At 47.4% G+C, this 121,896-nt stretch overlaps 5 protein-coding genes across 6 annotated transcripts in view; 3 read left to right on the top strand and 2 right to left on the bottom strand.

Moving 5' to 3' along the window:
• Positions 1–6,235: 6,235 nt before the first annotated feature.
• TRPM4 (transient receptor potential cation channel subfamily M member 4) lies at positions 6,236–52,540 on the top strand. The gene is made up of 25 exons (XM_060255467.1): positions 6,236–6,331; positions 6,440–6,507; positions 8,262–8,439; positions 8,677–8,857; positions 18,410–18,576; positions 19,207–19,384; positions 20,426–20,490; positions 21,682–21,864; positions 22,512–22,611; positions 26,710–26,825; positions 27,729–28,073; positions 30,083–30,211; positions 32,980–33,109; positions 34,469–34,614; positions 35,282–35,394; positions 37,264–37,362; positions 38,949–39,302; positions 40,852–40,984; positions 41,720–41,894; positions 42,886–43,054; positions 47,900–48,081; positions 48,964–49,096; positions 50,921–50,993; positions 51,248–51,344; positions 52,261–52,540. Exons 1-25 carry the CDS (start codon positions 6,305–6,307, stop codon positions 52,263–52,265), a joined length of 3,546 nt encoding a protein of 1,181 aa, XP_060111450.1. The 5' UTR covers positions 6,236–6,304; the 3' UTR covers positions 52,266–52,540.
• A 4,401-nt stretch (positions 52,541–56,941) lies between these two features.
• On the top strand, positions 56,942–75,176 carry PNKP (polynucleotide kinase 3'-phosphatase). The gene is made up of 17 exons (XM_060256134.1): positions 56,942–57,159; positions 57,710–57,849; positions 59,716–59,762; positions 60,205–60,636; positions 63,766–63,845; positions 64,144–64,201; positions 64,299–64,406; positions 66,536–66,607; positions 66,723–66,771; positions 67,032–67,102; positions 69,660–69,752; positions 71,006–71,102; positions 73,185–73,246; positions 73,341–73,450; positions 73,984–74,071; positions 74,350–74,411; positions 74,830–75,176. The coding sequence occupies exons 2-17, from the start codon at positions 57,720–57,722 to the stop codon at positions 74,948–74,950; spliced, it is 1,680 nt and encodes a 559-aa protein (XP_060112117.1). The 5' UTR covers positions 56,942–57,159; positions 57,710–57,719; the 3' UTR covers positions 74,951–75,176.
• Positions 75,177–76,822: 1,646 nt separating this feature from the next.
• RUVBL2 (RuvB like AAA ATPase 2) lies at positions 76,823–88,585 on the bottom strand. Its single transcript, XM_060255788.1, has 15 exons — positions 88,471–88,585; positions 86,495–86,543; positions 86,211–86,266; positions 84,948–85,089; positions 84,442–84,571; positions 82,816–82,882; positions 82,573–82,679; positions 82,371–82,464; positions 81,755–81,878; positions 80,502–80,596; positions 80,074–80,192; positions 79,148–79,267; positions 78,884–79,013; positions 77,233–77,347; positions 76,823–76,929 (listed from the first exon to the last, which is right to left on the bottom strand). Exons 1-15 carry the CDS (start codon positions 88,483–88,485, stop codon positions 76,904–76,906), a joined length of 1,389 nt encoding a protein of 462 aa, XP_060111771.1. The 5' UTR covers positions 88,486–88,585; the 3' UTR covers positions 76,823–76,903.
• A 2,518-nt stretch (positions 88,586–91,103) lies between these two features.
• On the bottom strand, positions 91,104–106,488 carry BCL2L12 (BCL2 like 12). The gene is made up of 7 exons (XM_060256167.1): positions 106,324–106,488; positions 104,790–104,954; positions 102,499–102,875; positions 98,417–98,581; positions 96,221–96,321; positions 93,121–93,372; positions 91,104–92,203 (listed from the first exon to the last, which is right to left on the bottom strand). Exons 2-7 carry the CDS (start codon positions 104,948–104,950, stop codon positions 92,156–92,158), a joined length of 1,104 nt encoding a protein of 367 aa, XP_060112150.1. The 5' UTR covers positions 104,951–104,954; positions 106,324–106,488; the 3' UTR covers positions 91,104–92,155.
• An 8,037-nt stretch (positions 106,489–114,525) lies between these two features.
• The window catches only part of NR1H2 (nuclear receptor subfamily 1 group H member 2), a 13,876-nt gene continuing 6,505 nt past the window's right edge, over positions 114,526–121,896 (top strand). Inside the window, exons 1-6 of one of the 2 annotated variants that reach the window (XM_060256099.1) lie at positions 114,526–114,657; positions 115,613–115,691; positions 115,800–115,946; positions 117,172–117,441; positions 117,547–117,791; positions 120,863–121,042. In XM_060256099.1, coding sequence (XP_060112082.1) covers positions 115,652–115,691; positions 115,800–115,946; positions 117,172–117,441; positions 117,547–117,791; positions 120,863–121,042 — 882 coding nt within the window. In that variant the 5' untranslated portion in view covers positions 114,526–114,657; positions 115,613–115,651. Of the gene's footprint in view, positions 114,658–115,612; positions 115,692–115,796; positions 115,947–117,171; positions 117,442–117,546; positions 117,792–120,862; positions 121,043–121,896 lie in introns of both variants that reach the window. The other variant, XM_060256098.1, reaches the window with a different exon arrangement.

Here is a 121,896-nt window from a genome sequence, read left to right as displayed (position 1 = left end):
GTAACGTACTGAGGCAGGAGACGTTGGTAGGGCAACATGCTTTAATGGAGGCACGTTACAAGAGAGAGAACACGCGGGCCGGGTCCTGCTTATGTACAACTCCGGGAACCTCCCTCCAGACAGGCCAGTCCAATCCTGGCCTGTTGAACTTCCCGCCACAGCTGGTGATTGGCTGGGAGTTCGGGTCCTGCGCTGAGCAGCCCGGGGACAGCCCGGTCGCTCCGCGCAGGGTCGCGCTGGCTGGTTTTATGTTATTGTGTTACTGCGTTGTATCGTTGTCTCGATATACTACACCCCTCCCCCCCTAGTTGCTGTACATAGTCTCTTAGGTAGGCGGGAGGACGACGCTCCCGGGTGGATCGTCTAGGAGCTGCCTGTGGTGTCGGTGCTGCTTCGGCCGCGGGAGACTCTCCGGGGGCCGAGGCCGCTGTGGGTTGCTGGTCGATCTCTGTGGGCCTCTCGGCCTCTGCTGGTCCGGGGAGTTCGCTGGCGGGCAGGGTCGGTGCTGGCGCTGTGGCCTCTGGCATACCCCTAGCCGGCTCTCCCCCGGGTACTTCCTCCTCCACGTCGATCGGCCCTTCCGGTAGAGTGCGGCGGCGCAGCTGGTCGATGTGTCGCCGCAGAGTCTGCCCCCCCCTCTGTGGATACCTCGTAATGACAGGTCCCAATCACCTGCCTCACCCGACCCGCGACCCACATGGGTCCCTGGGCGTAGTTTCGTGCGAACACAGGGTCCCCCGTGAAGAACCCTCGGGCTGCCTCCCGGACCTCCGGGGACCCTCGGATGTCCGAGGCTCGGTCGGGGTGTAGCCTGTCGAGCCTCGTGATGAGTTTGCGCCCCATGAGCAGCTCTGCCGGGCTTACCCCCGTGACCGGGTTGGGGGTTACCCGGTTGTCGAACAGGAAGGCGGCTAGTCTGTGGTCCCAGTCACCCTGCACTATCCGGCCCAGGGCTTCCTTGGTCGTTCGGACCATCCGCTCTGCCTGTCCGTTGGTGGCCGGGTGGAATGGGGCAGACCTTATGTGTCTAATCAGGTACCTCTGCAGGAATGCCTGAAAGTCCCCAGAGGTGAAAGCCGCCCCGTTGTCTGTGACAATAGTGTCCGGAATACCATGGGTGCTAAGGGCCCAGCGCAGTGCCCGTATGGCGGCTGCTGATGAAGTGGACGCTACTGGGATGACCTCCAGCCATTTGGTGTAGGCGTCCACCATGATCAGAAAGATCTGTCCCTGGAAGGGCCCCGCAAAGTCTAAGTGGAGCCTGGACCAAGGTTTCCTAGTGGTTTCCCACCGTGTGACCGGGGTGCTTGGTGGCTCGGGGCGTGACTCCTGACATGCGCTGCACCTCCGCACCCAGTTCTCGATCTCCTCATCCATCCCCGGCCACCAGACGTAGCTCCTGGCTAGAGCCTTCATCCTGACTATGCCGGGGTGTGTCTCGTGGAGTGACTCTAAGACTCGCTTCTGCAGCGGGGGGGGGGGGAACCACCACCCTGCTTCCCCATAAGATGCACCCTTTGTGGGCTGCTAGCTCCTCTCTCCTCATTTTGTAGGGCTTAAACTCTTCCCCCATGTTCCCTTCTGGCCACCCCCTCACCACCCAGTCGAGAACCCTTGCCAGTGTTTTGTTCCTCCCTGTAGCCTTTGCGACCTCCGCAGCGTGGAGGGGCTGTTCCGGGAGGGATTCGACCAACATGACCAGGTGTGCGGGGGCTGGGTCAGGCTCTGTGACGGGTAGAGGCAAACGGCTGAGCGCGTCCGCGTGGCCCATAGCCTTGCCGGCCCGGTGGACCAGTGTGTACGTGTATGAGTTGAGGAATTGGTTCCACCTCAACACACGCTGTGAGAGTATTTGGGGGGTTTGGCGGTCTGGGGCCAACAGACCTAAGAGTGGCTTATGGTCCATAGCTATCGTGAACCTCCGCCCATACAGATAATCATGGAACTTGCGGACTCCTGCCACGATTGCCAGAGCCTCCTTGTCTATCTGCGCATAATTGCGCTCGGCCGGTGTGAGTGTGCGGGAGTAGTACGCTACCGGTACCTCCCTCCCGTCCGGGAGTTGGTGCCCCAGGACTGCTCCCAACCCATAAGGCGACGCATCGCAAGCCAGGATGACGGGGAGGCCCTCGTCAAAATGGTGGAGCACCGCATTGGACACCAGGACGTCCTTGACCACCTGAAACGCGGCGGCTTGTTGTTTGCCCCAAACCCAAGGGGCTTTTTTGTCCAGCAACCGGTGTAGGGGTTCTGCTAGGGCTGCCTTGTGGGGGAGGAATGAATGGTAAAAATTAAGCACCGCCAAGAAGCTTTGTAGCTCCGCTTTGCAGGTGGGGGCCGGGGCTTGCACGATGGCTCGGGTCTTTTCTTCCGTTGGGTGGATTCCTGCTGCGTCTACAGCGAAACCCAGGAACTCCACCCATGGGACCCCCAGCAAGCATTTCTCCCTCTTGACCTTGAGCCCCGCTGCCTGGAACCGGCGGAGCAGCTCTCTCAGGCGGTTGGCGAATTCTTCGGAGTCCGGGGCGGCGATTAAAACGTCATCGAAGAACGGTTGAACTCCGGGGATCCCTTTAAGGAGAGCGTCCATTATACTTTGGAAAATCCCCGGAGCCACGCTAACCCCGAACTGTAGCCTCCGCACTCTGAAGGCCCCCCTGTGTGTCACAATAGTCTGGGCCTCCGCCGTTTTAGTATCTACCGGGAGCTGTTGGTAGGCCTGTGCCAGATCCAGCTTCCCGAAGATCTTAGACCCCGCTAGGGCAGCCAGGACGTGGCTCACCACCGGCACTGGGTAGGGGTTATCCTGCAGTGCCTTATTTATTGTGCACTTATAGTCGGCGCAGATCCACACCTCCCCGTTTGGCTTGATCGGGGTTACGATGGGAGTCTCCCAGGTGGCGTAGTCTACCGGTTCCAGGACCCCTTGGGCAGTGAGGCGGTCTAGTTTGGCCTCTATTTTTGGTTTCAAGGCGAACGGGACCCGCCTCGCCTTGAGCCTGATCGGCCTGACCATCGGGTCTAGTGGTAGGGAGATGGCCGGCCCTTTGTAGCTCCCCAGGGAGCCGTCGAACACGTCTGGGAACTCTTGGCATATCTCCCCGAACCCCCTGGGTGTTAGGGTTTGCCCCACCCCCTCCAAGCGGATCCCCAAGGGCTTGAACCACACCAGTCCTAGCAGGGTGGTAAGCTGGCGCTTTACCACCAGGATGTCCAGCGGGCCGTAGAAGGACCCCCGCTCGACTTGCATCCAGGCCCACCCCACGATTTGCACCGGATTCTTCTGAAAGTCCCGGAGTATGAAGTCCACCGGCCTTAATTGAAGCCGCTAGCGGGGGCACAGTTTCCTCAGGGTCTCCTCTGCTATAATGGAAATGGAGGAACCTGAGTCCACCTCCATTTGGCAGGGGTTCCCTTCGATGAGAACCGCCATTTTGATCTTATCGGGGGTGGCGAGGGGCAAGTTCAGTACCTGTAGGGTAGTGGAGGCTGTGGAGTGGAACTCTGCCGACTCGTGGTGCGTGGTCGGCCTCCGGCGGTTGGGCTTGGCTTGGCAAGCCCTTGCAATGTGGCCGGTCTTTCCGCAGCTCCGGCGGTCCCAGGTCCGGTACTGGCAGTCCCTTCTGTCGTGGGGGTCGCCGCAGCTGGCGCACTTGGGGGCCGGCGGTCTCTCCGCCGCTGGGGATCGTTCGGCTGCTCGGGGTCGTTGTGGCGCGCGGTTGGTTGCCCCTGCTGGGCGGCGCAGCTGGAACGCTTCTCCCTCGTCCGGACGGTCGGGGTCCAGCTCCTCGTGGTGGACCGCGTCGGCCCTCACCTTGGGTAAGGTCCTCGCGGTTCTCTCGAACGCCACGGCTTCGCTAAAGGCACTCTGCAGAGTGAGCTCTTCCTTCGCGAAGAGCCTCTGTTGGAGCCTCTCGTCGCGGAGTCCCCACGTGAACCGATCAGCCAGGGTCTCTTCCAGCCGAGGAAAGTCGCAGTTTCCCGCAATCTGGCGTAGGGCCGCCAGATAGTCGGCGGCCGATTCTCCTGCTGCTTGGTCTCGCTGGTGGAAAAGGAACCGGCGGGCCACCCGAGATGGTTGCGGCAGGAAATGGCCAGTGAGGAGCCTGATGATCTCCGCGAAGGACTTCTCGGTGAGTTTTGCAGGGGCCGAGAGACCCTTGGCGATCTCGAACATGGCCGCCCCGCAGATGCTCAGGAGAACGTCCCTCTTCATGCTGTCCTCTGTGATTCGATTGGCCCTCAAGTAGCATTCAACCCGTTCTGCGTAGGACTCCCAGCCCTCGGGATTCGCGGGGTTGAACGGCTCGATGTGACCGGTGGTACCGCTCTGGGTTGCCATGGTGGCGATGGCGGCGGTCGTGGCCCGTGGGTTGCCCTGTCTCCGATGTAGCCGACGTGGCTAGAATCGCATCCTCGTCGCCACTGTAACGTACTGAGACAGGAGACGTTGGTAGGGCAACATGCTTTAATGGAGGCACGTTACAAGAGAGAGAACACGCGGGCCGGGTCCCGCTTATGTACAACTTCGGGAACCTCCCTCCAGACAGGCCAGTCCAATCCTGGCCTGTTGAACTTCCCGCCACAGCTGGTGATTGGCTGGGAGTTCGGGTCCTGAGCTGAGCAGCCCGGGGACAGCCCGGTCGCTCCGCGCAGGGTCGCGCTGGCTGGTTTTATGTTATTGTGTTACTGCGTTGTATCGTTATCTCGATACACTACACCCACCTTTATATGTGGTGCCCCCTTGGGTTGATTCTAGTCAGGAGAATCCTGCGGGTGGAGGAGGCTCACGTCCCCTCTCTCTACATGATGTAGTCCTGACCTGAAACTCACCCCTGAATGCCTGAGAATTGAATTCCCAGCAGATCGCTCCCAGTATACATTTGACAGAAAGACCCAAACACAACACAAGCAAGGACTGTGTGCAGTGCAATTAGACCCCCAGGAGCTCCTGCCCTGCTCTAAGATCCCACTGGTCAAAACATCCAAACATAAAGGACAATTTTCTTCCTTCCACTGAACATGTTGAAAAGTCAGTTTCACTACCTTCCTGGAATAGGCTGTTTGACATGTGACCAGTGGTGTCTCCTTCGGACAGGTCACCACAAATAGGTAAGTGAAGACTTAAAGCATGCCTTGCAGTCCTTAGCTCTTGGTGACTCACTGACACATCTCCTGCTCCTATCTTGAGAATAGTTCGATTCAACTTCAGTATCACCTTAGACAGGGCTTTTATTGTGCGGGAAAAGCCCAGCAGAAACTTATTTGCATATTAGGCTGCACCCCCTGACATCACCATAGTTTCACACAGGGCTTTTTTGTAGAAAAAGCCCAGCAGGAATCTGTTTGCATATTAGGCCACATCCCCTGACACTAAGCCAGCCAGAACTGCGTTCCTGTGCGTTCCTGCTCAATAAACGCCCCGACTGTAGACGCCAACAAGGTTTCTTAAAGACCTACAAGATATAGATGTCTGATAATGGAAGCTTTGTCTTTTGACAGCTTATACACTGGAAATCTTGCCAGTTTCTACTGGACTTGGAACTAGCTGTTCTACTGTAGACCAACACAGTTGCCCTCTGAAACTATCTTCTGTATTTTGGCCTGTTGTGTATGCTGCTGTGTATGCCTGTCATCACCTATTGCATCAATCTTTCAGTTAAGAGACAGTTCCCCATATTTCCAGATAGGTCTAAACTCAGGGCAGTTTAATCACATATTGCTTAAAAAGTGATCTCTGGCTTCAAAATAGTTTCTTTTCTCAGCACAAAAGTCTTTTGCAACCTTCCATCTCAGATGAAACCTCTGAACCTTAGCCAAGGTCTGACTTGAGTGTGATGTTTCCGACCCTCTCAATCCAAATGAACTCCTGTTTTGCAGGCAGAAGGATTTAGGTTCAAACCGCAGCATCTTCAGTTAAAAGATGTTGTATGGCAGGTATTGAGAAAAGAACTTTATATCTCAACAATCTGCTGCCAGTCAGAGTAGACCATACTGAGCTATATGCCAGATTTTTGTGTTCTGACACAAATATAAGACAACTTTGTGTTTGTATTAATTAGTTCAGTATAAGACAGCTTCATAAAGGCCCTGTGATCAAAATCCAGCTACACATGAACTCTTCAGACTCAGAGGTGTTTATCCAGTCCGGCAAGTTCCTGAGAAGGGTGTGGTGTGCTGCCAGGGGGTTGGATCTCCACGCTGTCTCTCATGCATGTTCTCTCACTCTAGGTTAAATGCCGGGGAAAGTTCTTGGTGCCTCCTAGTCCAGGCTGGCACTCACCGGACCCAGCTACTTAAAGCAATGGTAAATCAGAAGAACCAGGTAAGAGTCCCTCAGACTTTGACAGTTATGTGGGTATTCAAGGGGTATACTTGTGAGCCTGGGTTGTAGGGTTGCTTTAGAGTTTTCCTAATCCCTGATCTTTTTTCTCCCCAGACATGGATCCCCAAACTCTTCAAGAAGAAAGTCTGTACAACTTTTATCGAGCAGCCGAGTGAAGCGGGGTGAGTGAGGCTTGGTTTTCCTGTGAGGCTGAAGCTGACCCCCAGTTTCCCTGCTTGCAGTTCTTGGTTCTTTGTTCTCGGATACAATCACAGCTGTGAATGGTATTTAAACAAGGTCTGCATCCCAAACCGAACTTTGGAACACCCCAACTCACACATCCCCGGAATCAGGAGATGGCGATCTGCCATGTGTAATGCAGAGAAGACTATGTAGAAAACTGTGCTTCCCATCCCCCACCCCAAAAATGAGGCAGGGTATACATCTCTGCTTCCGGCAACCACGTTCACTTCTAAGCTGTCACTCAGGCTACTAGTTCATACCTTCTCCTGTGGTGTAAGAGAATTGCAATGTCCATCTTCCAGTGCCGCTTAGATGATTCTCCCAATAATTTATTTTCCATTTCCCCACAACCTCTAATTCTGGAGCAGACTCTCAAAACGTTCTTAACATTTCCATGATGCCCGCGATTCATATTGTAAACAGTCACTGTTACAAAGAATTGTCTTTGACCTTTGCAATGAAATGTCTCTGTACATCCTGTATTTTACAGTTTTTATATTATTGTTTACATTTTCCTCCTCTATACCCATATGTATCATATCCGCCAACACACCATGCATCTGACAAAGTAGTACTTTGTCTGCACTTTGAAAATAGATTCTGGTCTACTAAGGCTTATACTGTAATAAATCTGTTAGTCTTCAAGATGATTATTGCTTATAATGGTTCTGTTATTCATGCTACTCTTAGTTTCTGTGACTTTCCTCAATAAGTTTGCTTTTTTGCCTCATGTAAGTGTCATCACAGGGATCCACCATCTGCCCCAATCCATCTCTTCTCTCTATCTATTAAATGTTTATACAGCCCTTACAGTGACACACCTTTATACTGTGGCACACCTTTTCCTTTCTGTATACATATTTCCCTCCAGTGTTAGGGGCTGTCCCTAACATAGGGTTGCCAAGTCCAATTCAAGAAATATCTGGGGACTTTGGGGGTGGAGCCAGGAGCAAGGTTGTGACAAGCATAATTGAACTCCAAAGGGAGTTCTGGCCATCAAATTTATAGGGACTACCACATGTTTTAAATGCCTTCCCTCCTTTGGAAATAATGGAGGATAGGGGCACCTTTTGGGGGGGCTCATAGAACTGGACTCCCTGGTCCAATCCTTTTGAAACTTGGAGGGTATTGTGAGGAGAGGCATTGGATGCTATGCTGAAAATTTGGCGCTTCTACCCCAAAAAAACAGTCCTCCCAGAGCCCCAGATACCCACAGATCAATTCTCTATTATACCCTGTGGGAATTGGTCTCCATAGGGAATAATAGAGTGCCCAGCAGACATTTCCCACTCCCCGCACTTTCTGATGACCCTGAAGTAGAGAGAATCAGGGAATCCCCTGCCCCCACCTGAGGATTGGCAACCCCACACACCAGCACTAAAGAATCACAGAGGCAAAACTGGGAAGAAGCCTTCACTCAGAGGCTTCCACGTTTAATAAAGCAGAAGTCCATCGGCATCTTAAAGACTAACAACGTTTATTTCAGCATGAGCTTTCAAGATTCAGAGCTCACTTCTTGTGCTCTGATGGACTCATGAAAATTCAGGCTGAAATAACTGCTGTTAGTCTTTAAGGTGCTATTGGACTCCTGTTTTATTTTGCTGCAATGGACTAACATGGCTGCCCCCCGCTATCCAGTGCCGAAGCCTACGTCTTGTCTGAGATCTGTTTCCATGCTTCCCCAATTCTGCAGGGACTCCTGCTTGTGCCAGTGTGGGAACACTCGCAGCAACCATATCTCCGTCGCCACAGAAGATGCCTTCGGAGCGGCCATTGTCAGCAAATGGGTCTCAGCCCAGCACACAACAGAGAAACCCACAGATGCCTACGGAGAGGTGGAGTTTGTGGGCACTGGACGCAGGCCCAGCAAGGTGAGCTGGATGTGGTCTGAGCACTAAGCCAGTCATAGAGAAGGGAGAATTATGCGAAGAAGTAACTCTGGAATACCTGTGCAAAGCAAGGACAACTATTATCTCTTGGCTTGGGGGGTATAAAAGGTTCATTTACAGTTAAGGGTGGGCTAACCCAGAGGTACTGAAGTGTAGGGCTGTGGGTCAGGATCTGAGAGCTATCTGCTGAATTTTCTTCCCCCTCTTTCCCCCTGTAAGTTCATTCGCTTGTCAGACACATCGAACTCTGCGGCTGCCTACGCCCTAGTCACAAACCACTGGAAAATCCCACACCCCAACCTGGTGGTGTCAGTGGTGGGGGGTGAAGGTGAGGTACAAGTGAGGGCGTGGCTTAAGGATGTGCTGCGGAAAGGCCTGGTGAAAGCGGCTCAGAGCACTGGTAAGGCCCGTTCCTTTTCTTTCAGTAGTCTGTTGATGCTCTCGCAACTTGATGCTTAGTGTTGGCGTTACCCAACTAATTCCCATGCAACCACAACATTGTACTGGTGCCAGGGAACTCCTGCTGAGATAGAATGTTTAGATTTGCTGTGGCTGCATCCTGTTTCTGCTGCACCTCCATTCTGCTCACTCCTGACTGGTAACAAGACCTTAGTGTTGCCAACCTCCAGGAGGCACCTAGAGATCTCCTGCTATTACAATTGATCTCCAGACGAGCAAGACCAGTTCCCCTGAAGAAAACAGCTATTGGGGGGTTGGCTTTACAGCATTATACCCTGCTGAGGACCCTCCCCTCCCCAAACCCCACCCAGGCTCCACCCTCAAATCTCCAGGTATTTCCCAACCCAGAGCTGGCAACCTTATGTGTGATAGTCAGGGCTTTTTTCGTAGGAAAAAGCCCAGCAGGAACTCATTTGCATATTAAGCCACACCTCCTGATGTCATAATTGTTTCACACGTGGGCTTTTATTGTACGAAAAGGCCCAGCGGGAACTCATTTGCATATTAGGCCACACCCAAACACCAAGCCAACCAGAACTTCGTTTCTGTGTGTTCCTGGTGGTAGTCAAGCTAGGATTAAGAGACAGAACTTTCAGACTGGCAGAGACATGTAGGGCTGACAACTCCAGTTTAGGAATCTCCTGGAGATTTGGGGGTGCCACAGGGCAGAGTTTGCAGAGCTCAGTGGAGATGTGACACTCTCCAAACTGTCAAGTCGACGGATTCAAGAATGAGTCAAAGTTGATACTAAGACTACATTTATTGATAACCGGTACTCTGGTGCAAGCCTCTAGCTTGCTAAGAATAAAACCAATACATTGATGCATGGGTTTTAAAATACACTTCAAAGACATTCCTGTGGTGGGGGTTCAAAAGGGGAAACATTCACACATAACTACAAGATACTTTCTCAGGCAGTTATCTAGCCATTTGTCCTTGCATTATCATGCAAGGCTTCCTCCCACCTCAGGCCCTGAGAAGGCACCAACTGGTTCTTTCACACCAGTTGCAAATCATAAAATGGGAAAAGGGGGGGGAAGGGAACACCTAAGGGTAATGTATTAGCAGCAGTGGATCCATCATGATTTTAACCAAGCCTGATACAACAGGCTAAGACCCCCTCAGTCTTTATACAGAATTAGTCGATCTTGACATACTGCCCCCCTCAAGCTGACCCTCTCGGTCTCTGAGGGTGCTTATTTAAAAACTTCTTGATCAGGTCAGGGGCTAACACATCCTTTTCTGCTACCCACTCATTTTCGCTAGGAGGGAAATGCTTCCATTTTATTAGATAATACAGCTTTCCGTGTTTGATTTTTGAGTCCAGGATTTCCTGGATCTCATGGTGACTTTAGTTCCCAATCTGGATAGGTTGAGGTGCTTCTGGCCGAGGATGCCATGGAGAAGAACCAGGGTCCTTTCGAAGAAGACTGCAATGAAAGACAGGGTGTACTTTACTAAACATCTTTGGTATCTCCAGCTCCACAGTGACCTTATTTATCACCCTTTTGATCTTAAAAGGACCCAGATATTTATATGCCAATTTCTTGGATGGTTGGGCTAGTGGAAGGTTCTTAGTTGACACAAATACCGAGTCCCCTATTTTGAAGTCCCAAACGGGGATATGGCTTTTGTCATATTGTTTTTTGTACATCTCTTTGGCTGCTTCCAGGTTCTCTTGTATCTCCTTCCAGCTTTTAGTTAGTGTGCCCCACCACTGGTCGAACAGGCTTGGCTCCTTTTGGGTGTCTCCCCCTGGGAGCAATGGGAGAGGTTTTCCCTCATACCCACTCACCGTTTGAAAGGGCGAAGCTTTGGTGGAGCTATGCACACTGTTATTATAGCAGTGTTCAGTGAACGGGAGTAGATCTACCCAATTGGATTGTTGATGGTTAATGTAGTACCTCAAATACTGCTCTAATAACCCGTTCACGCATTCTGTCTGACCGTCCGTCTGCGGGTGGTAGGCGGAACTCAACCCCTGCTCCGTGCCCATCAGTTTGCAAAACTCCCGCCAGAAGTTGGCAACAAATTGTGGGCCTCGGTCACTAATTACCTTATCCGGGATTGAGTGAAGTTTGGCTACATGGTTGAAAAATAAGTAAGCCAGTTTCTTTGTGGTGGGGAGTTGGGCACAGGGAATAAAATGGGCTTGTTTAGAGAAAGTGTCCACTACCACCAATATCACTGTTTTACCGTGAGAGGGCGGTAGTTCCACAATGAAATCCATGGAGACTATCGACCACGGTCTAGAGGCAGTCTCAAGCAGTTTGAGTAGCCCAGGGGGGCTTTCCTCCCCTTCTCTTGGCCATTATGCAAACGGGGCATGTGGACACGAATTCTGATATAATCTTTTTCATGGATGGCCACCAAAATTGCCTATTGACCAAGTGCAGGGTCTTGATGTATCCAAAGTGCCCTGCCAGTTTGTTGGAGTGACAGAACTGTAACACCTCTGACCTCATAGTCTTGGGAATGTATAGCTTTTCCCCCTTGTACCATAAACCATCCTCTCGTTTCTGAATTTATCCTGGCCACCCCTCCCCCTCTTTCTTGGTCTCCGCTGCTATTTTTTCTGTCCCCCACCCTTGCAATTGGCATTTCTTCTGTGACCGGGTGGTTACAACTGTGGCCACCTGGGTGGGTGGAATCAAAGAGTCCACTATTTCTTTCTTTTGGCTGTTGTGCTGGGGCAGTCAGGATAGAGCATCGGCTAAGAAGTTTTTCGTGCCCGGGATGTGCTTAAGCACAAAGTCGAACTTAGAGAAAAACCCCGCCCACCTAATCTGTTTTTCACTGAGTTTCCTCTTCCCCGTAAGGGCCTCGAGGTTTTTATGGTCGGTCCATATCTCAAACGGTACTTTTGCCCCCTCTAACCAGGACTGCCATGTTTTCAGAGCGAATGTTACTGCGAAAGCCTCCTTGTCCCACACCGACCAATTCCGCGGCTCTGCAGAGAATTTTTTTGAGATATAAGCGCAAGGTCTCAGTTTCCCTTCCTCATCTTTCTGCATGAGGATGGCTCCGACGGCCACATTGGAGGCGTCGCATTGCACAATGAAGGGTTTGAAGGGTGACCCAGGACCGGCTCACTTGTGAATAGCTGCTTCAGTTATCAAACGCCAGCTGGCAGTTGGGTGTCCAATTCAAACGGGCTCCTGGCCATTTGGCGTCCAGGCCCTTCAGTGAGGGGGAGCATGATTTGGGCGAACCCCGGTATGAACGTTTTCTAAAAATTTGTGAACCCAAGGAAAGACTGGAGTTGTCTACGTGTCCTCGGGGGAGCCCAATCTAATATGGCTTGCACTTTCGCCGGGTCCATTGCCAACCCCTTGGCCGACACCCGGAAACCCAAGTAATCCAATTCGGTCTTATGGAACTCGCATTTTAATAGTTTGGCATACAGCTTGTGACTTAACAGGGTATTTAACACCTCCCACACCAATTTCACATGTGACTTTTCGTCTTGCGAGTAAATAATGATGTCATCCAGGTACACCACCACCCCCTTGAACAAAAACTTTCTCAACACATTGTTTATGAAATTCATGAACACCCCAGGGGCACCCTGTAGTCCAAATGGCATCACCAGGTATTCAAACTGTCCCAGTGGTGTGTTGAACGCCGCTTTCCACTCATCCCGCACTCTAAAGCTCACTTCTCTCAAGTCCAGCTTTGTAAAAATTTTCCCCTCTGACACAGTACTTAACAAGTCTTTAATGAGGGGGATGGGGTAGGCGTTTGAGGTGGAAATGACATTTATCCCACGAAAATCTGTGCAAAGTCTAAGTGAGCCATCCTTCTTTTTCCGGAACAAGACAGGGGTGGCATGGGGGGCCATGGCCGGCCTAATGAACCCCCGTTTTAGGTTCTTGTCCAGAAATTTGCACAGCTCCGCTTTTTCCGCCCATCCCATCGGGTATAGTTTGGCTTTTGGAAGTGATTGCCCCGGTATTAACTCGATGGCACAGTCAGTGTCCCTGTGGGGCGGCAGCTCATTGGTGCCTTGCTCGCTAAACGCCCCCATCAAATCCTGATATGCCCGGGGAATCTCCGGGACTTCTTCCACTGTCAGGCACACCCTCTCGGTTGAGGGCGGAGGGCGAGGTCCCCACTCTAAATTCCATAGGTGGTCCTTGCACAAAGGGTCCACAAATTTTATAGTCTGCCTTCCCCATCGAATGTCTGGTTGGCTCATGTTTGGCCAACCACCCTACCCCCAAAACTACCGGGTAGGAGCAAGAGGGGGCGATCACGAAAGACTCGTGCTCCCAATGCTCCTCGATTCCCATGGGCAAAAATTGGGTCTCTAGGGCGCAGAGTTCACCCGCATTACTGACCTGTCCATTTGTTCAAATTGTATGGGCGGTGGTAGTCAGGCCCAAGGCATCCACTATTTGGGGCGTGATTAGTTCTTGATTGCACCCAGAGTGAATTAAGGCCCTCACTTGCATGAACCTCTTGAGCTTGGGGTTCAACAGTCTCACTGGTACAAAGTATAGGGATCCAGTCACTCTCACTGGTGCCGGCTCCTCTGCGACCTGCTGGTGGGCACCTCTCAGAGCAGGTTGTTCTCATTTCCCGACGGCTCCATCCACACCAGCTCGCTCAGCTCATCCGCCAGGAACGTGTCCTCTTCCGACTCTTCAATGGCCGCCATGTTGCCTTTTGCCACTTCCTTAGGGCGGCCTGGTGCCTTCTTCGGGATAGGGGTGCTCTGCTTTGGGGCACTCAGTGGTGCCCGCGGGGGGTTCGGGCAACTGCTCGCTAGGTGCCCCGGGTCCCCGCTCCGAAAGCACTTGCGGAGTCCGGCGGGCTTCCCACCACTGGTTCCCCCTTTTGGCTTCTTCGTCTCTGTTTTCGGGGTTGTTTTCAGGTCCCGTCCCCCTTAGAACATAAGAACATAAGAGAAGCCATGTTAGATCAGGCCAATGGCCCATCCAGTCCAACATTCTGTGTCACACAGCAGCTATATATACACACACACACACACACACATATACATACACACACACACACACACACTGTGGCTAATAGCCACTGATGGACCTCTGCTCCATATTTTTATCTAACCTCCTCTTGAAGGTGGCTATGCTTGTGGCCGCCACCACCTCCTGTGGCAGTGAATTCCACATGTTAATCACCCTTTGGGTGAAGAAGTACTTCCTTTTATCCATTTTAACCTTTCTGATCAGCAATTTCATCGAATGCCCACGAGTTCTTGTATTGTGAGAATGCCCATGAGTTCTTGTATTTCCGCTCTGCTGCTGGCGTTGCATGGCGACTCGCTTCATATTGGTCTCTACCTCGCCCGCTAGCTGGATCCAACCTACCAACGTAGTAGGTCGGGCTTTGGTGAGGGCCCGATCCAATATGCCCGCATTCAGACCCCGGATGAAGTGCTCGATTTTCATCAGCTTGCTCCATCCCCGAACCTTAGCCGCGTTAGCCCAGAAGTCTGCTGCATATTCCCGGATCGACTTCGAGCCCTGCTGCATGTCCCGCAGGGCCGCCAGCGCCCGGGTCTCCTGGAGGGGGTCTTCGTACTGAGCCAACAGAGCCTGAAGAAACATTGCTACATAGTCCAGTTCCGGGCTCATGGCTTCGTACAGGCTCATGTACCATCTTTTAGCCGCCCCCTTCAGCTTCGACCCCAGGTAGTCCACTCAACTGAACTCATCAGGAAACGTATTCCCCCCAGTAATGCATGTAGCTGTTCGCCTGGATCGTGAAGTACTCCACTTCATCTGGCTCCCCGTCAAAGGTAGCATTGAGCTCCCTTCCTCGCCCTCCATCTTGAGGTGCTGGAGGGGGAACCGCTGGCTGTGGCGCCGCGGGCACGGCTGGTGGCACTGCCAGTGCAGCTGGGGCTGGACCCGCTGGTGCCGGATCGGGGGGGGGGGTTTGAGGGACCCTCCTGGGCCCCGGCAACCCCAGGGAACGGGAGATCTCTCAGGTGATCTCCCCCGCCATGCGGTTGGTCATGGCCTGCATCTCGTCCTTCAGGCCCTTGACCACGCTCTCTACTTCTTTGCGAACCATCGCTCGGAACTCCCTAGCCATCTCGTCCTCCTCCTCCTTTGGAGCTGAGGCCTCTGGCTCTCTTTCGTCCGACTCCGGACCCCCCTCGTGTACCGGGATGACCATGATGGTGTCAATCTTCTCCGGCTCCATGGGTCCCGGATTGGACCCCTCTTCATTGGCCATCCGCATCCTTTGCATGTGCCAGGTTAGGATGGCTTCCCGGCTAGCCGGGGCCTCATCCATCGTGCTGGTGGAGGTCCGAGGTTGCCACTGCTGGGGGGTAACTAGGAGTTGCTGGATCTGCGGAGGAGAGGCCGCTACTCTCCAGGCATCTAGTACGTGCCACGGAATAGACGGCCCTTCTTCAGCGTCGGGAAGCTCACCGCCTTCTGGTATCTTTTCAGCCATTAGGCTACAAAGTGGCCAGGGTGGTTAAGCTTCAAAAAGGATTCTTAGCAAAATGTCAAGTCGACGGATTCAAGAATGAGTCAAAGTTGATACTAAGACTACATTTATTGATAACCGGTACTCTGGCGCAAGCCTCTAGCTTGCTAAGAATGAAACCAATACATTGATACATGGGTTTTAAGATACACTTCAAAGACATTCCTGCGGTGGGGGTTCAAAAGGGGAAACATTCACACATAACTACAAGATACTTTCTCAGGCAGTTATCTAGCCATTTGTCCTTGCATTATCATGCAAGGCTTCCTCCCACCTCAGGCCCTGAGAAGGCGCCGACTGGTTCTTTCACACCGGTTGCAAATAAAATGGGAAAAGGGGGGAAGGGAACACCTAAGGGTAATGTATTAGCAGCAGTGGATCCATCATGATTTTAACCAAGCCTGATACAACAAGCTAAGACCCCCTCAGTCTTTATACAGAATTAGTCAATCTTGACACAAACCTCCAAGGGATGCTGCTATTTGTAGTAGGGAGACCAGGACCGATTTCTCACTCCCCTTACACCGCTCTCATCTTCATCTTCTCAGAGTGCTGTCCTTCCGATTTCCCACTATCTGCCCCAGGGCTGCAGCAAAGATCGGGCGTTTAAGCGCAGCAAACAGAAAGAGGTGTTCAGCGGTTTCTGTTTGCTGCACTTAAGCTGCGACCTTTGCTGAAGCCCCAGGGCAAATGGTGGGAAATTGGAAGGAAGCTGCACTGAGAAGATGAACGTGGGAGCGGCGTAGGGTGAGTGCGAAATCGGTCCAGGTGTAATTCTGGAACTCCAGGCCCCACCTGGAGGATGGCAACCGTGACACAAAGGAATCCAACTGCAATGGAGGAAAGGAGGCACACTGTGAGTGAGGGGATGCCCCAAACACAACAGGGATGGGGGGCTGCAAATGCCATTTCCACCCCTAGTCATTCTGCAGGCTGCAGCTGCCACAGCTGGGACTCCTTTTCAGGCCCCCCCAGTAGATGCAGTTAAGCATTTGTCATGTAAAAGCACACCCTAGGTTCACAAACCAACTCTCATTAAAATAAACATGTTAAAATAAATTTGGATCATGATTTTGCATTAATTAACCATGATTGATGTTGTGTATGTGGACTAATGTTGCTTTGACCATGTTCCTGCCTGGCTCGTTGGAGTCTTTAGCCTGAGCTTGGGGTCTGGAGAACAATGGGTTGTTGCAGGATCCTAATCCCTGCCACCCTGCACCAATCACAGACCCCCTGCTGGTTTAAATGATCCAATGGCGTCCTAGTGCAGGAATCTTGAACTGTATACAGTTGGCCCCATTGGCCCAGAAAATAGGCTTGCCAATCCCCAGGTCCCAGCAGGGGTTCTTCCGCTCTCCCAGGTTCCTTCCTGCCCCCAGTCAGCAGGCCGGCGGGGAGAAGCCCCGCCCCCAGAGGACCATGTGCCTTTCCACTTCCGGAGGCTTCAGTCTCTGATTGAAAGGCTTCCTCTTGGGATGGTGTGTCTGTGTTACTTGGAAGAAGTTGGCAGCAACGTGTGAGTAGAGAAGCCAATCCCTCACTTCAGAGTCGCCAGAAAAGGGGTTGGGGGGGGGGGAATGTCTGCTGAGCACTTCATTATTCCCTATGTGGAGATCGATTCTCATAGGGTATAATGGGGAATTGATCTGGAGGTTTCGGGGACTCTGCGGGAGCTGTTTTCTGAGGTAGAGGAACCAGATTTTCAGTATAGTACCTACTGCCTTTCCCCAAAGTGCCCCCCAAGTTTCAAAATGATTGGGTCCAATTCTATGAGCCCCAAAAGAAGGTGCCCCTATCCTTCATTATTTCCTATGGAAGGAAGACATTTAAAAAGGTGTGCTGTCCCTTTAAATGTGATGGCCAGAACTCCCTTGGAGTTCAATTATGCTTGTCACACCATTGTTCCTGGCTCCGCCCCCAATGTCTCCTGGCTCCACCCCCAAAGTCTCCTGGCTCCTCCCCCAAAGTCCCCCGATATTTCTTGAATTGGACTTGGCAACCCAACCAGAAAAGCAGTCTTCTAGTTCAGCCCTTACTATGCTGTCTGTAACTAATCAAGAGAGCTATGATCACTGCAACCACATCTCCTCCTGTCATTGAACCCACTAGTTCAATGTTAGCAATGACTGTCTGAACACAGGCTGCTCTACTAATTATAGTTAGTTGGGGGTCCTTCAAACCAAAAGCTGAAAACATAGTTTGAAGTTGGTTGGTTACATAGTTTGAAGTTGGCCTTGGCTATGGTTTCTTGTGATGTGTCAACACAGACATTCTGGCTTAGTCCTAGTTTTGTTCCTGCTTAAAAGACAATGAAAGCATTTCTTGAGGTAAACCAGAATCATTGGAATGTTGAATCCTGGTTTCACAAACTAAGCATAGTTAAGGCAAACAGCGGTTTCACACAAATTCAGAAGTGCACTTGTGCGTGGTTGTCTGTGGATGTCTGTGTGCACTAAGATAATATGGTCCAGAGACACAGATTAATCATATAGTTAAAAGCAGGCATCTTTCCTGAAAGCTGTGATTGTTGCAAAAAAAAGTCATGAGTCATGTGTTTTATATACCTTTTTCTGAGGTGTTCTTTTTAATTGCTGTGTTTATGTGTGTGTCTGTGAGATAGAGAGCGCTGGAAGTGTATCAAAGTGCACAATGCAGGATCTCTAGGTGGATGGGTGTGCATGAGAAGGAGGGTGTGGATACACAAATAAGGACGTTGAGCTGTTTGAGAAATAAGCTTCTGTATGAGTGAGAGGGTACTCTTTGTCCAATAGGCGTGTCCCAAGGGAAATTATGATTATCCTCATCCTTGTAGGGCTATTTCTCAATCAGAAACTCCCTACGATATCCATTCCGAGCATTCAGGGAGTGAATGATTCCTCTGAACGGCCCACCTCTTTTTTCTTTAATTTGAAAACAAAAAACATGTTTTAACATGTATAGTATAAAATTGACAAATGTGTATAATTATTACAATTGTATAAAGTTCACCAGTTTACCGCAGTCCCTTCCATTTTCCTCACAGGGGCCTGGATTATGACTGGTGGCCTCCATGCTGGGGTGGGCAAATATGTTGGAGAAGCCGTGAGAGACCATACCACAGCCAGTACTAATTCCAGCACCCAGGTGGTGGCTATGGGCATCGCTCCATGGGGCATGGTTGAGAATCGCCATTGTCTTGTAAACACAAAGGTATGGTTTGTGGGGGGTGGGGGGCTAGGCAAGAGAAACTGTGGGGGAACACAAACTGAACACACAGATTGGAAAGGAAGTGTGGCCAGTGTATCCTTTACATGCACCAAGGTGACTGCTTAGGGCACCAGAGGTGAACGGGGGCCAAAACCAGCCCTGTCACTGTACTGACCCACCCACTTATTCATGGCATAAGGGTCTGCCACAGCATGTGATACAACCAGGGCTTTCTATAGAAAAAGTCCAGCAGGAACTTATTTGCGTATTAGGCCATACACCCTGATGCTTCCCTACAACATGGTGAAGGGTACAAAGCCATTCCCCAAAGGTGTGAAAAATCCTTGGACTAGCCCTGCATGGAGGTATTTTCTGGATGAGATGGAACCAAAGCATTGCAGTTCCATTTCTCCCCTCATCACCCCTGACAGCCAGCACAGTGCAGTGGCTAAAGTCTTGTTGAGTGATGTTGGGCCTGTCACGGTCACTCAGCCTAATTTACCTCACAGGGATGTTGTGGTGAGGAGAAAATGGGTGTCAGGGGAATCATATTGTGAGCTGCTTTGGCTTCCCAGTGGGATGAAAAACTGAATTTTATCAGCTAAATAAATTAATTGATATTTCCTCATGAAGGGTTCATTCCCAGCACATTATATCCGGACAAGCCCTGCCAGCCCTTTCTGTCCTCTAGATGCCAACCACTCTGCCTTCTTCTTGGTAGACGATGGGACGACGGGCAAGGCAGGTGGAGAAGCTTTCTTCCGTGCCCACCTGGAACACTACATTGCCCAGCAAAAAGTGGGAGCTGGAGGTGAGAGACTTTCCCCCCATACAATAATGTCCAGCACTTCCATCACACACGGGAGCCATCAGTATAATGCCATTAGTGATCAGAAAGACCTTGTTTTGAATCCCCACTCTGCCATCAGTTTCCGTAGGTGAGCTTAGGCCAGTTCTGTGCTTAACCCATAGTGTGAGGACATACTAGACAGAGAGAACTATGTACACTCCATAAAGAAAAGGCAGAGTAAATAAAAAATGCATAACTTGCTTCCGTATGCTACTGTATGATGGCTGATAGTTGTCAAGGTGTGACTGTAGATAATGCCTACCATATTTGGAATGATTCCCAAATACTTTCTCTACAGGTAATTAAAAAACACCTGTACTCCTTCCTTGTTTATTGTGGCTTTCATTCCATCTTCCTGGTTCAAACTCCATTTTGTGTGCTACATGTATTTTCTGCTTCAATTGCTGTAAACTGTAAATCTCCAGCACTCTGTTCCATTAAATGTTAATTTCACACCAACAGTGACTATAGGGCAGGGGTGGCCAATGGTAGCTCTCCAGAAGTTTTTTTTGTCTACAACTCCCATCAGCCCCAGCCAGCATGACCAATGGCTGGGGCTGATGGGAGTTGTAGGCAAAAATTCTGGCGAGCTACCGTTGGCCACCCCTGCTATAGGGCATTGGCCTCTGCTCAGGGCTTGAATTCAGCAAGAGCTCACAGGAGTGCGGCTCCTGAACCTCCAGCCAGAGTCTGCTTTCAGTGGGGAGTTCTCTCCCCACTGTACATAGATCCTGGGGCATATGCAAATCAGATATGCTACTGAGCTCCTGCACCTTTTTTTCCTCTGCCTCTGCGTTAATTTGAGAATCCTAGAACCGCTATGTAGTAAAGTCCTTCTCAGACATTAGACTTTGGCCCTAATACATCTAACAGGAAAGAATACCATGCGCAATTCTTTCTATTAACCCAAAATACCCCTTTTAAAATTCTATAATTTGTTCCTCCCAGGCTTGTGTTGTTTTTATTCCCTTAGCTAATTTCTTCTTCTTCTCCCCTCCCCAGGTGTTGGAAGTATTGAGATTCCTGTGTTGGTGTTGCTCATTTGTGGGGACTCATCCATGTTCAAGGTAATAGAGATGTGGGTTGTTGAGGGCACAGGGGCAAGGAGGGTGAAATAAATGTTCATTTAGAAGTGCTGGGATAAAACTGCTTGAGATGCAGAGAATCTTCTGAGGAGAGGTCCACTGATGGAGGTGAGGCTCATGTATCCTGAAAGGGGTGCAGTATTCTCCGCATAGGAGAAAGAGAAGTCTCTACATTTTGAATTTGTATTGATACTAGCCCAATACAAGGAGGAGGTGAGTGAATTCTATGAAGAAGAGTTTGGAATAAAATCCACGTGAAGGAAAAAGATCATTAAATACTAGCTTAATAGACTGTGATCCAGGAGGGCCTTGCTTCAAAAGCCCAGTGTGAAGCCAAACACACTCTCTCAGCTTCGGCTTCCTCCCATCAATATGGGGGTAATAATTCTCTGAAAATGAATGCCTGGAATCTCTAAATTTGCTCTCTAGACCCGTACAAAGCTGGGGGTGTTTGGAAATCTGTCTCTGAGAAAAGAATCACATCATTTCTGAGGGTTTCCCAAGCAGTTCTCAGTGCTTTTCCTTACTGAAAGGAGGTTCTGGTGTTGTGCATGCGAGTGAGACTAGGGTTGCCAGGTCCGACTCAGGAAATATCTGGGGGCTTTGGGGGTGGAGCCAGGAGACACTGGGGATGGAGCCAGGAGTAAGGTTGTGATGAGCATGACTGAACTCCAAAGGGAGTTCTGGCCATCACATTTAAGGGAACTGCACTCCTTTAAATGTCTTCCCTTCATTGGAAATAATGGAAGATGGGGGCACCTTCTTTTGGGGTTCATAGAATTTGAACCCCTTGGTCCAATCTTTTGGAAACTTGGGAGGGGCATTGAGGAAAGGCACTAGGTGGTAGGATGAAAATTTGGTGCCTCTGCTTTGAAAAACAGCCCACACAGAGCCCCAGATACCCACCAGTCGATTCTCCATTATACCCTATGGGAACTGGTCTCCGTAGGGTATAATGGAGTGCCCAGTGAATATTTATCCCCCTCCCACTTTCTGCTAACTCTAAAGCAGGGGGGAGGACCTTCAGACCAGGGGATCTCCTGCCCCCAATTGGGGACTGGCAACCCCAAATGGGACTGTTCCATTGGATCCTATGAAGTCCAAGAGGAAGGTGCTTGTCTGTTTGGAGCAGGTCTTGTCTCATGCCAACCATTTCTGCTTCCTGCTGCACAGCGTGTTGCTGAGGCTGTGCATTCCTCCATCCCCTGCCTGCTCTTGCGTGGATCTGGAGGGGCAGCTGACTGCTTGGCTGAGTTGCTGGAAGAGACGCTACCCAGAGAGTCCCTGAAGATCAAGGCACTGGAGAAAATGCGAGGAAAGTTCCCTGAGAATGAACTGGCAGAGCTGGCAGAAGAGGTAAGAAAGCTTCCCATTAATGGCTTCTGTTCTTTCTCCATGAGCTCTCCAGAAAGAATGCAGATTCTTTTTCATTCTACCTTCTTTTGGGCAGGAGCTCACAGGAGCAGAGCTTTGGAACCTCTAAATGTTATTGTGCTCTTTCTTTCATACTTGCTTCTGGGCTCCACTGTTCAACCCCCCTGTGAGAATTTTGCTGAATTCCAAGAGTTTACAAACTTTCTACTATTTCTCCTCACAAAAAAAGGGGAAACAACCAAAATATATAAAGCAGACAGATGGAATTCTTCCTCATGCCGCTGTGGCCACATAGGAGAAAATAATTTTAAAAGTGTGATGGGAGTAAGGTTTTATTATGATAATTATAATTCAAGAAGCATTTTAAGGTAGATGCTGAGCTGATATAATTTAGTGTACCTTCTGGTGATGTCAGGGGTGTGAGGCATATGCAAATGAGTTATGCAAATGAGCTCTGGTGCCTCTTTTTCTACGAAATGACCCCTGCTTACCTGGGGATACTGAAGTGTGCTCACTGTATCTCCACATGGCCCAGACCTGAGTAGAGGACACCTGAAAATCTTTCTCTGGAAAGAATCATACCTTTCCTGGGGTTTCTTCAAAGGGTTCTCAGTACTTTCTCTCACTAGGCAGAACGAATTGGGGCCAGACGAGAACTAGTGACAATCTACTCTGACCAAGAAGGCCTGGAAGAGTTTGAAACTATCTTGCTCAAAGCCCTGGTGAAAGGTGAGTGTCCTACCACAGACTTTCCTAATTGGTCAATGACTTCATGATTCCCCCTGACCATCAGTTCCTTTAAAACAGGACTGGCCAAACTTGCTTAATGTTAGAGCCACACAAAATAAACATCAGATGTTAGGAAGTTGCAAGGCAAGGAAGGAAGGAAGGAAGGGAGGAACTTTAACTTTAAATACATTCTCCAAGCTGCTGCCTGGCTTGGCTTGAATAAATGATTTCAAGAGGCAAATGCCTTCTCCAAGGCAGTGGGGGCTTCAAGAGCCACACAATATGCGTGAAAGAGCCACATGTAGCTCTCGAGCCACAGTTTGGCCACCCCTGCTTTAAACTAAAACCCAGCTCTGACTGATGATGCTTACTGTGACTCAGATCTTAAACTTTAGCCCTAACCTTTGAACTTGACATGAAAGGTAGCATTCATTTCTGCGAGTCCCTAGCTAGATTATTCATGAGCCACTGTTGTGAAACGCTTTTGTGTCTGGATATTCTGAGGATCCGCTAACAACATAAAGAAAGAATATTGAGAAGTGACATTGTCCCAATCTGGCAGCCACCATTTCCTCCTATTCAACCTTCACTATGAGGTTAAAAACTGAAATGACCCAGAAGTGCCCCCTGAAGTGAGGCAAAACAATGACAGTGTTCAGATGTCAAGAACAGATTCCAATTTGTCAAGGTAAGAACAAGCCAAGGAATCTTTGGCAAGACATCTCCTTCCTTTTCTATTCACATACAGAACTGAGAATTAAGACTTGCTGTTTTGAAAAAAGCTACTAAAGTTTTGTTGCAATATTCAGTACTGGGAGCCAGTCTGGTTTAGTGGTTAAAGTGTGTGGTCTGTAATCTGGGAGAACTGACTTTGATTCCCCACTCCTCCACTTGCTCCTGCTGATATGACCTTGGGTCAGTCATAACTCTCTCAGAGCTGTTCCTCTCAAGAGTAGTTCTGGGAGAGCTCTCTCAGCCTCCCCCCCCCACGTCACAGGGTGCCTGTTGTGAGGAGGGGAAGGGAAAGGAGATTGTAAACCACTCTGAGACTCCAAGTGAAGGGTGGGTTTAAATCCAATTTCCTCTCCTCCTCCCTTCTTCTTCTTCTTCTCCTCCTCCTCCTTCTTTTTCTTCCCCTCTTCTCCTTTTCTCTTCCTCCTCCTCCTCCTCTTCTTATTTTCTTCTTTTCTCCTCCTCCTCCTCTCCTCTTCTTCCTGAGATATTTTAACAAACTGCAGTTTGTTGCTTACCTACCAACTGCAGTTCAAAGTGCTTAACCGCAAACAATACTCGAGATCTGTGCTCAGATCTCCAGTTGAGTAACTGAGCTGCAAAAAGCATCCCCAGGAGACTCAGTGTGGAACATGGCTGCTAGTGGACTGGGAATGGATAGGTTAACTCCCCCCACTCTCACTGTGTTACTGAATAGAAGTATCCCCAGCTCTTTAAGCCCCAGGAAAAGGACAAGCACACATGCTGGGCCCATCTTTATTTCCTACCAGGGTTTAAAGGATGCGGAGGCATTTCCACTCTGGGAAACCATGAACATTAACACTTTGTCCTAGTGCTATAATCCCAGTCCATATCAAGCTTTCTTATGCTTGCTGTGTGCAGGTTCTCTGGTACCATTTGTGATTTATTATAGATGAGAAGTAGTCTGGGAAGCATGCAAGCCAGAGGATTCCCCGGTTTGTTCTAATCACAAACAAAACAGGGCTTGTTTGCGTCATCAAAATATAGCCTTTATGATTAAAAAACCCACACCTTTAAATGTAGCCTTTTGCTCAATGGACCCCTGGTAGCAACAAAACTGTTATTTTAATTTCAGTCACACAAAACAATAATAATGACAGTAGATTGGCCAAGTGAACAGCAAACCAACTCTGGATCTTGATGCTCTTTGGTAGACTGTACAGAGAAGTCAGATATACAGACTTCCAGAAAATCAGGGGAAGTTCTTTTTAACTTCTGAGTAAGGCAGAACTAAAATTAAAGCATAGTCTGTCAGAACAGATGGATTGTGAGAGGAGGACTCAAGAAGGGACACCGACAGAGAATTCTTCTAATCACAACGGCAAAAATTAATTGTATGTTCTCAACTCATGTTACTGTTTTAAAATGTTACCGGGGGGGGGGGGGGATACCAATTATATTGATGTACCCTATTGTACCCTATTACAAATATAGACTGTACAAATATAAACACTATAACAAGAACAAATTATATTAACATAAATGCATTAAAAAAAAAGAAAATGTCTTAACGAAAGCAATCCTAAGCAAGTCTACTCAGAATCCAACTCAAATCTATTGTGGGGTTTTCCCAGGGGGTGTTTTTGGTAGAAAAAGCCCAGCAGGAACTCATTTGCATATTAGGCCACACCCTGACACCAAGCCAGCCAGAACTGCGTTCCTGCTCAAAAAAAGTCGTAGGCTTTCCCCCTCCTTTTTTGCCATCAAGTCACGGCTGATCTGTGGAACCCCCAAAGTGTTTTCAAGGCAAGAGATGTTCTGAGGTGGTTTGCCATTGCCCGCTTCTGACGTTCGTTAGTGGTCTCACATCCAAATACTGACCAGGCCAACCCTGTTTAGCTTCTGAGATCTGTCAGGGCTCAATAAGCCTTACTTCCAGGAAAATGTGTTTAGGATTGTGCTGTTTAATCTCATGTTTCAAAAGTTTAAACATAAATGTAAGCTATCTAGTTTCTCACCTGCTTGCCATCCCTTTCATGTTTCAAATTCTAATGTTTAGATTTAGACCATGAGATTATAGGTCTAACCAGGGCGCTTTTTTGAAGAAAAAGCCCAGCAGGAACTCATTTGCATATTAGGCTACACCCCCTGATGCCACCATTGTTTCACACAGGGTTTTTTGTAGAAAACGCCCAGCAAGAACTCATTTGCATATTTTGCCACACCCCCTGACACCAAGCCAGACGGAATTGCGCTCCTGTGCATTCCTGCTAAAAAAAAAAGCCCTGGGTCTAACTAACCTGAGCTAATAACACCATTCTTGACTTTGAGATTGAACTACTTAATGAGAAGCTTGGAACAGTCTGTTCAGAGCCTCTCCGTGTTTTTCTTTGTAAGCAGAAGTTACACAGGGCAGGAATCTTACTTAGGACCACAGTGCAACTGGGAGGTGGATAACCTTTTCCCACCCATCCATTATCCCAATTTGAAAGGCCCTGTGGAGCTGGAGTATGTTGCTTGTATCATACATACCCCATTTGCTTAAAAAAATTCCTTGCTGAAGCCTACTTGCTCCTTTTGAGTCATCTGCATCCTCATTTTTCTCTCTTGTGTGTCCTTTTTGCTTCTTCTAGGGCAGGGATATCGAACTCATTTGCTATGAGGGCCGAATCTTGTTAAGCTGGGCCACGTGTGTCATAAAATGTAATGTCACGTCACAGTACACAGGACACACTCAGTCTAATCCACCTCACTGGCTTGCTGAGACTCAACCAACAGAAGGAAGAGAGGCTTGGCTCAGTAGCTCTGCTGTGCAATTGAGAGAGCCTGGCAAAGCTTACTCTCCTTCCCCCACTTCCTCCCCAAGGGAGGAGCTTTGCTCTGTAGCTCCTGTGCAATTGAGCAAGCCTGGCAAAGCAATATGTTATGCAGAAGAAAGCAAGAGAAGGAGAAGGAAACAGATAACAGTGAGTTGCTCATGGGCTTGAGAGGAGCGTCCGGGGACCTGATTCAGCCCCCAGGCTGCATGTTTGACACCCCTGTTCTAGGGAGTTTCTTTCCCACACATTTTGCTCCCTCTAGTGGTTGATTAGATATTGCATTGCTGTATGTTCAGCCTATCTTCCTGCTGATTTAAACTGCAAGTTTTTATGCTGGGTATACAGTGATGTAATACTGAATTAACTGCTAGAGGGAGCAAAACATACGTGGAAAAGAAAAAATAACCAAAGCAATAGGGAGACACAAGCAAGGAAAATTAGATTGTGGAAGAACCCAGTTCCCCTTCCTTATGAGTCTGATCCCTGCCACATATTTATTAACCTTTCCTCACTTGCAGAGCTGCAAAAGCAGGAAGGAGAAGAAGTTGTCTGACACAAATGTGTGTGTGTTCTCTTCTATTTGCAGCGTGTAGGCAGAAAAGTGAGGCTGCTTGCTACCTGGATGAGCTGCGTCTGGCTGTGGCCTGGAACCGTGTGGACATTGCCAGCACTGAGCTCTTCTGTGGGGACATCGTCTGGGAGGTAAGTCAGCTGAGGAATGAGGAGGAGATCTCAGACTGCAAGAAGGATAGAGGATGAAGATAGGGTTACCAACTCCAGGTGGGGAACTTCCTGGAGATTTCTGGGGTGGAGCCTGAGGAGGGTGTGGTTTGGGCAGAGGAGTGAGCCCATCCCGTTGTCCATAGCTAGACTCATTAGCATTTCATAAGAGGTAGCTGAGGTGAGCCTGGACAGCCATGTATGGACTGTCTCCTTCCCAGCCTAGAGGGGGGGAAATCTTTTAAAATGCACAGTAGAGGCTTTGCCCCTCTCCATCCTTCTAATGCAGCAGAGTACTTTCTGTGTACTATGTTCTTCTCCTGCTCTTGCAAAAATGCAAACAGAACAGGATGGCCTTTTTGCAGTAAAGGAAAACAAGAAACAAAAGAGGTCAGTACACAGGATTTAGGTACTAGATCCACACAGATTTTGAGGTCTCATATCTCCAAACTGTGTGTTTTGGACATGGAGTTTTTTGCAGTGAAATCTAAGTGTTTTGGAGTTTGCAGCTTAACTTGGGGCAGGAAGGCAAGAAGGTATAGCCCAATCTGGTCAGATATTGCAAGCTAAGTGGGGTTGGTACTTGGATGGGAGACCACCAAAGAGGACTCTGCAGAGGAAAGCCATGGCCAACTGCCTCTGCTTCTCCACTTGCCTTAAAAATTTCCTTGCTGGGGTCACCATAAATCAGTTGTTGTGACTTGGCGGCACTAACGTACATTACGGAGTCCCAGGCAAAAAGGCGTTTCTTCACAGGGGGTACAGCATTGGACAGGCAAACAAGGTTGGGGTTTTTTGGAGGCGGTGGCATGGACTCCTTTGATGAAGCAGCAGGGGATGGACAAAGTCCTCTTGCCATTATCTGCTGTTCCGCATTTCTTGCAGCCCCACCTATTGCAAGATCCGATGTACGATGCTTTGCTTGGGGACCGCCCTGAACTTGTACGCCTCTTTGTGGAAAATGGCTTGGACGTTGGGCAGTTCCTGACCTGGGGACAACTGGAGAATCTGTATGCAGGGGCTCCGGAGGGCTCCTTGCTGCACAATCTTCTGGAGCAACATCAAGGCATATTCCATGAGCCCTCTTCGCCCCCAGAATACCTGCTATTAGATCGATCTTTGTCTGAGTGCCACCTGTCACAGGTGGGCCGCATCCTGCACGAACTACTGGGAGACGTCTGTGCTCCCTTTTATGTGGGGCTGCATTCTGCCAACCAGAAAGGGATAGGGGTAAGTTGTGAGAAGACACTGATCTGTTCAGCAGGAGCCCAGTGGGGAAAACTTAAAAATGAACAAAATTGATTCCACCATAAACTTTCTTGAGCCAGTACTCGCTTCATCAAATGCAAAAGTTAAAATCAGGAATTGTGTGTGTGTGTACATAGAAATCATAAATTACAAAAAAACCCTAAAATTATAATCCAAAAATGTTTAATAACATTACAAATTTTTAAAAAACAGGCATCAAAAAACCATAGTCCTTGGTCACGTGTATATGTACCTTCCCCTTTTACATCCTTTTGTATACAAGCTCAATTTCATTCTCATTTTATTGTAATTTTTATAATTTTTAATTGTTGGAACTTTCTCTCTGGGACAGTGATGCTCTGCATTCTTGGTGCTTGGGGGGCACAGTGGGAGGTCTTCTAGTGTCCTGGCCCCACTGATGGACCTCCAGATGGCACTTGTTTTTTTTGGCTGCTGTGTGACACAGAGTGTTGGACTGGATGGGCCATTGGCCTGATCCCACAGGGCTTCTCTTATGTTCTTATTTAAAATATGAACCATTAAAAAGATCTATAACAGCATATAGGATTGCCAGGTCGTGAACTCAGGAAATATCTGGGAATTTTGGAGGTGGAGCCAGGATATTTTGGGGGTGGAGCCAGGAACAAGGTTGTGACAAGCATGACTGAACTCTGAAGGGAGTTCTGGCCATCATATTTAAAGGGACAGTGCTGCTTTTAAATGCCTTCCGTCAACTGGAAACACTGGGGGATGAGGGTACCTTTTGGGGGGCTAATAGAATTGGACCCCTTGGTCCAATCTTTTTGAAACTTAGGGATTGTTTTGAGGAGAGGCACCAGATGCTATGCTGGAAATTTTGTGCCTCTATCTCAAAAAACAGCCCCCCCCCGAATGGATTGATTCTTCATTATATCCTATTGAGACGAGTCTTCATGGGGTATAATGGAGCACCCAGCAGATATTTCCTCTCCCCCCTTCCGCTTTCTTATAACTCTGATGCTTGGGAGGGCCTCCAAACCAGGCGATCCTTTGCCCCCAACTGGGGATTGGCAGCCCTAACAGCATATCACAAAAATACCCATCAGCCATCCAGTTATGTTCTGGAGGGCCTGTAAGACAGAGATGTTCCACCAGGCCTGTGGCTTGTCATTGAGCCTAGCCTCCTCCACTCCTTCCCTCCCTCTCATGGGAAAGGATATAAATTGGGACTTCAATGCCATCTGAATTAGGCCGCAACCTGTTACTGTTTCGAACTTAATTTGATTACAATTTAATTATAAATTTAAAAAAAATTATTACAATCGATTAATATATGCCTTTATTGAATTGTGTTCCGCCCTGAGCTCTGTATGGGGGACGGCAGTCTGTAAGACAAACAAACATACAAACAAATAACCTCAATTTAAATTTGGGGGTTAGAACCTACCAGCTTTTCTTCTAGCAAGAAAGGGGAAGAGGGGTTCCTTTTGACCACCAAAAAGGCTGTTCTGGGGATTGTGGGACTGGTGTGGACAACAGCCACATGGGGTGGATGGGGGGGGGGGGAGAGGTTCCCCTCAGGAAAACTACGTGAGGGGAAAAGATTTTCTTGAGAAAAGTTCTAAACCATGTATAAGTTTGATTGTCGGTTTCAAAATGCTCTTTTAGTTAACATCAGCATATCTGAATATTGATACGGGATAATACTTTCGGAAGCACTGGGTTTTCAGCAAAACAATCAGAATGTTGTTGTCGTCGTCCAAGGAGGGATTCTTTTTTTTTTTTGTCACCATGTTAGATGAAAGTGGAGAGCTGTGGACTGAAACCTCCATCAGCTCTCAAGTTTACTGGGCAAATTATCTCTTGGCCTAGCCTACCTCACAGGGTTGTTGTGATGGTAAAATGGAGAACCATGCAGGCTTTCAAGTGCAAAAGACAGACCTAAGCAAAGTGTGTGCCTGAGAACATGTCATATGCAATGCTGATAATATCTTATTCTCTTCTTCCCTAAGGCCAAGGGACTTTCGCCTAAAGCAGAGGCATTGTACCGCACCGACCTCTCCCCAAACCCTTGGACTGACCTGTTTATTTGGGCTGTGTTGCTGAACCGTGGAGAGATGGCCATGTATTTCTGGGAAATGGTGTGTATGGTTCTGATGGACAGAGAAGTTACGTTGGCTTGCCAACTCTGGGTTGGGAAATCCTTGGAGATTTGGGGGTGATGTCTGGGAAGGGCAGGGTTTGGGGATGGGTGAGGCCTCAGTGGGCTATAATACCATACAGCCCACCATCCAAAGCCAGCATTTTCTCCAGGGGAAGTGACCTCTAGTCTGGAGACCAGTTGTGACTCCTGGGAGATCTCCAGGCCTCAACCAGAGATTGGTGACCCTACTTTTACAAAGTGACAAGTGAGAGCCAGTTTGGTGTCGTGGTTAAGTGCACAAAGTCTTATCTGGGAGAACCGGGTTTGATTCTCCATTCCTCCGCTTGCAGCTGCTGGAATGGCCTTGGGTCAGCCATACCTCTCATAGGAGTTGTCCTTGAAAGGGCAGCTTCTGGGAGAGCTCTCTCAGCCCCACCCACCTCACAGGGTTCTGTTGTGGGGGACCTTACATTCCAGGTCCTCACGGCCCTCTCTTCCTGTGCACTATGGTCCCAATCTGAATCAGGCCCCTGCACACCTGGGAATCAAGTTCTGAGCACTTCTAGAACATTTCTAGTTGCCAGGACCAGTGTTCCCTCTTGGCTGAGTTAGTGTGAGCTAGCTCACAGTTGTTTAGCCTTCGGCTCACACATTTTTGTCTTAGCTCAGGAAAAATCACCCCAGAGCAAACTAATGTATGCAGTAGCTCACAACTTTAATGCCAGTAGCTCACAAAGTAGAAGTTTTTCTCACAAGACTGCAGCTTAAAGGGAACATTAGCCAGGATTGGGGCTGACATGGGTGATATGAGACCTTTGTAATGTACAGTTAGACCCAAGTGGATCCTTCAGCAGGACTATACCTCTGAATAACCAAATGCCTGATATGAAAGTGACACAACAAAGAAGAGACGTATGTTTTCTAACCCAACTTTGCATTTCCAGAGGTTTTTCCCCCTGATTTTGGGTGCTGATCTGCCATGGTTTCTCTCCGAGCTTCTTTGCATGTTCATTTCCCATTAGTTGCCTTTTCTAGGTGTCTTTTCTGTTTCTGTGCACTTTCTGAAATTGAGTCAAAGGTGGTTTGAGAAAGCATGGAGAAACAAAGAGGAAAACACAGAAAGGCAATGAATGGAGGATGTGAGGAAGCTTGGAGAGAAACAGCTGCAAATCAGCACTTGAACATCAGGAAAACATCTGTGTGAAAAGACTGCTGGTCTATAGATGCAGTCATCACCTGACATTGGGGGCTGACTCTGCACCCCAGGTGAGCAATCAGAAGATTCTGCTTCAACTACTCCCCCCGCCCCGAATTTAATAATCTCTCCAGTCCCTGTCTGAGGCTGTAATCAATGTCGGATTAAACCCTCTGGAGGCCCCTAAGCAGTCAAAATCTCAGGGGCCCCCTCTCAAATTATCTCAGAGTCAGAGCACCCACCCCACCACCCATGCCTCCCGATGCAGCCTGCAGGCACCTTCTCCAAAGCCCCTTTGACAAAGTTGTGGGGGAGAGACAAATTTAGTGATGACGCCAGCAGCAGCCTCACCAGGCAAGCTGGGCAAAGAGCGGCTCAGTTGCTGGCTGTGCATGCAGGCTGGGAGAGCTGCAAGCAAGAGGAAAACTGGGGGTGGGGGGAGCCAGCCCGGGGCCCCTAAAGGCATGGGGGCTCATAGGCCAGTGCCTACTTGGCCTAATTGTTAATCCGGCCCTGGTTGTAATCTCTCCTGGTTTTGTCTCCTGAAGTTATCAGGAGTGTGTTTCCTAGACAACTCCCTTCTGCCAGTCACAGGGTGTGGTCCAATGATGACTTCACCCTTAAAGTTCATCCCCAGGCTATCTGCCTAAGATTGTTGGCTGGAAAGATTGGGAAAGGATTTGATTCATCTCGCTCTAGGCTGGGAAACTGAGATGAATTCCCAGCTGTATTTTTTGGAGTATTGCAGATGCCGGGGCAGGGTGGGGTGTCAACGTATAGTACCCAGTGTCTTTGTACTCATCATTACTTCTCTTACGTTCTGCACCTTTGAGGATCTGCCATGCCATGATGATGCATAAGCCACTGCTGAGAGGAAACCCAGATGAGCCATTCCTGTGCCTTCTCGTTCTCTCCCTTCATCTCTCTCCCCCCCCCCCCCCCCCACTTTATAGCTGCTTTTCTTGTCTCTGGCAAGAGTCTGCCTCAGGTTTGCTCATCCTGGCTGGGAGAGGCAACTCTACAGAGTTTTTGGTGTGTCCTTGTTTGCGGTACAGATTTGTCTTCCAGTACCGTGGCACTGCTCCTTGCCCTGTGGCCAAGTGCCGTTTGGAGACAGTCTGCAATAAGTTGTCATGTTTCAGTCATAGCTTGTATTTGAGGGAGAAAAGAAGAAGAGAAGGTTTTTAAACCCTGCTTTTCTCTGTCTTAAGGAGTCTCAAAGCAGCCTATAATCGCCTTCCCTTCCTCTCCCCACCACAGGCACCTTGTGAGGTAGGTGGGACTGAGAGAGTTCTGAGAGAACTGTGACTGACCCAAGGTCACCCAGCAGGCTTCATGTGGAAGAGTGGGGAATCAAATCTGGTTCTCTACATTAGGGTCTGCTACTCTTAAGCACTACACCACGCTGAGGTCATGGAGTTGTTTCACCTTTTGCCGTTCCTGGTTTTGATAAGTGTCTGACTGGGCAACAGATTAACCACTGGGGAGAAAAGCAGGGAATAAATAAATAAATGCAAAAAGTACCTTTCCCCACTGATGGTCCTCCCCCCCTCACTTTGTTTCCCCACTAGGCTCCTGATGCTGTGGCTGGGGCTCTGGTAGCAGCACGGATCTTACGGGAACTTTCACACCTGGAGACAGAGGCACAGGAGGCAGCCTCCATGAAGGACCTGGCGATGCGCTTTGAGAACTTGGCCATAGGTGGGAGAGAAGTAGGGGTGGGAACAGAGAGAGGGTGAAACGGGATCTGAGTGGGGTTGTTGGGAAGATTACTTCAGAGCTGGACTTCTTTGAGCAGGAATGCACAGGAATGCAGTTCTGGCTGGTTTGGTGGTAGGATGTGTGGCTGAATATACAAATGAGTTCCTGGAAAAAGCCCTGTGTGAAACAATGATGACGTTGGGTGTGTGTGACCTAATATGCAAATAAGTTCCTGTTGGGCTTTTCCTAGAAAAAAAGTCCTGCTTCAGAGTACTTTTGGCTACGAAACTAGCAATTTTTTCGGGTACATAATCTGGAGAATCTTTATTTCTTGGGGGGGGGAGAGGTTTTTAGTTGTTGTTGAAAACGTTTCTGGTAGGGTTCCATTGTTCAGTGGACCATGGTCATCCTACTGTATCCTATCTTCAGTGACCTCCAGCCATCTTCCATACCCTGTTCTTTACTGTCTCACACCTCCTATTCTACTGTTCCTTTAAGAACTATCCCAAATGCTGCAGTCTGAACAGTTAAATTCACAATAAGAAACACTAATTTGTAATGAAAGTTGGTGGTAGTCGTGGGATCACAGGTGTTGATGAGTTCAGGCCATTAGGATCCCGCATTCTGGAGTTTGATGTTGCTCAGCCTGGGTTTCCCCTTTTGATGTGTTTCACTTCCCTAACTGTAAATGGGTATAAGCATACCTTTATGGAATGATTGCAAGGACTGAGAAAAGGAAGGGGGGCAGAGCATGGCTCAGTGGCAGAGCCTCTGCTTGGCACGCAGAAAGTCCCAAGTTAAATCCCTGAAGTAGCAGGTGATGTGAAAGATCTCAGCCTGAGATTCTGGAGAGGTGCTAGCAGTCTGAATAGATCAGGGTGGCCAAGCTGTGGCTCTTTCACCCATATTATGTGGGTCTTGAAGCCCCATCCCCACCCCATTGGCTGGCTTGGAGAATACATTTAAAGTTAAAGTTGCTTTTTTTCTACCTCTCCCCCTTTTCTTCCTTCCTTCCTTCCTCCCTCCCTCCCTCTCTCCTCTCCCCCCTCTCTCCTCTCTTCCAGCTCTCAAACATCTGACATTCATGTCTTGCGGCTCTCAACCATCTGATATTTATTCTGTGGCTCTTACATTAAGCAAGTTTGGCCACCCTTGGAATAAATAATGCTGACCTTGATGAACTGATGGTCTGATTCAGTCTAAGGCAGTTTCATGTATTGCACATTATGAGAGAGAGATCAAGGCTGCTGTGTCTGTGAAGATTATTTTAGATAGATGGTGTAAGGGAGACCATACAAGAACCATGTCCTTCCAAATGTCTCTCTTCCCACCCACCCCCTTTTCCCCTTTCAACTCCAGGTGTATTCAACGAATGTTACCGTAATGGCGAGCCACTGTCCTATAAACTGCTGGTGCGCCGTTCCAGTCTTTGGGGTGGAGCTACCATCCTCGTGCTGGCTCACCAGGCAGATGCCCGTCTCTTCTTTGCCCAGGATGGTGTGCAGGTGCGGCTGTGGGACAGGGGCAGGGGGGGGCCCCGAGCTCTTAGAGATCCTGTTTGCCAAAGCAGTCTGACGAGGGCACGTGCCGCTTGAAAGTTCAAAGCATTGCCGTCCTCCATTCTGGACAGGGCCTGTCATCTTGAGAGCTCTGAAGCAAGTAACATTCAGGTGCAACAGCTGCAACACAAAGGCAGGGCTGGCCCTAGACTGTCTGGCACCCTAGGCAAGGCTATAAACATAAACATCGGGAGCTTAGGTCCATCAGTGGTTATTAGCCACAGGGTATTATTGAAATTCTCTGACTGGGGCAGTGATGCTCTGTATTCTTGGTGCTTGGGGGAAGGTAACAGTGGGAGGGCTTCTAGTGTCCTGGCCCCACTGGTGGACCTCCTGATGGCACCTGTTGTTGTTGTTTTTTTATCACTGTGTGACACAGAGTGTTGGACGGGATGGGCTATTGGCCTGATCCAGCATGGCTTCTCCTATGTTCCTATGTGCTTAAGGCATTGCCAAAAAAGCACTTGGTAGCTTCACGCTGCTAGCCAGATGAATGAGAATAACTGAACTGGTTGTCCACTGTGTGAGACAGCATGCTAGACTAGATGGGCCATTGGTCTGGTCCAGCAGGGCTCTTCTGATATTCCATCTCACCACTGTGCTCTCCCCACAGTCCCTGCTCACCCAGAACTGGTGGGGAGAGATGGATCAAAGCACCCCAGTCTGGAAGCTCCTCCTCACCTTCTTCTGTCCCCCTCTCATCTTCACTGACCTCATCACCTTCAGGTGAGTGTGCTGCCCATTCCATTTTCACGGGGTAGAAAGAGAGTTTGAATCAATTCTCTCTGTCCTTCTGTTTCACCCCTCCCCCTTCCAGCTACACGTCACAGCTGACTTACGGTGGCCCCTCCTGGGTTTTCAAGGCAAGGGATGTTCAGAGGTGGTCTGCCTTTGCCTGCCTCTCTGTAGCAACCTTGGTATTCCTTGGAGGTCTCCTATAACAATACTGACCAGGGCTGCCCTGACATGGATAGCCCAGGCTAGCCTGGTTTTGTCAGATTTTGGAAACTAAGCAGGGTCGGCCCTGGCTAGTAGTTGGATGGGGGACCTCCAAGGAGTATCAGGGGCATGACACAGAGGCAGGCAGTGGCAAACCATCTCCGAAATGCCTCTGGCTTTAAAAACAAGTCCAGCTTGCCACCTAATGGTGCTTAATGATAAAAAGAGCCAGAACAGGGGTGGCCAAACGTGCTCAATGTAAGAGCCACATAGAATAAATGCTGGATGTTTGAGAGCCACAAAACATGAATGTCAGATGTTGGTTGGTAGGAAGGAAGGAAGGAAGGAAGGAAGGAAGGAAGGAAGGAAGGAAGGAAGGAAGGAAGGAAGGAAGGAAGGAAGGAAGGAGAAGATACTGGATTTATATCCTGCCCTATACTCTGAATCTCAGAACGGTCACAATCTCCTTTACTCCCCCCACCCCACCCCCGCAGACACTCTGTGAGGTGCATGGGGCTGAGAGAGCTCTTGCAGCAGCTGCCCTTTCGAGGACAACTCCTACAAGAGCTATGGCAGACCCAAGGCTATTCCAGCAGGTGCAAGTGAAGGAGTGGGGAATCAAACCCAGTTCTCCCAGATGAGTCCACACACTTAACCACTACACCAAACTGGAAGGAAGGAAGGCAAAAAATAGATTGGAGGAGGCAGGACAGAGGGAGAGGTAGAAATCTTGCAGTTTGATAGAGCCATTTCCGGTTGTGAAACTGGTGTGGAGAGAAACCATCAAACCCTCTCCTATTGTGCCGTGGTCCTCATCCAGACCGGTAGCCCATTCATGGAGCTCCCAGCATCGCCTTTAATAAATCAGCCACAAGAGTTTTCTCTCCGAAAAGCCCATTTCATAGGATGTTAAACCACACAAGTGGACCTGGTTGCTCCTCCAGTAGCTATCAGAGTTTGCTCTGCAGAGGAGAAAGCAGGCCCATAGCCAGGCATTTTTTCATTGCAGGAGCACTGGGGGAACTGGTGGGGCGTGACATGTGAAAGTGAGCATGCTATAGCTTTGCTCAGCAGAGTGACTTGTCATTTCAGTGGGGCTTTGGGCTTGAGCCTGTCTCCTTTAAATTTTAAATACAGAACAGGAGAGCCTCAAAATTGCCCTCTCTAGCCTTAACCCGGATAGCTCAGGCAAGTCTGATCTCATCAGATCTCAGAAGCTAAGCAGGGTTGACTGTGGTCTGTACTTAGATGGGAGACTTTGAAATACCTGAGTCGAGAGGACAGGGGCAGGCTTTATTCAGTTACCACTCTGAATATCCTCCAGGCCCCCAGTAGAGGTCAGTCACCAGAGGTCAACATGATTTCCAGTTGCAAACACACACATACACACAAACAGGGGTGGAATTCTAGCAGGAGCTCCTTTGCATATTAGGCCTCACACCCCTGATGTAGCCAATCCTCCAAGAGCTAATAAAAAAAGAGCCTTGTAAGCTCTTGGAGGATTGGCTACATCGGCGGGGGGGTGGGCCTAGAACTCCACCTCTGCACACACACACACACACAAATAAACAAAAATACCAAAAAGAAATTGCTGCCTCTGCTCTCCCATGATTGGGGCACACCGTCATTTCACCTGCTCTTGTCTCCCTTTTGCAGGCAGATGGATGATGACCTCCGACTAGATCCCTCCCAGCCCATCGAGCTAGACGGCCTTGACACAGATATGAAAGCTACCATCGGAGACATGATGGCCGAGTAGGGGCATTGGCCTTTCTCTTGGGACATGGGTTGGGAGGAGGAGAAGGGAGATTTGCTGATGGGAGACTGCCGGGGTAGGAGAGGTGGCGTCTGAACTAGCAGAAGCCTTTCATGCCAGCTAGCTCACCCTGCCCAGTTCCTGTTGACACTTCTGTTCCAACAAAGTCTACTGCACAAATATTCACTCTGGAAGGGTGGGATTTGGCCAGGCTCCCAGGAAAAGGCTACAAAGCTTGCTTCCCCAAGGAGGCAAAAGCATTTCTTTCATGACATTATTGTGCAGTCCTTCATCTTCCAGGTTTCCCAAGGTTTACCTGTGTGTATTCCCACACCTGCTTTGGAAGAACCTTTCTGGGAAAAACATGGACAGGAAAGTGACACCTTCTCACCTACCTGCTCACATCTGATGCCGTTTCCCTTCATGCCTGCTGTTGCCTTCACCCTCTGGTTTTCTTTTGGCCAGCTATTCTTTTTTATTGGTAGCAGATATTTTGCTATGGTGTCTTTACACTTAAACATTACGCTCCCTGTAAGCTGTGGAGTCTTGTGAGCAAAAATTCGACTTTGTGAGTTACTGGCATCAAAGTTGTGAACAACTGCATAAATCAGTTTGGTCTGAGGCCATTTTTCCTGAGCGAAGACAAAAACGGATGAGCTGGAGGCAAAAGAACTGTGAGCTAGCTCACACTGCCTCAGCTTAGAGGGGACACTGCTGTACTGATTGTTTGTTTGTTTAGAGTAGGCAAAAAGCACTCCAGTGGCTAGGATGGTGGATGGATGGCAATTGTGTGAAGGGTGTGAAGGGTGTCCCCTTCCTCATGTGGAAACTCTGTTGCAACTGTAAATGCATTCACATTACTTAGGAGAGGGCGTACTTTCTGCACCCCATGAATGTCATTATATGCTTGAAATGTGAAATCTCAGAAACCAGAGGAGACATTCAGTATGTGTTCAATGCCTGGTACAGCTCCTTAGGTCATCTAATTCTCAACATGGCTGCATCTGTGGATACTGAAATCCAGGGTCTGGGGTCATTGGCAGACAAGACAGATCTGTGCCTGTCACTGAAGAAGATGACATTGGATTTGTCTCCCGTCCTCCACTCCAAAGCTCAGAGTCTCAGAGTGGCTCACAGTCTCCTTTATCTTCTTCCCCCACAACAGACACCCTGTGAGGTGGGTGGGGCTGAGAGAGTTCTCCCAGAAACTGTCTTTTCAAGGACAACTCCTACAAGAGCTATGGCTGACCCAAGGCCATTCCAGCAGCTGCAACTGGAGGAGTGGGGAAATCAAACCTGGTTCTCCCACATAAGAGCCCGCGCACTTCACCACTACACCAAAATGGCTCTCCGAACAGCCATAGCTGGCAGCAGAATTGTTACAGATGACATCAGTTTCCACCTGGCAATGCCAGTCTGTGCTTCTCCATTTCCACTTTGGCTCCAGCAGAAGCACACTGACAACAGAGCTTCACCACAGCCACTGTACCTCTGCTCTTTTGGCATCACTGTCCCAGTCTTTACCTTCCATCCAAGAAGCACTCCCATCTCTCTCCTCCTATCCATTGTCTCTTGTCTCTCCCAGGAACATGGATACTCTTCCCCCGCCTTCCCCTCGCCGGATCTGGATACAGCAATGGCGGCAGTTCTGGAGGGCCCCTGTGACAGCATTCCTGGGCAATGTGGTGATGTACCTGCTCTTCCTCTTCCTCTTCTCCTATGTCTTGCTCATGGATTTTGCAGCCCCACCTGCCAGCCCTTCTGGCTCGGAGATTGCTTTGTACATTTGGGTCTTCACGCTAGTCTGCGAGGAGGTGCGGCAGGGCTGCTTCACGGGGTCCCAGCCCCTGCTGCAAAGGGTACGGCGATACTTCCAGGACACGTGGAACCAGTTTGACATCACAGCCCTGCTTCTTTTCATGCTGGGGGTTGTGTGCAGGTGAGCATCTCCTGGACTGTGTGGAAACAAGTGGGAGTGGGAAGAAAACTTGCCTTTCCCCCTAAGCCTGGCTTCTGTGCCTGCTGAGAAGCCAAGCTGAATGAATAAGAGAACTACATGGTGCAGTTTCTCCAAGACTGTACCACTTCTGGCTGCAGATGGGGTGGGTGGGTTTTGTAGCTGTGATCTCACTGGGCAATTTACTCATGTGGCTGAATATAACCATCTGCTGTATTTCAACCAGCTTCTTCGGACCAATAGGAAAATGAAAGAACAGCCTAGGGAATGGAGTTTTCCTCCAAACAGAGGGACTGAGAGCAACATGACTCTGTCTGTTCGCAAATCTCCCTACACATGCGTAACTAGCATATCCAGGAGAAAATTAGGATTAAATCCTTCTTCGTGGTATCTATTTGTCTATGAGTAGTGAGGTTTCTGCTTGGAGGAAACATCAACCTGCAATTCTTTACTTGCAGCGGTAGAATTTCACTAGAGGCTTTTAAAGCAGTTAGGTGGGCTTTCCCTTGTTCTCATTTTCCTTGCTTGTGTGTTCCTGTTTTGGGTTGTTGTTTTTTTCTGTTCTCTGTGTGTGTTTTGCTCCCTCTAGAGGTTGATTTAATATCACCTCATGTTATGTCTGCCATGAAAGCCTGCCGTTTAAATCTACAGAGAGATATGTTGGATGTAAAGCACTATAATATCAAATCAACCACTGGAGGGAGCAAAAATGTGCAGAACAAACCCCCTCCCCCTGAAGCAACAGGAAAATGAGAATACAGAAACACCCTGAGTTCTGAAAAAGGGTTTGGTATCCAGCCTCTGTGTTCACACCTGCCACCTGCTGGCTGTTAATAGGGTTGCCAGGGGACTTTGGAGGTGGAGCCAGGAGACTTTGGGGGTGGAGCCAAGAGACATTGGTGTGGAGCCAGGAGCAAGGGCGTAACAAGCATAACTGAACTCCAAGGAAGGCCATCACATTTAAAGGGACAGCACACCTTTTAAAATGCCTTCCTTCCATAGGAAATAATGAAGGATAGGGGCACCTTCTTTTGGGGCTCATAGAATTGAACCCCCTGGTCCAATCTTTTTGAAACTTCGGGGGTATTTTGGGGAGAGGCACTAGATGCTATACTGAAAATTTGCTGCTTCTACCTCAAAAAACAGCCCCCCCCAGAGCCCCTGATACCCGCGGATCAATTCCCCATCATTCCCTATGAGAATCATTCATGGAGGTGCATGATGGCTGTGGGGGCGGGGCTTCCCCCGCCGGCCAGCTGGCTGGGGGAGGGGGGAAGCTTGTAAAACCAGGGGATCCCCTGCTGGAACCTGGGGATTGGGAAGCCTAGCAGTTAATGATACAGTGCACTTCAGTATACTTCAGTGCTGCTCCTTTAACTTTAAAGCACTGCATGAGATTTGGGGGGAGGGTCGGGTGTTAATGGCTTTGGAGAGGTGGGGAAAATATGTTTTTTAAATAAAATAATGATGATGAAGGTAATGTTGTTGCACTTCCTTTCCCTCGATTCCTATTACTCTGTATGCCTTACAGGCTGTTTCCTGAGTCATTCGAATCTGGCCGCACCATTCTCTGCCTGGATTTCATGGTCTTCACCCTTCGCCTCATCCACATCTTTGCTGTTAACAAACAGCTGGGTCCCAAGATGATCATAGTTGGCAAGATGGTGAGAGAATACATGAGATGGGTCTAAAATGATTGAGCAAAAAACCTGGACTTTTGCCTATGCAAGAAATATTGGGTTCAAATATATGCAGAGTGACTTTCTTTTAGGATGGAGTACAGACATGGGTACAGTGACCATGCAAAGGACTCTGGGCTTAAATAAAACTCAGTGTATCATAAATAAAATGTATAAGGAATCAGAAAGTGAAAGCTAAATTCAATGAGAGTGCAGGGAATCTGGGCCCAGGCTTTCTTCACCTTCAAAAGAAATGAGTTGCATTCATCCTATCTATCTGAGGTATAATTTTTTTTCTTGTATATTGTTGCACAGATAATTTCCCCTAAATGTTTCATTTCTTTATTCATCACATGAGCAAAGTAGTTTCTCTTTGATGATTAGCAACATTTAGAACAGAAAGTAATATGAATTTCAGTTAGGGGAATAAATACCTTGTCTCTCAGTTTATTTCAGCTATTTGTAAGGGGCATGTTAGGGAGGGAAGTCAAAGGGCCTTCCCTGGGGTGGAGTTCTAGCAGGAGCTCCTTTGCATATTAGGTCACACATCCCTGATGTAGCCAATCCTCCAAGAGCTTACCAAAAAAGAGCCTTGTAAGCTCTTGGAAGATTGGCTACATCAGGGGTGTGTGGCCTAATATGCAAAGGAGCTCTTACTAGAATTCCACCCCTGGCCTCACCTAACTAGCAATGGTTGCTCTGTCCATGATCTCTCTACAGATGAAAGATGTCTTCCTCTTCCTCTTCTTCCTCGGGGTGTGGCTGGTGGCCTATGGGGTGACGACTGAGGGGCTTCTGCTCCCACATGACCGACGTCTCCCCTGGATATTCCGCCGGGTCTTCTATCGGCCTTACTTGCAGATCTTTGGACAGATCCCACTCAATGAGATTGACGGTGCGTATTCCAGAGTTCCCATTCTGAATTCTGGTGCTTGAGGGAATTATCATTTTGTGTCTTGATCTGGGTAGCCGAGACTAGCCCATCTCGTTAGATCTCAGAAGCTAAGCAGGGTTGACCCTGATCAGTACTTGGATGGGAGACCACCAAAGAATACGAGGGCTGCTGAGAATGTCTCTTGCCTTGAAAACCCTGTGGGGTCACACCATAAGTCATCTGAGACGTGATGACAAAACAAGAAAAGGTTTTGTACAGGTTGCTGCACAAGCTAGTCCAGGGGTGTCAAACATGCGGCCCAGGGGGCGAATGAGGCCCCCGGAGGGCTCCTATCAGGCCCCTGGGCAACTGGCTGTTATCTGCTTCTTTCTCTCTTGCTTCCTTCTGTATCACAGCTTGCTTTGCCAGGCTTGCTCAATTGCACAGGAGTTACAGAGCAAAGCCTCTATTTTCTCCATTGGCTTGAGGCTTTATCCTTGGGGAGGAAGGGGGGGAGTATAGTTTGCTTTGCCAGGCTCTCAATTGCATAGCAGAGCTACTAAGCCAAGCCTCTCTTCCTTCTATTGGCTAAGACTTCCCCCACTCCTGGTCCCCTGGGGAAAGAAGGAAAGAGCCAGAGCTTCCTTTGCCCAGTTCCCTGGATCCCATGGGAGAGATACAAAGAAAGCACCTTTAAGACCAACGAGTGCTAATGTTTTAAGCATGTTTTATTTTAAGGTTTTTTTTAATTTTAATTGTGTTTGTCTGTATCCTTTATAAAGTTTGTATCTCTGCTACCTGGCATTACATTTTATGACACACATGGCCTGGCCCGACAAGGTCACATTTATGTCAGATCTGGCCCTCTTAACAAATGAGTTCCAACACCCCTGGGCTAGTCCATCCATGTTAGCTTATTTGGGTCTTTTGTGCCAGAGAGGCTGTTGTAGGAATTGCAGAGAACTGTGCCGTTATGATGACCTTCACTGTGTTTCTTCTCTCCCCGATTCAGCTGCTCTGATTGCAGCGGCAAACTGCACCTATGACCCCGTGGCCATCTTGTTGGAGGAGGCACAGCCGTGCACCAACACCTACGCCAACTGGCTGGTGCTCATCCTCCTGGTGGTCTTCCTCCTGGTCGCCAACATCCTCCTCCTCAACCTGCTCATTGCCATGTTCAGGTACGGCTGCTGCTGTTGCTTACGTCCAATGGTGACGGGTTTATAGAAATTTTTGCCAGGGAGGCAGAAGTTAAAAATGAGCGCAGTGGGTGAGTAAAGGATGCATGTGTAAAATCCAGGGCTTTTTTGTAGCAGAAATTCCTTTGCATATTAGGCCACACACCCTTGATGTAGCCAACCCTCCAAGTGCTTACAGGGCTCTTCGTACAGGGCCAACTGCAAGCTCCTGGAGGATTGGCTACATCAGGGGTGTGTGGCCTAATATACAAAGGAGTTCCTGCTGCAAAAAAAAGCCCTGGAAATCTGTATGAATATCAAATACGGGGATTATGCATGAGCATACATAGCATGTATGAAAGGATCATAAGTCTATGAGCATGTACAAGGGCTAGACAACATAGTTTGGTGTAGTGGTTAAGTGCACGGACTCTTATCTGGGAGAACCAGGTTTAATTCCCCACTCCTCCACTTGCAGTTGCTGGAATGGCCTTGGGACAGCCATAGCTCTTGTAGGAGTTGTCCTTGAAAGGGCAGCTGCTGTAAGAGCTCTCTCAGCCCCACCTACCTCTCAGGGTGTCTGTTGTGGGGGCGGTGGGGGGAGGTAAAGAAGATTGTGACCACTCTTGAGACTCTGAGATTCAAAGTATTCACAGGGCGGGATATAAATCCAAAATCCAATCCACATGTGGGAGATCATAGAATCATAGAGTCACAGAGTTGGAAGGGGCCCTACAGGCCATCAACCTCTGGCTCAGGGCAGGATCAGTCTAGAGCAGGGGTGGCCAACGGTAGCTCTCCAGATGTTTTTTGTCTACAACTCCCATCAGCCCCAGCTATTGGCCATGTGTTTTTACCTACAACTCCCATCAGCCCCAGCCATTGCCCATACTGGCTGGGGCTGATGGGAGTTGTAGGCAAAAACATCTGGAGAGCTACCATTGGCCACCCCTGGACTAGAGCATCCCTGACAAGTGTTCATCCAGCCACTGCTTCAAGAGTACCAGTGAGGACAAGCTCACCACCTCCCCCAATAGCTGATTCTAATGTTTTTCCTAATATCCAAGCAGTAGCAGCCCACCCTTAATTTAAACCCACTATTTTGAGTCTTCTCCTCTGCTGCCATGGATCTCTGTCCTGATGTTTTATTTAACATTAAAAGGCATGAAACAAATGGGGGGCGGGGCTGACTGGATTAGGGTTGTGGAACTGAGGGAGGAGGTTTAATCTTCGTCCCTTGTGTTGTTTCCCTGGTTGAAATCTCTCCACAGAGCTCCTATTAACTTCATGAGGAGGGAAAAGACAAGTAGAGAGGTACAGCTTGTTTTCCCACCCTCTAATTCACACAACAGTGACTCTAAGAAGAAATGTTCATGAGGGGAAATGGCCTGCACTGATGGGAGGGCTCACACTAGGGATGATCATAGAGCTTCCAGAGTGTCAGCTGACACACTGACATCATGTCCGAGTTTTTACGTGGACGTGATATTGGAATGTAGAGCAACACCATTGCTGGCCCACCAGGGCCTGGATGCAAAGACAGGTGGGCGGGCCCAGCTGGCAGGAGAATACTTGCCAGAAGGAGGCTGACAGTATGCCTGGTTTACCCAGCCTCAGCCCCAAAGCTTTCTCATCCACGCATAGGGTTGCCAATCCCCAGGTGGGGGCAGGGGATCCTCCAGTTTGGAGGCCCTCCCCCCGCTTCAGGGTCATCAGAAAGCAGGGGGAGAGGAGGGAAATGTCTGCTGGGCACTCTGTTATTCCCCATGGAGACTGATTCCCATAGGGAATAGTGGAGAATTGAGCCATGGTAATCTGGAGTTCTGAGGTGGGACTGTTTTTTGAGGTAGAGGCATCAAATTTCCAGCATAGCATCCAATGCCTCCCTTCAAAACAACCTTCGAATTTCAAGAGGATTGGCCTGGGGGGTCCAATTCTGTGAGCCCCCCAAAAAGGTGCCCATATCCTTCATTGTTTCCAATGGAGGGAAGGCATTTTTTTTCTCTCCCCCCCTTCTTTCTTTCTTTTCCTGCAAGTGATGCTCTGTCTGTATTCTTGGTGCTGGGAGTGGGGGAAGCAACAGTGGGAGGGCTTTTAGTGCCCTGGTCCCACTGGTGGATATTCTGGTGCTTTTGGGGCATTGTATAAGAGACTTTTGGACTGGATAGTCCACTGGCCTGATCCAACATAGCTCCTCTTATGTTTTCTTTCCATGTCTTCTTTTCCTCTCCTTCCATTTCATTCTTTCCCTTTCTTTCCTCCCATTTTTACTGGATGAAACTTTTCTGTTCATCATACTGTTGTTGCAGACATAGGAGCTCTGCCAATGAAAAGTTGGCACCTCCAGTTGTAGCCAGCTGGCCTTTCTATGAGATTTCTGTGTGAGTGAGTGAGCGTGAGAGGGCAGAAAGAGGTTACTGGAGATTACTGCAGTATATCTCAACAGCACTGGAGGTGATGGTACTGTGAACTTGGCACCATTTTACTGGTCTTGCTTTTAACAGCTGTCTGACACCAAAATTAAACTCCTCCTGTAGATATTAAAAAGGATGAAAGAAGTTCACTGGCTAAATATCTGCAAAACAGGTTGCTTTTAAAGGCATGGGAAACACAGCCAGTAAAAAGCTGCAGGCCCCTCATAAATATCCTTTTTGGGATAACTTCAGAAAAGATTGTATGAACTTCATATAACTGGAAATTAATTCATTAATTGCAGTACAATTCTCTGCTACCTTTCACAGCAATTTCCCAGTGTTTCAGCCAAAGAAAAATATGGAAAATACCTGTCAAAAGATTTTCTTGAAACCAAGCTTGGTTATAGCTTGAGTCAGGGTTCCAGTAGTAGCAGCTGAAGGAAGGGCCTACTAAATGTTTCAGCATATTTTGAGGTAGAGCAGCTGCCAGGGCCCAATGTGGGTGATACACAGTGCTGTCATTCCTGATGGCAATGGCAACAGCACTCCCAACTGCATACACTGGCCAGTGCTGTTGAGGAAGGGGTGTGCAGGTGGTGCAGGCAATTGAACATGGGCATCAGGAGTGCTTGCAAGCTGGAGAAGAACACACAAACAGATAGGTGCATGCAGGTGTGGGAGTGGAAAGAGAGGACCGCCTACTTTCCACCCCCATTTTGGCTCAGCATGAGTTTCAGAGAGATTTTTCTGAAAATGAAGTTACTTCAGAAGAAGAGGCAGGTTTGGGGGAGTGCCCTGGAAGTGACATCACAGGAAAAGGTGGAGTTTTGGTTCAGTATGACCCAGAAGTGACATCACTTGGCCCTTGACACCACAGGAAATGACACAATTCCTGTCTTCCGGCTCCACCCCCAAAGTCTCTTGGCTCCACCCCAAATTTTAGTGGGCCACGAAGGAGAAGTGTAAAAATAACTGGGCCACAGGAAAGAAAAGTTTGGGAAACCCTGGACTAGATGAACCACTGGTCTGATCCAGCAGAGCTCTTCTCGTCTTATGTTCTTTTGTTCTTATAAATACTATCAGTCTTTAAGATGCTAGTGGACTTCTGTTTTATAGAGTACATTTACAGCCTGGGTTTGATCTTTCCCTTGGGGCTACCTGGAGCAGTCCCCCCACCCTTTAAAAGCACTTCTTTGCAATATATCACACAAAAGCAAATAGCCCCCATTCAGAATGCAAGAACTCGTGGGCATTCGATGAAATTGCTGAGCAGTCAGGTTAAAACGGATAAAAGGAAGTACTTCTTCACCCAAAGGGTGATTAACATGTGGAATTCACTGCCACAGGAGGTGGTGGCGGCTACAAGCATAGCCAGCTTCAAGAGGGGGTTAGATAAAAATATGGAGCAGAGGTCCATCAGTGGCTATTAGCCACAGTGTGTGTATATATATATAATCTTTTTGGCCACTGTGTGACACAGAGTGTTGGACTGGATGGGCCATTGGCCTGATCCAACATGGCTTCTCTTATCTTCTTATTCTGCCACGTGGCTATAATGCATGCAGAAAAGAAAAAAAGTTTAAGGTCAATGCATCACCACTCTTCAGCAGGGACAAAATCACCAACTGTGTAAGAGAAAGCCCAAGACACAAATCTGCGGGGAGGGGGCAGAGAAAAAGTGAAGGAAGGCCACTGTGAGGAAGAGAGAAAAGCCAGAACTCTGTGTGTGCATGTGCGCACACACACATGTGTGTAAATCGCTTCGAATTGCCTAAGGCAGGGGTGTCTAACTCATTTGTTATGAGGGCCAGATATGACATAAATGAGACTTTGTTGGGCCAGGCCACGTCTAGTTGGGCCGAGCCATGTTAGGCCGGCTCATATGTATCTATTTAAGATTAGGTAGCAGAGATATAAACTTTATAAAGGACACAGACAAACAATTAACAGTTTTTGGTTTTTTGTCTTTAAAAAACCCTTAAAATAAAACATGCTTAAAACATTAGCACTCATCTTTAAAGATGCTTTCTTTGTATCTCTCCCATGGGATCTAGCAAACTGGGCAATGGAAGCTCTAGCTCTTTCCTTCCTTCCCCAGGAGGCCAGGAAGGGGAAGAGCCTCAGCCAATAGAAGGAAGAGAGGCTTGGCTCAGTAGCTCTCTGTGCAATTGAGAGAGCCTGGAAAACAAGCTCTTCCTCCCCACCTTCCTCCCTCAGCCAATGGAAAAAAATAGAGGCTTTGCTCTGTAGCTCCTGTGTGATTGACCAAGCCTTGCAAAGCAAGCTGTGATGCAGAAGGAAACAAGAGAGAGGGAGAAGGAAGCAGATGACAGCCAGTTGCTCGAGGGCCTGATAGTAGCCCTCCGGGGCCTGATTCGGCCCCCAAACCGCATGTTTGACACCCCTGGCCTAAGGTATTTCTACCCCCACACAGTTACACATTTGCCAAGGTGCAAGGCAACAGCGACATCTACTGGAAGTCCCAGCGCTATAACCTCATCATGGAATATCACAGCCGCCCAGCCCTGGCTCCGCCCTTCATCCTCTTCAGCCACCTGCATCTTTTCATCAAGCGCCATGTCCGCAAGGTGCAGTCTTCCAAGGGACGCAACTTCCGTGAGTGGGGAAAGGTGGGAACGAGGAGGGAATGACAACCATCAGGGTAGCTGCAAGCAGAACTGAATCAGTGGTTGTACACCATGCACCACATGTAATATAGTGCTAACTTCTGCATGTCTCCACTCCATGAGGAACACCTTTGCACTACATTGACATGGAAATAAAGTAAATCCCTTTCAATGAAAGGCCCTACTTCTCCCTGCAACTTTACTCTTAAATTTTGTTAGTTCCTCTTTGGTTTCACAACACAGCAGTGAATGCTTTAAGGTTCCTAATCTCCAGGTGAGACCTGGAAATCTCTCAGAATTTTGACTGACCTCCAGATAACAGAGATCAGTTCCCCAGGATTGACCACCTTAGAGTGCTGCTCTCATGTTTCTGTGATAAATGAATTACCAGTGTGAGAGAGATGATTCCACTGTTGAACAGCTCTTGCTGTAAAGAAGTGTTTCTTAATATCCAGCAGGTACCTTCCCACCCTTAATTTAAACCCATTATTATGGGTCCTGACAATAGGAACAGCTCCTTTTCCTCCTCTAAGTGACAACAATCATGTTCCCCACCCCAACCTTCTGTTCTCCGGATAGAACATTCCCAAGCCTCTCAGCCTTTCCTCATAGGACATGGTCATAACAACCCTGGTGAAGTAAGTTAGGCTGAGAGTGTGTGACTGACCCAAGGTCACCCAGCAAGCTTCCATGACACAAATGGGGATTTTAATATGGATTTCCCAGATTCTAGTATGACACTAACCATTACACCACATTAGAAGGATCCTTTTAGAGCTTCACAATGTACTTGGGGGATTACATTAGACTCCTTCCAAAACTACATGCAATTCTAGGGTCTTTCTATTTGTTTGTTTTTGTTTTTGCACAGTTCTGGAACTTTCTAAGACCCAGGATGCACAGCTACTCACGTGGGAGTCAGTGCAGAAGGAAAATTATTTAGTGGCTCAGAAACGGCAAAAACGGGATTCTGATACGGAGCGCCTACGGCGAACTTCCCAGAAGTAAGCACAGGGGAATGAAAGGGAGCAGTGCCAAATGGGTGGGTAGTTTGGGAAGCAAGACCAGAGTACAGGAGATATTGTTTGGGAGGAAGCCATACAGTTCCCCACACCACTAGAGGATTGTTGTCTATTCTCCTCTTCTGAGCACTTCTTCCAAAATGGAGGGGAGGAAGCCAGTTTAGAGAAAGGAATTTGATGGAAGCTAGAATGGGAGATAAGAGCCCCATGGCATGGAGTGGTAAAGCTGCAGTACTGCAGTCTGAGCTCTCTGCTCACAACCTGAGTTCGATCCCGGTAGAAGCTGGGTTCAGGTAGCCGGCTCCAGGTTGACTCAGCCTTCCATCCTTCCGAGGTCGGTAAAATGAGTACCCAGCTTGCTGGGGGGGAAGTGTAGATGACTGGGGAAGGCAATGGCAAACCACCCTGTAAAAAGTCTGCCGTGAAAACGTTGTGAAAGCAACGTCACCCCAGAGTCGGAAACGAATGGTACTTGCACAGGGGACTACCTTTACCTTTTAGAATGGGAGAGAGGTTTGGAGAAACCCAGGGAATATGTAGATTTTCTGCCAACTAGGGGACTGCTTCAAGTTGGAAAAACTGTGTGGGCAGGTGAGACTGAAGCCCTTCCTCCATGTGTGGCAATGATCTTAACGTGAATTGGACACTGCATGCATGGGAATTGATGAGAACCTGCAGATGTTTTCACCAAGCACTGATTGCTATTGTGTTTAAAAATGAAGCACAGTACAAAAGTTAAAATGATACAAACCCTGCTAACAACCTTACAGATCAAGGAGACAGTCAGAGATATGCATGTAGGGCTAGAACTCGGGAAAGCCAGGTTTCCATTTAGCCTTTGAGCTCATTGAATGATCCTGAGACAGATTTTCTCATGTACCTACTCTGTGTGTGTGTGTGCACGTGCGTGTGTGTGTTTTAAGTGTGGTCAAGTCACAGCCAACGTTTCGCTACCGCAGAAAGGAACTTTCAAGGCAAGTAAAAGCAGAGGTGTTCGGCTATTGCCATCCTCTGCAGAGTCTTCCTTGGTGGTCTCTCTTCCAAGCATCAATCCTGCTTAACTTCCAAGATCTGAGATGGGGCTATGCCACGATGCCTTCCCTTTACCTACCTGATAGGGAGGTCAAAAGCCGTGTTCACTGCCTTGTGTTCCTTAGGGAGGAGATTAAAACAACCCTGGCAAGTACTTGGATGAGAGACTTCCTTGGAATACCAGGAGTGGGAGGCAGAGGCAGGCTGTATCAAGCTGCCTCTCTGAATATCCTCCATGCCCCAGTAGGGGTTGCCAGAAATCACCATGACATCCAGGCGTGCACACACAAGTGTGCACATACACATAGAAATACAAAAAATATTTTTAAAATCAACACAAATAGATAATAAAAGCATAACAAGGGTGGGGGCTGGGGATTCACGTACTGAACCTCAAATGTTTGCTTGACCAATAGGGTCCAGCACTTTTTTGTAGATATGCTCAGGCTATGGCTCTGGGCAGGGAAATTGCACTACAAAAGCCAAATGTTTAAACAGGGTGTGTGGATAGTGCTGCTCAGGACTTTTTTAAAAAGAAAAAGCCCAGCAGGAACTCATTTGAATATTAGGCCACACCCCCTGACACTGAGCTAGCCAGAACTGCATTCCTGTGCGCTCCTGCTAAAAAAAAAAAAGTCATGGTGCTGCTAAAGGTGTTTGTTTGTGACAGGGTAACTGTGGAGGAAGGGAGGATAGGGGCCTCTGTGGCGGCATGGAAAGGACTTGACTGACAAGTCTCTCTCATTTAACTGCCTGGAACTTCTAACCCTGCAGAGTTGATCAGGCTCTGAAACAGCTTTCAGAAATCAAGGAATCGGAGCGTCGCCTGCAGACCCTGGAGAAAGAGGTACGAAGAACAATATGGGATCATTTGAAGTGGAGCAGGGAGGAAATGAGAAATCTTTGAAGATTCCAAAGGGCAGCTGGAAAGTGAAAACCTGCAGCTAAACTGATTAGACGCTGTGGAAGAGAAGGGGGGGGGGGATTGCGAGAAAGCAGACACATATGTTGGGGACCCCGGAGAGTAACTTTCCCAATAGGCCCCATCCTTCCTGAGACAGCAACTCCTCCTCAATTCTCCCTTGACCTGTTTTTTCCTAGATGGAATATTGCACTACTGCCTTGGCCTGGATGGTTGATGTTTTGGCTCAGAGTGACATTGCCAAAGGGAAGAAGGCTCCTCCAGCACGGAAGAAAGGTGAGTTGTCAAAGTTCCCAGAGGTCCTGGAGTGCATGTTAAGTCACTTGATCCCCATGCAGAGATCCAAGTAGGTTAGGGTTGCCAAGTCATCTTCATCCCAGAGCAGACACGATGACATCACCTGGAAGTGACGTCATCACACCGGCGATGCTGCGCGTGGCTGCTTTAGGCATTTCCGGGGAAACTCTGTGGTTTTCCTTGACACTGTCGCCATTTGGGAGGGGAAAAAACTCTAAGGTATCTATTGTACCATAGAGGTTTCCCTCCTGAATGGCTAGAGCGTCCAGAGTTTTCCCAGAAACGCCTAGAGCGGCCGCTGTGCAACATCACCGAAACAATGATGTCACTTCTGGATGATGCCATCATGCCGGCAACGTAGGGGGAGGTTCCCCCTGCTGGCTTAATGTGGGCTGGGAGGTTGGGAACCTCCCAGGTGGGGGAATCCCAACCCGGACTGTGGGCTTGGCAGCCCTAAAGTAGGTTCACACTCAAAGCCTTCTAGGGGCATGTGGCAGAAGGGAAAAGGCAGAGAAAACGGCAGCTGATGGATGAACACGCATAATGGCTCTGCCCAGGGCCAGCCGAAGGAATTTTGGGCACTCCCACTTGGTGGCTCCAAGCTGCGGCCCACCAGGCATCCTAGGCAGTGGTGCCACGGGCAGGGCATTGCATGGCTCGGCTGCCCCTAGTACCCCCTGCTTTCTGGCACCCTCGGTAAATTGCTTAATGCATCCTAGTGGATAGGCTGCCTCTGGCTTGCATTTGCTGCAGCAATGACAGGCAAGCAGAGAAATCTAATCCATGTCTTATCTCCTCGGTCAGAACTTGGTGAGCAAGGTAAGGTGCAGTGCCCTCTTGTGGCAGAGTCTGCAACCGCAACCCCAGATTCATATGTTCGTCTTTTTCCTTACAGACTGATTGTCCATGCTGCCACAGAAAAAGCCATTCTTCATTTCCAGAGGGTGCAGTGCTTAAGTCACCTTTCATCCTCAGAATCCAGATGTGCCTTGTCATGAACCTAACTGGGCACAGCCTAGGCCACCCTGGACCTTATGACAGGAGGTATAGTAACTTGAGATTCTTTAGTGCCCCAGGAAATCTTAATCTTGTCAAACCTTGCAGTGGCACAAGATACAGCCTCAAGTTCTCCCGCCTTCTACACAAAACCCTGTGTGTATGCTAGAAACCTCCACAAAGGGGGAATCGGAACCATTGTGACCCCAGAAATCTTGCTGCTGTTGGACCACTGTAGCCTTCTCATACTTTGGATGAAGGAAAGACTTCTAGAGCCAGGTAGAGATGCCAGCCTCCAAGTGGGATCTGGGTATCCCTTGGAATTACAGCTTATCTCCAGAATACAGAGATCAGTTCCCCTGGAGAAAATGGCTGCTTTGGAGGGTGGACTCTGTGGCATCGTCCCCCACTGAGGTCCCTGTCCTCCCCAGGTTCCACCCCTACATCTCCAGGAGTTTCTCAACCCGGATCCGGCCCCTACCCCCTCGTCCCCTGCTGGTGGCCAAGGGGCACCTGGCAACCCTACATGTGGAGAGACCACAACAAGGAATTCTTTAAGCTGTTGCTTCCATTTCTGGAATGAGAATATGGACAGTCTACCTCACAAGATTGCTGCACGAATGAATGAAGTGAGATCAAGAAAGAACTTTGTATGCCTAAAAATGCAAATAAAGGGGGGGCAGAGAAGAAAAACAATGATAATTGCATTTTGTACACATATTAGCAGGTGGATGGCTTCTTTAGTCGAACTTACTGTATTTAACAAGATCTGTCTTTGGGCAATAGGCATGAACAAGAATGAATTCAAGTCCCCCGTCTCTTTAGGTAGACAGGCCATGCTGCTACCCCTCCCCCAACCAAATGACCTCATTCCTGGCTACTTCTCAGCTAATGCAGCAGCTGAACCATCCCTGCTATGCTAAGCAACAAGCTGATTGACAAAGCAGTGTGCTGACCCCAGAGCTAGAACAGGCAGAAGGCAGTTCATGGTATATGTCTGCTGGTATACCACAGGTCACTTGCTGGAGCTCTAGTGCCTGTTGGTTGTTGGGGTTTTAGCCAAGAGCTGGACTAAACAGACCCAGCTGTGATCCTGCTTGGTGCTTCTGAAGCCGTTACAAGCCAAAGGGTATGCTCAGGGTCATTTAACACAGATTAAAGCAATGCTGTAACAGCTAAGAGATCCTGAATGTGGCTTCTTTGTAAAGTTTAAACACATCAATAGATGGACCAAAGGTTTTCTTGTGTGTTTTAAAAGAACCATATAAAACTGAAGTCATACCCTCCCTCTTCTATGCAATCTTCCAGACAAATCAGGGAGCATTTCCATCACAAAAGATTGACACTTTGTGCATGATTTATCCACTTAAGCACATTTTTAGCCTTTAAGGAATTCAGGGCAATATGTTGGTCTCCAGTTAGATTTGATTCCAGTACCACTTAAGAGACTAACAAGATTTCCAGGGTCTGAGCTTTCGAGAGTTGGAGCTTTCTTTGTCTGAGTCTTTTTATCTTAGGCGGTTTAGTAAAGAATGCTTGTAAAGTTGTACCTTTACATCCTGTACAAGCATTCTTTGCAACACCCGTTCCATTTCCTGACTAATACAAACTCTGTCTGAGATAATATTTGTTAGGTGCGACATGCTGGAATTTTTGCAGGAACGAAAATGGCATCTTGTCTTGTGGGCTGTGCCCTCCCTCCATTTACAAGTAAAAACATACAACTTTTTCTCATGCTGCTAAAGAAACTTTTTGAAATCATAAGAGGGTTTTTATTTTTTTGAGATTGTAGCAAATAACAGAATGAAAGTGTATCGATGTTTTAAACATTTTATTGATTTTGTTATTTTGTAATAGATTGATTAAACTTTATTGATACAATTTTATTAAAGTATTAATTAAAATATTTTGAAAGTCTCTAATGTTTTTGAACAAGAGTTCAAGAATCATCATCGTGAATTTCTCCCAAGTTTTAAAATGAATAATTCCAGCTTTCCCATTTTGACAGCAGGGAAAACCAGCTGGTGCTTGGCTCAAAAATTTTAATAACAAAAGAGAGAAAAGTGCATTCCTTAAGATCTCCAGAAAAGCCTCATTGGCTTCTGTACCTAGAATAATTGTTTGGAAGAGGAATAAGCTTTTCTCATTCCTACAATGCTACAAAATAGAAAATAGTACCTGTCTGAATTTACTATTCCACACACGATTGTTACAGATCCAGAAGCTTTGTTCTCTGTTGCACTTTAAAAACCCTGCTGAAAGTTGTGTTAACTTACCCTGTTATAAATCCCAGAGTAAAGTTGGAAGGCACAAGATATATGCAGTCCTGCTGAAGATGCGTAGCCCTGGGTCTGATAAGGGCCCCTTGAATGAGAGATTGCATAGAAATGGCCTTAAATTCCACCACAGGAGAAAGATTTATAAATATACAAATAAGACAGGGAGTCTGCAAATTTATGGTATTCTTACCCAACTATTTTTATATAGGACTCAAGTCATGGTCCCAGGGGCTTGCCCCTAAAGCAGGGGTGGGGAATGTCCATCCCAAGGGCCATTTACAGCCCTTGAGATCACTTGGTCTGGCCCTTGGGGATTGCTGGGACAGGCTGAGCCATGTGGTGGCCTCCTTGGGGCCCGGCTAGCCAGTGAGGATCGTGGGGCCCAGCCACACTGTGCAGTGACCTCCCTGGGGCCTGGTTGACCAGGCAGGATCACTGCGGGGCCTGGAAAAGTCACTGTCACAGTTCAGGAAAGTTCCCCCCCACCCCATTTCTTTATTTCCCTTAATTTTCCTTTCTTCCCCATTTCATTTCTCTTTATTTCCCTTTCTTCCCCCCTTTTTATTTTCTTTTATTACTTTTTCTTTCCCCCATTTCTCTCTCTCTCCCCCACTCCCCTGAGTGGTAGGCATTGTGAAGGACTGTTGCTGGGGTATGTGGGTGCTTTTAAAGGTCTGCTGGGAGCAGCTGCCGTTTCCACATAAAGGCAGGGGTGGGAGCCAGCTACCATCAGTTCAATTTGCACTTGATTATCCCAGAGGGTGTGGCTTAATATGCAAATGTGTGTTTGGCCTACTATGCTAATATTAGGGGATATGGTCTAATATGCTAGTGAGTTCCTGCTGGGCTTTTTCATAGGGCGGCGGGCTGGGGTGTGTGTGCCAAATTAGGCTCTCTGCACATGACTTCAAATAGAAAAACAATTATTTGCATTAATCTTGCCGGCCTGAATTGTTCTCCCTCGGCGGAGCAGTTTTTTAAGTTGATAATTTTGTATGGCCCATGAATGATGTTATAAATATCCAGTTGGCCCTTGGCAGAAAAAAGGTTCCCCACCTCTGCCCTAAAGAAATATCTACTGGTTACTCATTATCAGGAACAGCAGTAACCAGGCTCTTTTAAGAATCAAATCATGGTATTTAGAGTGCACTCCCAGACAGGTACTCCCTTTGAATTCAGCAGGCTTAAAAGAACATATTTGTTTACTGTTCTATTAGTAGCCCTCAACTGGTTACTGCTTAAAGCAAATGCCATGAGAAAAGAGATCCTGTAACTCTTCCCTTCATTGTATTTGCTTTTATTAAGCAAAAATGGAGGTATGAGTGTGCACGTAATGCTGTAAGCTACGTTGGGTCTCATCCCCCCTCCCCCGCGGAAGAAAAGAACACTTTAAATAAATATTAGTGGCTGGGGTGGTCAATTAAAGAGCACTCTTGTATGCCTTCCTTTATTGTAAATATTATACAGGCAGGCTCACACGCTGGAAATTACTTTCTGACCTTGAGCTTGTAGCATTGTTATGGATTCTATTCAGAACAAGACGTCTCTAAATATGTAAATAATTCCTAGTGAGCAATTGATTTTGCCATACAGGGCCTGCTTTTACACTCCGACTATCCTTGAAGAAACAAGCGACCAGTGTGAGGCAATTAAACTTCTTTGGCGTTCCTCTTTTTGCGATACAACCATACCTGGCTGGTCAGCTCTTTCCATCGCTGCAGATCCCTCCTGAGCTGCACTCCGACGGGTTGGGGCTCTCGTTTTGTTTTCTCTACAATTCTGCCCCCTCCAGCACTTACCGTTAAAGAGTTGGGAACTAAAGCTGCCGGAACCACAACCAAAGACCTCGTGGGCAGTATCGGAACACTTTTCAAATGTACTAAACAGAAGTAACCGAATTGTAGATTTGACAAACCTAGAGAATCATAAACCAAGCCGCGCGCGTAAGATTACATCCTTTCCATCCACTCTCTATAAAAAGTTACACACCAGAGTTAGATTTATTACACACTAAAAGGGGGGAATTCCCCACTCTTAATTTGCAGTGCACCGTACGAAAGGGGTTCACCATAGAGTGCCTAATGCCTAGAGCGGCATGGTTCCCCCCCCCAATCTTTCACCGGAAGTTCAAGGTGTGACTTTTTTTTTTTTTTACTGTCTCTGTTTTCCCTGCACATGGAATTCGGGTTGAGGAAGCATTTCAACCTGACGTAGTCATTGGGGTGATCCTAATAATGGCATTACCTGGATGGTGTTTTGGAGAGGAAATAAAATCTATTTCCGGCTGGGACTACTAAAGGTGAAACACCGCTGCTCTAGCTTCCTATGCTGATAAAAGCTTCCTAGTTCTGCTGTTGGTTCTCATGCTGGGCTGAAAAACCGTATTGGGGGTAATAGTTAGGGGGTGTTTTAAAACTGGGTGCAGCGCCTCTGCTTGGATAGGAGGATCCTTTCAGAAGCAGAGTTTTCTCTTATCTTTGAAGTATCAGTCCATGCCTGTCACAGAAGTCCCCCATAAGGTAGAGTCCTCCCTCCTTAATGTATGTATCCCAGTCTTTGGGTTAAGTGGGATGTATTTCTACTTTTTCTCCGTTTTGAAAGATCGGTATGCCCTTTTAAAAAGAAAATACACTATGAATTATAATTAAACAGGAAGTCCTGTTAGGAATTTTGTTTTCTTTCTTTGTGCATTATCACATATTTAATATATAGAGGTCCCCTTAAGTAATTGGTGTAATAGCTCTTCATCCCTAGGGACAGCTTGCTTAATTAAAAAAAGATAGAGGACAACCCTTTTCTCAAATTCTCCCTATTTTTTCTGCACCTTGACCAATGTGTGATCTTTCAAAGCCGAACTTTCCTTCCCTTGGTCGATTCCTTTTCCTTTATGGCACCACCCTCCCAAAGTTTAGGATTTCTTCCTAGCCTGAGACACATTTCTCTTTGCCTTGATTGTAACATTTCACCCTTGAGGCTGCAAAAACAAATTTGGAGACCTGATTGGGAAAATTATGTATGTGAAGATCTATGCAGGATTCTGTATCCATAAACACTTAGTTTTGTTTGCAGGTCACCCTGAATGATGCGGTGCCTCCTCATCAGCCAAGACCAACGGCATGATCCAATTCATCTGCCTGATGGTGTGATGGTGATTCTTGGCAGGGGACCAAAGACCCTTATCACTGATAAGAAATGTTCACGGACACAAGGTATTATTATTATTTTATTTATTTATTAACATTATATTTATATCCCACCCATTCTATGCAGACTCAAGGCGGTTAACAGCATAAAATACACACTAAACTATAAGCAATATTAAAACAATAAAACAAGCAAATAAATTGCAATGGTGCTACTTCAGGCGGATCACATAATATTTTCCTTTCTCAGCGCGTACAGATCCTAGACAGTTAGTACTAAAGCACGATAGATCCAGATGTGGTGATGGCCCTTTCCCATTAGATGTTATATGCCATCCGAAACAGTTCAGTCTTGCGGCCCTGCAGAACTGCGATAAATCCAGCAAGGCCCTGATGGCTTCTGGGAGGGTGTTCCAAAGTATTGGGGCTGCAACTGAGAAGGCTCTTGCTCTGGTGGAATTAAGCCTAGCCTCTTTTAGCCCAGGGACAGCCAAAAGATTTTGAGAGCTTGATCACAGTGCTCTCTGGGGAACATGTGGGGCAAGGTGGTCCTGCAGATAGGTAACCTATTATTATTATTGCTGTTGGTCTTCTTGTTGTTGTTATTGCTTATCAGCAAAAACTTAACTGCTTGCACCATAAATGACTGTTAGGGCCCCCTTTTCACTGTGTCTGATCTAAGCTTCAGTGGTTCTTTGTAATCCAGGATTCTGCTGTCTCTGTAAATGCTCAGTTCTGCAGAAATAAGTTTCAAGCTTTCACTGTTGCAGAGTACTACACCAACCTCTGCCTGTGAGGCTGGCAGTTTACTTGGTGTTCTTTCAATGTTGAAATGGTGGTTGACATAAAATATAAATTTGTAACTGGTAATGGCCGGGTAGGTTTGAGAACAGGGAAGAGGTGGTTTTTTGTGGGTGAAATATATGTGTACAATTTGAATAACAACAGTCAGAAATGTTGTGTCTAGCACAACTCACAATCAAGCCCTGGACTAAAATCTCTACTCTGCCTTTAAATTCAATGAGTGACGGTAGGCCAAATTCACTTTCTAACATTTTCTTTAAAATTTACTCTCTAATATTAACCTTGCATCATTAGTGTGAGGACAGAATAGAGAAATCCATTTATGCTGCCTTAAAGCACTGGGGAACAAATTTGTACCCGTGCTGCTCCTGCTGTATATACCTTAGTGTTGTACTGTTAGATTCAAGTGATGTTGGTCTGAAGCAGTAGAACAAAGTTTAAGTCCAGTGGCACTCTTAAAATCATCAAAGTTTTATTTTGAGTATAAGCTTTTGTGTGCATGCTCTGGAGGAGTTTATACCCAGAATTAAACTGAGCTGGTCTTAAAGTGCCACTGGACCCAAACCTTGCTGCACTGTTGTACGTGCCCAGTGTGCATTCTTCTGTATCATTTGTTCCATTGTGATATTGAGAGCCAGTTTGGTGTGGTGGTTAACTGTGTGGACTCTTATCTGGGAGAACCGGGTTTGATTCCCCACTCCTCCACTTGCACCTGCTGGAATGGCCTTGGGTGTGCCATAGCTCTTGCAGGAGTTGTCCTTGAAAGGGCAGCTGCTGTGAGAACCCTCTCAGCCCCACCCACCTCACAGGGTGTCTGTCGTGGGGGAGGAAGATAAAGGAGATTGTGAGCCGCTCTGAGATTTGGAGTGGAGGGTGGGATATAAATCCAATATCATCATCATCATCTTTATCTGAGTAACTATAAAAAAAAGAAAAATGATCTATTCTTTGTGCAATTTATGTTCCATGCAGAAGTTTGTTCTCCTTGTATACGGTAATTCAGAATATTGTTTAGTACAATATAGGAGTATCTTTTGGTGTTCTTTATCCAGAAAAGTGGGATAGAAATATCCTCTTAAAAAACCCCAACCCTTGGGTATAACAGTTCCTGTTCTCTCTCTCTTGCAGTGGAGTTACTGGCAAATTATGCCTACAGATCTGTAAGAGTCACACAGGTAAGATGGGACAAGATCAACATTTCTTATTTTTTCAACACAGGCAGCTGATTCAGACAGGAGCTTTCTGGCTAGCAGGGAGAGGCTGAGGGATTATGTTGCTGCTGATGGCCTCTTTTGGGTCTATAATGCAGATAGGTCTGGGGAAGGGAAATTAGTGGACAGATGTGTTGGTATAACTGGCTGTGATGCTTCTGACCAGTGTTCCCTCTAAGCTGTGGATTCTTATGAGCAAAAATTCTACTTTATGAGCTATTAGAATAAAGTTGTGAGCTACTGGCAATAAAATTGTGAATTACTGCATAAATTACTTTGCTCTGGGGCCGTTTTTCCTGAGCTAAGACAAAAATGTGTGAGCCAAAGGCTAAAAAACTGTGAGCTAGCTCATACTAGCACAGCTTAGAGGGAACACTGCTTCTTAACCCTTTTGGTCTGTCGGCAGCGGGGGATAAACCCCACGTCAGTGGAGGAGATACACCTGCGTTGTGGTGACAGCACGACGCTCCAGGAGGGAGAAACGCTGTGCTTAGTGAACGGACTCTACCATTACTGCATCCGCTTTGAGCAAGATGCCCGCTCCCCAAAGAAAACAGTGAGGGACTACTTCAGCCCCCAGTGCCCCTTGAAGGAGGATGACCCCACGGCCCAGCCCCCCAAGCGACCCCGATCCTCCAGCCCTTCAGAGGATGAAGACGACGACCCTTCTGTGGTGGAGAAACTGAGGCAGCTTCAGGAGATGGCAGCTCAGGCAGAGCAGGGACGGCAGCCTTCCCCGCAGGCCCTCCCGAACCTGCTTCCCCATCCTCGTGACTCCTGGGAGGACTTTGGCAAGCTCTTGGTCTTCACAAAGAAAGGGGTGACGCCAAGTGCTAAAGTAAGACCTACTGCTCTGGTGGGTAGATAGGGATGGGCTGTGGCTCAGCGATAGAGCACCTGCATTGTATGCATAGATCATAGGGTGGATGCCCATTGTCACATTGCTTGACTAGGATCTGGGAGACCTGGGTTCAAATCCCATTTCTACCGTGAAATTTGGGCAGATTGCTCTTTCTGGGTCTTAGCTTACACGATCAGGTGGTTGTGAAGAAGCGAGAACTGTGTACATTGTTTTGAGCTGCTTGGAGGGAGGGTGGGATAAAAATACACCAGAGAGAGTATTGGATGTGGAAGGATCCAGTTTACCTCATATCCAGAGGCTGGCTGAGCACACACCTTTCGTCCACCAGCCCTCAAAGGCAGCCTTGCAAGTGACACTAGCAAGTTCAAAACCATCGGAGTTTAGATATTTACTTCCTGCCTTTCTCTTGAACAGGAGACTCAGAGTTGGCTTGTGTGTGTGTTGAGTGTCATCAAGTCGCTTCGGACTTACGACAACCTCATGGATGAATGACTTCTGAAATGTCCTATCAGGAACAGCCTTGCTCAGGTCTTGCAACCTGAGGGCCACTGTGGCTCCCTTGATGGAGTCAATCCATCTCAAGTTGGGTGGTCCTCTTTTCCTGCTGCCTTCAACTTCCCCTAGCATTGCTGTCTCTTCTAGTGACTCCTGTCTTCTCATAATGTGACTGCAGTACAACAGCCTCAGTTTAGTCATTTTAACTTCTAGGTGTCAAGAGCGCCTCTTGCCGTGGTTGTTGTTCTACTCTGTGACCTATAGTTGCCTTTGCTGCTAATGCAACGCTATCTCTGTAGTTTCTGACCCTGGGGTGACGTTGCTTTCACAACGTTTTCACGGCAGACTTTTTTACGGGGTGGTTTGCCATTGCCTTCCCCAGTCATCTACACTTTGCCCCCAGCAAGCTGGGGACTCATTTTACCGACCTCGAAAGGATGGAAGGCTGAGTCAACCTTGGACCAGCTACCTGAATCCAGCTTCTGCTGGAATTGAACTCAGGTCGTGAGCAGAGAGTTCAGACCTCAGTACTGCAGTACTGCTTCTTTACCACTCTGCGCCACGGGGCCGCTGTAGTAACCAACTGAAGCATATTTCTGCCTGATCTCAGACCGTCAAGGTCATGGGCCTGTCTTCTGACGATTACGTGTGCACCTGCAGAAGGGGGAATGGGAAATGATCTTTTGTGGGAAGGAAAGCTTGCATGCTTGGCACCATTGTATTCAAATGTATAGCAGTTAAGATAAAGACTATTAAGTATAGGGCATCGGATAAGCATATGGAGCAGAGGTCCATCAGTGGCTATTAGCCACAGTGTATTGTTGGAACTCTCTGTCTGGGGCAGTGATGCTCTGTATTCTTGGTGCTTGGGAGGGGCAACAGTGGGAGGGCTTCTAGCCCCACTGGTGGATCTCCTGATGGCACCGGGGTTGGTCTGGATGGGCCAATGGCCTAATCCAACATGGCTCCTCTTGTGTTCTTATGGCAAGAGTCTGCCATCATCCGTTTTCGCAAGAACCATCTTGCCTTATGGAAGTCAGTATTTCAATAAAGCCTGTTTCCTAAATGGTCTGGTGTTGATAGCTGAACTGCTGGGGACTTGACACTAGGGAGAGTTCAGACTTGATTTGATTTAGAAACCACTTATTTGTCTTTTGGGCAGTCCACAGTGTCCATAAAATTTTCCTCCAACAATGGACTTCAGACAAATCCTCTTTTTTCCTGTCAGCTTTCTTCATTGCCCAACACCCACACCCATATATAGTTACAGGGAGTGCTGTGGCATGAATTAACTTGACCTTGGTCGCCAGCAACACATCCTTACTTTTAAAGAACTTTTCTAGCTCCTTCATGGCTGCTCATCTCAGCCTTCTTCTGATTTCTTGGGTGCAGTCTCCCTTCTGGTTGATGACAGAGCCAAGGAATAGAAAATCTTGAACAATTTCAGTTTCTTCATTGTCATCCTTAAAGCAGCACGCAACGTCATTTTATCCTCACAACACCAAGTGTGTGAGACCGGCTAGATTGAGAGTGACTGACTGGCCCAAGGCTGCCCGTTGAGCTTACACAGTAGAGCGGAAATCTGAACCTTTGTCTTCTAGATCTGAATCCGGCACTGTAACCACTACACCAGCAGTCTCCAACCATGCAGAGTTGTCCTTGAAAGGGCAGCTTCAGGGGAGAGCTCTCTCAGCCCCATCCACCTCACAAGGGTGTCTGTTGTGGGAGAGGAAGTAAAGGAGATTGTGAGCTGCTCTGAGACTCTGAAATTTGGAGTGGAGGGCAGGATATAAATCCAATGTCATCGTCATCTTATTATTATCAGTACAACATTGTAATATATAATGAAATAATTATACAACTCACAGCCTGGTTGCCAACAGGCCATGGACCGGAGCCCAGGGGTTGGGGATCCCTGCACTACACCATGTTGGCTTATAGAGGCAGTAGGGATTTGCTGGTATTCAGCATACCAAAGACAGCTCTTTCCATAACCTGCTGTTGTAGTATCCATAGTGAACAAGAAGCTCTCTCTCTCTCTCCCCCTCTCTCAAGTCTCTTTCTCACCTTTTGTCTGCACTGTATTTCAGAAGTTTTGATTTGCAGTCATCCCACATGCTGGGAAAGAGCCCCGTGGCGTGGAGTGTTAAAGCTGCAGTACTGCAGTCCTAAGCTCTGTTCATGACCTGAGTTCGATCCCCGGCGGAAGCTAGGTTTTCAGTTAGCTGGCTCGAGGTTGACTCAGCCTTCCATCCTTCCGAGGTTGGTAAAATGAGTACCCAGCTTGCTGGGGGGAAAGCGTAGACAACTGGGGAAGGCAATGGCAAACCACCCTGTAAAAAGTCTGCCGTGAAAATGTAGTGAAAGCAACGTCACCCCAGAGTCGGAAACGACTGGTGCTTGCACATGGGACCTTTTCTTTCCACATACCGGGAAACTTGCCAAAGAGACTTTGTAAGAGACCTCTTTAGCTGAGCTAAGCTGGGACTAGGGCAGGCCAAGGCTGCTCTTTATTCAGAAGGGATGTAATAGATCTAACTGAGCTGGAAGCTGAGACCAGTGCCAAGCCAGATGGTCCCATTGGTCTGATCCCTTTGCTGCTCTCTTTAGATTGCAGGTTTTGATTTAGATGGGACCATCATCACCACACAGTCTGGGAAAGTGTTTCCGACAGGCCCTGATGACTGGAAGTAAGTGCAGAGCTGTTGGGAGGGGAGAGGGATGATTGGGAGAAATTAATTTGCACCACATGGAAAAAAAACGACTGCTGGTCTTTGTGTGTATGTTTATTTTATACTTAATGTTTATTTAAATCCTGCTTTTTCTCCCTGTTCGGGACCCAGATTAGAAGGATGAATTCTGGAAGTTGTGTTACTGTTTTGGTGTTTGTAATGGCTTTTCCTGTCATTGGGGATAGCCGTGCCCTCCTCTTTAGCTGTGTGCGTAATGGCACGTGAGAACCGGGCTAAATCCCTTTGTCCTTTGTAGAATCCTGTACCCTGAAGTCCTCCGCAAGCTGAAGCAGCTTCTGGGCGAGGCGTACAAGGTATGTTTCTTTGCCAACCCTTTCCCCTTAATCTGCCTCACTCTTCCTTTGTCCCCTTGCTCACTGCTGCGTGCCTCTCTTTCCTCCACCCTGGCAGGTTGTGATTTTCACCAATCAGCTGGGCATCAGCCGGGGACGCCTCAGGCCTGAAGTTTTCAAAGCCAAGTTGGAGGCTGTGGTTGAGCGGCTGGCAATCCCGGTACAGGTAAGCAGGGCTTCTTTTGTAGCAGGAACTCCTTTGCATATTAGACCACACACTCCTGATGTAGCCAGTCTTCCTGGAGCTTATAGTAGGCCCTGTACTAAGAGCCCTGTAAGCTCTTGGAGGATTGGCGACATCAGGGGTGTGTGACCTAACAGGCAAAGGAGTTCTTGCTCTGCAGGGCTTTTTTCGAGCAGGAATGCAGTTCCGGCTGGCTTGGTGCCAGGGGGTGTGGCCTAATATGCAAATGAGTGCCTGCTGGACTTTTTAAACTTAAAATTCCTGCAAAGAACAATGGTGATGCCAGGGGTGTGGCCTAATACGCAAATGAGTTCCTGCTAGCTTTTTCTACCAAAAAAAGCCCTGCCTGCAGGTAAGCGAGAGCGAGGGGATCAACATATCCCATAAAACTTTTTTTTGCAGTGGAAACTAGTTGACGGGGGTCAAGAAGCAGTTTTCTCCAGGTCAGCTTGGCCAGGGTTCCCAGAGGGTTTGTTTGCTTGCTTTTTTGCTACCTTCTGGGCATGGAGGTCACTGGGGATGTGTGTGTGTTGGGGGGGGAGGTATTTGTGATTTCCCTGCATTGTGCAGGGGGTTGATGACCCCGGATGTCCCTTCCAGCTCTATGATTCTATGATTGAGGTGGGAGAAACATTAGTACTGGATGTCTGTGGCATGGTCAGGTTGGCCATGGAAAATCATCATCTGTTCTGTGGCATTTGCACTAAGCATTGTATGGAGAGTCTAAGAAAATCAAATCTCTCCCAGAAGTCATACAGCAGAGGTCCTTGATTATGGTACCCGTTGACACCTTTTCTGGCACTCACAAGTGTTTCTAGGAAGTGGGTGGGCCGGCTAAGGCATTTGCCCAGCAAGGCTTCAGATTGGCTGTTGAAAGTTTGATTGGCAGTGCAGGTTTATAAAAACATTGCTTGGATAGCAGCTGCCACCACAGCAGAAGAATCCCTGTGTGACTGAAAGCAAGATAGAATAATAAAATCACAGAGTTGGAAGGGGCCCTACAGGCCATCTAGCCCAGGGATGTCAAACATGTGGCCAAGGGGCCAAATCAGGCCCCCAGAGGGCTCTTATCTGGCTTGCGAGCAACTCACTTTCATCTGCTTCCTTCTCCCTCTCTTGCTTCCTTTTGCATCACAGCTTGCTTTGCCAGGCTTGCTCAATCATGCAGGAGCTCCAGAGCAAAGCTCTTCCCTTGGAGAGGAAGTGGGGGAAGGAGAGCTTGCTTTGCCAGGCTCTCTCAATTGCACAGCAGAGCTACTGAGCCAAGCCTCTCTTCCTTCTGTTGGTTGAGGCTCAGCAAGCTAATGAGGTGGATTAGGCTGAGTGTATGTGTGTGTTTGCATCTTTTATAAAGTTTATATCTCCCTGACCTAGCACTACATTTTATGACGCACATGGCCCAGCCCAACAAGGTCACGATCCGGCCCTCATAGCGAATGAGTTTGAGAGCCCTGATTTCAACCTGTTTATATTAATGAAAGAGCTGCAAAAGTTAATGGATGGAAAATCTTCGCTTTGAAAATCCTTTTCGAATACTGCCGGGAAGGGGGAGCTGCTTTTACATCTGGGGGGGGGGGGGGGGAGTTTGCTCATCTGAATTACTTTAAACACCTGGAGTAGACTTTTCCAAAATAATGGGTAGGGTCTGCTCTGCTAATTGCAGGCATTCCCCAGGGGTGCTGGCAGAAGAGGTCTGCGTTATGCTTCCATAGAAGCTGGTAATCATTGCAAATGGGGCAGATGCTTCCCAAGTCCCCTGTGTGTGAAGAAGATGATGATATTGGATTTACATCCCGCCCTCCACTCCAAATCTCAGAGTCTCAGAGCGGCTCACAATCTCCTTTATCTTCCTCCCCCACAACAGACACCCTGTGAGGTGGGTGGGACTGAGAGGGCTCTCACACAGCAGCTGCCCTTTCAAGGACAACTCTGTCAGAGCTATGGCTGACCCAAGGCCATTCCAGCAGGTGCAAGTGGAGGAGTGGGGAATCAAACCCGGTTCTCCCATAAAAGGGTCTGCACCCTACACCACACTTAACCACTACACCAAACAGGCTCCTAAGCAGGGCTAAGCCCATTTGTGTCACCACACTGCCTTTTATTTCCTGCAGGCCTTCGTGGCAACTGGCTCTGGCATTTACCGCAAACCAGCCTTGGGCATGTGGGACCATCTGTGCAAAAAGGTAACTGGCAGGGAGAGGGGGAGGGCTGGTTGGTGAGAAAGGGAGGGGCCAGCTGGCAGAGGACCAAAGAGGTCTGAGCTGCTCTCTGGGCCCCTGCCCCTTTCTGTCTTCCAAGGCAAACGGTGACCTTTCGGTGTCTTTGAGCCAAAGTGTCTACGTGGGAGGTGAGTGAAAAGAGCTAAAGGATCCTATCCCCTAGAAGAGTGAGCGCCCTTAGAATCCTGATCTGCTGTCTGTCAAAAGCACTCTGGGGTGTGAGAGAGCCAACTTCAAGCTGGCACGTTCTTCTGCTCGGGACTGGTTGCTGGCCTTGTTCTTTCTGCATTTCAAGGCCCAGTTCCAGAGGCTGGCTGTGATCTATCAAATAAATCTGTTGGCAACTGGCAGCAATGGGTTTGTTGACAGCTGTGTTTTCCCTCTGTAGATGCAGCTGGGCGTCCACCAAACTGGGCCCCTGGGCATAAGAAGAAGGATTTCTCATGCAGCGACCGCCTGGTATGAATATGAGTTTCACTTGTTCTCTCTTGTGCCCCCTTTGGGTTGGCTCTTAAGTCCAGGGCACCCTCAAAAGAGGTTAAATTGATCTGGCTTGACATCCACTCTTTCTTTTGCATCAATGTTAACTCTCAATGTGTGTATATCAGGTATAGGTAAAGGAGATTGTAAGCTGCCCTGAGATTCGGAGTGAAGGGAGGGGGTATAAATCCGATATCATCATAATCTTTTTCTTCTTTGGGTTAAGTGGGATGTAATTCTGCTTTTTCTCAGTTTTGAAAAATAGGCCTCTCCTTTTAGAAAGAAAATAAACTGTGAATTATAGGTGGCTGTGATAGTCTGTAGCGGCAAAATAAAACAGGTATTATGTTCCCCTCCTCTGTTTCTTTGGATGGCTAAAGAGGACTGCCAGTTTTTACTGGCACAGTGTGATTGCCGTCACATCGGTGTGCACATGCATGCATGCTGTGTACTTTCGTATGTAGCATGTACCCTCCATTTGTTCTGTGCACAGCAAGTACATCCGTGTGCGTGCTGCACAAAAGCACTGATAAAACCCACTCCGCTGCACCGTTGAGATCTCAGCTTTCAGTCAGCACGTTTATAGCTCTCATGAATTGGCTTTGGGGGGGGGAGGTTAAATAGTTTTAATGATCCTCTAATAAAACTGGAAACTCTGTGCCATTCACCTCACTTACTATTCGTCGCTGCTGCTATCACTGTTTCCTTGTGTCCAGATCCCATAAATAATTTGGCAACCTGAAGTATAGAAATAGAATAACTTGTGCAGATATACTTTTATGTGTTTGAATTGCAGCACCCTCACCTCCTACTTGCAAAAATTGAAATTCTTTGCCTAGTTATACAAGTGGCATCCGTCTAGTCAGAGTTGCTTAATTTGTATAATTTTCCCTTATTCTGTGAGTTGAAGATAGTCTAGGAATGTATTCCGATAGTGAACAGAGAGACAGGAAGCCTCTGCAAGTTCTTTGAACCACGAAGAGGAACAGGGAATCTGCATGGATATGTGTTGTATACAAAGTGTCAGCTCGTTTATCCTGTGTGGCTACTGGAAAAGGGTACCTGTCTAGGGAAAGGATTGTGGCTCAGTGGTACAGCATCTTTTTGGCAAGTAGAAGGTCCCAGGTTCAATCCTTAGCATCTCCAGTTAAAAGCTGCAGGTAGCAGGAAAAGCCTTTGCCTGAGTGGGACCCCAGAGAGCTTCTGCCAAGACTTATCTTGATAGACCAAGGTCTGATTCAGTATAAGGCGGGTTCATGTTATTAAAAACAAAAAAATAGGACCAATTTCGCACTCACCGTATGCCGCTCTGACGTTCCTCTTTTCAGCACGGCATCCTTCTGATTTCCCACTATCTGCCCTGGGGCTCCAGCAAAGATTGGCATTTTTGCGCGGCAAAGAGAAACTGGTTTTTAGCGGTTTCTCTTTGCTGCACAAAACTGCCGATCTTTGCTGAGGTCCCAGGGCAGGTAGTGGAAAATCGGAAGGATGCCGTGCTGAAAAGAGGAAGGTCAGAGCGGTGTAGGGTGAGTGCAAAATCGGTCTAGGGAACCTGACTCATTCCTCACTGCTGCAGGTAGTGAAGATTTATCTCTCACCTGTGCAGTTTTTTTGCTAGGTAGAGACAAAGGGGCTGTTCATTTTCTGCTCAAAATAAAAACACATCTTCTAAACAACCCAAAAAGGAACGTGCTTGGTTTATATTTGGTGTGGAAGTCATCAGTCTATGGATCTCAGTTCTTTGTTTTCATGTAGAGAAAGTTTCTAGTCCTCATGCTGCAAAGAAAAGATTTAAAAGCTGCATCCCTGCTATACCCCAAACATTGTATTAACAATGATAGAATTAAGACAATATTTATTAAATCACAAATCCAGACATTACAGCTCTGGTTGCCAAGTTCTTGGCTGAAGCGGTTAAAGAGAGATAATTTTTTGTATGATCTGCCTTATTTTGCTGTCTCTGTCATGCCTTCTTGCTCAAGTTTTTATCTTACCATCAGTGTTCCCTCTAAGCTGAGTTAGTGTGAGCTAGCTCACAATTTTTTAGCTTTCAGCTCACACATTTTTGTCTCAGCTCAGGAAAAATGGCCCCTGAGCAAACTAATTTATGCAGTAGCTCACAGCTTTAATGCCAGTAGCTCACAAAGTAGAATTTTTGCTCACAAGACTCCACAGTTTAGAGGGAACATTGCTTACCATGTATTTTATTGGTATGCCATTAAAAGGTATTTGAATTGAATTAAAATGCTGCAGGGTGTAACAATGTGATGTGAAAACAGGGAAAATTGGATTTAAGAGAGTCCCTGATCTCTTGTTTGTGTCCACTGCTCCCACAGCCCTTTCATTATTGCTACGCTCAGCCATGGCCAAAGAGTTCCTTGAAAATCTAAGCCTCTGAGGCAAATTGTGCAGATGCAACCTGCAAGCATTTTGTTGTGGTGATAGAACGTGTGTTCTGTGTGTGCTTCTCATGCGTGCTGGCTGGATTTCCCCACCCCACCCCAATTAATGCCTGTTCTTCTGCCCCTCCTTGCAGTTTGCTCTGAATGCTGGCTTACCCTTCAAAACGCCTGAAGAATATTTCCTGGGCTGGAAAGAGGCTCCGTTTTCACTCCCCGACTTTGATCCAGTGAGTAACTTCCTTTTTAAAAAAATAACATTTTATTGTTATACAATGTAAATTACAATACGATACAAAGCAAAATGCAAAATTAAAATTTTTCTGCAAGTACAGGATCAGGAGAGGAATATATTGTCTAATTAGAGCCTTAGGTATTGGTGAGAGAGAGAGAGAACAATTAACAACTTAGATTTACCATAATTGAAGTATATTAATCGCTTTGGGAATTTCACCATTCTTCTGCAAATATTCTATAATAGGGGACCAAATAGAAACGAATAGGTCTGCTTCTGGGTCTAGAAGCTTTTTCTTCATATTGGCTAACTTAGCCAGTGAGTAATTTCTCCTTCTCTCCCTGAAGCCTTGGAACGGGGGATGATTCACCCTTGGACTTACTGATGGGCTGCTGTCCTGAAAGGCCTCTGGTAGGCAGTAGTGATCTGTGTACAGTGTTCCCTCTAAGCTGAGTTAGCATGAGCTTGCTCACAGAATTTTAGACTCCAGCTCACACATTTTTGTCTTAGCTCAGAAAGGATGACCCCAGAGCACGCTAATTTATGCAGTTGCTCACAACTTCAATGGCAGCAGCTCGCAATGGTAGAATTTTTGCTCACAAGACTCTGCAGGGTAGAGGGAACATGTCCCAGCAGCACTGGCCAAAGCACAGAGACCGCTTGGTTCACTCCAAAGAAGCTCCCTCCCAGCTCCTGACTCTAGCAGGGTTTGATAGTGTTGGCAGAGCCAGCAGTAGTGAGCAGACCCGCTTGAGGAGTGTGTGCGTTTGCCTTGGGATCTGCAAGTCCCTTTTCTCGGCTTCAGTTCCTCCTCCAGAAAGTGGGAATAGTAAAGGCCTCTGCTCATGCACTTTGGGCTTAACAGGCCTCCGTCTCTTTTGCACTCATCCCCTCTTGCTGAACATGGAATTATTTGTGACGAAGGAACAGGGCAAAGCTCTTCCGAACCGCTTGGAGAGAGCATTCACCAGAGTATGCCCAATTGTCGATGGCTTTCCACCCCGGATCCGTGCAGGCAACGAAGGCACCTTGCAGCTCCCTCCTAGCCTAGCAGCACATCTTGGAAGAGGCGTTTTCCTTAGGGATCCTGGAGATTGCATGTACCCGATCCCTGTTCAAAGAGTTGTGGGCTCTTCCTCATAAAGATGTCGGGGGAAGATGCCAGAGAAATAGCCTGGCACCCCCCACGTCCTTCATTTGCAGCTGTTTCAAAAACTTCACTCTAGTCATCTCCCTCCCCCTTCACAGCGGGCACTGGACCCCAAGGCACGGCTGTACGACCCCCCAGATGCTTCCCTGACCTCCTCCCACCCAGAGCTGGTCTTGGCGGTTGGCTTCCCTGCTGGTGAGTAGCCACCCGTGCCCTTCCTCTGACTTTCTGTATTGCCCTCTGCTAAATGCAGCGCTTGCCTTTTTCTTTTTGGTATTTTGGCATTGTGTGTGCGCGCGCCCCTGCTCGGAAGTCCTCTGGATGACCTCTGGCAACTCCTGCTAGGGCACAGAGGACATTCAGAGAAGTGGCTTGACAGCATCCATCCCGTAGCCCTGGTATTCCTCGGAGGAGCCCCATCCAAATACTTGCCAGAGTCGACCTTGCTTAGCTTCTGAGATCTGACGAGATTGGGCTTGCCTAGGCTAGCCAGGTCAGGGCAAGCTCTTTCTCTTTTGGTCAGCAGCAGCAGAGAGCAGCGAGGGAAAGAGTTTAACTCTGCCAAGGCTAGCAAAACTGGCATCTCCCTGCCTGGGAAAGGGGGATTCTAACCTGGGGCAGATAGAGTGATGGCATGGTGGTATGGAGAGGTACCTCATCATCTATATAAAATAGCAATCGGCGGTCCCACTGTGTGGGTTGGAACATCTGCAAGGAGGACCCACCTGGAAGTAGGGCACAAAAATATCACACATATTTTGTACAAATTCAACCCAAAGGCTGATAAAATTTGGCATCTCTGGCTACCTGGCAACTCAGGGTGCTGCTCAAAAACACTTTTAGAAAAACTAATTCAGCTGGTAGGTTTTGGCTGGGATGGGTGGAGGAAAGCAAACTGGGCGGACGGAGGTGGTGGGGCGATGGGACTTCCCTGCAAATCCATTTTGCTCGTCTTCTAGTTTTTTATTTATTTGATTTGATTTATATCCTGCCCTCCCCGCCGGAGCAGGCTCAGGGCGGCTCACAACAATAAAATAAAATCCATCAGTTTAAAAATTGCATAACATTAATACGACAATTTAAAATTCAGTAATGAAACAATCATTAAAACACTCTGGTGCTGACATCATATGTAGTTTGACAGCCAGTAGTCTAAAATCACAGCTGTTTAGGAAACAAATGTGTTTTCTAAGAAGGGTAGAGTAGCTGAGACTGTTCGTCTCTTGTCTGCTGAGTGCATCAGTGGTTGTCAGCAGCCGTTAGGCGGGTGAGTCGAGGCAGAACAAGGCAGTGGGAAGCAGCTGAACATTTTTTTTGGGGGGGGGGGTGGAGTTGTCACTTGAGACAAATGGCCCTGGGCCAGAATATCTTCAGGACAGCCTGCGGCCACTTGGACCCTTATAGATGAATCAGACCTTTGCCCATCAAAGTCAGCATTGTTTACTCAGACTGGCGGCTGCTCTTCAAGGACTCAGGCAGGGTCCTCCACATTACTTTGTGCCAGATCTTTTAACTGGAGATGTCAGGAATTGAACCTGGGCCCTTCTGCATGCCAAGTGAAGCTCTTCCACTGAGCCACCCTCTCCCCTCCCCTTCCTCATAATGTGAGTTTCTGGGGCTGGGTTTCCCTGAATGGCTCCTCTTCTGGAGGTGAGATGACGCTGGTGGGTCTTTTCCCACCAGTGTCACATACTTCTTTTGTGTCAAGTTTTATCTGTTTGACTTTTCATGTATTAATGAGAGCCAGTTTGGTCTAGGGGTTAAGTGTGCGGACTCTTATCTGGGAGAACCGGGTTTGATTCCCCACTCCTCCACTTGCAGCTGCTGGAATGGCTTTGGGTCAGCCATAGCTCTAGTAGTTGTCCTTGAAAGGGCAGCTTCTGTGAGATCTCTCTCAGCTCCAGCAACACCACAGGGTGTCTGTTGTGGGGGAAGAAGATAAAGGAGATTGTGAGCTGCTCTGAGGCTTGGAGTGTAGGGCAGGGTATAAATCCAGTACCATCATCATCTTCTTCAATGTGGTTTTTATTTGTAGGAGGGTTGTATTTTTGCTGATTGCATCCCTTTGTTTTGTTTTTATGGTTTAGTTTTCATGTAAATATTATTGGGGAGTGGGGATTACTGATCATAAACTTCCTGGTGTTTTTAGTAGAATGGTGGGGTATGTGCTAGGCTTATGGTATTACCAGCATCCATGTTCAGCTACCTCTTCCCCAGCATCTTCCCTTTGTCTGTTTACCTTCCTGAGTTGACTTCTTCCGATTCACTCCATTTTAGCTGGCAAATCCACATTTGTAAAGAAGCACTTGGTTTCAGCTGGCTATGCCTACGCCAACAGGGTAAGTGCAAGAAAAAGTCTCCCTCCTCCTCCTTGCCCAAATCTTTCCCATTCCACCCTTCTTGTCAACCTCTCTCTCTTCCCCCAACCCCCAGGACACACTTGGTTCATGGCAGAAATGCGTGGCTGTGTGCCAGTCGGCACTGCAGGCGGGAAAGAGTGTGGTCGTGGACAACACAAATCCTGACTTGGAGTCGAGATGCAGGTGAGGCTTTTCCTCCCTCTGTAAAGAAGATTATGAGGTTTGAGTCTGCTCTAGATGTGCCACAGAATGATGTAGCAGAGTGGATTGTGCCTTTGTGCAGCCAGCAATTGGTATTTTTTAAAAAGTTCCTCTCTACCAGGAGCCCCGAATGTTTTGATACTGTGGTCCCCTTTGGAATTCTGACAAAGTGTAGTGGGCATAATCACAAAATGGCTGCTATGACTTACTTTCCACTCACTCAAGTGAAGGTCTTTGTGCTGCGGTGGCCGATGCTGCTGCGACAGTCTTAAAAATCTGCACAACTAATAAAATCTCCAACAGCCAGTCAAGAACCTTGCTGGGTAAAAGCCCCACCCACTTTCTAAAAAACCCTTGGCAGGCACCAGGAAAGGTGTCGGCGGGTGTTGTGGTACCCACAGGTTTTGCTTTGGGGACTTCTGCTCTACACCAATAATTCCATGTAAATGGGAAAAAGCAGTGCTGCACGAGTAGACCAGAGGCAAGTTGTGTGAACTCTGTGCCTTTCCCGCCAGGTACATTGACTGTGCCAAGGCACTTGGGATTCCCTGCCGGTGTTTCCTCTTCACAGCCTCACTAGAGCAAGCCAAGCACAACAACAGAGTAAGTACCTTTATCGTGATGATGCTGAAAGGGTTATTGGTGCCGTTCCTCCAGAGGAACATGAGGGACTGCTACTTGGAATTAGTGTCTCTTCTCTCCCCCCCACCATCCAAATGCATTTCATATGAGGGGGGGGGGAGAGGAGAAATCTGCTGTCCAACAAGCAAGATGGTGTCCCATGCGCATTGCCACTTTGCCCAAGAAGGGAACCATGTCGTAGTTTTGGTTAAAGCGGCAGTACCAGGGGACTACAAAGCATTCTCCTTTCCTTTTTCCAGTTCCGGGAAATGACTGAGAAGGAACATGTCCCTGTTAACAGTATTGTCTTGAACACTTACAAGTGAGTTTCTGGAGGAGGGAGGGTGGGGTTTTGATGCAACTCCTGGGCCTGCCCCGTCCCCCTGGCTCCAGGGTGTTGCTAAGGTAGCCAAATACCCTCTTTCTCATCCACACAAGTACAGCAAAACCTTCCAGCAACTACAAAGACTGGATCAAGTGTAGAACACAATTTGCAAACAAAAGATATCTTACTAGAAAAATCTTGAATTTCCATAACTAAGCTTTCATTGAATTAAAAACAGGCAAATTACTAGTGTGCAGGAAAAAGGAAGTCTCCTCAGAGCTCCAGACACAAAATGAACTGTGCAAGGATGGATTTCTAGCTGTGAAAACCTAGCACCACTGTTACAGTATACTTTAGTTACAGGAAGTGGGGCTTTTTTGGGCATTGCTTTTAGGTACTTTCTTTTCGTTCACAGGAGTAACTATGTAGAACCATCGCTGGAGGAAGGTTTTACTGAAATCATAAAGGTCCATTTTGTGCCTGAATTCACAAACCCCGAACTGGAGTCCCTCTACCGTCAATTTTCAGAAGGATGACAGCAGTGTAGCAAAGCACCACCTCTGGGCAGTCCCATGCAAGCTGTTTGACGTACACCCCCCTCCCGCCAGAGAAGGCATGCTAAGGGAGGTGCTCCCCCTGCTGGTCAAAAGTGGAGTCAAGCATTTGGACTGAAGCTGCTCAAATTGCAGAAACAGCTAATTTACAAGGTATATTTCCTCTGCAAAAAAAAAGTTTAAAATAACAGGAATTAAAGATAGGAACCCAGACCTGGCTGTTTTTCTTTCTCAGCAAAGGCCATTAAAGATATAGCTTGTGAAGGCCTAGCAAAGAGAACAAGATGTTATCTGCCCTTCCCCCCCCCCACCAGAAAGCACACTGAGAAAAACACATTTTCTTTTTGGAATGAATGAAATACCTTTTTTAAAGACAAAGTTTTATTAATTTGAAATGTGCAGTGTTGAAGATTTCAACATAAGGCAAGCTACAGCATGAGAGAACAATTCCCATGTATACTGTAGCCCAGGGGTGGCCAAACTGTGGCTCGGTAGCCACATGCGGCTTTCACACATATTCTGTGTCTCTTGAAGCCCCCACTGCCCGGCTTGGAGAAGGCATTTGTCTGTTTAAATAACTTCTCCAAGCAAAGTCAGCTGGCAGCTTGGAGAATGCATTTAAAGTTAAAGTTGCTTTCTTTCTACCTCTCTCTCCCCTAGCCTGACTTCCTTCCTTCCTTGTGGCTCTCAAACATCTGACATTCATGCTTTGTGGCTCTCAAACATTTGACATTTATTCTAACATTAAGCAAGTTTGGCCACCCCTGCTGTAGCCAGATAACAGCAGTACATCCTAAGAGACATTTCTGCTACCTTTGTAGATGGCACCTCTTAGGTCTAGTGTTAGATGGGTTTTGTTTGTTTTCATCTTGGATTGATACTTGTGCTACTCCTGGTGGCTTTTTCAAGGGTAGTGCAGGGTGAAGCAGCTCTAAGTAAGGAAGAGTATATTTGCAGTTCTGCTCATGGAAAACTATTTCCATTTATTTCATTTAGACCCCTTGTCTTTCTCCCCTGTGTGTGGGGGGCCCCAAGATGACTTAAGTCATTCTTGTCTCCATTTTATTCTCACACTGGCCCCAGTAGGTAGGTGAGGCTGAGAGAGAGTGATCCAGCAGACTTCCATGGCAGAGCAGAGATCTGAGCTGGGGATTTCGGATCCTAGTCCAGCACTTTGACCACTGCATCAATCTGGCTACTCTTAAATCCCACAGCCAGGCCAACAAAGATAGAAAATTATCTGATGCAAGTTATGCATTTTATGCTGCTAAAACAGCAAAATGAACATGGTAAGATTACATATATTTTTAGTGTTTCCCCACGATAGCTACATGTCTAGAAATTGCAAGTTTGCACCTTGTTTTTCATTGTAGAGGCAACTTTATGTCTTGGCAGAGACAGCCCACAGTCTAAAGGTGGAAGCTGTGCTTATTGACTATATGAGTTCAAAGTACTTTCTTCCTGCTGTTCTTAGCAGTCTTTAAAACAGTCCTCCAAAGGTTCAGCAGTTTGCCTCTTCTTAGGCAGGTTTCCCTGCAAGCTCTCCACCTGGTCAAGGGCTTATGGGAGGATACAGCCAAACTGCCTGGGAATTCCCCCCGTTACATATTGGACAGCAAAGGAAATCTGATAAGGGACCATTGCAAGTGCTGATGACCGTTTTGAAGGCGGGGGTTGAGTACACAAAAAGTACAGTGACTCAGCTCATAAAGAAAGGCTCCCTACAGCGACTTCAGCCTAGCACTCCTAGGTACAGGAAGGCCAGTTTCATCATCCCCTCGGGCACAAGCTGCCCCCTTTCAATCCCTCCCCATCCACCTGTCTGCTGTCCCTCCAAGTCAGACACGGCAGGACTTCTCCAAAAAGTTTTATTTTACAAAAACAAAACAAGCATTCATTCACATATACAACTAGAGTCTGGTATCCATGGCTGTATCATGATGTGTCCATGGTCTCCCCCTCTAGAAAAGGAAAAGCAGAGGTCAGCTGCTGTTCCACCCTCAGCTGCAGATCTGAAAGTGTGATGCATCACTTCATACAACCAAGTCCGAAGAACTAAACTGTCGAGCTCCATCATGTAAGAGCTGTGTGTGACAAGCCGTTGTCGGGGGCCTTAATCAAAATGGAGTCCTCGGGGGTTTTTTTTAGCATACAATGCATTCTTGGCACTCACCCTCCCCACCCCTGCACAATAGCAAGAATGGTGAGGAGTCCCTGGCTTAGGGGGATAATGTGTTACTCATCTCCCCCTGGTATTTACTCACTGAGTTCATTGAACATAAAGGCATCCTGGTATTCTTTCATGTACTGAGTGGAGCGGGATTCATCCAAGAAGAGAGAGTACACCCGTTTAATGTCGTCCACTTGAACCTCTGTGCCCTGTGGGTGCCAAGAGAAGGGGTAGAGTGAGACAGCTTCTTGGAACAGTAGAGGTGACAGCTAAGAAATGTATTTAGAATTACAAAGAGAAAAGAAAACCCATGCTCTCTGGACATCACAGCTGGGGAGTCTGCTTCCAAACTCTCCCTGAACTAGAGTAACCGCTCTTCAAGAGCATATAGATCCTAAGAGCCAGTTTGGTGTACTGGTTAAGTGCGCGGACTTTTATCTGGGAAAACTGGGTTTGATTCCCCACTCGTCCACTTGCACCTGCTGGAATGGCTCTGGGTCACCCATAGCTCTGGCAGAGGTAGGAGGTGTAGATAAAGCAGATTGTGAGCCGCTCCTAGACTCTGATTCGGAGTGGAGGGCGGGATATAAATCCAATATCATTTTCTTCTAAGAACCCACTATTTGTCTAGCTCAGGGATGGCCAAACTTGCTTAACGTAAGAGCAACACAGAATGAACATCAGATATCTGAGAGCCACAAGACATAAACGTCAGATTTTGAGAGCTGGAAGGAAAATAGATGGGGGCAGGGAGGTGGAGCTAGAAAGAAATCAACTTTAAATGCATTCAAGTTGCCAGCTGCCTTGGCTTGGAGAAGTGACTTAAAAAGACAAATTACTTCAAGTGGCTGATGGGGTGGTGGGAGCTTTGAGAGCCACACAATGTGTGTGAAAGAGCCACATGGGGCTCCTGAGCTATGGTTTGGCCACCCCTGATCTAGTCCATAGCACAACAGACTCCCAAGCCCTGCAATGCATTGGGGGACCCTAACAAAACCCAAGAATCCTTGCCTCTAACAGGAGTGTTGGAAGTCATAAAGCACAGAGATCCTGATCCAGTTAAGAAAATTCCTGGGACGAGAAGCCCCTACCATGGACATGCCCTGGGCCCCAAGAGGGGGAACCTTCGGATTTGCAGGGACAGAGAAGGAGGGGAGAGGTGATAGGAATCTTCTTGGTCATACGTGAGTCAAGGGACAATTCATGAGTTCTGCCTGATCTCACTAGATCTCAGAAGCTAAGCAGGATCAGTCCTAGTTAATATTTGGAAGCGAGACCACCAAGGAAAACCGAAGTCACTCTGCAGAGGCAGGCAAAACCACCTCTGAACGTCTCTTGACTTGAAGACCGTACAGAGGTGTCAAACTCATTTGTTACTGGATGCGACATAAATGTCACTTTGTTGGGCTTGGCCATGTGTGCCATAAAACGTAACACCAGGCACCAGAAATATAAACTTTATAAAACACTCAAAACACAAACATGCTTAAAACATTACCACTCCTTCAGAATTGTCTTAAACTACCTCCCTGATGCCCTCCCTCTCGCCTCCGCCGCCCGTTCCTTGTTAGCACTGGGAGAGTACACAGGGACATCACGCACAGTCTCAGCCATCTGCTCATGGGCTGGATAAGAGCCTGGGATGGGCTGGTTCTGGCCCTCGTGATGTATTTTTGACACCCCTGCCCGACGTCAGCTGCAGCTTGACTGCACTTTATACACACTGGCCCTCAAGTGGCCCTCACCTTCCGTTTACGGCACACCAGGCTGGCTGCCGTGATGAGCTGGATGGCATAGCGCAGGGAGGTCTCCAAGCCAATGCGGGTCAACACCGTGTAGGCGTCTTCATTCATCTCGACATCTTCCTCCTCGCACCTGCAACAGAATAGCAATGGTGTTGGGACTACTACAAGGCTCCTCCTGCCCTACTGCAGGGCTGCTGCAAGAGCAAAGAGCTGTGGTTGGGAGGGAGAGGAAAGTTGCGCAGGAGCACTGCTTGGCCCCCTCACCGGATCTTCAGGATCTGCTTGGTCTCCTTGTCACTGTATGGGGAGGTGGAGATGATGAGCAGGCGATCCAGCAGGTCAATAGGGATCCCGTGGGGGCTCTGGTAGTTGGTGCCACGAATCCTGCGTGAAGCGAGATAGCAAGAGATGCCAAACCAGCGTTCCTACAATCCTTTCCGTTGCCATCTCCTGTGCATCAAAATGCAGACTGCAAGCTGCTTGGGGCAGAGACTGGTCTTCTTGTACACTCGCAAAGCACTTACACCCTGATGGCGTAATCTCATTTCAGTTGTCTCACAACCTCATTTAAAGGTAAAAGGTAGTCCCCTGTGCAAGCGCCAGTCACTTCTGACTCTGGGGTGACGTCGCATCACATTTTCACAGCAGACTTTTTACGGGGTGGTTTGCCATTGCCTTCCCCAGTCATCTACGCTTTTCCCCCAGCAAGAGAGCTGGCTACCTGAACCCAGCTTCCGCCGAAATCAAACTCCAATCGTGAGCAGAGAGCTCCGACTGCAGTACTGCAGCTTTACCACTCTGCACCATGGGGCTCTTAAGACACAACCTCATTACCAACACCCAACACTTTCACTGCCTTCCTTTAACTGTCCACCCAGCAGACTCTCTTAGTGCACCTCAGAGCAGTCCTCTCACTGCAGCCTTGTTCAGCAACATCCTGCATCCTTCCTTGATTCCCCAGCCCCTGCCTAGCTTATTATGCACCTTTATTTTGTGAGTAAAGAGATGGGATAGCACTGGGCTCAGTCTTTGCTCCACCTTGTGGATAGTCTCTGCACAATAAAGAGACAACAGCTGCAGAATTTGCAGGCTGCGAGAACCTGGGTGATGTACCTCAGGACCACAACCAATTCCGAAGCACCACCCTGATGTTCAGCTGGGTTGATGGTCCTTTGCCTGCCCCTGCTGACCTGGTGATGCCGCGGTTGGTAGCCATGATGAGGACCGGGGCCATGTCACTCTCCAGGGCCCGGTTCAGGAAGGAGAAGCACTCGATGTCCAGCATGTGGACCTCGTCAATGAACAGCACCTGAACAGGAGTGTGAAAAGCAACACATATTGTGTGGGAGCAGGGCTTTTTTTGCAGCAGTAACTCATCTGTATATTAGACCACACCCCCTGGTGTAGCCAGTCCTCCTGGAGCTCACAAGAGGCCCTGTACTAAGAGCCCTGTAAGCTCTTGGAGGATTGGCTATGTCAGGGGTGTGTGGCCTAATACACAAAGGAGTTCCTGCTACAAAAAAAAAGCCCTGTGTGGGAGAGAAGCTTTATACTCCATAGCAACCAGAACCCTCAAGCTTCTGTGACCGCTCCCCCCATTCTGATTGAATGTACTCACCCCTGGAATCACCTCCGCTTTGCCCTCCTCTCGCCACTCTGCTACCTTGGCATTGATCTGCTCCCGCACCTCTGACTTGATCTCTCCTGTGTCACCTGGAGACAAGGACATGGGAAGCAAGGGGCATGAGGAGCAGCTTTCCAATCACCACAGACAGCCTGCCTTAAGAAGCATGAAAATCCCACCCATTCCAGGATGGATTTCTCAAGATTATCTCTTTCTGTGTTTGTGTGTGTGAGAATGAGAGCGAGAGAACCTCCCATTTCAGCTTGCAGCATGATCCATTGGAACCTCCATCCAAATTTTAGATGGTCATCTCAAGATTGGTTAATACTGCTCAGGCACCTCCAGATGACTAGGGTAGTAAAAGCACAAGAGAAAAGTTTGTCTTCTGCTTCCAAAGCATCTTTATTAACTCAGACTGCTTTGGTTCATAATTCTGCAAGCTCTTCCTCTCACTCCAGAAACACAGGGGCTTGCACAAGATTCAAACATTAGTGAGAAGGAACAGTTCTACATAAAGAAGAATTGCACATTTATACCCCGCCCTTCTCTCTGAATCAGAGACTCAAAGCAGCTTACAATCTCCTATATCTTCTCCCCACACAACAGATACCCTGTGAGGCGGGTGGGGCTGAGAGGGCTCTCACAGCAGCTGCCCATTCAAGGACAACCTATGCCAGAGCTATGGCTGACCCAAGGCCATTCCAGCAGCTGCACGTGGAGGAATGGGGAATCAAACCTGGTTCTCCCAGATAAGAGTCACACACTTAACCACTACACGAAACTGGCTCTTTCCAGAGGTACTCTGCTTATTACAGTGATATACTGACACTTGGGGTAGTATGGAGGGCATACAGTAGACCTAAGCACATAAGAGAAGCTAATGGCCCACCCAGTCCAACACTCTGTGCCACACAGTGGCCAAAAAACCCCGAAGTGCCATCAGGAGGTCCACTAGTGGGGCCAGGACACTAGAAGCCCTCTGACTGTTGCCCCTCCCCAGGCACCAAGAATACAGAGCATCACTGCCCCAGAGAGTTCCATCTATACCCTGTGGCTAATAGCCACTGATGGACCTCTGATGGATATGTGACCCTTCTGGTAGTTGGGAATTATAAGCGTGGCTTTCTGTAATACACAGGCTGAGCACCACTGCCCTAATATAATAATCCAACAATGGGGACTCCCTCCATCCAGCACTCCACCTGTACTACCTCCCTCTCCCAGGTCCCTCCTCCTCAACCTCCTACCAGAGAAGAGTGCCAGGAAGCCCTGTGTGCGGCTGTTGATGACGTCAATTTCGTGCAACGAGACCGTGTGCACCACCTCCTTGCGCTTCTGCAGCTCTCCGTCAGGGCACTGCACAAACTTGGTCTGGGGAAGATGCAGCAAAAGTCCTGAAGGGCCCTCCCTGTGCATTCGTTCTAAGCCCAACCCTATTCATTTCTCACCCCAGTAGTGGAAGTCGAATCGTATACATACCAAGTCAAGGACAGTGTTCCACTCTGAATGGAAGCGATTTTTTTTTTAACTGGAGATGCTCAGGCAGAAACCTGGGAGCTCCAGCTTGCAAAGTTTGTGATCTGCGATGGGGTTCTATGGGCTGGGAGGGTTACAAGCAGTGTTCCCTCTAAGCTGAGTTAGCATGAGCTAGCTCACAGATTTTTAGCCTCCAGCTCAGTCTTAGCTCAGGAAGGATGACCCCAGAGCACTGTAATTTATGCAGTAGCTCACAAAGTAGAAGGTTTGCTCACAAGATTCTGCAACTTAGAGGGAACTCTGGTTACAAGGGGTGCCTCTAGCAGGCTGCAAGCCGTTTCCCCTCTGCCCTGAGTCTGAAAGGGAAACGTCTCCCTCCCCTCGTACCTGTGAACCCATGGCGTCATAATCCCGGGCCCGGGTGAAAGAGCGCCCCAGTTTGGTGATCTTTCCTGTGGCCTTGTCAATAGTGATAACGTCTCTGCAGAAATGGGAGGAGCAAATTTTAGTACCGGTGCCTCCTTTGCGGTGTTGGTGGTGAGATGCCTCATGTCAAGGGCCGCCTTCACAGTTGGGTCGGAAGACTTACCCAGCCTGCACTTTCTCTTTAGTCAACGATTCGATCATCTTTGTGCCTAAGTCGTAGATGGTCTCCATTTCCGTTGTTTTCAAGGTCAGCTTCCCCACCTTGGCACCCTGCAGTGAGAAGAGATCGGTCGGCATCTTCCAGCGAATGCTACCATGAGAAGCAAGTCTTGATATGTGGCAGCAATACTGGGAGGCCAAAGAGAAAGCCTTTCCCATGTCATGTAAGACTTCAGCTTTGACTCACTGTGCCAGTAGCTGGGCGGTCGATCTGGATCTCCACCACTTCGCCTTCGATAATTTCTGTTTCCTCTCTGCGGATAAAAGGGAACAAACAGATCACTAGGGAAGGGGGCACCAACTGGTTTAGAAATCAGCATGTCAACAGTGGTGCAGTCACTTTGTCTTTTTTACTTTATTGCCCTAAAACTCTCCGAATAAGCATTATAGGGAGATTCTAGGGTTGCAAAGTCTAACTCAGAAAATATCTGGGGACTTCGGGGGTGGAGCCAGGAGACTTTCACTTTCCCTAAAATAAATAAGTAAAAATACAGCAGTGCAGTTCCCCTGAATAGTCTTCACTTCCTCATTCCCAAGCAGCTGCATGTCCCGTGTAAACATTCTCTCACACACCAGCAGCCAAAATAAACAGTTTGCAATCCCACACTTGTATGTTCTCACTAGGGTAATTTACTCATGAGTTGCTGAAGTTCCAAGTTCTTCAGACTAACACAGGGAAACCAAAGGTTCTAAGTTTATCCTTTACTCTGAAAATGACTTCTGAAAGGATTGTAAAACAAACAGAGGGCCTAGGCTGCTTTTCCTTCCTTTCTTATAGCTTCACAGCTCACTGGGAACAGCCATGTTGTTCTGCCAGCTCACTCCACCTTGGGATGCAGAATCCCCCACCTTGATTAATTCTCCTCCATCCCACAAAACCTGAACATATAACTGAGAATTTATTTATTTCTATTTGTATCCCACCCTCGCTGTGAACAGGCTCAGGGCGGCTATGAGCAGGAATGACTTCTCTCACTAGTTCCAATTCCCAGAAGGCCTACGGAGGCCGGCTCCTATTTTTTTTTTTATGATGATGATATTGGATTTATATCTCGCCCTCCACTCTGAATTTCAGAGTCTCAGAGCAGCTCACAATCTCCTTTATCTTCCTCCCCCACAACAGACACCCTGTGAGGAGGGTGGGGCTGAGAGGACTCTCACAGCAGCTGCCCTTTCAAGGACAAACTCTACTAGAGCTCTGGCTGACCCAAGGCCATTCCAGCAAGTGCAAGTGGAGGAGTGGGGAATCAAACCCGGTTCTCCCAGATAAGAGTCCGCACACTTAACCACTACACCAAACTGGCTCTTTTTAATGTTTAAAATCATGCTGTTTACCAAAACAGCGTGCAAAGGTGATCTACAAAAAATATTACAAAAGCTAAGTAATCAAATAACAAAAAAAACCCAACCCAATAATGCCCCAACTTGGACAGCCAAGCAAGCCCAATCTTGTCAGATTTTGGAAGCTAAGCAGAGCCAACCCAGGCAAGTCCTTGGATGGGAGATTCCGAGGCCAGGACAGAGGAAGGCAATAAAAAGCCACCTCTCTGAACATCCGAGCCCCACTAGGGGTTGGCAGAAGTCAGTAGTGATGTCCAGGCACACACACACACACACGCGCGCGCACAATAAAACAAAAACAACACCCTCCCAGTGATTAGCACCCAACTCCCACAATGGAAAGGAAAAGCTTAGAATCTAGGCTACCAGCTGCCCTGCCCACTGAAACCCATTAAGCCTCAGTCCTCCCCTCCTGGAGCAGCCATCTCCAGCCAACTCCGCTAGCCAAAAGCCTCTTGGCTGCTGCCCTCACTTGATGCGGACGCCGATGGAGCGCCGGAAGGCCTGAGTCAGCGCCTCAGTCTTGCTCATCTCCAAGGAGAAAATTTCACTGCCGGCGATAGCTGTGAAGGGGGTGTCGAGACCCAGAGCTTGTGCCATCCCTAGGAGGAGAGACGAGAGTGCAGTTGTGGCACTGGTGAGGATTTGTTTTTATTTCTTTTATTCGATTTTTAGCCCGCCCTTCCCGTAGAACAGGCTCAGGGCGGGTTACGTCATAAAAACAATCAACAGTAACCCCCCCCCATTTAAAATATGTAAAATCTAAAATGACAGAGTAGCAATAGGTACTAAGATGGTGCTAGAATGACCGAGAGCTCTCGTCGCCAATCGGTCCAATATTATAGCAGAACCGCAGTCCAAGAAAAGGAAGTCTGAAGTGGATGAAACCCCACCCCCTCCAGTCACACAGGGAACACCAGACACATCCCAATCTGAACTGTTAGCAGACTGCTGCTGGTATTTGTTGCTGTTCCTTACCCATGGCAATGGCTGTTTTCCCTGTGCCTGGCTGTCCTGCAATCAGGGCAGCCCGGCCAGCAATTTTCCCCTCCTTGATCATCTCCAGGATCACACCAGCGGCACGACGGGCAGCCAGCTGGCCCACCATCCCCTGGGACACCTATCCGGGGGGAAAAGCAGGTAAGTACATATGAAGCAGGCTGAGGTGGAGTCAAACTACGGGTCCATCTGTCTAGCTATGTATGTTCTATGCTGGTTGGCAATGGCTGCCCGGGGGTCGGAGGAGAGAAACAGCTTTCCTAGCACCTGCTACCTGAGTGCCTCGAGGTACCAGAAATAGCCTGGGACCTTCACCAAGCAAAGTATGTGATCTGTCTCTTGAGTTGTGCCTTCTATTATTGAATGCCAAATAAACTCTCACTTCCACCCTCCTAGACACATTTTCCTCTTGTATAGTAAGATGCTGCCCCTGTCTTCTACCATCTCACCCTTATTCTCTAATGCGCTCTCACTCTTCATCTCCTAAAAAGGTAAAGGTGTGTGAAAGCACCAGTCGTTTCCGACTCTGGGGTGATGTTGCATCACGACGTTTTCACAGCAGACTTTTTAACGGGGTGGTTTGCCATTGCCTTCCCCAGTCATCTACACTTTCCCCCCAGCAAGCTGGAGACTCCTTTTACAGACCTCGGAAGGATGGAAGGCTCACCTTCTGCCTCCCTGTAAATCTACATCTACACTTCTTGATATCACCCATTTCCACTTTGAGCTTATCTGGGTAGAGATTTACAATCCTTCCATTGACACCTTTCCTGGCTGCCAGTTGTGGCTGCAGTTTTGTTGTTCTCATTTGTACCCCCAACCAGGTGCAAAAGGAGGGGAATGTATCAAGCATAGCACATTTTCCGATGTTGGCAAATCTCCTACATTAACTTGCAATCAGCCAAAGATAGCCAGGAGTGGTACAGAGTTAGGAGAAGTTAGGACCCAGAAGGTGATCTACCTTGCCTACTTCCTGCCTGACCTCCCCTTTATCTCATACTTTTATCTATGGAACCTAAAGAGGACACAAGGCATTGACAATAACAAAAGAATCTGCATGTGTGGAGAAGAGCATCAATATGGTGTGATACTGAATTGAACTCTTCCAGACATTCCCCTACCCAGACATCCCCCCACCCCCCAGGTTACATACATACTGCAAGCCCCAGTTACTCCGTGCCTGTCCCATTTGGTCAGATTCCTCCCCCTTCCCACCTCCCAGGAAACTCCTTCTCCAGGTACCTGTCTGGGTTCCAAGGTATCATCCAGGCCAAGCCCTCGAATGTGAGAGTGAGCACCTGTGAAAGGAAGCAACCATTTACAATTTCTGCTTTTAGAAAGTACGGGGGAGGGGAGGAGGAGAGACTGCATATCAGTGAAAGTGCAGGTTTGTTTAGCCTGTGCTGCTTATTGATTTGGAACTCATAACTGTCTTTCCCCAAAAACTGCACAAGGAGGGACTTGACAGGTAAGTGCCTTGTGGGGCAACAACAGAGGCAAGTGCAAGAAAGGGGATGGAAACTTACCAATGCGCTCAATACGGGTAACATCCCGAACTTCAGGGACCTTGGTAGCCTAGAGACAGGGAAAAAGCAATTGTGATTTAGATCCCAAAGCCATGATCCACAGCTAGCATGTTTGGAAAGAGCTAAAATACACTTTACTCTGCATTTACATTTATGCCAGGCAACTGGGCAGAGTGGAGAGAAAGCCAAGTTTCACAAGTGAAAGGGCAACAAGGATGGTTCCCGTTTCCTCATTTATCCCTTGATAAAATGTTGTGAAAGCAACGTCACCCGAGAGTTGGAAATGACTGATGCTTGCACAAGGGACTACCTTTACCTTTTTAACCACAATACCCCAAACATTTCAGTGATCCAGTTCTTACCGATCAAACACCAGCTTTCCTATCACCTCTTACCACTTGAAGCCCTTTCAATGGTGTAACCTCACGTGTACAGCCTGGCAGTCATAAAGTGCTGAATGCTGAAGTGACTGATATGGATCAGGGACAGGTTAGTAATAAGGTTGAAGAGAAAGGAAGGCTACAGCCAGCAAATAGATCTACGATCTCATCTAGCTTTGCTCTGTTTAGCAGCATCTCTCCAGAGTCTGGCACAGAAAGAATGTAAGAGCTCTGCTGGTCCAGACCAATAGACCAGAGTTGGAAGGGACCTCCAGGGTCATCTAGTCCAATCCCCTGCTCAATGCAGGAAATTCACAAATACCCCCCCACACACACACACGCCCAGTGACCCCTGCTCCATGCCCAGAAGATGGCAAAAACCTCCAGGATGCCTTGCCAATCTGGCCTGGAGAAAAATTTCTGACCCCAAAGTGTCAATCAGCATTTACTTGTAAGTAGGGGCCACAAGAACAAAGCACTGATGCAACCCGTCCTGCCCTCCCTCTCGTGATCCGCCTAATTCACAGAATCAGCATTGCTGTCAGATGACCAGTTAACCTGGAGGGCCAGGAAAGACAGAGGGGTCAAGGCTTTCCCCTGATGTTGTCTCTTAGCACTGGTATCCTTTCTTAACACCTCCGGAGGAGGCCCTTTAACCAGAGATCCTTGGGACTGCAGCCAGCACTTTCTGCATAGGAAGCTTTTACTGCCATTTACATGGCAGGAAAACTGGCGATGCCTCGACTAGCGTCAGTGCATTCGGACATGCAAGTCAACAATCAAATGCTCTGGAAGTAGATCCAGGTGGGCAGTCGTGTTGGTCTGAAGCAGTAGAACAAAGTAGAGTCAAGTAGCACCTTTAAGACCAACAAAGTTTTATTCAGAATGTAAGCTTTCGGGTGCTCTAAGCACACTTCATCAGACAGCAGGATGGAATAGCAAGCAGCCCTAAATACAGAGAAAGTGGGCAGTGAATCAGCATGCAAAATCATGGAAATGTCCCTTAGCAGATTAAAAGAATCACAAGCCGGGGCCTAGCAACTGCCAGCTTGTGTCCACTGGGCTAAAACAACAAAAACAGTAATAAATGTCAGAATAGCAGATTGATGTCCATTAAGTATCCTGCAATAAATAAGAGTCTGCTCTGGGTTAAAAGGAGGGCATAAGGTTCTCAAGAGGCTTAATTTAAACATGTAACACATGTTAAAACATCATTCTAGTTTGCTATTATTAAAAATCTATATTAAAATAGTGGAAGATGGGTTATCTACACTTCCACAGGAAAAACCCTTTCTGAGCACTCTGCAAGTTTACGCAGAAGCCCCCACCGAAGGCAGTGGGGCTTACTGAGCAAACCTGCAGCCGCCTGCCCTTCCAGTCCTCAAGCGAGAGGATGCGAAGTGTTCAGAGTCCTACGGGAAGAAGCAGGGACGTCTAGCTGACCAACAAGGCAGGCAAACGGGAGACAGAAGACACGCGTCGCACGTGGGAACCCAAGGAGGACGGGGGTCACGATCTAGTCTTGCCCTCCCCCAAAAGGAAACGGATAAAGGGGGGGATTTTTTTTCAGGGACGGGGAACGAAGCTGCCCCTCACCGCCGCCGTTGCCATGCTGTTGCTGTTCCCTTCTCGCGCCGTCTCCAAGCACCCGGCCCGCCTTCCCGAAAGCAAGAGCAGGCCGGAACCGGAAGCGGCCTCTCTAGGGAAGGTAATACGAGACGGCCTATCTATGATCGGGGGAGGTGTGGGGAGGGGAGAGGAGAGGAGGCGGGGCGAGGCGCTCATTCAAAGCGGTTCAGCTTAGCTGAGTGGCTCGCCTCGAGTGCGCTTCGTGGTTGTTGCTTTTGGTAGAGGAATGAAACGTAAATCTAGTGGCCCTAATAAATGTTGCTGATCAGTTTAAAGTGCCATCAAGTGTTTGTTTTAATCTGCTACGGCAGACATGGCTGCAAAATTGAGTTCTTCTAGTTCCACAAAATGCATTGCAGGATATTATTTTTAGATTCTGAGCTCCTTTGGGCCCTCTCTGCTAATACGCTGTATTTACTTGGTGTGTTTTATTTAGTATATGTCCTGTCCTTCCTCCAAACAGTGGTTGCCAGCCTCCAGGTGATAGCTGGAGCTCCCCCGCTTTTACAATTGATTTCCAGGCGACAAGCATCAGTCCACCCGGAGAACATGGTCTCTTTGGGAGGTGGACTCCATGGCATTAGAGCTCAACGAAGTCCCTCCCCTTCCCAAAGCTCACCCTCTTTGGGCCCCACCCCGCAAATCTCCTGGTTTTTCCCAACCCAGAGCTGGCATCCCTATAAAACCTCCATTTTATCCTCACAACAGCCCTGGTTTGGAAGGTTAGGATGAGTGAGTGGCCAGCCCAATAGGGTTTTCAGTGCTGGCCTGGGATATTTCTGGCATTTGGGGGACAGTATGAGGAGGGCAAAAGCTGGAGAGGGAACGGAATTCCACTAGGATGTGATGCTGTGAACAAAAGCTGACATTTCTTCCTGGGGCACTGATCCTTGTAGTGGGATCCCCAGCTCCAGTTTAGGAAGTGCCTGGGGTTTTGGGAGCTGCACATAAGATTGACTCTGGGTTAGGAAATTCTTGGGAGATTTGAGGGTGGAGCCTGGGGGAGGAACTCGGCAAGTTGTGATGTCATAGAGTCCACCTTCCCAAGCAGCCATTTTTTCCAGGGGAGCTGATCTCTACCCCACAGATTTATTTATTTATTTAGAATTTATATCCCGCCCTTCCCACAAATGGCTCAGGGCGGCTTCCAATAATGAATCCAACATAAAAATTAAACAATATTTAGGCATGTAAAGGGTTAAACATTTAAAACAGATAAAACCTTAAAATTAATAAATAATCCATATGTATATAAAAGAGATCTGGCAAGTACGTTAAGTTCTCAAGCTAGGTATAGGCTAGCCGGAAGAGGGTCGTCTTACAGGCCCTGCGGAACTGGACAAGGTCCCGCAGGGCCCTCACCTCCTCTGGCAGCTGATTCCACCATGTAGGGGCCGTAACAGAGAAAGCCCTTTCTCTGGTGGATTTCAAGCGGGCTTCTTTCGGCCCAGGGACAGTAAGGAGATTTTGTGTTCCCGACCTCAGTAGTCTCTGGGGAACATGCGGGGAAAGACGGTCCTTCAGGTAGACAGGTCCCAAGCCATATAGGGCTTTAAAGGTGATAACCAGCACCTTGTACCGGACTCGGTACATCACTGGAAGCCAGTGCAGGGTCCGAAGGCCCAGCTGAATGTGTCCCCACTTTGGGATACCCAGTAACAGCCGGGCCGCGGCAGATCAGTGTGGTTTGATGTGTGGAGGATCCGGTCACAGTGGAAAGGTTGGATCAGATGTTCTTTGCAGTCTTTCCATTTCCAGAGTACTATGTAGAATAGTATACTGTGTATTTAAAATCTGTGTATCCCCCTTTTTGTTCTGGTAGGAGGCTTCAAGGCAACTCCTATCAAGCAGTAACAGGAATTAGTCCTTGTGCTGATGGAAGACTCCAGAGATAACCGGCTCCACCACCAATACTACCCTTCTTCCTCAGATGTCTCCACCAGGAAAATCTGACAACAGAGGATTGTTGCAGTGTGTGTGTGTGGGGTGGGATCCTCCAGCCACAGGGATCTATGTGTGGACCTTACTGCTGTCATTTCAGTCTGCACAGCAGCAAAAAGGATGGGGTGGAGGTGTGATAGTAACAGTCCTCATCCAAAACTGGATGTAGTGGTCACTGATTCTTAGTTTGGTGTAGTGGTTAAGTGTGCGGGCTCTTATCTGGGAGAACCGGGTTTGATTCCCCACTCCTCCACTTGCAGCTGCTGGAATGGCCTTGGGTTAGCCATAGCTTTCGTAGGAGTTGTCCTTGAAAGGGCAGCTGCTGTGAGAGCCCTCTCAGCCCCACCCACCTCACAGGTGAATGTGACTGAATGTCAGAGCTGAAAGGATCCAGACTTGGCTAAAGAGTATCTCACATGAGTTAAGTGCAGCAAAGGCTACATTCATTCCTATTTACTTTTTGTCAGTAATTCTTCATAATGCCTGTTTCATGATGTAATTGTTGTAGAATTAAACTTGAACAGCTAAAAAAAATTATAAAAATCTCAGGCAGGCCACAGTCCAGAGTCCTGTGAACCACATTTGACCCCTGGGCTTCATACTGGACACCTGTGACAGAGAAACATTAAAAGAAAACAAAGATATAGATACAAAAAGTCTTCAACATTTAAATATTTTAATAAAAGTTTCTTAAACAAACAATCACAGTCTTTCCAAGGCTCTACTAGTGTTCTACGTAAACGCTCACACATACTCCCTGAGTTTGTAGGTTATGTTCTGTTCACAAAAAGCAGCCCAAGCCTACACAGATTTTCCTGGCAGACAGTCCCACTTAACTCCAGCTTTACAGTACTTTATATAGAGAGGCTTGAAGTCTTAGGGTATAGCCCTAATGCACACTTACTTGGGCTGCTGGTTCTATACACTTACTTTTGAGGAAATATGCACAGGATCATGTTCATTTCTCAGGTATAAGGCACACAGAATGATTAAATAGAGCCAGAAGATGACGCTGTCCCTCCTGTGGAATCCCATAATTCACAGCTATCACTTCATTTTAAAAACACAACCAAGCTGCCAGTTCTCATCAATGCAAAATATTATTTTTAAGTACATCTAAACACCCATATAAGAAGTAGATTTTAAAAATTATTTGTTAAAATCATATCCGCTTTTCTCTTGGGTTTTACCTAACGGCAGAATTACAGATCTCCTTTCCCAAGAGAATGACAATTAAAAAAACAAACAGCTCTCTAAATACTAAAAGAATAAAACCACAACAAAACAAAGTGCAAAGTGGTCAAATTGCTTCAAGTTGACTGCAGCTGGGCTAATGCATTCCTAAACAGAGTAATCCCCTGAATCCATTTGTATCAATGAGGGTATAACTCTTGTTTAGGATGACACGCTGCTCATGTTAGTGTAGAATTCTAGATCCCGAGATTTAGCACTTTAGCGTCACAAATGTCAAAAATCAAGGTTTGCTTCACAGTGTTAGGAAATCTTGGCACGTCTCCTGGCAGGGAGAGAAGTAAAGGGACTTTTATGAAATAATTTTTTTAAAAGAAAGAAAGATACCCCCCAGGGGTTAGTTTTCACAGAAGAAGTCCCATGTGCATACCCTCCCTAGGGACCCAGCCCTAAGAACACTGGCATTTGGTGGTGGGTTTGGGAGCATGCAGATCCCATCCCCATCCCTCCTGTGTGAGGGTTAATCAATTTGCCGGTCAAACATCTCATCCTGGGCCACGATGTTCTCCTACAAAGAAAAGAAACAAATATTAGGCTCATCAGTTGTCAAAGCTGCCTTTTAACATCATCATGCCCGGGGCAGGTCATCCTTGGGGCATGTGCAGACAGCAGCATATCGGACCATTAGGCCTGGCACCCAGGGCCAGACCTCTGCCCAAGCAACCAAGGCAGCTGTGGCATGGCTGGAAGCAACAGTGCCAGAGAAGGCAACAGGCACAGCTTACACCTGTCATTGCCTTCCAGCAGGGCTTTTTTTGTAGCAGGAACTCCTTTGTATATTAGACCACACACCCCTGATGTAGCCAATTCTCCAAGAGTTTACAGGGCTCTTAGTACAGGGCCTACTGTATCCAGGAGGATTGGCTCCGTCAGGAATGTGTGGCCTAATATGCAAAGGAATTCCTGCTACAAAAAAGCCCTGCCTCCCAAGCTTAAACAGCCCCCAGCTGAGGGCAAACGCAAGTCCCTGACTTTGCTTGGTCCTGCTGTATGTGGCCAAGTCCAACCCTCTCTTTCCCTCACTCCAATTCTGTTTCTGGCACACCAACATTTTTACAGGTAGATGGTGCTCTTTTGGGGGGGGGGGGGTGCACCTGAGCCAAAAAGGTTGTTTGCCCTCGCTTGATACAATTCTTCCTTACAGTACCACATATATTGCCCAGTTCCATAAAGCAAATTGCCCAGTTCCAATCCATAGACACAGGACTGCAACATAAAGAATGAATGGCCCAATTTTTCCAAGTTGTTAAATGGATGGTTCTTCTGTGTGAGAAGTCCATATTTTTCTAGATCTCTGTATCAAGCAAATTTATCCTGGGCAAAATTTTGCCCAGTCTTCTGGTTTTACATTTGCTGGTTTTTAGACTGTACAGAAAAACTGCTGAGGCTTGCTTAAAACCCAGGCCTGTGGGTTTCTCCACGTACCCAGCCACCCTGCTGCTGTAGCCACGGCACAAACATATCCATATACTGCAGACTGTAGCCCATGAGGGTGTGCACGGTGTGGCTGCTGATGCCGGCCACTTTCCGCGTCAGTTCCATGGTGAGTGCTAGCTTGGCCAGCTGCGGACTTGGGATTCCGGGCGAGGAGCGGGAGGTGAAGGCCTCGGCCATGCGAGAGAAGCTGCGGTAAGACAGACGGGAGATGGTGCTCCGGAGCTGAGGGTCTGCTTCGATCTGCCATTGTGAAAAAAAAAAGTCAGCCAGGGTTAGATGTTGGGAGCAAAGCAAGTGAGGGCAGCTCTGTTTGATGTAGTGGTTAAGAGCGGCGGACTCTAATCTGGAGAACTGGGTTTGATTCCCCACTCCTCCTCCACGTACAGCTGCTGGGTGATCTTGGGTCAATCACAGTTCTCTCAAGAGCAGTTCTCTCAGGGCTCTCAGTCCCACCTACCTCACAGAGTGTCTGTTGTGGGGAGAGGATGGGAAGGAGGGCTGAGAGAGCTCTCCCAGAACTGCTTTTGAGCAGAACAGTCTTGAGAGAACTTGTGACTGACCCAAGGTCACATCAGCAGGTGCATGGGAAGAAGTGGGGAATCAAACCCGGTTCTCCCAGATAAGAGTCCGCACACTTAAACCACAACACCAACCTGGCTCTCAGTTTAATGTTATCCCTTGATTTCTGTTGGTACAAGCAATTATTCAGAGGGAAAGATGAGCTCTTCTCTTAAGTCAAGATCAATTTTTGTAGACACATTGACTGGAAGAAAAAATACTAATCAATTCCTTGATTCATAGAAACATAGAGGTGGAAGGTCCAACCCCCTGCACAATGCAGGAAATCCACAACTAACTCCCCATCATGCACCCGCAGTAACCCCTGCTCCATGCTCAGAATATGGCAAAAAACCTCCAGGATTCCTAGGCCAAGCCGGCCTGGGGAAAAATTCCTTCCTGACCCCAAAGCGGCATTACTTTGGGTGTGTAAGGAATGGCTACAGCAGCCAAGCACTCACCCTACCTGTGCTCCCTCTCATGATCTAAGTTCAAACAATCAGCATTGCTGTCAGATGGCCATCCAGCCTTTGCTTCAAAACCTCCAAAGAAGCTTCATTTATTTAATACTGAGCTACACATACCACAAAAACATAATAAAATTTCCCTGCATTGTGCAACAGCAGAGAAGAGAAGGCTTCTAGTCTACATGCACAAGTGTTCATTGCTAGATGGGTTTGTAAACAGTAACTTGCCTACTCATCTGTGGCAAGTAAGAATTGTCCTAAGTCAGCAGATTTGCTTTTGTAAATTGGAACTGAGTTACAACAGGCCAGGGGTTGGAAGGAACAATACCTCCACCTTGGTCTTATCTTTGTAACAAGGATCTGATATACCAGAATTAAAAAATGAAGGTTTTTTTCATGTATACGGTTCAAAACCATCTATACATCTGCCAGAAATCAATCTATTACAGACACAGTTAAAGGGGCTGGCAGAAAAACTGGAAATCCAATATGAGAATGGATTCTTTTTCTTTTTTTATCGCAGGCAACTGACTGAGCACAGAGACAGGCCTGCATGAGCAGGCACATTAGCAAAAACATTTTGTGGATGAGTAACTTTTGTGAACTTATTTGCCAAGCGTGTATAAAACAAGAACAAAAGAAAGGGAGAGGACAACATTGATAGAGCTTACTTGAAAATCTGTTCCCTGCCTATCACTGCATGGCTTTTGGCAGCTGACAACAGAAATCAAGAGATAACATTAAACCACCCAACGAAAAAACTAGTCCAAAACTATTTTTTTAAAAAAATTAAACTTGCAATTTCCACCATAAATGAAATAACTACCAAAAGAAAATGGTTTTCCTCTTCTCAAAACAACAACCTCACTGGACAGTACCACAAAACTAATTATCCTCAGTATTTTCAAGAAGCCCTTTGAAAAAGAAAAGTCTTACTACACACCTTTCTGAAGACAGTAGGGATGAAATCTGCCACGAAACCTTAGGCAGTTGGTTTCATAGAGCTACACCAGAAATGGCCTGATCTTGGATCGAGGCCAAGTAGGTAAAAGGGAAATTGTGAAACTGATAAGCAAATGCTGGGCAAATCTATGGTGGTGAGTAAGTTCACAGTAGGAGAGGCAGAGCAAGGACAGTAGTAATGAAACAAGCAGAGAGCCTCTTGTACCTGAAAGATTCAATGGAAGAAGCAGGCTTGCAGGTGGGATTCTGATGAGAAAGAGGTAAGCAGAAAGGCTGATACAGAAAGACCTGGGGCTGACTTGCATGACAGAAAATCATTGTGGTGGTGTAGGACACATCCCTGGGCCCAGTGGCAGGATTCACCTGGGTGGAGCAGGGACAGCCATGGTGGCCTCAGTAACAGGAAGGCTTTGGCAGTCTGTCCCAGGAAAACTCAAAAGTTAGGGAAGCAGTGAGCAAGCCTGGGTGGGAGAATGATGGTTCTCTGGGCCCAGGTGTTTTAAGGCAGGGCATGGCTGTGGAGAGCAGGGAACAGAGAAGAGGAGGGTGGAGCTTAACTCAAGGGCCAGGTGTGAAGCTGGGGCTATGAAAAAAGAGGAAAGGGAAATGGAACAAGCTAGCTGGGGGCAGAAGATATGGGAGAAGAAAGGGAAGGAAAATCATGGGGGCAGGGAAGAATTGTCTCAGGGAAGTTTCTAGGCAAAAAGACAAAATGCAGTATTGTGGCTCTTCTCCTTTGTAACGTATTGCAGCTCTGAGGTGGGCAAAGCTAACCACACCCCCAGGTACCTGTTCAACTGAAATGAAAAACTATCTGTGTGAGGAAGCAGTGACTGGGCTGGTGCTTTCAAGACCCCAGGTAGGATGTTCCCTCGCCCCTAGAGGGCATCACTACACCACTAGGACTTTGGAAGGATGGTCCTTCAAAGAAGATGCTGTTCCAGATATAAGGATCGGCCTGGCATTACAGAAAAAGAAGTCCATGAGGGGCCAAGTTTAGGGGAGTCTGCTTGGGCACAGAGACTGGAGGTGGTACTAGAAACAGAAGGAGGTGGAGAAATTCAGCCCGCCTGGCCTGTTTGTCGTAACTCTGCAACTACCTCTTTGTTGATGATTCCGGCCTGTTCTTCCAGGAGGGCGACCAATTTCTGGAGGATTTGCTCTTTTTCATTCATGCCTCCTTGCAGCTCAAGTGAATTAACTGAGAATAGAAAGAGCAATGGTCAGCCCCAGTGCAATTCCAAAATGAAAAATAAGTAAGGGAAAAATCCAAAGTAGGCTGTTATGGAATGGTGGCAATTATTATCTTCAAGGAGGTGCATGGATCTAGGGTATAGAGAATTCCTAATTAGATTGACCCTAAATAGGAAATCTGAATCTCCCCACCAAGTGGTTCCTTTCATTGTCACTAAAAAAACAGTGGGGGTGCTGTGAAGAGCAAAGGACAGGGGAGGTCCTAATCTCTGTGACTTGATGGCCCACCGTTGTAACCCCCAAATAGGGATGCCAGCCTCCAGGTGGGAAACCCCCCCCAAAAGCTAGGTTTCCATGACCAACCAGCCTCAAAAAACCCTCACAAATAATATGAATACATAAAGATATATTCAATCTACAAAATATCCTAACTGACATACAAAGACACCCCCCTGCAAAAAAAAAAAAACAGTCCAAAATGGTATTAGAACCATCAGGAGGGAGTCCACAGTTCGTATCAACTAGAATAGACAATTTCCAGTCTTCCAGGGGTACAGCATTCATAGCAATGAGCTGTACTCAGGGGTACTCAGCTCTCCTCGTTTTACTTTTGCTTTTTCCAGCTTATACCTATAGCATTTAGATCATGGCAAGAAGGCATACAAGCACAGCTAACTCTCCAGTGCAGTAATCAAAAGGTTTTTTTGAGGCTGGTTGGTCACAGAAACCTAGGTTTTGGGTTTCCCCCCACTTCTATCCGTGATTCTCCTTTGGGTTGCTGCAGCCTCCAGGTGGGACCTGGGGATCCCCTGGAATTCATTTCATCTACAGAGATCAGTTTTTCTGCAAAAGAATGATGAGCTCTATGCCATTGTACCCCAATGAGCTCCTGTCTTCCCCAGGCTCCACCCCCAAATCTCCAGGAGTTTGCCAACTTGGATCTGGCAACCCTAAGTTCCTACCCCCAAGTACCATCTGGTGCCCACCAATGTGTTTCTTGGTGCCCGCCTGCTTCTTGAATCTTTGGAAAGAAATCCAAAGCATTTTCAATGGAATGGGAGGGGGGGAATAATAATCGAGGGAGGTTCAGGTTGTTCCCAACCAGCTAGCAAAATGTTGAGCTTATCCTGGGCAGGCGTGTTACAACTCTGCGCCCTCAGCTGGGCCACAGAACCAGAGTTTCTTACTTCTGTGCCTGAAAGCCTTTCCCTGTGGACATCCCTCTGCCCCCTTCTTTGGAATCTGAAACCATACAGCATCTCTTCTTCAAAGCAAAGAGCCAATTGGGGCTTTCCATCGCCTCTTGATGCAGGAGATACTTTGTGTCTGAGCCCTGACCTGGATAGCCCAGGCAAGCCCGAACTCGTCAGATCTCGGAAGCTAAGCAGGGCTGACCCTGGCAAGTATTTGGATGGAAGCAATGCTCCCTCTAAGCTGTGGAGTCTTGTGAGCAAAAATTCTACTTCATTATTCAACTGCATTAAAAGCTGTGAGCTACTGCATCAATTAGTTTGCTCTGGGGTCAACCTTCCTGAGCTAAGATGAAATGTGTGAGCTGGAGACTAAAAAGCTGTGAGCTAGCTTACACTAACTCAGCTTAGGGGGAACACTGGATGGGAGACCTCCAGAGAATACCAGACAGGCTGCCAAGGGAGGCAGAGGCAAGCTACCAAGCCACTTCTCTGAACATCCTCCAAGCCCCAGTAGGAGTCAACAGAGGTTGCCATGATTTCCAGGCACAGGCGTGTGTGTGTGTGTGTGTGTATGTGCACGCACACATGCAGAGAGCCTTTGTATCTGCAAAGAGCATCCATTTAGAAGCATCTGCGTCTGTCATAGCAGGATAGTTGGCTGGGAACTTTCCAACACTTTGTGATTGGCCCCAGAGCAGCCGTTCTGTGATTGCCCTGCCTGCTTGCAGAGGTGTCTGCTTTCCCTCCTCAATATGTCAGAACTGCCTGCAGCCTCGAGCAAGGATAGGAATTTCTGCCTATAGCACATTTGGGCAATTAAGCAGGAAGGATTAATGCAAGCACTGCTGCTCAGAAAGAGGGTTTGGGACAAGGAGGCGTGGGGACACGGACACAAAAAAAGTCCAGTACCTGAAGCACCCGATACACCATTGGTGGGAAAAGAACGAAACCGGTCTGGGGGAGAAGGTAAGGCTTTCCCAGTGGAAGGGCTGATCAGCTGCTGTTGCTGCTTCACCAAGTGGTCCAGTTTCTGGGCCACAAGTGTATAAAACCCAGTTTCCTCTGCCTCATTATCTAGAATAAAGGATGGGAAAAGGTTAATGGCACAGAAAGCCCATGTTGTGGAACTATGTATATCACGTTTAATCTACAGAAGCCCCCCCACTCTAACCAATCAAAAGACTTAACCAGTCCTCCTCACAAAAAATGTTCCCAGCAGCTAAATTCATGAGACTAAAACCCAGCTCACAGTGTTCCTTAAACATATGATAGCTTCTAGGTAAAAAAAAAGAAAAGAAGAAAAAGGTAAAGGTGCAAGCACCAGTTGTTTCTGACTCTGGGGTAATGTTGCTTTCACAACATTTTCATGGCAGACTTTTTATAGGGTGGCTTGCCATTGCCTTCCCCAGTCCACTACACTTTCCCCCCAGCAAGCTGGGTACTCATTTTACGAACCTCAGAAGGATGGAAGGCTGAGTCAACCTGGAGCCGGCTACCTGAACCCAGCTTCCGCTGGGATCAAACTCAGGTCGTGAGCAGAGCTCAGGACTGCAGTACTGCAGCTTTTACCACTCTGCGCCCCGGGGCTCCTATGATTGCTTCTACATGTACCCAAATACAGTGGCAGAAAAAAAATTTCCAGTTCTCAGGTCATACAACTTATAAACTATACCCTCTATTACCTTTAAAATCTAAGTCCTTTAAACATTGCAAATTCTAAGTCCCAAAAAGCAATGCAAAAGCTTTTCTTAAAATGATTTCTAAAGAAGATCTCTAAAAGAGAATTGGCTAGCACCCCGGAGAGCAATTCAGCTCTCTGACATGGCAGCGAGGAATGGTGTGAAATCCGGTCCTTACATTACTATCGGAATGTGTAAACCAGTTACCACCAAAGCCTCTCTAAGTATAAACGATTTGTTTATGGGGTCGTTGTCTCGACATATCTCTCAACTAGAGAAGAGACGCACTTAAATGTTGGATAATGTCCAGTACTCTTTGATGCCATCTGGACTAACCGATACGTCCAGAGAGAAAATCTTGATAGTGATTCACAAGGTCTACTTAAAGCTCAACAGTTTTCATGCCAATGATGCTCCTTTATATACCCCTCCCATCTGAATGGCCTTATTCTACCTTTAATGTCCTAACTTACACTCCCCAGGCAGCTGTGTTCTGCAAAGCATCCTGGGGCTTGTAGTTAGTGAGTGTTTCATAAAGAGCCAACCTAAATTTTTTCCGCCACAGCCCAATTCTAAACTTAATAGTCTTTTGCTGTATTGCTCCCAAGTAACTAAGGGATGCAAAAAAAAAAAAACTAGTTACATAACTTCCATCATTGATAAAAGGATAGGAACACTTTTTGAGTTAACCACAGTTCTAAAAAGAGGCAAAAAAGGGAAAGCAGTCTATTTGGACCCAGAGAGCAAAGCTGCTGTTACTGGCTGGAGTTTTCATGTTGTGCACAGTTGAAGATGTAAAACAGACTGAGTTTAATCACTACAGGCAACAGACTGCCTAAAATTTCCTTAGGTATGTGGGCATAACCCCGATCTGGATAGCTCAAGGTTGCCTGATCTTCAGATCTTGGAAGCTAAGCTGGGACATTCCTACTTAGTATTTGGATGGGAGACCACCAAGGAAGGCCAGGGTTGCTATGCAGAGGCAGACAGTGGCAAACCACATCTGAACTTCTCTTGTCTTGAAAACCCTACACACCACACTTAAACATTAACTATCTGTGTAACTGGGAGGCTTCTCTGATATAAAATATCTGCCTGAATACCTAAAGTATAGCTGCTAAGGTGAAAAATATATGTTGGGCTTCTTTTTCAAGCAGGAGGACAAAACTGAGGTGTCTCGACCAAAAAAGACACTGTTCTGAAAAGCACAGATTTCATTTTGTGGCCCAAGGGAATACAGACCAGGGCTTCCTGTTAAGAGCTGTGACGGAATCAAAGGGTTAATGGAGAAACTGAGGACTCAGAGAGCCCTGAGTCATGTGACCCACAGGTGGGGACCAGGGGTGCTCAGAACTCTCAAGTCCTGAGTGACAGCTAACGGCTCAGAGGTTAACTGTCAGGAAGGAAAAAACAGTCAGAAAGGGGGAGTTGGACTGAGAGTGTGTGAGAGAGGCTTGGTGTGAAGTGAAGTTCTATATACACTCTGTGAAATCAGCCAGGTGGCTGTGCATGAGGCATATCTCTAGGTCACGAGTGCCTTCTAAGGAAGAGAAAGGTGACAGTGTCTAAGTGGAAGACCTTAGTGGTCACAGACATATGATACACAGCTCCTAGGAGTTTATAAGGTGGCTGAGGGAGAGCCGTGGGTCTGAGGGAGTCAGGAGAGCTGGGGCTTGTCAAACCAGACGACTCGAGGGACCAGGCACTCAAAGCCCAAGAGACCAGCCTGATTAAAGTTTAGGAGAGTGGATTAACAGAAGAACTGTGTACCCTGAAATACCTCAGAGCCTTGCTGGAGGGTCTAGCCAACATACCGTATAGCAAATGTTATTCCTACAAGATACAAACTAGCCTCTGTATATATATCCCATCCCCCAGTTAAAGCCTATTTTGTAAATAACGAACTATAGTTTGCTGTTACGTTCTCTGGTGCCTGTGTGATTGGGAAAGACTTCAAATCTGCAGTGGTCCCCTGCTCATCTACCATATCAGAACCCCGAAGAGACTAACGTATATTTAGCTGCCCTCGCTGAGGCAGGAGGCGATAGGCTGGCGTCGCCATAGAAGAGGGTGTGATAAGAGCTTAAGGAACGTAAGGGTTCACAAAGAAGCATAGGAGAGCAGGCGTATGTAAGACTGCCTTTTTTTTAAATTACAGGAATTAAAGACCAGGCAGGCAAGTGTATCACCTATCCAGAAGCTCCTAGGTTTGGCAAAGTGTCTGGATCATATGCCCCTCCCCAACATACCCTGAACTCCATGACAAATTTTATGCCATGCGTCTCACCAAATTATAAAGAAGTTCTAAGTTATGCCAACCAAAGTACCTTCAGGGTGCAACTGAAGCCTGTCCAGAATAACAGGCCCTGGTATCAGAACACCAAACCCAGACAGCCACTCTAGTACAATGTAGGCTGGAATATAAGAAACAAGTTCAAAGCAAACCTCAAGGCAGGTATGTATCAAGGTAACACATCACTTAGTGCTCATCGGGCAGGAAAGACAGACATTCTCACTAATGGATGGCTGCTGTGGGGGATCAAAAAAATCCATAAAATGGAGCCAGCCCTGACTACAATTTAAAGTTCCTACATAGCCAGGTAGTAAGGGGAGCTCCAGAAAAATCCATTTTTTAAAACAGGAATACCTGAAAAAGTAAATGTGATGTCTCCAAAGATATTGGAAAGGGTGACACAAAAGTTCTGGTGGTATTCTGGGTTGCCACCAGGGCTTTTTTTTGTAGCAGGAACTCCATTGCATACTAGGCCACACCTCCCCGATGTAGCCAATCCCACAAGAGCTTACAGGGCTCTTATTACAGGATTGGCTACATCGGGGAGGTGTGGTCTAATATGCAAAGGAGTGCCTGCTACAAAAAAAAGCCCTGGTTGTCATGGCAACCTCCAACAGTTCCTGACATTAAGGAGGAGGAGCTGAAGGCAAAGTTGGGGAAACAGGCAATGGGAAGAACAGAGGCAGAAGTAGTGGGGAGAGGAGAGAGAGAGCAAGGGGGGGAGAGGGCTTAAAATGGAACATATGGCAGGGAGAGAAAGTGGCAAGGGGGATATTGGGGAGGAACAGAGGGCCAGGAGGTGATGAGAGAAATGGAATAAATGGCCAAATGGGGAGACAGAGGAGGGGAAAACAGAGCCAACAGATGTGGAGTAGCCTTGCAAAGGGGCAGAATGGGATTTACCCTTCCCCATAAGTCCTTGCAAATACCCACTTGTACATGATTAAATGGGAATTGAGACATGCATCCCTAAAGCGAAGAAATTCAACTAGGAACAATGAGGTTTCCCATTTCCTTACTGGTTGCCTGGGGCTCTGGCTGAGGCTTCTGGCTAGCCTGAAGTTGGTCACAGTAGCAAGGGGTAAGAGGCAAGGAGTCGGGGCGCTGGCTGGGCTCAGCAGGATATCCCGTCTCCCCCGAAGGAGTCCCCTTCTTCCGCAGGAGGCTCTTGAAGGAGAAGCTGCGCTTCTGTCGAGCCCCCTCCCCTGCAGACTTGGATCGCTTTAAGGAGTCCTTAGAAGGAGGAGGGCCGTCAGGGGGCGTTCGGGGGCTAGGCTTCCGCCGCAACAGCTTCTTGATACTGGTACGGAAGCCATGCTTGCTCTCTTCCACCCGGTTAATCTCCTCGTGGACGTTGGTCCAGGCTTGACAGTGCGGGGCATGTTCATTTGGGGACCTGCAATGGAAGAGGGTAACAGAATTAGGGAATACTGGCTCCTCACCCTCCCACCCAGCCTGGGGTGTCTGAGTCCTGAACATCACTTCTCCAGGCCAGGAGAAGCTTTTACCATGGCACCCCAGGGCTGCTGTGCTCAGACAGCTACCCAGGCCTATGGCCGAGCAGATGACTCACCACCAACCATTTAGCCAAGGGGTGTCAAACATACAGTCTGGGGGCTGAATCAGGCCCCCAGTGGGCTTCTATCAGGCCCCTGAGCAATTGGCTCTCTCTTGCTTCCTTCTGCATAACTGCTTGCTTTGCAAGACTTGCTTAGCGCACAGGAGCTACAGAGCAAAACCTCTATTTTCTCCACTGGCTGAGGCTCCTCCCTTGGGGAGGAAGGAGTGGGGAAGACAGAGCTTGCTTTGCCAGGGTCTCAATCCCACAGCAGAGCTACTGAGCCAAGCCTCTCTTCCTTCTATTGGCTGAGGTTCTTCCCCCTATTGGTCCCCTGGGGAAGGAAGGAAAGAAAGAACCAGAGCTTCCTTTGTCCAGTTCCCTAGATCCTATGTGAGAAATACAAAGAAAGAACCTTTAACACCAATGAGTGCTAATGTTTTAAGCAAGTTTGTCTGTGTCCTTTATAAAGTTTATATCTCTGCTCCCTGGCATTACATTTTATGACACACATGACCCAGCCCAATGAGCTCTCATTTATGTCAGATTTGTCCCACATAACAAATGAGTTCAGCACCCTTAATTTAGCCCATTCATTTCTGCCAGCAATGAGAGATTACATGGTGGCCACAGTGAATGCTGGGGCAAATCTCCCATTTCCATCTGGAAGGAACACTGGAAGGAGTACCATGTGACTCGTTGGTATCCGCTTAACAGTGCCGTTCTAAGTGGAGTTATACCCTTCTAGCTCTACTGAACTTGGAATGATTACTGATTTAGAAAATGGGCATGTCACCTCTCCAGACTTGCTTAAGGTGTCTCACAATTAAAACAGTAAAACCAATAAATAAAACTACGGGGGCACTATATTTTAGAGTACCTCCCAACAGCAGATCAAAAACTGTTATAAATCAGGCCATCTACCACTGCCTATTAAAATGTTACAGGAGACCTTGGATTACTCGTGTTTTAGTGCCATCTTGTTTTAATTGCATACTTTTTTTTAATATCATTGTTTTTTACTATGTTGTGAGCCAACCTCAGCCCACTCATGAGGGTAGGGTGGGACATAAGATAACAAACAAAGAAAGAAAAAAGATCAATAAGGATAAACTGAAAAAAATCAGTCAATGTATAGAAATGCACTGGTACCAACAGGACTAAGGGAACACAACGAAATTTTGATTCTACTTCTAAGAAGGTGCGCATGCGTAGAGGCAATATGATAGTGGGGAGGTCCCCTGAAGACATCTTGGCACTAATCCTGCCCCAATCCTATCCCAAATATAAATTGTTTCACAAGTGTGAAACAATACACATCCTTTTAATAACTTCTGAAATCATACAGCTAGACCATATCATGAGAATGGGCTTACAGCTTGAGTCAGGCTCCTGGTGAACTCACAGTAAAATGCTCTTTCTTCCACACACTCCCCACCCTTGGACTTTACTATATCCCATCTCCCAAAGAAGCCAGGCTTCTGAGCTCCCAACTCCCTTCCTCCCCAGCAATAAACTGCAGAACTCTTTCTCCCCACAGAGAATCCAAGGTAACACTTCCAGACTGCAGAGCTCCTCTGAGTCACTCTTCTTCTGCCGGAGAATCCAGGTTTTCCAGATCTCAGCCCAGAATTTCACAGGGCAGGATCCACTTCCATTCCAGACAGTCCAGGTCAAAGACTCTGTGTAATTTCCTGTGTCCATTTTCCTTCACAGGGAAGTCAGGAGCTTGTACCCACACCTATTACCTACCTGTACATGTAACTTTGGGGGTCATGATAGGTACGGCCCACATGACCCAGACGACCTGTGTCTCTAGGGCTTAGTGCTCTTTGTAAGAATGCTTCCAAGATCCGCCGGGTCTCTTCTCTCACCTGCGTCTGTGACCTGTGTGGGACCGGGCTCCCTGCCATAAGCCTGTTAAGATGATGAGAGACAGGTGGAGAGTTCAAAGTCCTGCCCATCTTCCATCACTGTGCTAGATCAGGGGTGGCTAAACTTGCTTAACGTAAGAGCCACATAGAATAAACATCAGATGTTTAAGAGCCACAAGACATGAACGTCAGATGTTTGAGAGCTGGTAGGTAGGAACGCAAATAGATGGGGAAGAAGGGAGAGGTGGAAAGAAAGCAACTTTAAATGTATTCTCCAAGCTGCCAGCTAGCTTGGCTTGGAGAATTGATTTAAACAGAAAAATGCCTTCTCCAAGCCTGCTGATGGGGTAGTGGGGGCTTTGAGAACCACACAATGTATGTGAAAGAGCCACATGTGGCTCCTGAGCCACAATTTGGCCACCCCTGTGCTAGATCAGTCTCCTTCCTGCTATCCCTCTTTATCACCCTTTACGCTTTCTCCCCTCCTTGGTCATTCATACTGTTGACCAACATGCCCTCCCTCACAGCTGTTCACACATGAAGAGCCATTCTCTCCCCATTCCCCAAGATGTTCAAAGGGTTCAAAAGGGCAACTCCCTACCCCCCAAGACCAGACCACCCTTTACCATTCCCCCCACCAATCAACCCAATGCAAACCAACATGTGAGCACTGCCCAGCACATAGTCCCAGGTCTCTCGAGTATGCCAGCTGAACCGCACCATTGCTAGGGTGTGTGTCCATCACGCACACTCCCTCCTCAAGTTAATGCCACAGCCAGTGTGGTGCAGTGCACAGAGTCGTCCTGGGTTCAAATCCCCACTCTGCCCCTCTGGGTCCCTTTGGGCTGGTCACTCTCGCTCTCTCTCAGCCTAAACTTATCTCACTCACAGAGTTGCTGAACAAAGCAGGAGTCAAGTTGCACCTTTAAGACCAACCAAGTTTTAGTCAGAATCAGAACATAAGCTTTCATGTGCTAAAAACACGCTTCTTCAGACGAGGGGAAGAAGTCTGAAGAAGTGTGGTTTTAGCACACGAAAGCTTACGTTCTGAATAAAACTTGTTTGGTCTTAAAGGTGCCACTCGACTCCTGCTTTGTTCAACTGCTTCAGACCAACAGGGCTGCCCGCTTGGATCTATCATCACAGAGTTCCTGTTCTGTGGTAAAATGGAGAAAGGGACTGTGATGTCCCAAGTCGTTTTGGTTTCCCCAGTGGGGAGAAAAGTGGAATAAAAATACATAAATCTTGCACTCCTCTAAAGCCTGTTTAAAAGTTTCAAACAGCCCCCCACTAGCCCATACCAGTCCGATTCTTCCTCAAAAGTGAGGCTCCTTCCCTTCCCTCTCCCCCCCATTCATCTTTCTCCTCCTCCAGAGACTCCCACCACCATCTTCTGAGCCGGAGCACATCACCTTCTCGTTGCCGCACTTCAGCCAGGCCAGAATTGGGGTGGGAGGTCCGGGTGGCACCCAAACAACTTCTGCGGCTCCACCAGGAAACTTCCTCCTACATTCTCCGCCAGACCCGCTCTGCACATGCGTCCGCGCTCCGCAGCACCTCGGTCTGGTTTCTCTCCCGCGCCCTCAAGTCAGAGGCAGACGCTGCAGAGCTGGGGCGGGCCTGCCTGGCCACAAACCGCGCCCCCTGCTCCCAAGTCTGCCAGGCCGGCTGGAGAAGTCGAAAGCGACGGGAGGAGCAGGTTGAGGAGGCGCGCACGGAGTTGCAGTTGCAGCAGTGTCTCATCCCCAGGCATGCACCACTCACTCACTCACTCACTCACTCACTCGCTCCCCTGTGAGAACGGAAGAGAAACCGGATGGAGCCTCGTGAGAACCGCAGACTGCTGCGGTAGGCTAAAAAGAAGGCGCAAAAAAGGCACAGGGTCCATAAGAGAAGCCATGATGGATCAGGCCAATGGCCCATCCAGTCCAACACTCTGTGTCACACAGTCGTCAAAAAAACCAAGTGCCTTTGAGCTTGGAGGCTAGCAGAGTGGGTGTGCATCACTGCTCTGCTTTGGAAGCTTGATGGGTGACCTTGGGCCAGTTGCACACTCAGAACCCAACTGACCTCACAGGGTTGTTGTTGTGAGGATGATGATAACAATGCAGCTTGGGGTCCCAATTGGTGAAGAAGGCATGGTAGAAATTAAGTACATTTTAAAAATCTATCTCTCTCTCTCGGCTTGACTTCGCGAACGAAGATTTAAGAAGGGTGCAGTAGTCCACGTCTGCTGCAGGCTCGCTGGTGGCTGACAAGACCAATGCGGGACAGGCAGATCCAGCCACAGTGGCTGCAGGGAAAAATCTGATTTGGGGTTGGTGCTGTAGCAGTGCGATTCTTCCTCAATCTCCTTTTGTCCTCAAGACCAGCTATACACACACATATATAAGCTACAAATGTTCTGAAGATCTGATTAAAGGAGTCCTAACCCTTGCCTGGATGAATCACAACGTGGAATTAAGATTGCCGAGAAAAACATCAACAACCTCAGATGTGCAGATGACACCACTCTAATAGCAGAAAGCAAGGAGGACCTAAAGAACCTCTTGTTGAGGGTAAAAGAGGAGAGTGCAAAAGTAGGCTTGAAACTCAACATCAAAAAAACTAATCATGGCATCCAGCCCCATTACTCCTTGGCAAATAGAAGGAGAAGACATGGAAGTAGTGACAGACTTCACATTCCCGGGATCCACAATCACTGCAGATGGTGACTTGAGCCATGAATTAAAAGACGTTTGCACCTTGGGAGGACAGCTATGGCAAAGCTAGGCAGTATAATAAAAAGTAGAGACATCACCCTGCCAACAAAAGTCCATATAGTCAAAGCAATGGTATTCCCAGTAGTAATGTATGGCTGTGAGAGCTGAACCATAAGGAAGGCCAAGCGCAGAAGAATAGATGCTTTCAAGTTGTGGGGCTGGAGAAGACTCTTGAGAGTCCCTTGGACTGCAAGAAGATCAAAGAATAGTCCTAAGGGAAATCAACCCAGACTGTTCCCTGGAAGGTCAGATGCTGAAGCTCAAATACTTTGGCCACCAAATGAGAAGGGAGCACTCACTGGAGAAGACCCCGATGCTGGGAAAGACAGAAGGCAAAAGAAGGGGACAGCAAAGATGAGATGGCTGGACAGCATTACTGATATAACTAACATGAATTTGAGCAGAGTTTGGAGGATGGTAGAAGACAGGAGGGTCCATGGGGTCGCAAAGAGTTGGCTCGACTGTATTGACTGAACAACAACAACCCCTGCCTGTATATCACAGTAAATCTTTTTCGGAACCTAAACTTACAACAGGAACACTGCTAACCCCCCAGGAACATGCACCATAAATTTATCAACTATTATTCTTGTAATAACTTTTTAATTGGCGTCTTAGATTTACCTTCTACTGTGATTAACATTGACTCAATAGTGTGTTTATAGTGATTACTGCATATTAATCAATGCAGTTTGTTTGCTTAAAAGCACAAGTTATTGTAAAACAATGTTCACGTGTATTTTTTAAAAAAGAACCCATGTATATATATGCATGTTACATCAGCTAGCCCAGAGGTGTTGAACTCATTTGTTATGAGGGATGGATCTGACATAAATGAGACCTTGTCGGGCTTGGCCATGTGTATTATAAAATGTAATACCAGGTAGTGGAGATATAAACTTTATAAAGGACACAGACAAACACAATTAAATATTTTTAAAGAAACTTAAAATAAAACATGATTAAAACACTAGCACTCGTAGGTCTTAAAGGTGCTTTCTTTGTATCTCTCCTGTGCAATCCAGGGAACTGGGCAAAGGAAACTCTGACTCTTTCTTCCTTCCCCAGGGAACCAGGAGTGGGATTGAGAGAGCCTGGCAAAGTGAGCTCTCCCTCCCCCCTTCCTCCCCAAGGGAGGAGCCTCAACAAATGGAGAAAATAGAGGCTTTCCTCTGTAGCTCCTGTGTGATTGAACAAGCCTGGCAAAGCAAGTTGACAGAGAGAAGAAAGCAGACGACAGCCAGTTGCTCAGGAGCCTGATAGAAACCCTCAAGGGGCCGCCCTCAGGCTCCATGTTTGACACCTGAGCTAGCCAATATAACACAATACAGAAACCTCAGCTTGACTTGATGGCAAAACAAACGCTAATGGATTCATAGCAATCAATATTCTATTCATTTAAGTGTTTTTAAAGTATGGTATCTCATTCTGTTTCTAATAATTCAGTTTTTGTAGTTGACTGCCATTAATAAAATATTGCTATAAAATGTGTTACCTTTGTCTTTTCCTTGTTTTGCTTTGTAATTATATGGCTATAATACTCAGCTGGAATCCTTTTAAAAATTACTTTTTGCTGGGCAAGAAACAATCTCCCATCCCAAATAAGCCAAACAGCAATAAATGGAGTGTTGTACCAACTCTTCTCTAAGCTTCAGAATCCTTTCTGGGTGGTGATATGTTGATTTTTTTTTTTTTAAAAAGCTGTATATTCAGAACATCCCACAGTGTAATCATGTGCACTGATTGGGTGGGCTTAGGCTAGAGTACTTCTGCATAGGATCACATTATCAAGACAGCCACAATGATAATCTGGGACCAGAACCTCCATTCAGCTTTTCCACTCTCCCCACCTACAGTTGAAATGACATCATCTTTTCACTACAAGTTTGTGGAAATTATGTATGTTATTAAATTATATACATTTGTGAGTACAACAGACATGCAGAATTACAGGTACAAATAACATTGCAGTACAGTTGGAACAGATATAAAACTGGGATTCCTAAATAGATTCCAACAGCATTTCCTCCTGGCTTGAATAGAGATTGCGGGTGCTTCTCTGCATGAGTCACCCTGTTCTTCCAGATGTTAATAAGCTCAGCGTCAAAAACCCTTTACAGGTTCAGGTCTTTGTTGGTCTTAAAGGTGCCACTGGACTCAAACTTTGTTCCTTTACAGATGTTAATTAGTTCTGCTTATCATGTTTTAGGCTTTAGCTTCCTGGATTAACTTTTATGTTTATTATACTCTGCCCATCATCTACGGTTAAGAATGCTCCCCCCCTCCTCAGAATGGACTGATTTCTCTTTGGTTATGGATGGTTTCAAATTGCCTTATATTTTTAACATCCTTCCACTCCTGCCCTTCTATTACTCACAATTGTACCTATAGATATACCCGCTATGGATGCACATCACATGTATCTCATGAAGTGAACACTAAGGAAAGCTCTTTCCTGAATAAATTCTGCTAGTCTTTAAGGAACCAGCAGACTTCCATTAAAATTTCGGAGAGAAACTGAAATACCAAACAGCATGGCCAAGGACTGGTCCAGGATCATCCTTAACTCACTGTTGCCAGTTTCCCCTGGAAGGCTGGTTACCTTGAATGGGGTTTCTATAACAAGCAAGCACAAAAAGTCCTTGAGTGGATGAATCAACTAAAAATCTTTTGATCACTCTAAAAGACGCTCCTCCAGGTGCCTTATCACCAAGCCGCATAACCTGAACAAAATGTGTTCCTGCTGAATACAGTTTATTCCACACAAAAAAGGTTTATTTAAACAACTTATTTTTTTAAAGAATTATTTCCATCCAATATTTAAAGACTTGAATTTTATTTAAACTTGAAAATGACTTTGCCTTAACTTTTGTATAAGACAGCTTAGAGTTACTGAAGTCTGACCCCCTTCATAGGGTTAGTGTGGGTGGCGCATACAGAATTGCTCAGTTGCAGTATGTATGTATTGTCACTGATATTGCTGAGTAAAACATACTATAATACAGGATCTAGCGGTGGGTTTTTTTTTTGTAATATACCTTAAAAGATCTTAAGCAGTTGATCTTTTTTTTTTTCAAAATGTTGAAAAAAAAATCTGTAAATGGAAATAGTCAATACTGTAAGACGCTCCTCCCTTCAAATTTATCCAGCAGCCGACGCAACTGTTTATTAACATTAATTGCTTCCATACTGCCAGTTTGCTGCAGTGGTTAAGTGCGCGGACTCTTATCTGGGAGATCTGGGTTTGATTCCCCACTCCTCCAGGTGCATCTGCTGAGTGACCCTGAGTCAGCCACAAACTCTCTCAAGGCTGTTCTGCTCAAGAGCCAGTTGTGGGAGAGCTTCTCAGGCCCGCCTACCCCACAGGGTGTTTGTTGTGGGGAGGGGAAGGGAAAGGAGGATTGTAAACAGCTTTGAGACTCCTTTGGCTAGCGAAGAGCAGAGTATAAATTCAATCTCCTCTTCTTCTTTCTGTAACTACATCTCCAAGTCACAGAAGAGAATGCCTGTTCTGCTATAGCAGTAGAAGAGTTAAGGAGTTCAATAGCACCTTAAAGACTAAAAAAATTAAGGTGCTACTGGACTCCTAGGCCCATTACTCTTTCCTGCTAGTACAGACAAAAACGTCTACCCATCCTGTTCTGCTATAGCGAATCAGCTAAAAGCAAAAGCCGGTTCCTCCTAAGGCGATTGTTTCCTTGGGTTGCAAATGTATGCAAATCGACCGGACCTGCATAATTCAAACAAATTAAGATGCACACGATGAGAGCGCTAGAATCGAGCCATAGACTATGGCAGACTACAGCTCTGCGTATGCACAGAAGAAAAGTTGGCTTGAAAGATTTCCCCCACAAGAGAATGAATCTCTCAAAGATCGGTACGTCTGAGCACGGCCTGGGAAAAGCCACAGGATGGGAGACATATCAGGGTCTTGTCTCGGAGAAGGTCATCTCGAGCCAACCAGCACTGGATCCTCAGCTAACGCGCCAGTTTTCCAAATGCGCACACCGTACGGGACTCCTGCCTTTTCGCACAGAGAGCCGGTGAAACGGGGGAGGTCCTTGCTGCAAGAAGGGGTGGTTTTCCCAGGCTGCAAAAGGGAAGTGACGCCAAGCCAGGGTTCCCGGAAGCGTCCTGCTCCTGTGTGCCAGACAAGTGTTTTCACTTTTTGCCAAGTGGAGGGTGCAGCCGGAGAGAGAGGTAAAGGAGGCGGAAAGTGGGGGAGGAGCGAGAGTTTGGGGACGCATCCGCCGGCTGGGGGCTGGGATCGGAGTTGCTGGGACCCCGGCGAGCATCTAGAGGCTCGCCCCCGCTGCAGAATCAGAATCCGGGAAGAAAAACCCTTTGCACGCATCTGTCCCAAGCAGAGGGTAGATCGCCCTATCCCGCACCCAGTTTAGTCAGGAGGTTGTGTGGGTGTCAGGGGCCCGGCAGATTAATACCACAGAGGGAAAGGAGGCTTCGCTGATTAGATTCTCCTTCTCTTGGCTCTAGAAGAGGAAGGAGAGAGGATTATGCGTGGTGCCGTTTGCCCTGATTCAACTCCTAACTTTCTGGAAGAGAATTAGCTAGGCGTGTTGAACCTTCCCCTCCGCCCCCAGTTATGGTTCACCATAGTTGTGGGAAGAATCGCTTGTGAGTCAAACAGTGATCAAGCCCTTCAAAACTACGCTGTAGGAACACAGGGATCTAGAATCGGCTATGTTGTGCACCCCCTGTGGATAGGAAATGCTTCCTAAGCAGTTTTAGTATTAGCGACCCAGTAGTTTTTTTGTATTTATATGATTTCTCTCCCACTTCCACCTTTTTCCCTCCGTGGGGACCCAAAGTGGCTTACCTTATTCTTCTCTGTTTTTAGGAGGTAGATTAGGCTGAGAATGTGGGACTGGCTTGGGGTCTCCTGTGGCAGTGTGGGGATTTGAACCTGGGTTGCCCCGATCTTCGTCTAGTGTTCTGTTATACCACACTGGTTCTCAGTGGTCAGAGTTAAAACCCACACCCTCAGCACCAACAGAAGGACATATGGATTAGAATTAAACATTCAGCACATTAGCAAATTGTCACAATACCATCCTTGCCCACAAACCCACTAGAAAATTATCACGATATCAGTTTTCCCACAAACCCACTAGCTGCCCTTTGGCATGCCACCCTCTTCAACCCTTATCTGCAATACAGAAACGATAATACCGGCCTGCCTTATAGAGCTGTTGTTGTAACAAGGTAACAGGTGCAAAGTCCTTACAGAGAGCCAGCTGGATATAGTGGCTAATGTGTCACACTAGCGCCTAGAAGACCTGTGTTCAAATCCCCACAGTGCCATGAGCTTTGTTTGGGTAACCTTGAAACAGACCCTCTCTCAGCCTAACCAACCCCACAGGGTAGTTGTGAGGGTAAAAAACGAGGAAGAAAAGATTGATGTAGGCTGCCCTGAGAACCTTGGAGAAAAGATGGGATAAAATGTACTTACTGCTATGGTTTGTAAGACTTGATTCTCAGTGCTTTGCGATCTAGAAAGTGCTATATAAATGCTAAGTAATACTACTTCAGCCGGCCTGATCTGGTTGCCTCTCATTTGTGCTAATCTGTAACGTAACCCTGAACAGGATTCCAGAGAGAGGCATCTTTGAGGCCACCGATGAATTATCTCTTTGCGTGTATCAGATACCCTTTTGAACTCAAGGTGGCTAGAGCATTGTAGAAGTGGCTCTCTTTTTTAACTCTTTCAGGGTACGTGGATGACTGTTTCTGCTGTGCATTTATGGATGTGAAAATGACAAAGCATGGTCAGGGTTATAGATCATGGTTATCTTAATGAGAAGGAAGACATCTGTGATCTTTCATTTGATCTGTGAGACATTCCAACCCTTATATCTAACCCACGATATCGTTACTGACTGAAATGACTCATCTGTTAAAAAAATAATATTTTGATGGTTTTGTTTTTACAGATGAGTTATTTCCTTTAGATAGCAACAGTGAAACACACTGAGAACTAATCCCTGGTAGCTTCTCTTCTTTTGGAGTGTGTCTTGTTTTCGATTCCCCCAACGTATATCCCTGGATCTGTAAGTGTGTATTGAACTATGGATGTTGTAAGCAATGTTCCCTCCAAGCTGCAGAGTCTCGTGAGCAAAAATTCTACTTTGTGAGCTACTGGCATTCAAGTTGTGAGCTACTGCATAAATTATGGTGCTCTGGGGCCATTTTTCCTGAGCTGAGACAAAAATGTGTGAGCTGGAGGCTAAAAATCTGTGAACTAGCTCGTGCTAACTCAGCTTAGAGGGAATACTGATTGTAAACCAGCTGGGTGAAGGGGCTGGAGAGTCATACTCGGATCTGGGAAACCCATGTTCGAATTCTTGTTCTGCTGTGGAAGCTGACCTCAGGGCAGTCAGTTACTCTTCAGCCTAACCTACCTCATAGGGTTGTTGTGAGGTAAAATGGAGGAGGAAAAAAGAATTGTGTAGCTCCTTGGAAGGAAAAAAAAGGATAAAACTGTACCAAATAAACAAGTAAAAGGCAAATACTGCTACTGAAATTACCTTCGCTTTCTGTCGCATATAAAGGGAACAGAGCTGCAGTTATTGGCTGTGAAACGTTTGGCAGTTTTCATTGCATTATACATTGTACTGATTTTGCAGCATTTTTCAGCAGTTGGGTCACCCTCTCTTATGGCATGTCTTTTCTAGAGCATTCCCTAATTTTGTAATCCAGTTTTTATTGCATTGTATAAATTGTAATCTTCCTGTCATATTGCTTTTAATTGTGTAATCCGTCTTGAGAGTTGCTGAGAAGGGCAGACTAGGAAAGAAGGAAATAAATGAAAGAGGATGATTTTGGTTTCTTTTTTTTGCAGCTCTTCCTTAGCCCACTGGTTCAACCACTTGCCTTTGCCCTGCTCCACATTCTTGACTGCGGCCCCATGAACCCTGTTATGTGGACATCATTCAGCTGAGTCTCTTCCCCACTGTGGGGGAAAAGGTGAGGTTTAAGAAAACGACTTGCCAGCACTTTCACTGCTTTCATTTAGCTCTCTTCCCCACTGTGGGGAGAAAGATGAGGTTTAAGAAAACGACCTCTTGCTAGCACTTTCACTCCACTATGCATTAGAAAGGAGAACCCTAGGATATGCAAGTGTTGATGGGAATGGAATGTGTGTATATGTGGAGCTGTGGAAGAAGGAATGTTGTGAGAGCTGAAACCAGAAGTCAGTCGGCTTTAGAAGAGATGAGAGAGATGAAAGAAGTTTGCTGGGTTATGTTGACCAGTCACTCTCTGTCAGCTTAACCTACTTCACAGGGTGGTTGTAAGGAGAAATGGAGGAGGGGAAAGTGTTGTATACTACCCTGAACTCTTAAGAGGAGAGATGGGATAATAGATAGTTAGATGAAGGAAAGGGGATGTGTGTGGATTTTCTAACTATACACAGAGAAGTCAAGAGACTCTGTGCCCTCTTCCATTTTGAAGGTCCTGTAAATAACTTTTAGACATTTCTGTGATTGGTTGGAGTTGGGGGGGGGGAGTCTTAAAGTAAAGGGTGAGCAGAGCTTCTTTAAAATAATTTCTGGAAGACCTCATGTTGGGATGCAGGGTGGGGGGCAACTGAGTTTTGCCCAGCATTTATGAAGTAGCTGAGAGAAAATCAATGAGACAGGAAGAGATCAGTCTAAATAAGACAGGCTGCTTAGTTGCCTCCTCAGGTAATAGAAAAGACTGAAGAAGTTGGAGATGTTCTTTCTGAATTGAGGAAGCGCTCCAGGAAGGATTGGGTTGCCCTTTCAATGCCTTGCGTTAGCACCTGCCCCCAGTTACAACTGTGTAAAATGGAGGTGCCTTTATCCCTTTACCTCAGGAGATGGGGGGAAAGGGAGAAACAGAACTCAGGGGACAGTGTGGCCTTAGCTGAACTCTTTTCCTTTTATCTGCCTGATTCTAGGGCTGCATTATGCAATGTGGCTGTGGTTGACACCCTGAGATGGCCAAAACAGGCACCAATGAACTTCGGTTACCGTTGGGTAAGTCACTGACTGCCAACTAACCCGCTGGCCAACTACTGAACAAGCTGAGCTTTTCAAATATCAAATATTTCCTCCCCCCCCCCCTTTCTTGTTTGTAAACAGAAGATGGGGAGCCCTCTCTGCAGGTCAAAGATGAGTGGACAGAGACCAGGCCGGAGGCTCTGAGTGCCGTGAAAATTGAGGCAGTTTGCACAGACGATGGAGAGAGTTCCACACACAGCGCGGGGGAAAGGGACTCGACTTTGGGTCCAGGTGACTGTGTGCAAGCGGAATCCTGGTTTCACAAACTATAGCTGTGGTTCATGTAAACTCCAGTTTTGTATTATGTCTCAACTGAGCCACAAAGAAGTAGCAGCTCTAGATCCCTTTTTCTCTGTCATTTATATTTCTGCGTGCATGGAGGTTTTTCAAGTGGGAACGCACACACGTGCAATGTCTGCCTGCAGTTTGTAAACCAGAAACTCTCCTGAAACTGTTTTTATCACAAGCTGAACCATTTATTTAGAAAGATGCTCATTTTTGCCTCCTGTAAGGAACAAACTAAACTGGGGATCTCGGCCTGGCTTTGATGTGTAAAGGCTGCCCTCAGGAGGGCTTGATTTAGATCAGGGCTCTGGGAGGGAGAGGTTAGCCTTTTCTCTTTGGTCACTTTTCTAGTTAAAAACCCTCCAAGATGCCATTAGTTTTGGTATAGATAAAAAACAATTTGGATGTTTGTCCCCTTGTTTTATTTTCCTCCTTGGACTTTAAGTTGCCTGTGAGAAGAAAAAATTCAGTCAGGGAAATCGTATGAGGAGGCAACTACCATAGCCCCAAATCATGGTATGCACTATAACGTGATAGGATGTCCATTTTCTGGTCCTGTTTTTTATTTTTAAATGCCTGGGTTCTGCTTCTGTCCATTAAAATTGGCTGAGGTGTGTGTGTTGCCACTGAAGAAACAGTGTAAATGTTCGAGGAACAAGGAACTGAACTTTGCTGTCCCAGGCTAACTCGGCCTGTTGGTGGGTGGAATTTCTATTTAAATTATTGTGGTAATAATTTTAATCCATGAATTTTGTATATTTACTTAATATGTATACATCCCTTTTTAAAAGAGCTCTTGTCCTTTCTTTTGGTCATCAGTAAACAGCTACCTTAATACCCAATACATACCACTATGACTGCTTTTTACATGCTTGTTTTACTGGACAGAGGGGGTGTGAGTATGAATCCAATGATGAATTCCCACCATCACTGATATAGCTCGAGGAGGGTAATCTTGAATGAGTTTGTTTTTCCCTCGTTCTTTCAACTTTAGTTCTCCTTTTGGAAAAAAAATGGGGCCTTTAAGGTTACAAGCCCTATTTTATGAGTGATTGAGAATTATTTGCAGGCGTTCTAATGTGCAGAAATTGAAACGGATGTTCAGGAAAAGGGAGTGGTCCTGCGGTTCTCTTAACTATTTCTCCAATTCTTTCCTTCCCAACTTCCCCAGCTGAGGAACCAGCCCGCAAGCGCAAGAAGGGCCCTGCCCCAAAGATGCTGGGGGACGAGGTGTGCAGCGTGTGCGGAGACAAGGCCTCGGGGTTCCACTACAACGTCCTCAGCTGTGAGGGCTGCAAGGGTTTCTTCCGGCGCAGCGTCATCAAGGGGGCACAGTACACCTGCAAGGGCAGCGGGCAGTGCCACATGGACATGTACATGCGCCGCAAGTGCCAGGAATGCCGCTTGAAAAAGTGTCGACAGGCAGGCATGCGGGAGGAATGTGAGTATGGGGGGATGGGGGGCAGAGGGGGGGGAGAGGGTGACAGAGATGGAGAGAGATGCAAAGTGGAAACCCAGGGACATGTTTGTACCGATTTCTCCTCAGGTGTGTTATCTGAAGAGCAGATCCGAAAAAAGAAGATCCGCAAACAGCAGGAGGGAGAAGGGGCATCGGGCGGGGAAGGGGGCGGAGGCGAGGTCCTTCGGGTGCCCCCTCTGCCCTGCGATCCTGTCCTGCTCCAGCCCGAGCCAGCTGCCCTCACCCCCCAGCAGGAAGGCATGATTCAACAGCTGGTGGCCGCGCAACAGCAATGCAACAAGAGGAGCTTCAGTGACCAGCCCAAAGTCACGGTAATCATAGGTGCTTTGGGGTCAAGATGATGTTCAGATACCCAGTTGATGCTCCTTCCTGTCTCTCAGAAATATGTTGGTATAGCTGTTTATCCACTATACATAATTTGGGGCTGGTCATGATCAGTGTTCCCTCTAAGCCAGGGGTGTTGATCTCACTTGTTATGAGAGCTGGATCTGACATAAATGAGACCTTGTTGGGCTGGGTCATGGATGTACCTATTTAAGATTAGGTGGCAGAGATATAAATTTGATAAGGAACACAGACAAACACAAATATATATATATATATTTTAAAAAACTTAAAAAATGTTTAAAACGTTAGCACTCACTGATCTTAAAGATGTTTTCTTTGTATTTTTCCCATGGGATTCAGGGAACTGGGCAAAGGACACTCTGGCTGTTTCCTTCTTTCCCCAGGGGTCTTGGGAAGGAGGAGAAGATTGGTTCAGTAGCTCTGCTATGCAACTGAGAGAGCCTAGCGAAGTAAACTATCCTTCTCCCCCTTCCTACTCAAGGGAGGAGCCTCAGCCAATGGTCTGTAGCTACTGTGCAACTGAGCAAGCCTTGCAAAACAAGCTGCTTGCAGACGGGAGCAAGATATAGGGAGAAGGGGGCAATATGCTCGGGGGCCTGGTAGGAGCCTTCCAGGGGCCTGATTCGGCCCCCGAATTGCATGTTTGACACCCCTGCTCTAAGCTGCAGAGTCTTGTGAGCAAAAATTTTACTTTGTGAGCTACTGGTATTAAAGTTGTGAGCTACTGCATAAATTATTGTGTTCTGGGGTCATCCTTCCTGAGCTAGGACATTTGGAGTACTGTGTGCAGTTCTGGTCGCCACACCTCAAAAAGGATATTACAGCATTGGAGAAAGTCCAGAAAAGGGCAACTAGAATGATTAAAGGGCTGGAACACTTTCCCTATGAAGAAAGGTTGAAACGCTTGGGACTCTTTAGCTTGGAGAAATGTCGACTGCGGGGTGACATGATAGAGGTTTACAAGATAATGCATGGTTTGGAGAAAGTAGAGAAAGAAGTACTTTTCTCCCTTTCTCACAATACAAGAACTCGTGGGCATTCGATGAAATTGCTGAGCAGACAGGTTAAAACGGATAAAAGGAAGTACTTCTTCACCCAAAGGGTGATTAACATGTGGAATTCACTGCCACAGGAGGTGGCAGCCACAAGCATAGCCAGCTTCAAGAGGGGTTTAGATAAAAATATGGAGCAGAGGTCCATCAGTGGCTATTAGCCACAGTGTGTGTATATATAAAAAATTTTTACCACTGTGTGACACAGAGTGTTGGACTGGATGGGTCATTGGCCTGATCTAACATGGCTTCTCTTATGTTCTTATGTGTGAGTAGGAAGCTAAAAATCTGTGAGCTTATCTCATGCCAACTCAGCTTAGAGGAAACACTGGTCATGATGGAAATCATCAGGCCCTACCACACTGTTGATTAGTCCTGCAGAGATACTAAAACCCACTTGTTCTCTGTGGTGCTTCCTATTTCCTGGCATGACTGCATTCCACCATTGACTGCCTGAGGCATGCTGGGAAGGGAGGTTGATTTGTATCCCACCAGTCAGTCCTTCATTGAGGGAGGGGGAAAGTGAAGAAGTCTTCCTTAGGAGACAAGGAATGGATAGATGCTTGGTGGGCTGTATCCCCTACTTTCCTTCATGCTCTCTCACTCTCATACTTTGTGCTTCCTCAGAGCTAACCTAGCAATTGAATCTGTAGCCACTGATCTTAAATCTCTCTCTTCTTATGGCTGGCCCTCTAACCAGGTTATCTGAGGTGGTTGCTTCAGGGACTGTTAACCTCAGGTTTGAAAACACCTTGAGCCACCCCCATCTCTCCTCACCCTCTCTGTAGACTTCCTTGATCACAGACAGGCAACCATTCCTTATCCTCCAGTCCCTTCACACATGCAAATAAACATGGAATGCCAAACCAGGAGTGTTTCCTCCTCACATAGACTGGTGTATTATGACTGCCACTGTCAAACTGCCTGTTGATCAGCCACAAGGAATTGTTTAAAAAGAAGGAAATAAGTGACACATGGCCCCCTTTTCAGATGAGATGGCATCTTTACCCTCTCAGGCCTTTCTTCATCTAAACTCAGCAAGAAGAGATGTTGAGAGGGCCTCTTGCAGGCTGGGAAGAATGCAGTTCAATGTGCTGGTGCTAAGAAAAATGGGGCTCTCTGTACAGCAATATGGGTTTTGTATGTCAGGAGTATGGAAAAGGGAGAGAGAGCCCCTGGACTTCTGTAAGAGACGAGAAGGGTCTTTTTGGGAGTGGGGTAGAGGTTAGATTCTTGGTCCCCTCGCTGCTTTTGCCCACAAGATACTTTACTGTATCAGAAGGAAAACGCAGTCTGTTTCTTGCAAATGGGAAATTCTAATTAGGGGGATGAGCAAGGAATTTGGAAAATGTCTTAAGTTCTTGTGGGTAAGATCACAGGCTCCCATCGTCTTCCAGATTAAAGGGATGACGTCAAGCAATCAAGATCTGGGAGCTGAACCAAAGCCTCTATAAAAGTAGAGTGGGCTGCAGTTAAATCTGATTTCCATCTAAACATGGCTAAAAATTTGAAAAGTCTCATCTGTATTGTGCTTCTGAGTTCATTTTCCCCTCTGTTTTTGGCACAAGGAACCTTTGACCAGTCAAAGAATTTCAATACACATTGCCCCAAATCCAGAAAGGTCTCCCTAGCCCACTCTGTGATGCTTTTTAGGAAAGTTAACTATTGTGGAAAAGTATCCTGAAAACAGTGACAGTTCTACTGGGTGTGTGTGTGGGGAACTACTATTTCTTTCACCTTGGCATTACATGCAATAACGTGTTTTGCTGATTTGGAAGAACAGGATGGCATACATTTTTCTAGCCAGACTTCCTTGGGCAGTAGAAATTGTTGGTAGAATTTGGATGGGCCGGTGAGGGGGGGCAGGGAGCTGAACTCAGGGTTTTGCTGGGCATCCTGTGTAGCTCAAGTACCTTCCTACTCACCTCATTCCTCACCTGTCTCTGTTGTTTCTCTTGCAATTCCGCTGCTTTGTCCCCCAGCCTTGGCCTATGGGCAGTGACCCCAACAGTCGGGAGGCACGCCAGCAACGCTTTGCCCACTTCACGGAGTTGGCCATCATCTCTGTGCAGGAGATTGTGGACTTTGCCAAGCAGGTGCCTGGCTTCCTGCAGCTCTCTCGGGAGGACCAGATCGCGCTGCTCAAGGCTTCTACCATTGAGGTAAATGAGCGTGGAGTGTTTCCCGTCAGGAGGTCCCAACTCTCTGTTTTAGGGGTTTCAGTGGCTAGAAGTGTTATTTCCAAACCTTGGACTGTCCATGCTGTTCCTGGGCATTCGGGCATACTCGGTAACATGGCTGGATCTTGTTGTTATCACTGACAAATGGGATCTTGTGTACCTGATAGAACTGGATGTTCTGCTTCCAGAAGTAGAAAGTGTTCAACATTAAGTAGGCAGTGGAGAATGCAGATGGAGAGTTATTGTATCTGTGGGTGAAGCACACGTAAAAGACCTTTGATTAAGGGGGTAAACCTGTGGGTTGTGCCACCCACAACTGCTGATGGGGGGCGGGGGGGAAAGGGATGCACCAGTAAAAAAACCAACCAAACAGAAAAGTACCATGTTTAGGGAGAAGGGTTTCTTGACGTTACTGTTTTTTATATGCAGGGTTGGATTGGTTTGTTATAGATGGTATGTGTTTCCAAACTTATCAAAGTTACAGTTTAAAATGGAGAAGAGTGTGCATTACATTTCAGATATACCGCAGTAATGCAGGGGTGTCAAACTCATTTGTTATGAAGGTTAGATCTGACATAAATGAGACCTTGTTGGGCTGGGCCATGTGTGTCATAAAATGTAATGCCAGGAAGTGGACACAAACACAAAGATATTTTTAAAAATTTAAAACAAGCTTAATTTAAATTTAAAATTGCGGTATTTTGTTTATTTAACAGTCTGATAACTGACATCTCTTGTTCTGAATTATTGCATCAAAAAATGGTGACAATGTCTGTGCTGTAGCAATCTTGAGTATGCTGTTCAGGTGCTGAACCTACTTTGGATTTGCCCGTGGA

Source organism: Heteronotia binoei, chromosome 15 (assembly GCF_032191835.1).
Source record: "Heteronotia binoei isolate CCM8104 ecotype False Entrance Well chromosome 15, APGP_CSIRO_Hbin_v1, whole genome shotgun sequence".
NCBI lineage: Eukaryota > Metazoa > Chordata > Lepidosauria > Squamata > Gekkonidae > Heteronotia > Heteronotia binoei.
The sequence above is the reverse complement of the archived record's forward strand: the minus strand, read 5'-3'. Positions and strand labels throughout refer to the sequence as shown.

Bases quoted from the DNA above. Each gene is read 5' to 3' on its own strand.
- TRPM4 (XM_060255467.1), top strand. From the start codon at position 6,305: ATGGTAAATCAGAAGAACCAGGTAAGA. The intron at 6,508-8,261 runs GTGAGTGAGGCT...CCAATTCTGCAG, and splicing joins GAGCAGCCGAGTGAAGCGGG to GGACTCCTGCTTGTGCCAGT. The intron at 19,385-20,425 runs GTGAGAGACTTT...TCCCCTCCCCAG, and splicing joins GCAAAAAGTGGGAGCTGGAG to GTGTTGGAAGTATTGAGATT.
- PNKP (XM_060256134.1), top strand. From the start codon at position 57,720: ATGATGCGGTGCCTCCTCATCAGCCAAGACCAACGGCATGATCCAATT. The intron at 64,407-66,535 runs GTAAGCAGGGCT...TATTTCCTGCAG, and splicing joins GGCTGGCAATCCCGGTACAG to GCCTTCGTGGCAACTGGCTC. The intron at 66,772-67,031 runs GTGAGTGAAAAG...TTCCCTCTGTAG, and splicing joins CCAAAGTGTCTACGTGGGAG to ATGCAGCTGGGCGTCCACCA.
- RUVBL2 (XM_060255788.1), bottom strand. The intron at 85,090-86,210 runs GTACCTGGAGAA...CCCCCCGGATAG, and splicing joins ATACCTTGGAACCCAGACAG to GTGTCCCAGGGGATGGTGGG. The intron at 82,680-82,815 runs GTGAGTCAAAGC...TTCTCACTGCAG, and splicing joins ACCGCCCAGCTACTGGCACA to GGTGCCAAGGTGGGGAAGCT.
- BCL2L12 (XM_060256167.1), bottom strand. From the start codon at position 104,950: ATGGCAGGGAGCCCGGTCCCACACAGGTCACAGACGCAGGTGAGAGAA. The intron at 102,876-104,789 runs GTAGGTAATAGG...CTTCCATTGCAG, and splicing joins CCCCAAAGTTACATGTACAG to GTCCCCAAATGAACATGCCC. The intron at 96,322-98,416 runs GTACTGGACTTT...TTCTATTCTCAG, and splicing joins TGGTGTATCGGGTGCTTCAG to TTAATTCACTTGAGCTGCAA.